The sequence below is a fragment of the Ostrinia furnacalis genome, unplaced genomic scaffold (genome assembly GCF_004193835.3).
Source record: "Ostrinia furnacalis isolate ACB-3 unplaced genomic scaffold, ASM419383v2 OfSCF4295, whole genome shotgun sequence".
Classification (NCBI taxonomy): domain Eukaryota; kingdom Metazoa; phylum Arthropoda; class Insecta; order Lepidoptera; family Crambidae; genus Ostrinia; species Ostrinia furnacalis.
In genome coordinates, this window is record NW_021134534.1 from 7,582 (window position 1) to 151,760 (window position 144,179).

Genomic DNA, 144,179 nt, shown 5'->3' on the forward strand with positions numbered 1-144,179 from the left:
AGAATTAAGCTACCTCCATAAACCACGATATTTTCAAAATTAAGACTAAATGTTACGTTCTCTTTGTGTCTCCATATTCGCTATCTTCCATCGATCTGGTTTAAGAGAACTCTGCACTCATAAGTGAAGAGATCATGCCTCCAGTCGTTCAAGACCCAATCACGATATTCACGTGAAAAGTTCAATATGTTTTTTCGGTGCTGTGTCACAAGTTGGAGCTTTCTCGGGTATGCACGACCCTATACCAACTTCAGTAAATCTCCTGTGAACTGTGGGCTCAGTCACTCTTACTCCTCGAGTGTCTTTAAGGTTATTTCTGGCTTGAACAGCAGGTAACCGCGACTTTCTGAAAACTCGAAGTTGTAAAAAACGGTCATCCCGTCGCGAAGTACGCCTTTTTCTGACTTGAACCCTCCTCCTAACGACAGAAATGATCAATCTGTACCGTTGGTTACTGCCATGGGTGGTCGATACTGATCAACGACGTCTTACGGCAGCCGATTTGTATGCATGGCCGTTACTTCTCATTTCATCTGCCTTAATGATTTCTGACGGTGCTAAGCTGGGCATAATAAACCCTTATAAGTAACTGAATGCTTACACAACAAAATTCTCAGAAAAAAACATCTTTCACGTAAAAGAAATCCAAATTAGCAAAAGCTTCATTCAATTCAAAACACTCAACGAAACTGTTGATGGGGTAATTTAAACAAAATAATTAAAAAAATATACTGTTGGCAATTATTTTTTTCATATTTAGAATTAAATTAAAAAATAATGTCATAATTAGGCATTTTTTTTCCTAAAATAATGATGATATTGATGCTTTTTTTTCCGTTCCTCTAAATCTGCCGGTGTGTGTATTTCTTGAAAAGGGTTATACTAGACGTCTTTAGTAACAAATTAAATCCAGACTAAATAAAAAAAAAACTTCCAGCCTTTTGTTTTAAAATTGTTTTTCTTTCTAGTATCTTCCATCACTTCCATTACCTTAGTAAAGTATCGTTCTTGTGCATGCACAATATGCACGCACATGGAGCCTTTGTCGCTCTTGCATAGTTGGATTGGTTTGCAGCCTTTCACCAGTTTCATCTCTATAGTGCGACGAAGGTCTCGTGCCTCTGTTTCGATCAAGCTATTAGCAGATTGCCTTTCCTGCTACCTTTTCTTTAACTGTCAGTAATTATAAAACATTTTCGAAAATGCTTTTACTTAGCTGATTACCATGATCATCTTGACCTTAAAATAGCTGATCCGTTAGGGTTTTGCCACTGCAACTTCTCGTTTTTTTTCAGGATCTTGTTTAGCGTTTCGATGACTCTTTTATAATGCAAACAGCTAGGGACTGGAACTCGCTGCCTGCTGCTGTCTTTACTGAACACTATAATCCGGGCCTTTTCAAGGCGAGAGTGAATAGGCACTTACAGGGCAGATTTTTACCATTCTAGACTGCACCTTAACATCAGGTGCAATTGCGGTCAAACACCTGCCTTGTCTTGCATTAAAAAAAACGTGTTTTAATATTAACGTTCACATGAACATCCCATTTGCAATGTCCTGCAAAAAACCGATCAGTGTGCCTACCATGAGTTTACGTTAGGTGAGCTCGCTAGCGAATACGTCAAAAAATTATATGAAGATTTTATTTCTTGAAAGTAGCCGCTAGGGACACTGCACAATATGTCATACATTTAAATGTCATTTTTTTACGCAGTCGCTAGCGAGCACACCTAACGTAAACTCATGGTAGGCACACTGTTCTGTAATTCGAATTTCAAACACACATTATGTGTGTTTATACGATGGTCCAGTTTTGCATGAACTGGATTGCCCTGGGAACAAGCCTTTACAATCTGATATCTGACGAATAACGCCAAGTTGACCAAAAATCCGACTACCACTAGTCCCTAAGACGGGGATAACGGCTTTTTATGTAGATATCCATGGCAAATGTACGGTCCAAATCCCAGGTAGGGGGTCATCGATAAATCACACGGTCAATGCGTTGATTGATGAGCTCGCTCGCTAATAGCCGACCCCGATCAAGGGACAGGCGTTTTTGGACAGGACTAACTAATCGACAGTTAGCAACGGTCTTACTGGCGCTGAAAAGTTGGGGGTGATTTTGTCAGTGAGAGGGTTCAGGTTGACTTTTGTCAGAGAACCTAACTTCAAACTAAAATAAATAAAATACTTATTTTCATGAGAAACTAGGTACAATACAAGGACCAGTAGTACTTATTGCACTGGGCTCGCAGAACTGTATCGCAATAACTATAAGTGGGTTTACAAACTTATGATTTATTTTTTTCAAGTAACTCCTCCAGAAGAACATTCTGATTAATTTTGTTGCGGGTCCAGTGACAGTTTAACTTTCCCCCTGGACAAACTTGACTTTACTGGTTGGGTTTATTGGCGGTCAAGCTGTAGATCCTGGCTACACAGGAGTTGCAGCGGTGGGAACGAGAAGTGGGAGTAGTCCCGTTTTGTCAGAGAACCAGAATAGCAGGCTATGGTATGTTCGCGTGAAGAGCCTTATAGTTACATTTTCAAAAATTATTATAGTGTGTACTTATCTCACTCATTCCCTTCTGATGCTATGAAGGTATTAGATTTCGCGTGTTAAAGAGCGTAATACTGTGATAATACAATCTTATTGGACACCACCTTTTTCCTTTAACCGCAAGCCGAACCTTACCTTTTTATCCAAACCTAATAAATTACATTTTAATTACCTCCCGAACTTTCATACACTAATCCGCACTAGGTTACAGGCGCACGGGAGCAATTTTCATTTGATTTATTATTGTTCTTCCTCGATAAATCAGGGTACAATAGGGCTCGGTGGTAAGAGGAACTTCTATTAATTCTCCTTAGAACAATCGCGGAGTTGCCACACAATGGGATTAAGGACAATACGTCCGTACGTGCGATGCTATCGCGAGATAGGGATTTCGATCGGGATCGACGGTTGGATTCTGATTTTGTTCGCAAATTGACAGTTAATTGGTGATTTTTGAGTTAGTTTTTCTATTTCGAGGTTTTTGGCTGTGATCCTTGTGAATTTTGGTCGAGGGTATAAGGTATTGTAAGTTACAGGTACAGGAACACTGTGGTGTCTTATGTGGTTGCAATAAGAGCTACATTTCTAAAAAAATTTACAGTCTCATGTGCTGTCAACTGTACATTAGCAAGTTTGTTATATATTAGTCACTAGCTTTCCGCCCGCGGCTTCGCCCGCGTGGAATTTTGTCTGTCACAGAAAAACTTTATCGCGCGCGTCCCTGTTTCAAAAACCGGGATAAAAACTATCCTATGTTCTTTCCCGGGACTCAAACTATCTCTATGCCAAATTTCATCAAAATCGGTTGCGAGGTTTAAGCGGGAAAGCGTAACAGACAGACAGACAGACAGACAGACAGTAGTTGGGATAGTTGGGATGGGATTATTATACTTACGCCCGAATTCACAAACATTACTATGAGGTCTCACAGTGCGCGTGGACGCACAGGGTGACACTATTCAACGCTGTGCGTTAGATTTTCTGCTTCACTTAAGCAAGCATCGTTTGTGAATACGGGCGGTAGACTCGTTAGTGTTCCTGAAATACCTAAATTAAATAGGAATCTTCTGAGCAAGCTCCTTCGCATCTTCACTTTTTGGGTGAAATTATAAATCAAGAACTTACTCATTATAATTTTCAATTCATTTAGACACTGTAATAAAGTTAGTGTACATAGCCCCAAACTAAACTTAGCAAGAATTTAGGTAACCTTTAATATACATACAAATAATGTACTATACATGTTTACTATAAACATCAGTTCCGTGTATAAGTTTTTGCTCTTGTCACACTAAAACCCTCAGAGATTTGAACTCGCAAGTTGCTACCACAACTATTCGACAAAGGTTTGAAATATGTAGGTATAATGATAGCTGTTACATATATTTTGTGTATATCCAATATACCTTAATAGGTACCTATTTAAGTCAAGATCAGGGTCAGCATGTACTGAAAATTAGCACCTTATTGTAAAACCAGTAATCATTTTCATGTTTTGTATGGCACCTAAAATATTACAAAATATTGCTATGTGACGTAACACCTGGAACTAAAAGAGGTATTAGGTATACGGCATATTGTTGGCACAATGACAACAATACGGAAAATTAGTTTTTTATTCATTCCATTTTACTAATTGATGTTAAGCACATTTAACTGTTGTAACTCACCATATTCATTAAGTAGATGGTTTAAATAATTAGATATTATCAAATAATTATATTTTTTATCATAATACTATACTCGTTTATAAACTACCAAAGAAAAGACTGTATAATGAAAGAAAACACATAAACACAGAAGCCAAAAATATAAAAACACACCCATTGAAAATACGTGTATTTTTAAATCGATCCAAGACCTGGTGGAAAGTGAGGCGGCCACCTGAATACAAATTTTATAACATTGATTCACGACAACCGTTCTCCCAATCCAATCGGAAAGTTTCCTGCGGGGATAACCCTTGGATTTAATCCATTGGTAATACGAAAATTGATGTAAAAGGTTTTGCCGCGCGTCCACCACGTGACGTGGTCCATACAAAGTGTACTGGGAAATTTTCAGATTTTCTTCAAGAATCACTGCGGTGACACGTCTTGTGCCAAAATGTAACGTGTTACGGACCGAAAAGGTTTGGATTCAATCGGTTTACGGTGTTATTGGGGGCAATTCCGCTCAGAAAGAACTATGGCACGTGCTCAGAGTTTAGAGTCGAGGGTGTCTAAAAAGTCGGGGATTTTCATGGACAGGTTATTTACCTTTTTTATGGAAGTTTGGCCATTGAACTCAGAATGCGTATTTTCCGACGAAAATGGTTTTCACTTGTAAAGTTTGGAGCTGAAGTGAATTCGGGCGAAATTGCTAAGCCAGGTATATACGAGCGACCAGTTAATGAAGTATTACAATACGTGTTCACAAATCGTTAACGTTGCAGGAGTTTGCAATAGCAACACCATCATGGTAGACCATGATCATGGTACCTCAGGCACTGATTGAGTTAAGTACTCAGTTATCAGTATTGAGGTATAAGAGTGCCACAGAAGGTTGTTTTTAAGACCTCAATAATTGCTCTGTCATGTTATATTATGTCAATGTCACCCCTCCCGTGCCGTTCCCATACTTCAAGCTTGACTGAGTTAAGCGAAAACCTATAACTAAATAGCAAAAATTGCGAAAAAGACAAAAACACCTGTTACAAAGATATTTTTCGTTTGCGCATACTACTTTACCCTTTTATTTACATTTAGTTTAAATACTTTGCAGTTGCATTTCTTTGTAATAATTAAGTGCTCTTAGTCATAATTTTTTTGACCTTGTCCTGCACCAAAGTCGAAGACGCGTTAAAACAATATTATCATTTCAGTACAAGATAACGAAGTTTATTTTCAGTGAGTAGTAAATAATGACGCAGCGTATTGTTTGTTCAGATGATCAACTACCTACATACTAATAAAATGTTTGATTACTGACTCACGAGCTACCTTTAAAGAACGGTTTAAACTACAAAACTAAATATAATGACACCGTGGTTGGTATTAAAGCGGATTTTATTTTTATTTTATTCTGAAAATGTGTGATGTTGGTAATCTAATTATTATTATACAAAAACCATTAATCTAAATTAATTGGTCGCATCGTAAAAAAAACACGATATTTTCGTTGCATCACTAAGCTCAATTAATATTGGTGTAATTAACTCATACTTACTCATTACATATTTCCGCACACAAACCAATATCTTTATAGCTTGTAAAATAATTTGAGTCTTTAATAGTGTCTGCTAAGATAACAATGACTTAGGATACTTGAACACACGCTACTTTCAGCACTTGCAATTTTCCAAATCAAATTCAACTATTTATTTGTAAAGCGAAACTTTTGGCCTGCACTTGCTACTACGGCATACCAATATTAGTGAATAAATGACCACAGGACAGACAGATGACTTTAAAAGTTGCAAGAAGGCACTGGATATAGATATCTTTCAACCGCCCAATTTGTAAATCATTTGGAGAGACGATGTTCAGCAGAGAACCACCTGTAGCTGGAATAAGATGACGATCCTATGACATTTTTACACTTCAACACCTACATCCAAAGTAAGTAATGAGTATGTACTATACTTTGAAAACTTTTTTCAATTCTTATGTAATGATAATGTAATGAAGAGATCACGAAATCGTATTAGTGATAATTATTTAATGACATTAATGATAGAGACAGGAACTAATACAAAAACTACACTACACTAATCGCAAATTCTGAAATGTAGCAAGTCTGCTAGAGCCCTTAGAGTTACGTAAGAAGCTAATACCCGTATTTTATGATAATCTCGTGAACAACGATGACATGACTCGCTAAACACCAGATAAGGTGGTTTAGTGGTTACATTGAGGTTTTAAACCTATGCAACAGGTTCACGTTATTTTCAACAGAATTATTTATTACCTACAACTAGTTGACCCAGCGAACTTAGTACCGCCCTTTTTGAAAATATTGTATAGACTATATTCATCGGGATTAAGGTAGGGTTGTGGTGAAAGAATTCTTCAAATCGGTTCAGTAATTTCGGAGCCTATTCAACACAAACAAGCAATCAAATCTTTCCTCTTTATAATATTGATTAACTATAGATTAACTATTTACAGGTTAATTTCTAACTGGTAAAATGTTCTGAGCAAATAAACCACCGGTTTCCAAGCAAGCGAAACGTCGTGGGTTCGATTGCCACCTGGGGCTCAAGTTTCAAGTCTATCAAAACCAAGAAGTACCTACGTAGTAATGTAGTCGAAAATCGTAAAAGCAATATCTCATCAAGTAATTTTACAACGGCCTTACCTAGATCACTGTCACAGTAATGAACACGTTAACTATCTGTCTGTCTTCTTCCATTGCCTTAGAATCAACACCTTCTCAGATGTCTTACCCTCACCTTCATAGAGTTACATCTAAATCTATAAAATAAATCGATAAAATTGCCGTATCAGTTTGCTAATTACAATTTGTTTGCGTGGGAATTGCATTTTTTCAACTTCCTTTGAGTTTGTAAACCAAATAATCGAAACTTTTTGCTCAGTGCTTGATTATTATGAAGACTTTTTGTTCAGTGCTTGACATATAATTTTTTAAAACAATCATACGTATCGTGGTTTACAGCCCCCCTAGACAAAACGCACTTTTTGATCGAATCGAAAATCGAATCCGTCAAAACTCCATACAAAAAAAGGGCTTTTCGACCATTTTTCGACTGGTTTGCGATTATAATTTGCACTTTGTCTAGACCCACAGAACTTCTTCTAAGGGCCGATTTTTCTATCGTCAGATAACTTTTAACTGAAGAATAAACTTGTCATTTTGACATATTTTCTATACTGAAACTGTCAATGTGCCAAACTTATTCTGCAGTTAAAATTTATCCGACGATTGAAAAATCAGCCCTAAAAATATTATAGAACTGATTAATTGTGTTGTTGTTAATTTAAAATGCGTATTTAACTCATTACTATAGGTACGCCACTTTTCACTAGAAAGTGCAGCATTACCTAGAATACCAATTAAACATTGTGTAACCAACGTTTGCATACAATATCGCAACAAAAAAACCAAACTGCGGGAGTAGATTAGACTAAGTTTCTAAAAATCGTTGCACCCGCTAATTTGAAAAGTAAAGACCCTTCAGATGGTCAGATGCAGTGACCATAACGTGATAATTGTGTAGTGTTTTTATTTTTACTCGAACGCTCATTTCCATAACCGAGTTGCGCCGCACGCGGTCTAGCGTGGCGCACTCCGGCGCACTAGTGTTGGGACGTGTCGATAAGTTCACTTCCGTTGTGTTAATTAAGTAATTTATTGAAATCAATTAATTGGACAATAAGGAAGTGTTGGATAACAACAATTGAAATTTTGATAAAAATACTTTTATTATTTCTTTAAAATAAAATAACTAGGGTGGTTTCGTGGAATTTTGCAATTAGATTTCTGAACAGCATTGAAATTGATATTTTATAAATAAAATTTCGTAAGACAAAACAGAACGTAATAAATTCATTTTAAGGAAAAATACTGTATTATCTCGGAAAATTAAATCATTTTTTAAAAGTAATAATAGTAAACTGACAATGCTTTTCAGCATACTTTACCACTGCAAAACTATTTTTCCAGTAGGAACTGCCAACAAACTACATTGAACGAAGGCCAGGGTTCATGCTTAATGCAATAATGTCACTCCGGTCGCCTGTTGATGCTCGTAAGGTTTCTCAGGTCATACAATCGCTTAGTTACGCAGTATTAACAACATATTCGTTTCGTGAACCATTATTTTGTTTTACTAATCATTGCAATTAAAACGTGATAATGATGTAATTAGTGATATAAATCCGCCAATGATATATTTTGTAAAGTATAATAAATCTTCCAAATTACATAATAGTTTTTCGTACCATTAAAATAATTGAACGACATTGAAATATTTCTTCCTGTTATTTAAATAACAAAAAATTTAAGTACCATTTTAAACTACCAAAATTTTAAAAAACTATTTAGCTTATAATTGGACCCAAAAGCTAATTATTGACTAACATTCATTAATCCAACGTAATAAATCCGTACGATGACCGTGCGCATCCCTAGCGGTAGCCTTCTAGCGTTCAGTGTTAAGTGCAGTGCGCACGAGTCGCGCGCTTACGTTGCTCCCGCGAGTTATATGGCAGCGGCCAGGCCGTACGGCCTACGGTGCGCCACTAGCCGTAGCAGATGTACCAACCAGGGCTGGGTAATGTGGTTTCAGTGTTTGTGGAAAATAAGCCTTAAATAGTCTGTGTTTGTGGCGGTTATTGAGTGAGCAGATCCGATTTGGTAGGATTTTGTTTTTAAATAGGGTTGAATTGAGAACGTTGTGGATAAAGTAATACTTTCAAATTCAAATTCAGTGATTATTATTGTACTTTTATGTCTGCAGGTCAGTATATGAGGTACACATACATTAAGACAGCTTGATATGTAATAAAACGTTCATTCCGTAGAATGTGGTATCATAGATTGTTCATTGTATGACTCGCATAACACATAATTTATATGTTACTGTAAAAGCTCGAATTGCAGTAAATCCTAAGATATTCCAGTAAAACCTAAGATCTACCAATTCCTAATGGTAAATGTCCCAAAAGGTTTGCGATTCGAACTCTTACAACCATTTCGTTGGTAAATCTTAGGATTTACATTAATGGCACGGTAAATGTTGAAAAACAAAACATGTCATAACGTTCTCAGGGCATCTCATCATCATCATCATCATCAGAAATTACTTCAATTGGAAAAAATCGAATCTATCTTAATATTGAAGTTGCCCTCTTTGTATTTCTAGTCGCTCATTTAGTAGGTAGTCGCACGGACAGTATTTTAATATCTAAAATGGATTAAACATAACCCACTCTTTGTAAGCTCGTTCTGCATTTGATTTATTAATCAATATTCGTCGTTAGTTAAGTTAATTTTTCGGTTATTCAAATTCATACCGCTCAAGTTATTAAAACAGTACGCCATCATCAGTCGCTAAGTTATTTTTAGTCGATCGTTTTATAATTCCCCATTAAGAATTACTCATTGTTTTTTTCTTAAAACCAACATCTACCTGCTGACAGAGGTAAAGCCTAGCATATACTGAATTCGAATGGTAAAAGCTCGAAAAAATCGTCGTATTTTCAGAAATACTTACATTTACCAACTCATGTCGGTAAATCCTAAGACTTACACTTAAATCTTAAGATTAACCGTAGTTCGAGCTTTTACAGTAACATATACATTTCATTTCTTTATTTAAAATTAGCAAAATGTAGATACACCACTTCTATTTGATAATAATAACATTCTAACTCTTCTAATCTTCTAATTATAATAAAATTAATTAAATATCCATTAGGCATCATTGCAAACCGTTTCAATTAAGTATTAACTATAATAGAAGTGTAGTAATCAGCATATAACCTTGCTATCCACAAGATAATAGCGGCATAGAGCACTGAAAGTATTTACAAGTTAATTTAATTAACACAGAGACGATACAAAATGAAAGTAAAAACTAACGCCGACCGTGATATGGTTTTCTCGAATATTTTGCTGTCTTGTTTGTTCCGCTGTTAGTTTATTTCTAAGTTAGTTTATAGCTATGGACTGGAATTTCGTAGCCTGCTGCTGTCTTTCCTGAACTCTATAATCCGGGCCTTTTCAAGGCGAGAGTGAATAGGCACTTACAGGGGCAGATATGTACCATCCTAGACTGCATCTCACTTAACATGTGTGATTGTGGTCCAATACCTGCCTTATTCCGCATATAAAAAGATTAAGTTTGAGTAAAAAAAAAGTCTATGGAAAATATTATGTCTATGGATGGACGCTTCTTCTTCGTGTCAATGGTAGCGTGTGATGTAACGTATAATTGTTTCCTGCGACTTTGCGTGCTGCTTTAAAGATTATGGGATTGAGGGGCATCGGATTTTCATAACCATCAACGTAGTTAAGTTTCCACCTAAGCTGTCAGGGTAGACTGGAGATGATATAAAAACAATATTGATTAAGATATCGCATTATATCGGCATTTTGTTCGCCTATGAACCATAAAATTGAATATCAGGGCCTTTTCAAGGCGAGAGTGAAAAGGCACTTACAGGGCAGATATGTACCATCCTAGACTGCATCTCAACACCAGGTGCGATTGTGGTCAAATAACTGCCTTCTCATACGTAAAAAAATCCTCTAACACTAACAGTGTTTTTAAGGTGAGATTGAATACGCACTTACAGGACACGTATGTACGTATTCATTCAAAACTGCACCTGTGATTGCGGTCAAATATAAAAAAAGTTCAATGTCACACTTAAATTCGCACAATATCAGTTAGAATTTTGATCTCATTATTTGCTAAAAATATTACCATACCATTCAAGAATCCCCATTTCTTTCTACTTTCTGGTCTAATGCCCCATTAAATTATGGTTGAATAAATTTAACATCATGACGTCACTGACCCATGGAATAAGCTGAGGGTCCCGGCTTTATAAGTGTCTCTACAGGAAGTGTTCTGTGTCTATCTCTATATCTTGCCTCCTAGTTTTAATCACGGACAAGAACAATCGCTTAAAGAAAAAAAAACCGGTCAAGTGCGATTAGAACTTGCGCGGTAAGGGTTCCGTAACATTATCTATACAACATTTGACATAATATCGTGCAAAAAACGGAAAAAAGTCACGTTTGTTGCATGGGAGTCCCTCTTAAATATTTTTTTCTGTTTTAAGTAGGTATTATTATTTTTAGTGTTTTTTGTTGCAACAGGTTGTTACTTGACTTAAGATCCTATGTCCCCTAGATGAGGCAGGAAGAGGCGTCCACAAAAGTCCTCTATCGCGTTCGGTCTTGAGCTTCGCGTTTGATCTCACTCCAGGTCTTGCCGATTTTCTTCGCCTCGTCTGCTACAGTGCGCCGCCAAGTTTGCCTGGGGCGACCACGTTTGAACAGGCTCATGAGTCACGGTTCATGAGATTTAGCCTGGTTACAGATAAACAGCGGAGTCTCAGTAATACAAGTAGGGTCCCGTTTTTACCCTTTGGGTATGGAACCTTAAAAATGTATCTACTTCCTACAACTCTTAAAACATTCTTCCTTAATGGCCATTAGACAATAATGATACACTTAAGACATAACAAGGTTCGTTTCCGACCTTCAATTGACAATAAACACCATTTCGCACTATCGTTATTTATCGGTTGTACAGCGTTAAGTCACATGGTAGTTGAATAACGGTCGGTTTACTTGGATGATATCATTTTATTTCCTTCTATTCCTTATTGACTTAACAATGCATCTTTATTTTGAAATGAATTCTTTTTTTTTGTCGTTAATTATATGAAATCTAGGTGCGTTATAAAACCTTCAATAAAATAATGATCAATGAACTTTGTAACTAGCGGCCGCCTGCGACTTCGTACCCGTGGGGGGTCCACGGTTTTAACTTCTTAGGGGTGGAGTTTCGTTAAATTCTTAGCGGATGTCTATACCCTATCTATAAGGATCCTACCTGCCTTTCAATACCAAGGTGTTATAGTTTCTAAGATTTCGTATTAATCAGTGAGTGGTATATTTTCGCTTTACCTATACACATAAAACATCGGATTTTCACTAAAGTAATCTTTAATTAAATAGCTATTTTTTATATCTTCTTAACCTTGATACTTCATTTACTTATTTTTTACGCAAGCAATTAGTCCTTCGATTAGAAAACAGATTATCATAATAAAAAACTTTAAATTCGCAAAATTAATTACAAACACGATTAATAAAAGTTTCAAAAATAATAAATTACTTTTTAAGTGAAATGTCGTGTTCGAGGTATAAGTATTACTCGAAAGAATGAAACCTTATTTACTTAAATAATTAATTAACGTGCATAATGAAAATTATCAGTCTTGATCCGTTTAAAACCTTGAAAACGCAAAGACAATATTATGGTAATGTGTCATGGTTGTCATTCTTACACGACTAAACAAGGAAAAATCTACTTCTGGTGCAAATTCATTGAATATACCTACCTAGTTGTTGTTTTAGAATTTAAATGAATCCGATCTTGAGTGATCTTTTTTCCTACACGTGTAGAGGTAAATTAGATTTAAATTCTAAAAGTTCTGGGTAACGTTAATAGGGTCGGGTTTCTAATGAAAATATTGATTGTTGCTAAAGGGCGTTTGCTCTAACAGATTCTATTACTTATTATTACGTATACTCGTATATTTTAAAGAAAAGTCATGTAAGATAAATTCTTGCTTATTACTCTACAATTTAAGAAAAACTAATAACTATAAATTAATTATCAGTATTTGTTATAATACTCTTTAATATTAGCCCATACTAAAGATCTTGTTGGATCTTTCACGTTCAAATATTTGTATTAAACAACGAACCAACTTATTACTCTCAATAAGTCCAAACCATAAAATAAGAAAGCCAAAGTGATTAAAAGTATAATTAGCATAAACAAAATATAAGAAAAGCCCATCCAATGTTTTTAAAGTAGTTCGCAGAAATAATTAAGTGGCAACATTAATACAGCAACTTCGGCTGTGTTGCCAGCTCCCGGAAAACGCGGACTTGCTTGTTATTTATGTTGAATAACCCCGGCTCTCAGACAGTTCTCTAGAATTTCCTGAGAAAGTAAATAATGCTTCAGGAATTTGGCGAATATTTTTAAAAGAAGATGCAACAATGGCATTATCATATTTTTATAATTATTCTCCTTATTAAGGCTGGAGGCTGAAAGCTAAAGGCAGTAAAGGCAGTATTATTTTCGATGGACGTTTTCAGTCAAATGAGTACGTACTTACCTAGATACATTCTTCAACCCTGAATCCATCAGAGGCTAGCTTAAATTGACTAAGATAACTGTTCCTACTGATGTTAGCCAAGACCTATAGCTTGACCACCGATGAAAACCTAACCAATAATTTGACCATTAAAGGCTAAATTTTCCGTAAGAAAAGCCAAACTCTCATGGGACCAGGAAAAAATGTATATAAAAAATCTAATGATATTATGAGGAATTTGATGCTATGGATCGTATGGTATAAAGTAGACGGCAAAAAGATAAAACTTTTTGAAATAGAGTCATCTATAATAGGTCTATTCAAAAACTAGTAACAAGTGAAATTATTAATCATCGCAAAATGACAACGAAAGTAATTAGACAACTAATCACCACTTATAAATAAATAAATAAATAAATAAATAAATCTTTGGACAATTTCACACAGCGCCATCTAGCCCCAAAGTAAGCAACTTAATGCTTGTGTTATGGGTGCTAGCTTAACGGATATACTACTTATATACTTTTTTTTTTTAAATACATAAATATTATACATAGTCACACCCAGACCCGTCACAGAAATTAAAATTCATCATTTCAATTTCTGCCCGGCCGGGAATCGAACCCGGGACCTCTCGGCATAGTAGTCCGTTCTGAACCACTACACCAAACGGCCGACTAAACCACTTGTACGTATTATCCCCGTATTATTAATATAATTGCACATAATTACATTGCTAAGTCTACTGCATTCCAATTACCTAACCTTGGCCTAAGAAGTCTTTTTATAATTACATACTGGGCAATAATTGAAATAAATAAACAGATTTTTGGATTGCATTAAGTTAACCACTGCATTTATATTTCAGAAAAATATACTTATTATTGCATTATTTATTAAATCGGTGACTGCCGAGACACTAAACACAATATAAATTTTTATTATTCGAGACTCACCGGTGAGTCGCGTGGCGTATAACGTGTTAAATTGCGCTAAAATTCATAAACGAATCCAAAAAACCAGCCAAGTACGAGTAGGACTCACAAATAAAAAAATGGCCGCTGATCCCTTATACAATAAGGTTACAATCCTAGATTCTTAAAAAAAATACTTCAGTTGCATGGTTTTCTTTCTGATTTTTGAGTGTCATGGAATATCTTGTATATATTTAGATAAATAATAATAAGTGGGAATTCTTTTGCTTAAATAATTCTTTGCTAAAAGGAGAAACTGACTGACTTAGTGACATATCAACGCACATCCTAAACGGCTAAACGGCTTGAAATTTGGAAGGGACGTAGCTTAGGTACCGTAGAGGTGCACTAAGAAAGGAATTCTCGAAATTCTCACGGGAACGGGAATTAGCGGGAAAATCCTTTTGTATGAAAAATCTAAACCGCTTAAGTTAGACGCTTGAAATTTGGCATGCAGGTACCTTAGTAAACTTAAAGCTTAGTTACAACAGGATATTGCAAAATCCCCACGGGAACGGGAGTTAGCGGAAAAAACATTTGTATGAAAAAATCTAAACCGCGTAAGATAGATGAAGGGGGTAAAACGGGATCCACGCGTACGAAGTCGCGGGCGGCCGCTAGTAATATTTAATTTTGATTGCACTAGGTCACAATCAGTTACTTTACTTAGAACTTTAAAGTAGGATAATTCATAGAACCCAAATATAGATCCATTCAGACTAAATTTTCCAAGTTGGGAAGAACTTTAGCCGAACTGACATTTTGATACGAAAACTAGTCGAAGGTGTAAATCGCTTTACTATTCATAGTTTCTCGGTATAATAGCAGTATCGTGTCAACAGCTACACTTCGACAATGTCGTAACAAGAACCTGTTCGAAGTAATTGCTGTGGGTAATGCATAACACAAGTACTTCGGAAACGGACAAGCGTTACTTGGAAGTTGGTGAAAAATATCGCATGAAAATACTCGATTTCCAGCTTGTTAGGTTTCACTGAAAAGTGTCTGATTGATTGATTGTTTCATATAGGTTAGAATCGTTTATTTCTCGATACTTTAAATCGAGTGCGCCAGTCAATCATAGTAAATGGGTAACGTCTGAGCAAGCGCAATTTATGTCAGTATTCTATTCGTAGTATCCAAATAATAAATAGTAAACTAATTTAATAATAAATTGAATCATAACAATAAATCTGTCAGTGTTACAGCACTGACTAACATTTTTGTTTCATAAACACCGGAAATATTTGAAAGTTATTTATATTGATAAAGACGTTGTCAACGAAGTTATTCTTTATTCTTATTTTATTCTTTTAAGGCGATTAGAGTCCTCAATGACCTTGAGCGTTTGACCTTCACGCATCGCACAACACCCGCGCACCCCGCACGAAAACTCCGATTTGACACCGATCAAAATTACACGGGCATAGGTAGGTACAGAATAGAAGCTCTTTCTTCATACATTACTGCCTATTATTTTAAACTTGAATTGATGAACCTTGATGTCGATGTCATTCAACACAGGCGTAAGTGATGGCCCGAAATGTTCTAAACTAGCGCACCGTATAGTAAGGTATTTATATTTAACAAGAATTACAAATCCATGAACATTTTGTATGGTATAATATTTTTTATTTTATTTTATTTAGCTTACAATGTATGTTGTGTGTAAACTATGAATTAGTTAGACCCATTTCCTGACGACAACCGATTGAGTTAAAATTTTGGATACACATGCAATTCGGATGACAATGCAATATTATGATGACATGGAGCTGATCTGATGATAGAGCTGGAAAGTCAGTGACCCCATAGGAACTCCGGAATAAAACGACTCCATCGAGTTGAGACTCGTTTGATTTGTATTTATTTATTTACATTAGGGTACTAACTATGTAAAGTTACAGTAAAATACTTTATAAATCACGAGTACCTACTTCAATTCTATATGTAAACAGGGTCTGATGATGGAGCTGGAATGTGGCCATAAGAATTCTTTATCTGGTGGGTAGCTCTGGGCTACGGCTCCCCATACTGCGGGCTCCAAGGAGGGTGGAGGCCCCACCGGATGAACCAGACTTTTCCCCTTATTGAAAATGGAGAATTTAAAATCTAAGTTTTCTCGACCAACCCCCGGACGCGAGGCGTCCAAAAACTCGGCTGAACCAGCATCGCTGATGAATTCGGTGGATAACGTGATGGCTGAATCGGACACTACGTTCAATTCAGCCGAAGAGAATGACGTGGGAAACTCCCGTCAAATAGAGCATGTTGCTGCGCCTAAGCGTCGTAGTCGCTCCTCGCTACGTAAACAGCAGAGTGACAGTTTTTACTCGCTGGGTGGGGCTTCGGATTCGGAATCCGAAGGGTCCCCGATTCCGAAGATCAGCACAGCGACCAGAGGGAAAAGATCGAGTCGACATATGTCCTCGTCAACCAAGCGGGCCACCAAGACAAAGGGGACGAAGGCTGAGGAAGAAGGCTCCAACATCGCCTCGCAGAAGAAGACGAGATCTTCTACTCGCCTTCCAAAAGCCCAATCCCTAGAGTCTATGAGTGGCATTATATGCCCGGATATACCCAATGAGCCATCTCAATTAGACACGATGCAGTTGAGAGACATAGCGCACCAATGCCTCTCGGCCGTCGCTGAGGTCAAAAACAAATCTGGTCATCTGCAAGGAGTAATGCAGAAGACCCTCAAGCAGGCTGGGAATGTGCTTCAAGTTGTAATTGATGAAATGGCAGAGCGAAATCTGAGTAGCGAGGCCAGGAAAATTGCGCGGGACAACAAAAACCTCCGGAATGAAAAAGAGGAGCTGATGAAAGAAGTCCAATCGCTTCGCAGGTCTCTTTCGGAAAGGGTAGCTGCAACTCCAGCTGCGGCACTACCTACCGCTCCACCTGCGACAACTTCCTCCTCCTCCACTCCTATGGACACGACAGGGACACTTACTATGGATGCCAGCAACCAGGAGACACTGCTTCTCTCCCTCGGCAAGATGATTGAAGCCAGCCTTGATGCTCGATTTGCACGCTTCGAAGGTATGCAAGATAGACTTAACCCCATGCCAGTCTCTCGGCCGCCCCTTGCAGCCGACAGGGCTGATAGTGCTGTTACTGGCCCTGCTAAGACGGTAGCGAAGAAAAAGGCACCCAAACAGCTGCCAACATCTCCTGCCCCTGCAGAGGCAAGCAACAAGAGGACTTATTCAAAGGTCGCTGCTGCCCCACCGGCCTCGCCAAACTCTGCGAAACCGCCGCCCAATGCAGAACGACCCAAAGCTGGAAACGCGGCCAAACTGCCTGCTAATGCCGGACCATCCCGCTCAACTGAGAGCGAGAAGCACGTCAGTCGAACTGAGACCCAGCAACCCACGAACTCAAGGGACCCTGTGGTTCCGACGGGTTTAGGTACGGAACAATGGACTACAGTGTCTCACAAAAGAAAGCAGAGGAGAAATAAGAAGAAATCTCTCACTCAATCCTCCTTCGCTTCTCAGAATGTCCCAGAACGGATCCCCAAGTCTAGGAAACGACCACACAGAGGGGTATCCCTCGCCCCTCCCCACACCTCCGCTGTAGTGATATCCCTAAAACCAGAGGCTGTTGAAAAAGGAGCCAGCTACGGCGAGGCCCTTAAGAAAGCGCGGGAAGTCCTCTCCCTGGAAGAACTAGGGATGGACCATGTTCGATGCAGAAGGACGGCCACGGGAGCCAGAATGCTGGAGATATCTGGCTCCCAGAACGATGAAAAAGCTAACCAACTAGCGGTCAAGCTTAACGAAGTGCTGGAAGGGGTTGCCAAAGTGGCACGCCCTGTGCGAAAAGTCGACCTCCGCATTACAGAGCTTGACGACTCCGTCACGAAAGAGGAGGTCATTGCGGCTATTGTAGCAAAAACTGGCTGCAATATAGAGGCCGTCAAGGCGGGTGAAATCCGTCCCGGGCCAAGAGGTGTGGGTGCCATTTTGGTTTCGTGCCCTGCGACTGCAGCGCAGGTGTTATCCACTGGCCGCCTCCTGGTGGGCTGGTCGTCGGCAAGGGTGTCCTTCTTGGAGTCTCGCCCTTTGCGGTGTTTTAAATGTCTGGGATTGGGGCACACTATACAACTATGCCCCTCATCGCTGACCCGTAATGAGCTGTGCTTCAGATGTGGACACCCTGGACACAAGTCCAACAGCTGTGCGGCAAAGATTCGGTGTGCGGTGTGTGCGGATGCTGGGAAAGCCTCTGACCACATCATGGCGGGGAAATTATGTAGGCCCCCCACTGTCAGGGGAAAAGCACCAGCTGTGCAGATCCCAACAGCTTCGGTGACCGGCGGCGATCAACCACAACCGGTAGAAATGGAAACGACAAGTGTGACCCCCCATGATGACAGATAGGCCCACCACGTTTTTTCTCCAGTCGAACCTTAACCATGCCACCAGGGCCCAGGACTTGTTCCTGGCAAACCTGGTGGCGTGGCAGATTGACATTGCTGTAGTGGCTGAGCCCTACTACATTTCTACCCAGTCAAACTGGGCTGGCTCGACGGACGAGACTGTCGCCATTGTTAGTCGAAGTGACTCCCGAACCCCTCCCCTCGAACCCCGAGAAAAAGGGCCCGGATATGTTGCAGCAAAATGGAAAAATCTGGCCGTTATGGGGGTGTACTTCTCCCCTAACCGAACGGTTCCCCAATTTGAGGCCTTCCTGCAGACCCTCGGTCCGGTTATAGGGAGGTTGTCGCCTCTACAAGTCGTCGTCATGGGCGACTTCAATGCCAAATCCCGTAACTGGGGATGCCGCTCTACGGACAGTCGTGGAGAAGTCCTAGAAGAATGGGCGGCAGAAATAGGCCTCAGTCTGATAAACATAGGGAATGCATTTACTTGCGTTCGCGGGCAGGGGGGATCTGTGGTGGACCTAACGTTCGCCACCCCTGCTCTCGGTCGCAACATTACGAACTGGCGCGTCTTAGAAGGTGAGGAGACACTATCTGACCACGTCTACATAAGATTCGAGATTACTCGCTCCCAACCGCAATCAACCCACCGGGCAAATCGTTACACATTCCCGCGTTGGGCCCTGGCACAGCTTGATAGGGAAATGGCTAGCGATGCGTCCTTGATACAGGATTGGTGCTATGGCCCGCCACCTGATAATGTAGACGAGGCTGCAACCCGTTTCCGGGCTGCATTGACCGAGGTCTGCAACGCCTCGATGCCACGGGTGCGACACCCGCCCCCACGGAAAGGAGTTTACTGGTGGACCGAGGAAATAGCCTCTCTTCGTGCCACCTGTAACGCCTCACGCAGGGCGCTTACAAGGAGCCGCCGCAGAAGTAACCGTTCCCCAGAGGACGAAGCCCAACTGCGTGAAATTTATCTCCAGGATAAAAAGGCGCTGCAGTTGGCTATCAACATTTCAAAGGAACGATCTCGCGAAGAGATGTTGAAAGACCTAGATAGAGACCCGTGGGGGCGTCCTTATAAAACCGCTAGGAACAAATTCCGCACCATGACTGCCCCCATTTCAGAAACCCTAGACCCGCCACTTTTGGAGCGAGTAGTGTCTGGGTTGTTCCCTGATTGTGGACCACACACCCCCCCAGTCATGCACCCTTTACGCGCTCCCGTGTTTACTACTGCTCCACCCATCTCGGATGTGGAAATGGAGACAGCCATGGAACGCCTTAAAGGAAAGAGTAAGGCCCCTGGCCCTGATGGTATTCCCGGACGTGTAGTTTGGGTTGCCCTCCAGCACCTCGAGGGACGACTTCGGGACCTGTTCAACATGTCACTCAGCACAGGTAGATTCCCTAAGGTATGGAAAGAAGGCCGGCTCTGTCTGATTCCCAAGATTGGAAAACCTCCAGATTCACCCTCGGCATACAGGCCCATTGTGCTGCTTGACGAGGCGGGGAAATTACTTGAAAAAATAGTAGTATCTCGCCTTGTGAAGCACCTTGAGGAGACTGGCCCAAACCTGTCGAACGCTCAGTTCGGTTTTCGAGCCGGGCGCTCGACAACGGACGCAGTGATGGCCCTAAAAAACTACTCGGATGACGCATTGGAGATGGGAGATAGGGTTTTGGCAGTATCACTTGATATCGCCAATGCCTTCAACAGCCTACCCTTTTCTACTATCTTGGAGGCACTTCGCTTCCACGAAGTGCCCTCATATCTGGGGAGGCTGCTACAGGACTATCTCTGTGACAGAACGGTAGTCTATTTAGACATCGCCAAAGCTACGGTCAAAGTTAGGTCACGTCAGGTGGTGCAACTCAGCCAAAGAAAAAATTCATTTTGATCGCTAATGTCAGTTTGCAGCGAGTAACACAACCTCCCCGTCTGAAGGCCAGCGGCCGACTGCCGCCCGCACCCCGCGAAGGCCCCCTCAACAGCAAAACGTTCGGAATTTATCAAAAGTAAAATTTATGAATGAAAGTAATGTTCGATTGAAAAACGCAACGTGTCATTTAAAGATTAAAGAATTCTTAATCTGTTCGTGCAAAAATCTTTAAAATTAACGTAGCCGTTTGGGAGGAGTAGGGAATTGAAGTAAAAAATCGATGTCCCGTATTTATTTTTTTAATCCACAACAAAGAGACGTAGGAAAAATTCAAACGTGTCAAATGTAGTCCTTGAACTGTTGTATAACATATATTTTTTTCAACTATTTCTGTCCAGCAGTAAAAGAGGAGTAGGCTTTACAAAATGACCATTTCACGCGGATTGAGGACACTAATCGCCTTAAGGCCCGATTCGACCAAACTTTTATCCAAGAATAACTCCTGGTATAACTGGCACATTGATAGTTTGGGAAATATGTCAAAATTTCGAATAATTGATGATTTATTCGGAGATAAATATTCTCTTGTTAGGTCGAATCCACCCTAAATTAGTGGTATTAGGGTTAATACACTGGATCGCAAAGAAAAAGAGTCGGTTAAAAAAACTTCAATATCTTCAAAAATACCTGACCTACATTTAAGAAATAAAGACTAAATTATTTAAAGCTTCTTATTTTTAATCGATATGATATAAATAAAAATACGTAGTTTTTTCAGTCTATTTTGTTTCATCAAGCTAGGTCAGGCGCCTTTGAAGATACAAAAGATTTTTTAACCGAGCTTTTTTCTTCTTCTTCTTGTCGTGTCGAAAATAACAAACCTATACAGTGTCAGCCCAAAACTCCGCTACAAGAGTGGCCTTGTCAGCAGCATTAATTAAATCTTCCTGCGTGCAGTTGCTTGACCCTATTTCTTTGCGGTCCAGTGTAGAAACATAACTGTTATCCCTACTTAACACTAGGGCTTGTCAAAAAAGCTGGCAACCTTTCAGCAACCTTTTTTTTTTTTTTTTTTTTTTTTTTATCCACAACGAGGAAGCTCTTGGCCTTTTTAAGTTGTTAACCAGTTAAGCAAAGGTCAGCGTTCATCATCACTTGACCTACATGCATGTGCCTTTTATTATTACTTATTACTCTTATTCAATAGGTATGATTATACAATATTAATATACAGATTCAACACGCGACGTTGTCAATTCGTACCACAATGGGAATTAAGTGTCGACTTATAATGTTAGGTGCGGCTATTAATACAATAGGTTCATTTATATATTGAATGCAAATAAGACACTTTCCATCGTGACTCATTAGGATATTGATAAAATACCATGAGATACGTATATTAGTAGGTTAAGATCAAACCCATAATTTAATCGATTTTGAATATGGATTTATCGGTAGTTAATAATTAATACCTTAATTTTGTCATACCAAAAGTGTCACTAACAAGACGAAGCATTAGATGAATGTCGTAATACTTATTAGTCTAATATTGAGGGATGTAGTAGTGTCTTTTTGTTATATTTCTATTTGAACCCAGAATCTTTGAGTCAAAAGAATTAATCTAGGGACCACTATAACCATAACTTATACTTATCTTGTGTTTTCTGACAAAATTTTCCCTAAATTCAAAATCAAGCGTCTCTACTACTGCAGATTAAAGTCCCCTTGTCAGCTTTTTTTGTGCAATATTGGAATATTCTAATAATATTGCACAAAAAAGTAGGGGATATTAGAATATTGCTAATGGTAGACCATTAAACCCAAAAACTATTACGCTGATGTTCATTAATTAATTACCCAATGCTCATTAAGAAGTTGTTGACTGAAATAACAATAAATCCGAACTATAGAGCCATAACGCGTTCAATCAATCGCGTGCCTAGTTTCACTATCATTCAAGCAATGTTTTCATTTCCTCCACTTTAATAAGTGTGTTATTTACTTTATATAACTTTTGATTGATTTATTTTACTTTCATTTGTTTTGAGAAGCTGCCAGCATTAAATAATTTTGAAATTTTGTTTTCGAATGCAGAATTTTAATACATGGTACCTATCATGTAATGAGAAATAATTTATCATATTTGGGGTAAAATATTTCAAATTAAGCCCAATAATAGAAGTTAAACATTATATTTTTGTTAATTACTACATTAACTGCACCTACTGAACCGAGTCCAAAACAATTTTCTGTTCTATTCTAAAAATAGTATAAAAGTGAATGAACCTTCTTTTCCATTCAACCTTAGCCAAGAAGAAAAGTACTTTTATTACATACGAGTACGAGTACATACTTACTCGTACTATTTTATAAAAGTATCTTTGCAAATTATTTTCTTACACTACACGAGTAGGTATGTCTTATTTTTATGCGTCATGACAAATAAATGAAAAAAGTTCTGTAAGGCTAAGAAGAAGATAAAAGAGAAAGAGGTATGTCAAGAAAAAGTTACCTATAGAAATTGAAAGAAAAGGCAAGTGTTAGGACATAATTATGACGTTTTACAATAATTCATCAATAAAATAATTGAAGATGCTTTTATCTACTGACAAGAAGAAAGTTCATAAGTTATGAAAGAATATGCAAAAGTAACTCTGTTAATCTGTCTGTTACAGAGAATCGATTAAGATGAATATTTGGTATAGAGAGTTTTATATCCAGTAAAAAACAGGATAGATTTAATTTAGGTTTTGGAAGAGACACGCGCGCGATAAAGTCTTTCTACAATAGGCCGAAATTAAAGATACTATCTTAAGTAACAATTGTTACTTAAGTACCCTTGCGAAAGCAAGCGATGTCGTTGCTATGCAAACTAAAACTAAACATAAACAAATTGGTTATGTGACACACAAAGTTGGCGTTTGTTTTGGTTCTTCGGCCGACGAATGCGTACGCGCACGTTTGGAAAACAACGATGAATAACTGACACGAGGGCTATTGTTTCATAGCAAATGAATTTATAGCCACTAAGTATAGCTGTTGTGAAGGGGTTGGACTAGCCGACTCGAGATCCAAGTAACACGGGTTCGAATGCCACCGCGCTCGAATATTGTGGTGGGCCAGCTCGCATCACAAGCATTTTATTTAGTTTACCACGAGGGGCTAACGGGACTATTAGTAATTTATACAATACATATTACTAATAATATTTTAGAATAATGGAGAAGTTGAACTGAATTCTATTCGTATGCTTAAGAATGAAGGTCCAGGAATAGGATTAGAAGGTAACAGAAAAAAGCCTTAAAGAGAAAATTAATATCGACGGTTGTGGATTGCTAACTTCTTGCTTTGACTGAATAAAGATTAGTAAGAACAGTATGACTACAGCAATCAAATTGTTACCTTTATTTGAAGAGGAAAACATAGCACACTGACTTAAGAAAAAGTATTTTCCACAGGTAAATGATGTCACGAATAAAACTAATTTTAGTCAGGATATTCATGTATGAAAACCCTCATCATTAAGATATTACTAAACAAAAAACAACTTTGGTAAATCACATCTTTTTGTCATTTCTTGTGTCCAAAACTGTGCAAAAACTACATCTATAATTATGATTGTACATAAATGAAACAGTTTACACAATTCTAAGCAAATTTAGCAGTTACAGTAGAGTTAAGTTTACTTATTTCTTTTAAATAACAATTCTCTATCCAAATGAAAAAGTTCAGAACAAAAAATATTTCGCCTTGCGTCAAAGTGAACAATAAACTATTATTTAGTGATGTAATTACAAAGGTAGATAAATCTTTTGTTATAGGCAAAGAAAGGCAGTAGATTCACTTTTAATCACCTTTACTAAAGCATTTTCACCCGACTGCGCTAGAAGGAGGGTGATGTTTATCATAGACAGTTTTGATTAACACTAGAAAGGCCGCCGTCCCATTTTTGTCCCACTCGCGAGTTTGATCGTCTCTAATTTTTTTATTTTTCAACGAAAGTCCATGAAACTTTTTGACTTTTTCTGATTTATTGAATTTTATCATTTTTTAATGTTTTTGATAATATAACATTAAAAGAATTTTTTTTAAAATCGGTTTTACCTAGAAGCGCCACTGGGTCAATTTTGTCCCACCCTGGTATTTGCCACAATAATTCGATGAAGAGTCCTTTTTTCGAGGAGATACGAAAGTGGAGAGGTGAGGAGAGTTTAGGTGACTCGTAACAATGCAGAAATGTAAATATATTGTTCTATTTTTTGCTGTGACTTCACTCGTGAGAAATTAAGTTTATCATAGAAAGACCTAATTTCTTGACACTTATCGTTGCTTTTTGACCAAATAACTGAATATTATTCTAAATTATAGCGTATTTTATGTTATTCTGAAGAATTAACAATAAAACTGCAAAGTTTTATTAAGATCGGCTTAGTATTTTTTGCGTAAAAGAGTGAAATAACATCCGTCGATCTAACCATGAATCCATACTCACTTAGTTCAAGTTCCAGGCATATATCCACCCATTCATCCTTCCTATCCATTCATCAGTCCATCCATCCTTCAATTCATCAATATTTATTAACTTTTACATTTATAATATTAGTAGGAAGGTGGCTTCTAGACATAAGCCAGTTCATACATTGTATGATTTGATACATTTTTAAAATGTGTGACTTATAAAATTTTGAAGATTAAACGTACATACTTTTCATTGTATTTGGTAAAAACTTCATTTTTGTGTACAGATAACAGAAAAATAACCATACCTATAGAAATTCCTAAACACATAGTATACCAGAGAGACAAAAAACCATACAAAAAAACTTTGTGCAAAATGTGCACTATTATTTGTAAGATATTTATTTTTTGTTTAAAAATAATAATGACTAGTTAATGTAGTAATTTCATTATTTAAATACAGTATAACACCATGTAATATGTGACTATTTTTAAATGAAACCAAAAATATCTGACTTTTAATAATTCAAAATTAAAATTGAATACTTTTATATTTTTAAAGAAATAAGTACATATTGATTTAAATACATAGATAAACTTTTTTTAAGGATACTCTACAAATAGATTTAAACATAATATTCATGTCTAAAACTAAACAATGTTACAAAATACATGCTGGGACAAAATTGACCCAGCGGCGCTTTTAGGGGGGTCGTAATCTTCGGCACTTCTAGTGTTAATAATTATAATTCATCAAACCAGAAAAAGTGATTGTGTGATACGTTTGGAGAAACAAAATTCATTCATTTTCCCCAACCTATCAGGCCAGCATAGAAAATTTAAAAAGATAGATAGATAGAAGTTTAGAAAGATAAATCAGTGAGAGTGTACTCCTACAGTGGATGCTGAGTTACCTGATGATGAAAAACAGTATTTGAACGAGATTAAATTAACACATAGGCCTCAAAAGTAAACTTAAGTGATCTATCAACACACAGCTCAAACCACTGGACGGATCGGGCTGAAATTTGGCATGCAGGTAGATGTTATGACGTAGGCATCCGCTAAGAAAGGATTATACGAAACTTCACCCCTAAGGGGGTAAAACGGAATCCACGCGTACGAAGTCGCGGGCGGCTGCTAGTCTCATTATAATACAGGCTATTTTGCAACAAACTATACTACTGTATAGTCTGATGTGATGTCGACTCTACATTCTATCCTTGGCGCATGAAATAAGGTTCATTTTCCCGGGATTACCGATCCTTACTGATTTGTGGCAGTTCCTTATCCAGTCAGTGAGATGAAATAGTTTTGCACCACTGAGCTGCGGGTACCGTTGTTTTTTGCCTCACTATTACGTTTTCAATATAAGTGGCCGGTGTAGTTACCCGTGATTATGCCACAGCGAAAATACAACAAACATTCCACCAGCTCGCACTAAGCGTTTCGACGATTCGTTTATAATGCGAACAGCTAGGGACTGGAATTCGCTGCCTGCTGCTGTATTTCCTGAACACTATAATCCGGGCGTTTTCAAGGCGAGAGTGAATAGGCACTTACAGGGCAGATATGTACCATCCTAGACTGATTCTCACTTAACACCAGGTGCGATTGCGGTCAAATACCTGCCTTGGCTAGCATAAAAAAAAAATAAAACAAACAGCCACCGCAAATCTAAAAAAAATCAGCAAAACGAGAGTTATTTAGTTGAGTTTAACTCCAAATTCAAATTCAAATTATTTATTTGCTCAAAAAATACAACATAGATGTAAAAATCAATTTGTAATTAATAAATTCAAGTGGTCATTTTAACTGAAATACAAATTGATCTTGCGTCTTGGCTATAGAAACCTTCAGTAAGAATAAAAGGCCAAGTATTTTTTTTAATTTGGATTTTTTTTAAATATGAAGCTGTAACTTCATGAAATGATACTGACAGCACGTTTTTACGAAACAACGTATTAGAATTTTCTTTAGAGATTGAGAGTGTATTGCATTGAAGGTATATTTTTTAGCTTAATTTCAGTCCACATGATTTATAGGCACGATAACCGAACGGTGAAGGTGTCGGATTGGCCGACTCGAGATCCGAGGAACGCGGGTTCGAATACCACCGCCGCTTGACTATTGTGGTGAGCCCACTCGTAACTCAAGCTTATTTAGCTTAACACGAGGGGCTAATGGGACTATTAGTAATTTGGGTAATACAAATTGCTAATAATCTTTAAAAAAATATCGCTAAAGATGGCCGTATTAACCCACTTGTTACTAGCGTTCTTTTAAAATAACGCTAGTTTTTACATTAATATTTTTACTAATGTGGGTAGTGAAAACAATTTTTATATGCAACATTTGAAAGATGAGGTGTGTCGCAGTACTGTCCAAGTCTTATAAGTACACTGACTTAAATAACTATAAAGTTTTGGACCGATTGTTTTGAGATAAATTTATCATGACTGATTTAAGGTAGCCTAAGTGATAGAAAAAGTTAATTCCGTAACAAGTGGGTTAATGACCTGGCTGTTCTCACTTAATTTTAACGTCTTGTTGTCTACTTGTCTACGATTATGTTGACTACATAATGATGAGAGATGATTCCGACAATTTGTTCTTTACTGGGAAAAAATATTTTTGTACCGCACGTTACTTTTTTGAAACGTGAAACTTAGACTAAGTTGCACCACCTTATTTTAACCGTAACAATATCAATAACCGGCGCTTTTTGTTTGACGTTTGACAGATTTTTTACTTTTGTCAAAGTTAAAGTAAAACGGTGCAACTCAGCCTTAATGTACATCAGCTTAGTTCTTTCAAATTGTGATCTGCAAGCTCACGTTAATATTTTAGAGTGCTATAAAACATTTTTGTAACTCCAGTTATTTTATCTTAATGGCTTTCATGATTTCGTACTTTTACAACATTTATTTTATGTATTAATGCAACTGATATGCTCCAGATATCATGTCCTCGAGACGCTTATTCATTTCAACTAATCTGAGACGATCGTTTAAAAATGAATAAAAAGTATTATACTAAAGTTTAAATTATTGAAGTCAAGCTAATACAATAATTGTAACCAAATTATTTGGTTAATTAGACACAACACAATTTCAAAAATACACGCTTAAATTAGTGTCGTCAATGATTTTTTTTATCAATAATGTAATTTTACAAAATAAATACATCGAGTGTTCCCAGACCTGGCCATAAACAAAATAAGAAGAAAAAGTTCATCGAATGTCATTCAAACTACAAAACAAATGACTGTCGAATTGTTTGTTGCTTGAGTTTCACAAACATGAATGAGTCTGACTATGAAATAGAAATGAATCAGCTGTTCAAATAAAAGTGTCATAAGAGCACTATCGTCATAAACTGTACGAATAATAAAAGCGTAAAGAAAAATCTAAAGCGTAAAGATGATTGGAAGATACGTAGATTAATTCAATGAATAATAGTTAACTACTTTTATAAACTTACTTTTTGTGTGAACATCTTGTGATGCACCTATTCAGTAAACCGATGACCTGATGAAGATTGTGGGAAGCGCCTGAATGCGTGCAGCATAGGGCCAGATAACACATTTTTTAAAGGAAACCTTGGCCCAAATGTGGACGTCTTTCGACTCTAGAGTAGGAGGAACATTGAACTTCTTAATATTTTTAAATAAACTACTTGAAAAAATCGAACTGCCTAAGGCGGGTATCGAACCCACGACCTTTCGTTTGCCGGGCGACTGCTCTTCGAACTGAGCTACTTAGACACTGGATGAACCTGTCGAAGGTCGTGGGTTCGATTCCCGCCTTAGACAGTTTGATTTTTTCAAGCTCTTTATTAGCCCCGTTTCTAATAAAAAGTTACACTGTTGTTGAACACTGTTTTAAAATGACATTTTCATACTAAACGTCACTTTAAAACACTGTTCAACGACCGTGTAAGTTTTATTAGTAAGGGGATAAAAATGTAGTTTGGGAAGCGATTCTATTCGAGAAATTTCAATAATACATTTGTTGCAGACATTAAAATCAACATGCGACTGCATAAAAACGCAGCTATGCACGATATCAGTGTCGCTAACCCTATTCAACTCGGCCCGACTGCCCCGAGAAGCGTTCAGGTACGGAGCAGTTCCGTACCTGGTGATCTACTCGTTCTGGCTGCTCGTGGTTGGTCTGCCAGCGGTGTTACTACAGCTGGCCATGGGACAACTGAGCCAGCAAGATCCTGTGGGTGTTTGGAGGGCTGTTCCGATATTGAGAGGTGAGGTTTAACCTAGTCAGGGTTGCACCATATTATAATACGAACTATAACAATAAACCGGTGTTTTTTTAATGCAGTTTGACAGATTTCTGACGTTTGTTAAAGTTAAAGTAAGATGGTGCAACTCTGCCTTATTTTTCACAAAAAAAAGATGGATAAAACTGTTTTTTTCAAATTACTTTCACAAAGAAATATTTACAAAAATACTTTTTAACTAGCAACCTATATGTGTTTGTCTAAGACTGAAAAAAAGATAACTAACTAGCCTAAATTTTTTACTATCCAAATTACTTTTTTAAATAAACAGCTACTGAAATAGCTGGTTTACAAAAATTATACCGTTAGCAGAATCAGATCAACTGGCAACGTGATGACGATTTTCTTCAACGGATTTTAATCTTTAAGCCTTAGTAATAATACCCATTGAGGTTTGACGTAACTATTATAGAATTGTTACTTTCTTAGCAATTAGAGTCGCTTCTCAAACTAAATTTGCTGCCTACGGCGGGACTCGAACCCACAACCTTCCGCTTGCCGGGCGACTGCTTTTTCAACTTCCCGGGTTCGAATCCCATCTTAGGCAGTTCAATTTTTTCAAGTTGTTTATTTAAAACTATTATAGAAGTTTATAAGACATCAAAGATGAATTTTTAATTGATACTTGAGGCGGACTTAATAGCATATTCCCATTCCTAAGGGCATTATCTGCCAGTTAACCTTCGAGTTAACAGAAAAAGATTGAAAATCAACTACCAATGTCGCTAAAAATTAAGTTACAGTTTTGCGTGTGTGATATTGTACGTATAAATTATGCAATAAGTATCTGACATTTATATATAATTTTTTTTATTCCATTCCAGGTGTCGGCCATTTAAAAGTGATGACGTCATTCCTGTGCTGCGTGTATACGGTGATGTATGTGGCCCTATCGCTGGCCTACTTGATATGGATCGGGAAGGGCTCGTTCCCTTTGAAGGACTGCACTCGCCTCCATATTACTCCGGTTAGTGCATTTTTATTTATTTTTTAGATTAATAAACCTATGTTTGTCACCTGTCATCCACTTTTCAATGGAGAGAAGTCGAATCTTAACTTCGAACTCCTCCTATGTTCTTCTGATTAATTTCGTTGCGTGTCCAATGACAGTTTAACTTTCCCCCGGGACAAACTTGACCTTCACCGGTTGGGTTTTTATTGGCGGTCAAGCTGTAGATCCTGGCTACACAGGAGTTGCAGCGGTGGGAATAAGAGGTGGGAATAGTCCCGTATTAGAAATTGGCAAACGAATAGGTTGACTAACATAGGCCAACATGAGAGAATAAATTTTATAATAATACATTACATTAACTTAAAATGACTTAAAAACTAAAATTTAAAAATTACTAATGATAAAAACTATTTACAAAATAAAAAATACTTCACCCCCAGCGCCGCAGTCGGGAATGGTGCCCAAAAGGCTGGCAGCATTGCCACGTTGAATGGCCAGGCTAATTCTCTGACCAAAATAGCTGCCAGCCTTTTGATCACCGGTCACCTCGGTGAGCCTCTTTGCCAGTTCCTTATAAAAGGAACGAGCGCTTGGACCCCATGGTCCCATAGTCTCAACCCCAAACGGCAAAAATATATAACTCTCATTGAGAGCTGCATATTTGCGCCGCTTGGAGCACTCAGCCGAGGCCGCCGCCGCGCCTGCGGCAAGGGAGGTACCTCCTGTATGAGACGGAGCAAGCGTATCCGCGCATGTTGCGTCCCACACAAGAGGACGTCCCTGCTTCCAGGGAATGAGCGTCATGCCGTCAGGTCTCTTGCCGTCGTCACGGAATATGCCGTTAGGCTCTAAAACTGCTGGCACATTGACGGCGACAAGAGCTCTGCGGATGACGTCATTGATGCAGGCGTGTCGGGAGACTCGACCAGCGCTCATTTGGCATGAGAGGCCATGGTGTCCTAACTCACCGACGCGAGTACCGCAACGACAGCCAACATTATAAAAATGATACTCAAAATTCAAGTAAAGATTATTTTGTAATGGATGATCCACAGAATCGTATATTACTTTAAGGCGTAAAGCTAAAATTCAACCTGTAAAATACTTTAAATCGAGTTTTGTTTTTCTGTAGAGTCAAGTAACACCTCTACCCGCTAAGGCCGTTGTTACAATAATATTGTAGGTAGCCTGGTAGGACTTATCACATTCTTATTATATTTTTGAGTATTGAAGCTTGAGTTATCTTATACTAGTGACCTGCTAAGTATACATATAAACCTTCCTCTTGCATCACTTTATCTATTAAATAAAACTGGATCAAAATCCCTTACGTAGTTTTAAAGATCTAATCATACATAGGGACAGACAGCGAAAAGCGACCTTGTTTTATACTACGTATGTAGTGATTTAATACAGGCTGTGATTGACTACACTTTTCATGGATACGTCATTAATAATGCACTTAAATAATCTAGTTTTGTGTTTTTTTCAATCAACTATTTCTGAGATAAGTAACTAAACAAATTGACAGATTGATGTCAATCAATCACATCGTATAATATTGTGTGAGAGTGCAAAATAATTGACATGATTTTCACATAAATCAACACATCACATAACAATAAAGATCATAAAATTTCATCCGCGAACGTAACAACACTGAAATCACTTAAATTATCAGAATCCTAAAAAAATATCATTTTTATTTAGGTTTAGTTAATTTAGCTGTTACATTATTTAACTTATTTTCTCTTAAATAATTGAATTAAATAACATAATTACTTAATTACATTAGTTAAGACGTTTTAAAAATAATGTTTTCGATAATTATGATCTAATTTTATTGTGAGATAAACCTAAATTATTAATGTTGTTGTTTTTCAGCGCGGCTATGAAAACAAGATGAACGCGTCGGAATGTTTTCAGTAAGTTTATTATTATTAATAACTTTTTTTTAAAGTGACCGTATTATTTTAAATTTATTAATTTTAAGCGTAATCAGTTGCTTGGAAAGATTTTTATTCTCTAAACGAAGATTTTTATTTTTAAGTAGTTTTTATTCGTGATATTTTATGTTTATTAATGACTCAAATATAAGATTTCACTTAAAAATACTGCTTCAAATTTCATATTTAGTTAAATGCGTTAATTTACCTTTTTATAATTTTTTTTCATTTAAGATATTACTTAAATGTATTAATATATCCATATTGTCTGATTTATTGTCTACGTCAATAGCAACTAGCAATGTTTTTCTTTAACATTATTTATTAATTTCTCCAAAAGTTCTTTATAATTAATTTTCTCTCTTAATTTCTTCTGAAGTTCTTTAAAATTAATTTTCTCTCTTAAAAAGACAATGCCATTTATACATTCGTAATTTATTTAATGTAACCGAATGTATTTTTGGTACGGACGACAGCACATCATCCTAAACACAGTGGCGTATTACCTCGTTGTAATACAGGCTATTTTTAACAAAAATGTGTAGGTTGAAGAGCTGTCGACTATACTAAGATAACAATATCTGTTGGGAGTCGATTTCAATCCATAAAATTGTCAATACCTATTGGCATAGCCTCCAGTTTGTTTAGTTGAAAATCAAAGACATACTTATTGAAATACCTATGTATTTTATTTCAAAATTTTCTAATTTTCACCCTTTTTGTTTTCAGTTCAACGTTCCTGGCCCCATTCACCGAGTACCCGCAGTATTTGGGCATAATGGCGATCCTAATATTTGTTTTATGGTTTTTCGTGCCCATCTTGTGAGTAACTTTTAACATTACGTTCATTACCATTTACTGTACACTGAAAATATTTTAGTGTTTAATATTGCAAACAGATACAATACGTATTTCATCATTTGGGACGTGTATAAGTGCTCTCCTGTTTTATAAACTCTTTCATTTCATTTAGTTACTTTTATAATGGACCAAGTTTGGGCTCTCGTAAATTTTATTTTGATTTTAGGTATTTGGTACAACTACAATTTCTCACGCTACAAATTTTTATTGGCATGGCCTCCATTTTCATTCAAAAATATCGTTGACGTCCTTTATGAGATAGTATTTTATCTTTAAGTACTAATCTGGTAAAGGTCGCGGGAAGTACCTGGATGCGGGGAGCACAGGTCCGATCGTTGTAGAAATCCTTGGGGGAGGCCTTTGTCCAGCAGTGGACGTCAATTGGCCGAAACAAACGAACGAATCATATTGATTAAAAATGAAAGTGTGTGCTAAGATACAGAAATAGCTGATTATAACTTAACTAGCGGGCGGGCGCGACTTCGTACGCGTGGATCCCGTTTTACCCCCGTAGGGGTGGAGTTTCGTAAAATCCTTTCTTAGCGGATGCCTACGTAATACCATCTACCTGCAACTGCATGCCAAATTTCAGCCCGATCCGTCCAGTGGTTTGGGCTGTGCGTTGATAGATCACTCACTATGTTAGTCAGTCAGTCAGTCACCTTTGAGTTATTGTACATTTGGATATGGTTTTGAAACAAATAATTCCAAAAACATAAATTAGATAGCATTTTGTGACAAACAAAATACTTAGTCGTCTATAAAAACTAAATTAAATGTTTATTCGCTAATTATTTCAATGAGATTGCCCTGAATTTGAACTAATTTTCTAGTCGTGGGCAATTTAATTGGTTCATATAAATAAATGACAGTCAGACAATTAATATTAATTGTGCCTAATTAACAGCTAACTATTCATAAATGTGCGTTTTCAAGAATAAAAGTATATTTGGAACAAAAAGTTGTTTTTTGTTTGTTACGAGTCTAATTTATGATTCTGATACTTCTGTAATGACAGAAATTATACAATCAAAAAAGGCATTTCTTCCTGGTTTCTTTTGAATAGATAACATAAATTTCAAGTTTTTAGTATTACGAATTATTGCAATAAGATAATTTATGAAGCTGAAACGTTTCCTTTCAAATAATAAAATAAATACCTACAGATTACGAAACCCGAGGGAATGCATTTTATTGTTTTGCTGACTGCGACAATTTTACGTTATAAATGTTAGGGCTTTAGAGGAATAAACAAATATGCAGGTACTGAAGAAAACGTATTACGAACGATAGAGTCGCATGAACAATAACATTTACGTGATGCAATAAATATATTATCGGTAATTATAGATCCCGTCACATAGAATCTAACTCCTGTATTCACAAACATTACTATGAGGTCTCACAGTGCGCGTGGACGCACAGGGTAACACACGAACCAGTCACAGAGCTCTATTTAACACTGTGCGTTAGATTTCGCTTTATTTAAGCAAGCATGGTTTATGAATACGGGCGTTCACTAAGACTGATTTATACCTTTTCCTTTACAGATTGTACCGCCTACGAAAGTCGCTAAAATCGTCGCTGAACATCATTGGGCCAATTATAATCATTATCGCAGTAGTGCTGTGTACATTTCTGGCCAGCACTGAATCCTTGGACTCTATGTTCGCGTCCTGCGAGCGATGGACGCCGATATACCAGGCGTACATTTGGCACAGCGCGATGGTGCAGGCGCTACTGTCCACGCAACTGATGAGCGGGTTCCATATAAGCGGTGGAGGAACCATTTACAGGCATTCTGATGTGCGATGGTAAGTTCTCTCTACTCTACATGACATTGGTTCTTTTGAGATCTGCTTGACCCAGCGTTATTGTGTATCATCATCATCATATTAGTGTGCTTACCATGAGTTTATGTTAGGTATGCTCACTAGCGACTGCGTAAAAAATGACGTTAAAAGTATAGAATTTTTGCACTCGCTAGCTATTAAATCTAACGTAAAATTTTGATATTATAAAGAGCTGTGGTTTTCTGAATAAAGAAAAATAAAATAAAATAAAATAAATAAGCACACTGATTATTTAGTCTCCACAGTCAGACGAATAGAATTAGATGTCAGGAGGTTAAACAACAGGATTTGGATTTAATAGGTAGTCATTTGACGTGGATACGAGGTTAAAAAGAAGAATCAATCAAATCAAATAAAAAGTATTTATTTACACACACAGACATTGGAAACATACATGAGACATTTACATCATGTTTACACTGTAAGAAGCCTGCCTCATTTAATTGTCAGTTAATTGTTATTTTATTAATTGTAAAAATTTTTTTTTGTCGTATTCCAGGACATCCATGTCAATAATAACAACAAATCTCATCGCGAGCTGGGTCTGGGTGTTGATATGGGAGTCGATCGGCGGCACCGGTCGCAAGGACACCAGCTTCGCAGCCATCCTGGTGTTGATCTACCAGTCAAGTGTGTCGGAGAAAAGGAGCAAGGAGTGGCCCCTTTTTGGTTACGGAATTGTTTTTCTTTCTGGCATTATCACAGTGGTAAATATAATTTTTTAATCACCATCCGATGTTTCTATCTTTTGGATGTAAAAACTAAGGTCAAAATCGTGTGAATTACATTGAAACATGCCGTCTCTTACGTCTGTTAATTAAATTATGAACAATGAAATCCAAACTGTGTGTGACCTACGATTACGTATGATCAAGAAAGCCCATCTCTTCAAAAAGTATCTTACTACATATATCACGAAGGCGTTCCTGCGCTGCCCGTATCCAGGTTCTTCCAGCGACCTTCACCAGATCGTTGGTCTACCTAGTGGGGCCCTGCCCACGCTACGTCTTCCGGCCCATAGTTGTCAATCGAGAACTTTTATCAGTGGGCTGAGTGTGAGTTTTCATCAAAAAATGACATTAAATGTATGACGAATTGTACAGCGCCCCTAGCTGGAAACGTTCAAAAACTAAAAGCATAAATTTTTTGTGTGTGACCACAGCTCTACGAGCTATGTGCCGCCCACTGCCACTTTATTAATTTGGTTACCTTTTTTTAAATTATTCTTCCTCTACATTTCAGCTAACCCTACTCTTCCCTGTATACGACAAGCTCCATCGCATCGCCGGCGACCACTGGCGGCTCTTCGCTGCAACACTGTCAGCCATTGGCACAGCCTTCACGGTAGCTGTTCTGACGAGGGGTGTGGAAGTGGCTAGCGTGTTGGACGAGCTGGCCATGCCGGTGCTTGCCGTGTTCACTACCGCCAGTGAGGTGGTTGGATTCGTGTTCATTTATGGTGAGGAAGAAGTATTGAAATCAGAAAACGTGAAAAGTTTTTTAAACTAAAAATATCAAGAAACAATAATAATATTTTAGTTCTGTCACAATAAATAAAACATTAGCTGAAATCATTTTGACTCAAGATGGTTTAACATTTTTTATTGTCCAGTAACAGTTTCCATCCGTTCAATTCATTTCAATAGCATGCTAAAAAACTATCTATCTTATCAAAACCATTATAATCACGACATTATAGCCACTGCTCCGAAAAATCAGGTACTCAAAAAAAAATTGTAAACATCTCAATAGAAAGTAATAAGATCTAATTCACATTTTCAGGTTGGTTCTACCTATCAGTGGACATAGAATTCTTGACAGGCAATAAGTTGCCGTGGTTCTGGGCGTTCTCCTGGTGGACCATACCTGTTCTTCTCATTGGAGTCACTGGATGGTGGCTGCGGACCCTTATAAGGGCCACTTGGGGCCAGGAACAGATGCTGTGGCCCTTGGTCGGGGTGTTCATCGGAATATTGGTCATGATGATCGTCATGGCGGCAGTGGCTGTAGCGAAAGAGGAGCAGTTTAATTTGGCATCGGTAAGTTATGATTAAATTAGGTTAAAAAAATAGATATTCAAAAGGAAAGGTACTGGACAATCAGAAATCTAATAAGTATTGATAGACTTTGATTCTTAGTCAACTAGTTCATCACGTTGCGTAAGCGAGTTTTACTAATTTTGGACTGACTATTTAATTATTACCTACTATCTATGCACAGTCAGTCAGAAAACAGAAAATTTTCGCGAATAAATGTTTATTGAAATTTACTTCACTTCTGAAGTTTTTCTAACTTCTCATTCAAACACTGAATTTTTTAACGCAATATATTTATATTGATATGTTCTCATTTCAGAAAATCACATCAGCATTCAGTTCATCTCGACTATGGGGCCCCGAAGAACCAATGGCGAGATACGTCTGGATGTCCCAACGTTACGCCAATGAGATCCAGAGCTCCAACGACGCCCATTCCGAACCGATCAACTACTCGCAAATCGTATTCAAAACAAACAACGAAAAAAACGATAACTGGATCAAACCCACAGAAAATTACCAAATCCCATACAGCGTTTACTCCAAAAATGGATTCATAGATAGCAGTAGCACAGAAGTGTTTAAAGACGTCACAGCAATATACGCACCACATTCAATACCTAGAAGTAAAAAGAAGAGGAAATCCGAAGAGAAGTTCAGATCACCAAATATCTGCATCGCCAAAAACGAACTAGGCGGACCAACTAATTGTAATTGTAATAGACATTTCACTTTGAACGTGCCAGACCTGAGGAAGAATGAAGTGACAACAATTCTCTGATTCTAGATAGAAATTTTGAATTGAATGCTTCCAGTTACAACTATTCAGTTCATTTTATACCAAATGATGGTAGCGCTCTTGAACATGAAGACATGGTTGTGAATCAAAGTGAATAATTTGCTTGTAGTAAACAGTTGCCAAAACTATTTATAAGGATGCGCCTACATTCTGATACCAGTAAGTAGAATCTCAAATAGGTAGTAAATACAATATCGCTTTAGAAACTAGGGTTTTGAAAGAGAAGTTGCGAGGTTTGGTAACGATAGAATGTGATAAGCAAAGCCATGAAGAGTTTACGCGTACAACGAAGGTGTTGCCTAGTCGTCTAATTTATTGTTATGATAATCATATGAATCAATAAAGTGTTCATACTTTATACCAGTTTATTATCTTTTATTTCTTCCAATATTTGATAACCCTAAATAGGTACTCTTTAGAGTATTACTTTACAGATAGATGTCATATTCATTGATTTTAATAATAAATGGTCGAACTACTCATATAAAATATTACTCTAAGGCAATCTAAGTTTGGAAAGCTCCTAAAATGGCCCAACAAAATTATTGTTCGTTATTTTGAAAAGGATCACGGCGAAAGTATCTGACAAAAGAAACTTAAGTTTGGGCTCAGGAAAAAATACGAAAATGATAATCGTTCACACAGCGAGTGAGCTCGGGCGCGGGAAAAAATGAAAAATTGCCGAAGTTTTTAACATAAATCTCGGAAAATACTCTCAAAAGTATTACTTGTGAGAACCTCTCCATCAGTTTCTTAAGTGTACTAACTTATTTTGATAGGTACCAGACCCTCTGCATGAGTATTGATTACTGCGCAGATGTGGTTTTTAAGACAGTTAAGAAAGATAAATATATTTTAGCATAATAGCCAAGGAAAATTTACCAAGTGACCTTTTATCATGAAGGAATTTATCTATTTTAACAATACACTCGTAATAATTTGGAGTGAGGTCTACTTTCAGTTTGTTATGCTGTTTCTCTTCAGCAGCTAATCTAATCAGCTACCCCTAAGCAGTGGTAGGGTTATTAATAAAAGTTGAGTTATTATGAATCAGACGACGTATACAGAAGTTTAGGACTGCAAGTTGTCCTTTAATAGTGAGTACTTTGTAGCGTAAAAGCCGCGTGATTGTCCGATCTTATGACATGACACGACAGCCAAAAACAAGTTCAAAATTGTCTGTCAAATCACAGAACCTACAGAAACTATGCCTTATGCTTTGACCTTACTCGAAGCAGCGTTCGACCGTCCTATATCAAAGTTTCTTCCAAAACAAATGGCCCGGAATGATTCCCCCTGGCGTTAAGTGCTGGCTTACTCCCGAATTAGGTTAAAGCACTCATCATCATCATCCATCATTTCAGTCATAGGACGTCCGCTGCTGATCATAGGCCTTCCCCAATTATTTTGCAGATTAGCCGGTTTGTAGCGGCCAGTATAATGAAGCAAATCCCAGGACCATGACAACGAAATATCCAGAAGTTTAGCACTATTCGTCCTTTAATAGTAAGTACTTCGTAGCGTAAAAGCCGCGTGATTGTCCGACCTTATGACATGACACGACAGCCAAAAACTGTTCAATTGTCTATCGAATCACAGAACCTACAGACACTATGGCTTATGCTTTGACCTTACTCGGAGCAGCGTTCGTTCTACATCAAAGTTTCTTCCAAAACAAATGGCCCGGAATGATTCCCCCTGGCGTTAAGTGCTGGCTTACTCCCGAATTAGGATAAGGCACGCGTGGGTCATTATTCCGCGTTTTACCGCTAATGAAAATAATAAAGTGTTAGTAATTTGCTAGGACCTTAAGAGGACACCTTGTAATATCGCATTTTATCGGATAAGTAATGGGATTTAAGGGGCGATATTATTTTATTATGATGGCGCCTTGACCTCGGGGTTTTTACTGATCTAGTTGAATAAAACTTCCTTTAGTTTAATAGAAATGGTATATGAGTAATGATAGAGGTTACAAAATCATACGATCTTCATTAACAGTGGAAGAATGGCTTTTATTGTCAAATTTTTATATACCACTGTTTGACATCAATAAAACAGTCTGTCAGGTAGGGATTATAGTTCCAAAACGTTTGTTAGTCGTATACCTCGAAATCAAAAAATCCTTGTAGCTTTTCACCTATTCGCATTTCGCCGCGATATCAAAATTTCTGAATAGATTTTTATTCTTGTAGTATAAATTTTTGATCGCTAATTACAATTGTCTAAAAAATTCATAGTAGATTTACTTTCCTGCCTGTCTTCACTGTATAATAGGCTATTGATAATACATGCTACATCAAAATTTGCTACTGATGTAAAAATCTGTTAAAAATATATGCTAGTAGCAAAATATACTACCGATATTACACGCTACAACAAAAAACGATATCACGGTGAAATGCGAATAGGTGAACAGCTACAAGGATTTTTTGATTTCGAGGTATACGACTAACAAACGTTCCAAAATACTGAACTGTCCTATCCATAACATTGACAGTGGGGCGCCACCGTCAAATACCAGATCACTGGTTCCAATTTTTGCCATGTTGGAAACCATTATTATAGTTGAACGATGGTAGCGCCCCCTGTCATTAAGTTTGGTGGAACAGTTCAGCGTGGGTCATCTATTCATACGCATGACTATAAATATTGCCAACTTCTTCATCTTTACTACGAATAAAATCTGTTCATCATTAGCAAATTGTTTAAAGCATCAACCATATGTTTACTGATTTTCTTTTCAAATAATGTGGCAGAAAAATCACGTATTTGTTTTACAAATAAATGTTAGCTTAATATTTTAAAGTTTTCATTGATATCCCTCTAGTAATTAAAACGCTCGAACAGTCTTCCAACAATAACACTCAAACCCAACTCCTTAATTTTTCTAACAATAACAGCGAAAACCAAACGTCCTTAATTTATCCTAACTTCGACGAACCCAAGTGGAATCCTTAAATCAATCGTGAAGTGTAAAAGCCGATAAAAAGTTCCAAACGAAATAAATTGAATGATAATTTGTTCGATGTCGGAACATAAGGAAAAATTACTCCCGCTTTAGTGATGGGCTGAATCGATAAGATGAAAAACGAACTTATCGAATTGAGATTCAAAACTTGAATGAAACCGTAATGCCAATAAAATTGTTTAAAACTAATAAAGGAAAATGTATGTTCAAAGATGTTTTCAAAGTTGTTAATCAATGGCGACAGGCAAAAAAAAATTGACATAATTAGGTACATAATTCGTTATTAAAAAAAAACATTGAAAAAATATTAGCGGGTAGTTGCAAATTTATTGCTTAGTCAACTTTGTTTTCATACCTTCGTTCAATGATCGGAAAGTCTCAGTTGCCCAGCGACAGTCAATGTGCACACCCGTGTGTTGCGCACGCTCCACGAGTGTACGAGTGACGTTCACTCCTTTTATAGACCGTGTATTTTGTGGTTGTTCGCGCGTGTAGCCGAGTTCTGTGTACCATCATCATCATCAGCTCCGAGGATACCCAGGCAAAAGAACATCGTGGTCTACAGGTTGGTTCCGTTCGTGGCATCAGCTTTAAGGTTAGTGAAGCTTAGATTACCTGTCTGTATTATAAGGCCTTGGGCAAGGCCAGGGAAAAAACGCCTTACGTTAAGCGACTTTTTGAAGTTGTACTTATCGATAAAGGTGTTAATTATGCACAACACTATAACCAAGACGAAAACAAGATTGATAACCGGAGATAACGCGCAGACAATCGGTTAACATTGGACTTTTCAATTGGAAATCTTATAGATTCTGAACGCGGACCCAATAGCTTTTTTTATTTGAGAAAGTCAAAGTTGATTAGTTAAAAGGACTGCAGTAACAATCCTAGTACCTACCTAATATCATAATTGTGAATGTCAGTAGAGACGGGTAAATAAATGTCTTTTTCACGAAAAACGGATTCTGATGGGATTATAAATAGTCTAAGACCCAAAGAAAAACATAAAAAAGTTAACGGGGAACTTATTGGCATGTATCTCACCTGATGGTAAGTGATGATCAGGTTTAAGGTGAAAGCGAGCTTAACCCGGAATCTTCAACCACAGAGGATTATTATTTATCTAGGTTCTTAAAAGGACACGTATTTAATAAAGTCTTTCTTTTAATCTGAAATCAGGCTGAAAATCACTGCAATCTCACTACAATTAACAGTCAAGCAAGACATACTTAGGTACCCGTAACTACATCATTGTAAGGCTCTATTATCAAAGTTTCTACACTAGCAAAAAGCAGCTACCCTATGCAAGTGTACATCACGCATCAAGTTAGAGCACGGCAACTTGAGAAATTACTTCTCCATGCAAGTTGGGACTGTCTTTGTGGAGCTTGCACTGTAAGTAGCTCAAAGTTGCAAGTTTAAGTTGTAAAGTGTTTAATATGTGAGCAAATTTCATGGTAAGAGTAATTTTTAAGTTTGTATTAAGAGGCGAGGACTTGCTTCATTACTCTTATCTCGGAGGCATGGTTTATTTTATTTTATTTCTTGTTTACGCTTTGTTAGGGCTTTATTAAGCATTTCAGCTACTGTAGAATCCAATTGTTGACTAGATTAATTTTGAATTGAACTGATCATAAAGGCAATGGTCGAAATTTGAATATCGAGTTGAAATCAAAGACCATTAGCTGGTGCCAACTGTAAACTGGAAACTAAGTTGATAATCAAATTCCACAATGGCTGCTGCAACGCATCGGACTGCAGAAGTAATAGACACTTTAAATGCTGTTATAGGCATCTTTATGGAAGCTACGAGTATAATGTGTTTCAATTTATGCGTCGAATCCATGCGTAGTACCAAAAGTACAATTCAAAGTTGTCTCAAAGCAAAATAATAATTACGATCTCCAGACAATTTCCATTTTAAATCTATATTTATAAAAGCGAAAGGTCATTGATTGACTGACTCACTCACTTATTACGAAATCTCAGAAACTATAAGTGCTAGGAGTCTCTTTGCATGGGGTTTCCTTTTAGAACGTAGGTGCTCACTAAGAATGGTTTTTACGAAACTCCACCCCTAAGGGAGTAAAACGGGATCCACGCGTATAAAGTCGCGGACAGCCGCTAGTTACATAATTGTACTGATTCTATTCAATACTCCAAATTAAAAATAAAGAGCAATAGGCTCGATCCAGTAGGTAATAACCGAGGTCCCCGGGGACGCTGAGTTACGAGCGCATTTGTCCCCGCACGACCTGACGGTATCTGATTGGCGGAGGGCGAGGCGTTAAAATGCTGCAGATAATTCTTTAAATAGAACTTTTGCTGGGATTGAAAAAAAAGGTAAGGAAAATTTAAATATTTCACTCGATTCAGCCAAATGACGTCCCCAAGGATTTTCACAATGACCAGTGTTGCGCTGCTCGCATCCAGGTACTTCCCGCAACCTTCACCAGATCATCAGCCTACCTAGTGGGAAGCCTCCCTACACTACATTTTCCGGCCCGGGGTTGCCACTTTAGAATTTATCTTTCCCAATGGTTATCAGCTCTACGAGCTGAGCTACGTCCCTCGCCCACTACCACTTAAATTTCGGTTACTTTGGTTTTTCTGCAAATCTTCTCATTTCTGATTCGATCACGCAGGGAAACTCCGAGTATAGCACGCTCCATCGCTATCAGTATTTGTTGGGGTTTTGCGTATTATCATCATCAAAATCAGATTATTTGATATCCACTGAAGGATTAAATGTACTCGTACCTCTTTAATTTACCACAGTCTATTGGAGGATTTAGATTTTATTTGTTAGTATTTGACGAAAAATTTCCACTTCTCGTAAGCGTCATTTTAGCCCTCCTTGATAAGAGGTCATTATTAGTTGCTATTAATTTGCGACAATCTGCCCTACGTCACCGGACTTTTTGTCACAAAGGTCAACACGCACTTTGGTGACCGCGCAAAAACCGCCCGTAAAACTTGTGACAAAGCGATGCAGTGTGGCCCACAGAAATTAAATGTGATTTATCTTGGAATTAGTCTGTGGTTGTAATTGCGGTGCTGTGGGGAAAGGGGTCAAGTATGTTTGTTTTAGAGGGTGTTATGTGTCTATTTTTAAAAGGATCACTAACCACTTCTTTATGGAGTCCCCCAAAGCACTTCATTAAGCGTAAGTAAGTAATTAAGTACAAGCATCAAAAAGATACTCCGTTGTTATTACCTACTCTTTAACGCCGTCATGGCTAGAGAACTGTTTGTCAATTCAAAAATCACTCCCTGTTTTATTTTAATGTTGCTAAGCATGTTTAGTAACTTACTTGAATCCTCGCTTCCTGACCTGAACAATTGATGTCAGGCTCTTATTAGCTATGTCGGTCTTAAAACCTGATAAGTATCTACTAGCAGTGAATTCAGTTTTCAAACCAAAAGAAGAAAATCACTCTCTTGCACGCTTTGCAGCTCAAAAAATTTAATTGGTTTAATTATTCGATGATCTCTTTTCTCTATGGAATCTATGGAAACTTGTTGGGTACAATTTTTTTGAAAAAATAATGTAGGTACTACTGCTGTCATCTACACTTTACACATAATCTGAAATTAAGCACAAACGAAGCGTACCTCCGCACAGTTCGAAACACTTGAACCATGATTATTAAAACAGCAAAGTCTAGATTAAACCTCGTTTAAGTCAGAGCTCGTCATCCGTTTCCCGGTAAAACTCCTAAACGGCAATTAAGTACGCTGCCTGGGACAGGTGGCGCCTTATTAAACTAGGACGGACGGTTAATTTACGTTACTACCCTAACCGTGGTTAGATAACTAGTTTTCTTATTAGATTTATAACTTTAATTAGGTCTGTGTGAACTGAGAGGATTTGGGATTTGTATGGGTGGGATGAATTTGTACCTCAATAAGAGAAAGCATATTATTGTTTGTTTTCTAACGTGACCGTCTTAAGATTAGGACATATGCTCCCCGGAGGATATTTGAAACCAAAGTGCTTACATCATCATCATCATCACTTCAGTCATAGGACGTCCACTGCTGAACATAGGCTTCCCCCAATGACTTCCACATCGCACGGTTAGTAGCGGCCTGCATCCAGCGCCTTCCTGCTACCCTTATCAGGTCGTGGGTCCACCTTGCAGGTGGACGTCTCACGCTGCGTTTTCCGGTACGTGGCCTCCACTCCAGAACCTTGCTGCCCCATCGGCCGTCAGTTCTGCGTACTATGTGCCCTGCCCATTGCCACTTCAGCTCGCTAATCCGTCGGGCTATGTCAGTGTTACATGGTAGATTTGAAATTATATAGCTTGTAACAGCATATCAGACTTTACATTTCTTTTTGCAAAATCGCCCCTATTACATTAAAAAAACTTATTTATGTATTAAGCTTGACGTCGTCGCGTCATACACTTGATATAGGTTGTGATCATGAGGTGATATTAAACTATCGTTTCAGTAAAAACATTTATAGCAAGTTGTGCTTCTACGACACAATTAATACTTTCCCTGATTTTTCCGGCACAATCGATAAATATTAAAGGGCGATGATAAACACTGAACATTAGATTAACAGGCTCGTTATAATTGCTGTGCTGCCTGCAACCAGCCTGTTGTTATTGCGAAATTAATTGGCGAGTAATTGGCATCGCCATTCGCGTCTGAAGTAGGCTTGCCAGGTGGCCGGGATATCCGGGATATTCTCGGAATTTTGCGCCCCGTGTCCAGGCGTTCATCGTTTCAGCCAATGACGTCCACTCAAGACTAAGACCTCCGCCATGGATTTCTATAACGACCGGTCTTGCGTTGCCCACATCCAGATACTTCCTGCGACCTTCACCAGATCGTTTGGTCCACCTAGTGGGGGGCCTGTCCATACTACGTCTTCCGGCCTAGTAATTAGACCTTATTGTCCCGGATTCCAAAAACCTACTAGTTTTGTAACAGAATAAATTAACAACGAATGACATGGCTGGCCTGCCTGTGAGTCCTACTAAGTACGAGTACATGTGTACCTGTCTGATAAAAGTTCGTTCGTTCGTTTCAGCCGAAAGACGTCCACTGCTGGACAAACGCCTCCCCCGAGGATTTCCACAAAGACCGGTCCAGCGCCGCTCGCATCCACGCACCTCTGCGACCTGCGACAGATCGTCGGTCCACCTAGTGGGAAGCCTTCTGATAAAAATATGTATTTGAAAATAAATGGCATTTTCTTTTTCAAATACTAATTATTAATCCTTTGAAAATAAAAAAACAAGTTATTTTTTGGGTGGCCAAGAAGACCTAAAACCACAGTCCTAGAATTTTCCCGGATATGGCAACCCTAGTCTGAAGGCGCCCTGCTATTGACTGTTAGTTAATTAGAGCCAAATCGGGGGCTGTGCAACCGGCCCGGTTGAGCGGAAGGCCCCGTTAATAAGAATCCGTGGTTAGGGGCTGGCTAAGATGGCAATGATTGCAATTTGTTAAGCATAATTCAAAGGGTCTAATATCAAGAGTGTGTTTTAGTCTTTTGATAAAAATTAGCTGTAAAAATAATTTTGATAAAAATAAGAATCCGTAGTTAGGGGCTGGTTAAGAAGGCAATGATTGCAATTTGTTTTACATAATTCAAGGAGACTCTACCAAGATGTGTTTTAGTCTTTTAACAAATACAAACAGTAACCCCCTTATTAATAAAAAGTTACACCACGGTTACACGCTTGTTGGACATTGTTTTTTGCCATACCTACTAAACGTCACTTTAAAACACTGTGATGTAATGAGCGTGTAATTTTTATTAGTTAATATTCAGCATGATTCAAAGTGGCATAAAAAGTCTATTGGAAAAAGAAAAGAAGAAAAGAGTTTCTTCTCAGTCGTTATACTCTTGACTTCTAATCTTGTGGTCGTCTTATCAACTTTTACTTAGGGTGGGTTGCACCATCTTACTTTAACTTTGACAAACGTCAAAAATCTGTCAAACTCCATACAAAAAACGCCGGTTATCGTTATAGTTACGATCAAAGTTAGGTGATGCAACTCATCCGATGATCAACTGAGATCAATGTTATAACCGATAGCGATCCAAAATAACTTTGATAGCATAAAAACAACGCACTTTCCTCAACCCTGATAATGCTTATCCAAGTTTAATCCGACCCACGTGTACGATTTATAGTACCTACGGAATTTAGGGGTGTCACTTAAAAAAGTTACTTTTTTATTTATACGACATATTTTTATTTTTACATTATATATTTTTAACAAGTAGGTTTAAAATGCATATTATTTTGAATTACGACAGGTACAGTCAGCGGCCGTGGCTGAGACGTGGTCGCTTACTATGGGCCTCATAAGAAGGCTCAAGGTCACCCAAAGAGCGATGGAGCGTGCTATGCTCGGAGTTTCCCTGCGTGATCGAATCAGAAATGAGGAGATCCGTAGGAGAACCAGAGTGACTGACATAGCCCGCAGAATCGCTAAAATCAAGTGGCAGTGGGCAGGGCACATAGCTCGAAGAGCTGATGGCCGCTGGAGCAGGAAAGTTCTTGAGTGGCGACCACGAGCTGGAAGACGTAGCGTGGGCAGGCCTCCCACTAGGTGGACCGACGATCTGGTGAAGGTCGCGGGAAGTACCTGGATGCAAGCGGCGCAGGACCGGTCTTTGTGGAAATCCTTGGGGGAGGCCTTTGTCCAGTAGTGGACGTCTTTCGGCTGAAACGAACGAACGAACGAACAGTCAGCGGCAAATAGTTCGTGATACGCAAAGTGGTCAAAAAGTTGAACACAACCATATTCCAATTATTGCAACAAAGTCGTGTAAGAACTTATCGGCTACTTGTCATGGACTATTTGACGCTACTTGTTGGAAAGATAAATATTTTTTACTGTTTAACTATATTAAGTAGGGGAGACTGGGGCTGGTTTTAACAGGGGTAAATACTAACAGCGTAATTACATAGAACCTATTCGACTTACCACGCTAATTCCAACGCACTTTGTGCCTACTAATAAGCGCGAACGTGTCTCGACCTGTCAGTTGCCGGCCAAGCGTCACGGGAGCAGGTTGCGTCAGACGCCTCCAATTTCACAGGAAAATGAACTTTTTTACGTGTTTAATTTTTTGCATTACTCTTTAAATATGTATCGTAGAAAATTGGCTTTGGTATTGCATAAATCCGAATTTATTGTATTTTTCATTAATTTCAAAGTTTTAATCGAAAATATAACCGGTAAAAGAAAAACAATAATTTTGTGCAAAATGAGGTCGTGGGGTTGGTTTTAACAAAATGCACGGGGTAGGTTCTAACGCGTTAATATTTGCCTCGAACATTGAGTAAGACTGACTTTTATAACCAAAGTTGTATGTTGATTTATTAGAGGAGTATTTTTTTTGTTATTTTATTTGATAAAGATAGATTTAGTAAGTTTTAAGTTTATTACACATGTTTAAACGGTAAGGAGCCGAATTTCAATGATCATTTGATGATCAAAAATTATTTTTTGTTCTTTGATTTGAGTAATGCTGATTGAGTGAGTCAGTTTATTTAACTAATAAAATTTAAGTTTTCTGTTTATTTTATGAACGGTAAGGAACCGCATTTAATTTTATTAGTGTTTCTAATAAACATTGATTATTATTTTGTTGTTTATCTTAGCCAAAATCCCATTCCCAACTATAAATCATTTCTTACCCCCCCTGTTAAAACTTTCCCCAGCGATGTTAAAACCAACCCCAAACCGGGGGTAAGATCTAACAAGTGACTTGTTTGGCAAAACTCGATTTTTCTCAGATATGGTAATTATTATATACATTTTGTTGTACTTTACGTAAAGCTCATTAAATTTGACATCACGTACCAAAAAACCATGTTTCTTGCTAAAGCAGTTTAGAAAATATTACGCTCAAATCAAAATTTGTTAGAACCAGCCCCAGTCTCCCCTACTGTATCTCGGTTTGGTCAAATAAAATAACGACAATGAGAATCACAAACACGAATGTTTTACAAGCTAGATAAATAAATATCAAAATAGTCGACATCACATCTCATTGTGTATTTTTCTTGCGAAATAGCAGTTATTTCAATTACTAACATACCATAACACAGAGTTTAGCTTGATGTCCCATCGACTGTAACAGTGAAACAAATTTCATTGAATAGGTACCTACAATAATGTCGGCCGTTTGGTGTAGTGGTTCAGAACGGACTATTATGCCGAGAGGTCCCGGGTTCGATTCCCGGCCGGGCAGAAATTGAAATGATGAATTTTAATTTCTGTGACGGGTCTGGGTGTGACTATGTATAATATTTATGTATTTATAAAAAAAAAAGTATATTTAAGTAGTATATCCGTTAAGCTTAGCACCCATAACACAAGCATTAAGTTGCTTACTTTGGGGCTAGCTGGCGCTGTGTGAAATTGTCCAATGATTTATTTATTTATTTATAATAATAAAATAGGCTTTAAAAAACAGATCCCTTCCACTTTTGTTCTTTGTTTCAACCCTCACCACAACTAGGTAAACGCAAGAAAAAGGTTCTAGTTAGCAAACGGCGGGGTTAACTGCGGAACAGATCAGGTGAGCGGCGAATTAATCACACCTCCGAAGGGATCGGGCGGTAGTCAGCGTTTGGTCAGGCCAGGAAATTGGCGGTAGACGTTTGATATCGATTGAAGGTTAATGGCAAGATGATTATCGAAGTTAAAGACTGTGGGTATTAAATTGAGCATTAGTGATTCTCAAAATACGTTCTGGAGGATGTAGCGTGAGCAGGCCTCCTACTAGGTGGACCGACGATCTGGTAAAGGTCGCGGGAAGAGCCTCGATGCGGGCAGCGTAGGACCGTTCACTGTTGAAAACCTTGGGGGAGGCCTTTGTCCAGCAGTGGACGTTATTTGGCTGAAACGAACGAGCGAACGATACTCATAATTGCTAAGTTGCGCACGATTCAAGTTTTAATATTGAACAGGTACAAAATAGTAGGATTGGAATTTGGACATTACAGAGACGTTAAGAAAACGTATAGATCAAAATCGATGAAACAGTGACGCAAAATAGTATTTGTTACAACTGCATTTAAGACAGATTTTAGGACTTGATGTGCGAATGTTGTCGTAGCGCGTAGTAATAGTAAGAGTGTTCCTATTCAGGAAAGTGCATGAAATTCAAATTGCTTACCCACCGACCAATGTGGGCAGCTGGTGGGTTATGTGGGGCTACCCTCTGAGAAGTTTAAGTAGATCGTGTGCCCTAATCGTAACATAACCAGTAGGTATCTTTTCTTTTTCGCATATCGTGAGTTAATTTCCCTAACTTCGTGGCTTCGTTCCACTCACTCGCACAGCCTTTTCTCAGTGAGAATAGAATCTCATTCAATTATCTAAATGAAATCCGGATCGCTCTGTGATCTTGCGACGGTAACACAATTTGCACGTCCACTCCTAGACTTCGGTCAGTAATCGAATAAATGGGACCCGTGACTCGTTAGTTTTACTCATTAACTTATGGGGTTGTTTGGTTATAAATTATTTAGCGCGTGCCCTGATGGAATTGCTTCTTTTTTGGGGAAAAATTAGATTTGGTAAATAAGATTACAAACCTGTGACGAGTATTTAAAGGTCAGAATCAATAAGAAATTAATCTGTTTGGAAGCTGTTTTAGTAAATTCTTATAAACGGTTTTGAAAAGGTTGTTTTATATCCAACTAGCGGCCGCCCACGACTTCGCACGCGTGGATCCCGTTTCACCCCCTTAGGGGTGGAGTTTCGTAAAATCCTTTCTAAGCGGATGCCTATCGTACGTCATAACATCTACCTGGATGCCAAATTTCGATCCGTCCAGTGGTTTGGGCTGTGCGTGATAGATCCCTATGTCAGTCAGTCAGTCAGTCAGTCACCTTTGTGTATATTTAAGATGAATTCAGAAAATGAGGAACATTTTATCAAAATACACAAGTTTATAAACAACTTGTAAAGTAAACATCTTTGTATTTCTGTCGCCGATCGCTCGACCGGATGGAGCTGGTGCGGCGCGCCGGATATGACGTGCGACCTGATATCCGGCTCGTGATTTATTTTATTTGTCCTCAAATAATGTACGGCTTATTTTTTTTTCTTAGAATATCCTGTGTGAGTACTAAGCAAGTGTATCGTACTTCCGTTGATGGACTTTGGACATCTTAATATAGAAATAACTTTTGAACCAAAATAAAATTAGTTCAACGACCTTTTTATATTTGAGTATTAGGATAGATCTCATTAGCCTTCATGATAAATAAATAAAAATAACTTTGTTCATTGCACACTGCGCCATCTAGTCTCAAATTAAGCAAAACTTGTCCTATGATTACGAACTAGACAACGGATATAAACATGCCTATACATTTGTTCATCGCCCCAAAAGTAATCCCAGGAAATTTTAAATACCTACACTTGTAATAAAATGGCTAACCTCAGCGAAATACTTACTTGGAGATAAAAAATGATCTCTTCAGAATCCCCGTTACAGAATTAATATCTACTTGTTAATTAAGCTGTTTCTTTCCCGGTCCAGACAGAATAACTCTCATTGGCATTCTAATCCTACAGAGCAGTGTTTCCCAAAGTTGTCTGGGCTACGACTCATCAAATACAAGTTCCCAAACTCGGGACCCACCTAGTAGGATAATTAATCATCATCATCATTTCAGCCATAGGACGTCCACTGCTGAACATAGGCCTCCCCCAATGACTTCCACATCGCACGGTTGGTAGCGGCCTGCATCCAGCGCCTTCCTATTACCTTTATCAGATCGTCAGTCCACCTTGGGTGGACGTCCAACGCTGCGTTTTCCGGTACGCGGCCTCCATTCCAGAACCTTGCTGCCCGATCGGCTGTCAGTTCTGCGTTCTATTTGCCCTGCCCACTCCCACTTCAGCTTGCTAATTCGTCGGGCTATGTCAGCGACTTTAGTTCGTTTACGAATCTCCTCAGTAGGATAATTAACCTTTACCAATATGAGGTATAGGACTTTTCAAATTACAATCCGTCCGGGCGGCTGACACCTAGTAGCCATAACGTAAGCCTAAGTCGTAAGACATAAGCCTTGATCACACCTATCGAGTGGACGGGCGAGACATTAAAATGATACTAGGCCGAGAGAGTTGGGTGAGCGAGTCAACGTCCCCTCACCCGTGACCTCCAGCTGCCAGAAGCAGAGGACGCCGAAACCACCCAGCCTGCTGCGCCTGCGAGCCCCGTCTCCGCACCGGCCATCACAGCACCAGCCGTCACACACCGGCACAATGCTCGATGGCCTCAGTAGAGCCTCTCAACAAGTGGGCCTCAAAATGAACATGGTCAAGACAAAAATCATGTCTAATGTCCGTGTTGCGTGTCCACTCCTCTGAAGGATGGAGACTCTACACTCGAAGTTGTCGACAATTATGTATACCTGGGACAAACAGTCCAGTTAGGTAGGTCCAACTTCGAGAAAGAGGTCAATCGTCGAATCCAACTCGGATGGGCAGCATTCGGGAAGCTTCGCCATATACTCATGTCCGAAATACCGCAGTGTCTCAAGACGAAAGTCTTCGAGCAGTGTGTGTTGCCAGTGTTGACATATGGATCCGAAACGTGGTCGCTTACTATGGGCCTCATAAGAAGGCTCAAGGTCACCCAAAGGGCGATGGAGCGGGCTATGCTCGGAGTTTCCCTGCGTGATCGAATCAGAAATGAGGAGATCCGTAGGAGAACCAAAGTAACCGACATAGCTCGCAGAATTGCTAAAATCAAGTGGCAGTGGGCGGGGCACATAGCTCGTAGAGACGATGGCCGTTGGGGCAGGAAAGTTCTCGAGTGGCGACCACGGGCTGGAAAACGTAGCGTGGGCAGGCCTCCTACTAGGTGGACCGACGATCTGGTAAAGGTCGCGGGAAGAGCCTGGATGCGGGCAGCGCAGGACCGTTCATTGTGGAAAACCTTGGGGGAGGCCTTTGTCCAGCAGTGGACATCATTTGGCTGAAACGAACGATGAGAGTGTGAGTGTGTGTGTGTGTGTGTTAGCGTGTGTGTGGGTGTGTATGTAGATGAGTAATTGGTGTAAGGGCGTACTATTCCACGATATAATCATAAAAAAAAATTGAAATTAGAATTGCTAGACCCAAAACGTGTTTGCATACATATTTTGTTAAAAATTCGGGACAGTCGCCCCGCCCCCATTCGAATTCGCGCGCTGTAACAATCTGTAGTTTTCATTAATAAAGCGTATCAAAATAAAAAACATGAGACCTCAAATATAATATCAGTAACCAATAATCATTAATAAAGCAGCTCACACAACTTTGCTTAGAATAAACTTTTTTGTAGTTCGTTCAGTAAAACCTCAATTAGAAAAATCTAATGTATCTTCATATTAAAGTTGCCCTCTCTGTATTTCTAGTCGCTCACTTAGTAATTTAGTCGCCCGGATAGTATTTTTATGTCTGAAATGTAATAATCAAAACCCACATTTTGTAAGCTCGTTCTGGATTTTATTATTGATCAATATTCGTCGTTAGTTTGGTAAATTTATCGCTTACTCAAATTCATACCGCTCAAGGTATTAAAACAGTATGCCATCATCAGTCGCAAAGTTTTTTTTTAGTCGCTCGTTTTATAATTCCCCGTTTGGGAAAACCTGCTACAAAGAGTACTCGATAATTAACGCTGGCAGACTGCGATGTTCAGTTTGGCCTTTTTTGAGATTATTTTAATTCCGTTTCCATACTGGAAACAATTTTTATTTCGTCTCGCTACTTTGTTACTTTTAGGGTCGACACCTAATACTATGTGCTTCTAAAAGATACACGTAAAATTAGTTCCTAAAAAGTGAAGCTATTATTTTATTGACTTTAGGTAAAATGATTTTTCAATTTTAAAATCGACTGACTCAGCTTAGGTACGATCTAAGACTAATAAATAAATTACAAAGACCTTGTTTCAGACTCAGGTGTGTACTTCAAATAAAAGTTAAACATTATATTCTAGAGAGAGCCATTTTGCCCGCGATGTCACCCACGTGAATTTTGGACTGTTACAGAACGACTTCACCCGTTTTCAAAACCGAGATAAAAAAAACTGACAAACTATGAAAGGGTTTTAATCGTGAAAGAGCAGGCAGACAGGCAGGGTTACTTTTGCATTTATAATACATTTAGGGTGGATTCGACCAAACAAGACTAAATAATTAATCTCAGAATAAATCGTCAGTTTGGACATATTTCCCGTAATGAAACTATCAATGTTCCAGGTATACCAGGAGTTATTCTCGGATAAAAGTTTGGTCGAATCGGGCCTTAGTAAGTTAGTAAAGTAATAGCTGTTATCTTTTAAAATATTATATTGAACCCAAACCGTTACTGCAGCTCGCACTGTCCTCTCCCAGTATCTACAATAGAACAAGGCTTAATGGTGCAGCGAGGGACAGCTTTAAGTAACGGTTAAGCCTTAACGTTTTTCCGCTTGTTCGTACTCTAATGATATGCTTGAGTAATGCACATAGATTTAGTGCCATCTGAACTGGGGAATACATTTAGTAGAGAAATTGGGAATAAATATCTAATACTTACAAGTTTTTATTGTTCTTCTACTGTTATTAAGTGATGAGATTTTTTAGAACTTGCATAGACTTTTGGAATGTTTATGTACAGGTTTGGAGAATGAAAAAAAACTGCGAAAGTAAATTACTTGCCTGATATAATACTAAAAAGTAAAAAAAAGTGTTTTAAATATTCTGTTAACTTTTTTTCTTCTCCTAAATCAACCCAATATCTCGCAATTTGTACAGTCTTATACTCGTACTACGATAAAATAAACTAAAACCAATAATCTTCAATCGCTTCCACTCAGTACAAAGTTTTCCGAACTACAATAATTTATATTTACGAAACTGAATTTCATATCGGACCATTCCGAGTAGGTGTGTGACAGACACGTTGATAAATGTCCTACAAGTAAATCATGGCTGGCAGGAATATTTTACGCATCGTCGGTAATGTATGACCCAACTTTAATAGTGCGTGTGTATGATTTAGGTCATGCAGATGTTTTTGGGTTAGATTTATTTTGGGTTCCAACCCTCTAAGAATATTTTTTCTGGGTAGGAAATAACCATCAATTCGCTGACAAGAACCGTTTGAAAACGAAAAATAAAGACACAAACAAAAATATTGCAATGGTGTTCGGGAGACCATGCTTTGACATCATTGTGTACCTATGTTTTTGTCTAACATCCTTTACGTTCGTTAGTTCGTTCGTTTCAGCCAAATGTTGTCCACCTGGACAAAGGCTTCCTCCAAGGTTTTCCACAATGAACGGTCCTGCGCTACCCGCATCCAGGCTCTTCCCGCGACCTTTACCAGATCGTTGGTCCACCTAGTAGGAGGCCTGCCCACGCTACGTCTTCCAGCCCGTGGTCGTCGAGAACTTTCCTACCTTCACGATCCATATTTAAATTTTATTATGTAACAATATGTATACTTAGGTTAGATGTTAAACAATGCGAATCATACTATAAATAACAGAACAACCTGACGTTACCCCTTAATTTGAAGTTACACAGATCCGCGTATCACAACCAAAACGTACCGTTCAACAAAGTTACCGCCAAGTTAGCATAATGTAAGCAAACCATAACTCCGTAGTTAGCCTCACTAAACTTTACACCCGTTACATATGCGTATAACCACTTTAGAGCACGCTGGCAACGTAAAAAATACAACCAAAAAATAGTACTTCTCGCGTTGGGTTATTCCCAACGAAATCATGAACTAAGCACAGAACACTCGTATAACAAAGTTAACGAACCACGAATGGGTGCGCGGGAATAACCCAAAATGGTGGATTGCAACAATCGTGCAAAACGCAGTAAATTTCACTTCCCGACGCAAGTTTTGGGAGACGAGCGGGTCGTGCTAACTATGGGAAATTGAGTCGTTGATTCTGCATAGAAGTGCAATTGAAAATAGCATCATCATAAAAGGTACCTGTACAAGCTGAAATGAACAGTTTAAATCCGTCTATCTGAGACCTAGGGCTAGGAAGCGCGCCGTGGTATACTTTATCGACGTCAAAATGTATAGGCAAAATCGATAAAATGGCGTGATAGCCGCTTATCGCGGCGCGCATCCTATACCTACAGGTGCCATATTTTTGCCGTCTTCATTGTATCAAGAAGCAGAAGTAGATTAAACTGGCCGTTAATCCACTTGTAACACAAGCATAATATGTAGCTTACCACGAGGGTTTAGTCAAACTAATTTAGCACACAATATTGTGCTCAGTACTGTCAACTAGATAGCTCTCGTAGACATTAGAAATAGTATATTTTATAACCTACATGTAACAAATAGTGTATCTAAAAAGCTTGTAACTAGCACCATATCCAAACGAAGCCAACCACGCCATTTGTATAAAGTTGCGCCGCGAAACTTTGAACGAATTATTCATTGGCATGCTGTATAAAACTGCAATAATGTTGCTGGTGGCTGTAGGTTCTATCTGCTAGCATATCGGCTGTCTTTTTTGCTGTCAGTGTTTTTAGAAGACTATTGCAGAACCACAACCTCGTGAAGAGTCGTGGAAATAGTTTTCGTGAATAGAGCCTTAATATTTCAAAATACAGTTAATTTTCAGTCAATTTTGACCTCTGATGGATGCGTAAGAATCTACTGGAATTAAATTAAAATTCAGTATCTAGTCGTCCACTGCTGTACAAAGGCCTCCCCTGAGGAATTTCACAACGACCGATTATAAATTAATTATGATTCACATGAAAAATAATTTTCCTGATTTTAGCTAGATTATATTATAAGCAAATGAATCTAAATAAAACAGAAACACTTTATCTTCAATATCATTAGAAAATAATCGAATTCCCTACTAATCTATACTATAGGAGACTGAAAACAAAAAAAATAATAGCATAAACTCAGTTGTATCAGACATTTACTGACTTTGATAACTAACTTTACATAGACTTCGTTCTATCTCTTGCTATACGCAAACTTGCTAATTACTTTCCACTGCATACTTGATTGCTCTCGTATCCGGCGGAAGTAGGCTGTTATTTTGTTATTGAACACCGGCCTTGGTACAAGGCAGGCAACGGCACATCAAGATAAATACTTTGGTATTTTTTGTTTATATAAAAGGTACTATTTTGAAATGTAGCTATTGACTGTATTTTAACTGTATTTATAACTTTATAATTTCCTTATGATACCGATATTAGGGTCCAAATCATAGAATGACACCTTAAGGTGCTTCCTCACCAGGCATTCACCTGTAATAACGAGGATTTAAGATTAGATTTTGAGCATGAAGGATTCTACTCGTAAACACCAAGCCGCCGTTCGGTGTCGGCGGCTTTGTTTCAAAATAATCATGTCGACGACTCATGTCGGAGGGTCAGCGGGTTTGGTGTTTAGATTATAGAGGTACCTATTACCTAAATTACAGAATATTGTGTCCCTGACTAGGCGAGCATTTTGCTTGTTTGTAATAATAAAATTCAGATTTGATTGTACAAAATTAAAAGAAAATATTATATTACAACACACTGTACGAGGGCGGCACTGAAAATTTCGGGAATCAAGGAAGTGAAACAACATTACTATTTAAAATGTATTTATTGCTTTTTAAAGTATTCTCCGCGAAATTTGACACATTTTTCCATACACGAAACCAATCATTGAAGCAACCATTGCATTTGGAAGTTTGGGTCTCCAAAATGGCCGTTTTGTAGGCTTCCACAGCTTCTTCAGGTGATGAAAATCTCTGACCACGCAATTTATTCTTTATTTTAGGGAAAGTATAGAAATCATTAGGGCTTAGGTCGGGGCTGTACGGCGGATGGACTAATAATTCTATGTTTTCTTGCTCTAAAAACTCTTTTGTTCAGTGCGCGGTGTGAGAACTCGCATTGTCGTGATGGAGGATGATGCGGCGGTTGCAGTTCTCTTTACGGAGTTCAGAAACGACCTGTGACAAACAAATGCTAGCATACTAATCTGCATTAACCGTTCTTTGTCCCCCAAGAGGAATAGTCGCAACATGGCCGGTTTTGGAGACAAACGTGGCCACCATTTTTTTTGCAACACTCCGTGAACGAACAATTTTTGTTGGCTTTAATTCATTTTCGAACACCCAAACTCGTGACTGGTTTTTTGTTTCGGGTTCGTACGCGTATATCCATGATTCGTCACCTGATACGATGTTGTATACAGCATTTGAGGATCCTGCATGTAATCTCCCGAGAGTTCTGACGCACCAAGTANGTAAATTGCTTAGTGTTGGAAAGGATTTTATCAGTGAAGCCCATGTTGTTAAAATATCAGCTGGCAGTGGCTCATCCCAAGTTACCTTTTTAAGCCATAGTGTTTGCAGCATGATTTTCAATTTGATGACACACGGAGCTAACAATCCTAGAGGGTCAAAAACCCGTGCAATAATAGCAAGCATTTCCCGCTTTGTGTTGTTAGTTGGGGAAGGAATATTTATTGGAAAGCATAATTCATCCGATTGCGTTTGCCAATTTAAACCCAAAGTCTTAAGAACGTCGGAATCTTCAATGTTTAAGTTGAAGGGTGACTGACTTTGGTTATCAAACAACAAGGCTGGCTCATTAGACCTCCACTTCCTCAATGGCATGCAAGCAGAAGCAAGAGCTTGAGTAACCTTATTGCGGATTGAAAGGGCCTGGTTGATTTGGTCAGCGCCAGTCAGCAGGTCATCTACGTAAAAGTCATGAATAATAACCTCAGAGATATCTTTGTCACTACATTCAATGCCGATTTGTTTCAGGCATCTTGTTGCCAGAAACGGGGCACTCGCTGTGCCATAACTGACGGTGTTTAACTCATACACCTTAAGTGGACTTGACATAGCATCACGCCAGATGATTTGCTGCAAGTGTCTGTCAGAGGGATGTACAGATACCTGTCGGTACATTTTCTCCACGTCAGCTGATAATACGTATCTGTACATTCTAAACCTGATTAAAATTGACAGTAAATCGTCTTGCACGGTTGGTCCTACCATCTGTAAGTTATTTAGGGACATACCGGAAGTAGTAGGCGCACTGGCATTAAATACTACGCGTAGCTTGGTAGTTAAACTGTGTTCTCTCAATACGCCGTGATGAGGTAAAAAATAATTAATCTTATTTTTATCAATTATAGACTCAGACATGTGGCCTAAAGATATGTACTCTGACATAAATTCCTTGTACATTTTGTCAAGAGGTGGCTGGGACATATTTCTGCGTTCCATAGATAAAAAACAGCGTTTTGCTCTTTGTAATGAGTCGCCTAAAACCTCAGGAGAATTCTTTAGAGGTATTTTAACACAAAAACGGCCATCCTCTAAGCGAGTCATATTTTTGACAAAATGATCTTCACAATTCTGTTCTTCGATAGAATAACTTGATGACTGACGGCTGACCTCCTCGAGTGACTCAATTCCATTTTCTCAACGACTAAACAAGTTTGACAAGACCTTGTGATACGACCGAGAATCTTTTTTTAAATAAATAAATGGTATACGATTTTTAAAACCCTGGAGTTTGCAATTAAATAGATTTTAATATGACTGGAACAGTGGAAATATTCCATTCCCGATACTTTTAGTGCAGCCCTCGTATAAGCAAGTTGCACACTATTATGCTCAGTTCTTCTTCTCTTACAACAGTGTAATACTCGACTCTGAAACATTACATTACAGGCAAATGCTTAGGTGAGGATGTACCTTTAAATCGTAGTTCTAGTCCGTGATAGATCTAAGTATTGAAGATAAACCAAATACCGTAGCTGAAAAAATCCTATTTACATTTTTACCGCCATTTTCATAACCCTCCAGATATAATGTGCCCTCATAACACTTATATCTTTCCCAGCATATTGCAGTCCCTCCTCAGTCAGACTGTCAACGCACTGTCGAACTATCCTCCTACAACAAAGGGGTACAAAAGTGCTCAAAGCCGCGTGCGTTCAGGTAAGCGTCATTTGACGAGGGTCCCCGTTTTATTGCTGTTCATAATCCATTATCGATATTGTCAATGTTTTATGGGCAGTACTATCGATCTTATAATAATGTATGTACTAATGGTACATAGTGATAATATTGCTAGCTTTATTGGTACATTAGAATAATTTTATTGATACTTTGGCGTACGTAATTTAAAAATATCGATGACCATAGGTTATGCCAGACGATTATGGCATACCGTATGCCACCAAAGTTTCGTGGCGCAGCTGCAGTGTAAAATGACCAAGGATTTTATTTGTTAGTGACTGTGTCATTAATAGACTTTAATGCTTAAGATATTTCTATTAGTTTTTAATTTTATTTTTTTTAATATTGGACGATTTGTAAGCCCTATTTTTAATATTCCATGCAAATAAAAGAATTTTGACTTTGACATTGAATGTTTCTATAGTTTACGTCGTCAACTATCGATAAGCCGCACTATCGACAATTATGCAGCACTTCCCCACACCTCTGGACACCTGTGCTCTTGAAATATTGTACGCGAACGGTGCGTAGTTATTATAAGGCGCGGTATGATGACAATATAAGTAAACCAGGTCAATGCTCTTTTCTATTTGACTACGTTAATATTTTAGAGTTTGGAAATGATGTCAGATTTAGATTAATAAAGCCATCATCATCATTATATCAGCCAGGACGTCCACTGCTGAACATAGGCCTCTCCCAATGATTTACACGTTGCCGGTTGGTAGCGGCCTGCGTCCAGCGCCTTCCTGGTACCTTTATGATGTCATCGCTCTACCTGTGGGTAATAAAGCCATGTCAGATGACAAAAGATTAACTGATACATTATTACCAAATTGACAATTTTATTAAGATGCTTAGAAAATACATAGACGAAACAACTTCAAGATTTTTGTTGTATCTAACATTATTTGATGAATAATATACCGATACCCAAAAAGAAATATCTAATTATCTTCAATGTAATGACTCAGAGATCTGTAACTAGATATGTTTGTCATGCTATGTTAATAAGGCAAAAAATAGGACACAAAATATCCCAAAATCCTATATTTTGTTGTCAGATGGATAAATACGGCTACGCAAACCTAACTCTTAGAAACAAGAAGGTAATAGATAATTTAGTTTACTTTTATCTAACCACAAAGTCTGAAAAGGGATCTAATAAGCATGTGTAAAGCCATTTAATGTAGGTAACCCATGTTCAAAATAATTGCGAAGGGGCCTCGTAAACCCTCCTCAAAGAATGTGTCGAATTTAATTCATTGGTTTTGGGACGAACTTCAAGGATTTGTGAGCGTCGTAAAGTTTGGAGTTGAGCATTCTACATCAAAATTAGGAAGAATTTTAAGAGTTATTTAAGGGTTATAAAATATCACTTATTATAAAAACTTAAGTCACAAAGCAATATATTTTAATGCGTAACGTTTGAAATTTGATTCAAACACATTTTTGGACCAAACACAGGCAAATTCTAAATTAAACATTCAAATGGGTCTATTCATGAATCAGGTCTTTGACCTATCTAGACTACATAACAGTGCAGCAGTGCTTGTTATGTATGACTTACGCCCGTATTCACAAACATTACTATGAGCTCGCACAGTGCTCGTGGACGCACAGGATGACACACGAACTAATCAGAATCACAGAGCTCTATTCAACGCTGTGAGTTCGATTTTCTGCTTCACTTAAGCAAGTATCGTTTGTGAATACGTCGTTAATCAATAGAACACGGAGTGATATGCAATTCCATCGTGAAACTGCAAAGCCACTTCCTAATGCGTTTATTGTGTTCCGTACCATGAATTAATGATCGCAGAGCTGCGAAGACAGGCGAAGACACGGGATTAATATTGTATTAGCTGCACTCAAGCCTGTTGCGATGGGGTGTAAAGCTTGCACTTGCAACTTTTGAGCGCACTGAGTAGTGTTGTAACTTGAGTCTATCGCCCGTTTTCACAAATAATACTATGAGGTCTCACAGTGGCCGTGGACGCACAGGGTGACACACGAGCCACAGAGCTCAATTCAACGTTGTGAGTTCTATTTGCTGCTTCACTTAAGAAAGCATCGTTTATGAATATGGGCGTTAGAGTCTTACTCAGTAAAAGTACCGCTATTTTTAAGGCTCGAGTCTTATAAATAAAACTTAGAGCTCAAGACCTTCAGAATTTTGAGTCTTTTGTGAAAAGACTTGAGTCAAAAGTACTCAAAGACTGACTAAAAAGACTTTTTTAAAAGAACTTATGACTGACACTGAGTCCTCTAAATCCATAGCTTGAATCTTTTGGAGTAAATAAAAATAACTTAAAGAACTTAAAAGACTCGAAAGGACTCAAAAGACTCATAATGACCAAAAAGACGCAAAGGACTCGGACTCGTGTGAATAACGAGTCCTAGTCTTGAAAAAAGACTCAAGACTCTAAAAAGACTCGAGTTTCTTACAACTCTAGTACTGAGAATTTCATGGACTTGTATACTTGGAAACTTGGTTGGAAGTAGGTTAGAACGTTAGCGTAAGGGTTAAGTTTCATACAATAAATTGTTTTGGATTTGTTAGTTAATTACTGGTTTTACAATATCACCTTTATCAAGCTCTTTAAACCAACTCTACCCAATCCACATTTTAACTAGGTATTTTATTCGTATAATAATCTTTTTTTTATTTTTAACAATAATAAAATTACCTAACCTGCCTGTCTTTTGGTCTCTGTACTTTTTGTTTAACGAACTGAATGTTTGCTAGTTTTAAGGTTAGATATTTTAATAGCTCTATCTTACATTTTGGGGGAGGAACACTGTTACATTATTCCACATCAAACTGAACAGCACTAAAATAAGCGAATTACCAAAAATTGGAACATTTAAAAATCTTAAAGATTTATGCAATACTTCCTTCACAGAACATCTAGGTATACTATTATTATAAATGCGAAAGTAACTCTGTCTGTCTTGCTTTCACGCCAAAACCACTAAACCGATTTTGATGAAATTTAGCATAGAGATAGTATGAGTCCCGGGAAAGGACATAGGATAGTTTTTATCCGGATTTTGAAAAAGGGCCGCGCGCGATAAAGTTTTTCTCTCTGACAGATAACATTCCACGCGGGCGGAAAGCTAGTTAGACTATAAACGCTGCAATGCGATGCTACAGTATTTACCTTGATTATATCGACCGTACCATGCATGCGACAGATATGCGCAGACAAGTGTTCTCCAAATGATTTAGGTGCTATTGGACAGTTGGTTGAGAGCCATTCAAATAATTTGCCCAATATTTTGGCCAATATTTCGCGCACTGGTATTTTAAAGCGGCTTTCGTTCTTTTGGTGTTGAATTTATAAATAAATAGGCACGTTTTCAGGCACAGTTTGAAGTCGAATTTCAGGTGAATTATTTTTATAGGCCGGAACCTAATATTAACATTTTTTGGCTTGGGTCAGAGAAATACAGTCGTCACTTTAATGGAAAACTTAAAACAAAACACCACTGTTGGTTGTTGGTGGAAAGGTTAATTGTACGATTAATGAAATAAAATAGCATCTTCATTAATCGGAGATAAAGTTTATGTGGGTGATTCTACACTTCAACTTTTAAATGTCGTTCTAAGAAACGGTTGTTACAGTATAAGTAAACTTAAAGGTTCAAATTAATTCATATAATGGGGTATCATCATTTAATTTTTATTTTAGTCTCTGAGCACCACGCTCTCCATTTTCCAAAGATAAATGGAGGATTTGACCTGGAGCATGTTAATACTAATTTCAGTACATAGTAGATTTGAAGCCTATAAAGCTTAGTTTGCCCGCATTAACCAACTGTCGCTCCACAGCCTGTTGCTTTTATTTTTCATTTAGCTACGTAACTTAATGTGTGTTGCCAGTGATGGAGTATGGCTCTGAGACGTAGACTGACATAGCCCGCAGAATCGCTAAAATCAAGTGGCAGTGGGCGTGGCACATAGCTCGAAGAGCTGATGGCCGCTGGGGCAGGAAAGTTCTTGAGTGGCGACCACGAGCTGGAAGACGTAGCGTGGGCAGGCCTCCCACTAGGTGGACCGACGATCTGGTGAAGGTCGCGGGAAGTACCTGGATGCAAGCGGCGCAGGACCGGTCTTTGTGGAAATCCTTGGGGACGCCTTTGTCCAGCAGTGGACGTCTTTCGGCTGAAACGAACGTAACTTAATAAAGAGGTTTCCTCAACCACAAAGAGTCTGTCTTTAAAAAAATATGTTTCCAGAGTGGTCTTTTGTTTCCTTTATGAACCCCATTAAGGGTAGGAGCAAAATAACTGGATTTACTCGAGGTCTCAGATTTTAAAAGGCTGGAATGTAATATCAAAGGATAGAGGAAGCACTATAATATGCTCTTACTATTGTAACACTGGGATATTATGTTTAGAACTTGCGTTATACTTACGATATTTATTAGGTAACTTACTGACAATTACAGTGTGAAATTACTACACTACACAGGAGTTGCAGTGGTGGGAACGAGAGGTGGGAATAGTCCCGTAGTCTCAAATTTTGCATGGGGTTTCAGTTTAGAACATAGATGATCACTAAGACGGGATTTTTCAAAATTCAACCCTTATGAGAGTAAAACGAGATCCACGCGTACGAAGTCGCGTGCGGCCGCTAGTTACTGTATAAAAACTTAGCCTAGACACGTACAAGTTTGGTTTCAATTAGATCTTTCTTTATTTATTTGCCTAGCGTGCTAATAAACAAAAAACACGTAGGTAGGGTACGAAGGAAGGAACCGAAAAGAAAATGGAAAAGTTGTGTTAAGATCTCATAGAATAATGAGGAGTTTTTGTTTTATCCTTTTTTTACGGCTGAACGCTGCTGACATGGAATACCTTTTATTGACGTTTCATGAAACCGGCTGAGACATTTGTTTTTCAGGTTTATGACTTATTTTGGTGAAAGCATAATAATACATAGTCTTGATGAGGCATGTGCATAGTAAAGTATGAAAATACTGATACGTATGTCTACTACTCATCTACACGGTTTTGCTTTTACAAAAAACGTCATAGCATCATAGGTGCATGATGAACACGAGAATATTCCATATTATGGCAATTGTACTTTAAAGAAGGTGTTTTTTTGGGGTCCGCATTGAAATTTGTAATAACAATTCTTAGAAATGAAACTAAATAATTGTTGCAAATTAGCATATATGAGAGGTACCTGCTTAAGATCGCACAGTGTCTGTAACTACAAGCTGTAAGGGTACTATGACGTCAGAATACTTGGGTAAGTATTTTTACGCAGAAATAAAAACCTGAGGTTTTAGCTGACTGACTTCAACCTGTTCAACTGTCTCTTTTACTCATTGCATAATATAAAGTGAGTGAGAGAGACCGTTATGTCTCTAGCATGTCATAGTAGCACTATAAACTGATAGTTCCAATAAAGATGCAGTAGGAAATCGGAATGGGGACCAAATTCCTCACACATTTCCCACTTATCCCTAAAACGTACCCTCAAACACTCCAACCCCCTATTATAATGGATTTTAATACAGTGGGCTCACTCTGTTATTATTTTTTTAGCGTTAAGTTTTAAAATTTAGTTAAAATGTACAAGACGCTAAAAGCATTAGAAACTTGAAGCCACGATAGCCGAACGGTGAAGGGGTCGGACTAGTCGACTCGTTATCCGGGAACGCGGGTTCGGTCCCCGCCGCCGCTAGACTATTGTGGTGAGCTCACTCGTGACACAAGCATATTTAGTTTAGTACGAGGGGCTAACGGGAGTATTAGTAATTTGTGTAATAACAAATTACTAATAATCTTTAAACTGAAATAAACAAAAATATCCCTCTTTATAGTATCGTATCAGCGTCTTTATAGTTTATCAACCGACTTCAAAAAAGGAGGAGGTTCTCAATTCGACCCGTATGTATTTTTTTTTTCTATGTTTGTTACGCGATTACTCCGCCAATTATGAACCGATTTGAACAAACCTTTTTTCGGCGTATAGGTAATACCTCAAGGGTGGTCCCATTTAAATTTAATAATAGAAAAAACAACCCCCAAGGATGGAAAATTGGGGATGAACTTTTTTATACGCAATATCTCCGCCGATTATAAATCAATTTGAACGATTATTTTTTTGTTGAATAGGTATTATCAAAAGGGTGGTTTCATGCGAATTTGAAGAAAATATTTCACCCCCAAGGGTGGAAAATTGGGGATGAACTTTTTTATACGCAATATTTTTAATTTTTAGTTTTTTTTGTGTTCACGCATTTGAAGTCGGTTTTATTTTTTTTAAAGTTAATTATTTTAACCTTTCAAACTTAACGCTATAAAATTTTCGCTTAACAACTATTTGATGAGCGAAATGGACATGCTACATAATTTGTCTAAGGTGTAGAGTTATAAGCTTGGCTCTACACATGATCTGATACACTTTTTTAGTTAGCAAGTTAACTTGGATTTTTTTTACATGAAAATATATTTGGTGGGATATTTTATTTTTACTTCGATATTGGCGCTATTTTTCATAGATCCATCCCACTACTTCTAACATACGCCCGTATTCACAAACGATGCTTACTTAAGCGAAGCAGCAAATCGAACTCACAGCGTTGAATAGAGCTCTGTGAAATACTGTGAATGGTTCGTATGTCACCCTGTGCATCCACGCGCACTGTGAGACCTTATAGTAATGTTTGTTGTGAGCATACAATGTGAGCCTTCTTTTCCTTCGTCCTTTTGCACCCAACTTTAAAAGATCCGGCGCAAAATATGCGTGCCTTAATACAGTTCAGTCATTCGCAAAGTTGAAAAGTTCTATTTTATCATTCCCGCCTTGAAACTATGCTTTAGGGACGTCACCTTCTATATAAAAGTTTTATGGCGTGGAAGAAAGGGGTCCCGCTATCAAGAAAATACAGTGGAAGTTTTTGCATCTACATTTTTATACTCTATTTTGTTCGCCCTTTTAAGCTTCGGCAAATAACAATTATCTGAAGTATGTGTCGACCCCTTTGGATGCTGTTTTGATAGTCAATTGGATTTTATGGATGCTTTTTTGAGTTTAAATGGTGTTGGCAATTTGTAGGGAAATGCGGGTTTTGTACTGCGGTGACTTTATTTGCAATATTGAGGGATTTGCTGTGTGTCGGTGTGGAGTACCTATTCAATAAAATGAAATAATACATCTGTAGCTTTAAAAAAATGTATAAAAGAGTTAGCTCTATGTGCTTGTAGCATACGGATTACTACGATAGTAGCTTGAGTGACTGACGCCCATATTCACAAACATTACTATGACGTCTCACAGTGCGCGTGGACTCATAGGGTCACACATGAACCAATCACAAAGCTCTATTTAACGCTGTGCGTTCGATTTTCTGCTTCACTTAAGCAAGTATCGTTTGTGAATACGGGTATGACTTGCGATGCTTCTTCTCAGAACTGTTTTACGTGTTCAGTGGAAAATTTAGGAGATGGTAAGCCCTTCAGGGAAACTTCATAGTTTGTATAATTCGAGTCAAGAGCTCTATGAAATGTTTTGATTTGGTCTAATATTTTAGGGGATTCTGGATTTTATCATCAAAAACAAGATTTCTGTAAAACGAAATTCATAATATACCGGATCTTAAAAACGTCCATAACTTTCAGCGCACCGAAAAACTTATTTCAAGTTTACCGAGTGCAATATTCTCCTTTTTCAAATAAACGTCCGTATTATAAAGGCACGTACCAGTTGTTGCTCTCAAGGAATTCCTTCAAACAAACGTGGTCTGAAGTTAGTGCTCGCTTTTAAATTTATTTCAGAACTCGGCGGCGTGTTCGGCAAAATGTTATCCTCTCAAATTCGGTGATGTGGTACACAAGTTTGGGGCACTATTTTTAAAATTTGAGTTCGTTCGTTCGTTCAACCAATTGACGTCCACTGCTTGACAAAGGCCTCCCCCAAGTTTTCCATAATGAACGGTCCTGCGCTGCCCGCATCCAGACTTGAGTATGGAAACATAAAGATAGGTGTAACAATTTATTTGAAATAGGGTAAGTAAATTACTTCCTTGCTTTTTTCATTTATAACCACTGCCAGTTAAGTAACTCCATTTAACAGGTTAGTCGGCCGTTTGGTGTAGTGGTTCAGAACGGACTACTATGCCGAGAGGTCCCGGTTTCGATTCCCGGCCGGGCAGAAATTGAAATGATGAATTTTGATTTCTGTGACGGGTCTGGGTGTTTTCTATGTATATTAAGTATGTATTTAAAAAAAAGTATTCACGTAAGTTTATATCCGTTGTCTAGTACCCATAGTACAAGCTTTGCTTAGTTTGGGGCTAGCGGCGCAGTGTTAAATGTCCAAGGATATTTATTATTTATTACAGGTAGGTAGTGTATTACACAACTTTTGTCAAGGCGTGGTTTTTATTCCAGAACCTATTTTCCCTCCAGCATTTTTAGGTATGGTTTCAAATATAGTCGACTACTTTCGCATGCTACTTTTGGGTAATTTCTAATACTTCGATTCGATGAATTTTTTATAATGTAAACAGCTAGGGACTGGAATTCGCTGCCTGCTGCTGTCTTTCCCGAAGACTAATAATCCGGGCCTTTTCAAGGCGAGAGTGAATACGCACACTTACAGGGCAGATATGTACCATCCTAGACTGCATCCCACTTAACATCAGGTGTGATTGTGGTCAAATACCTGCCTTGTTATGCATAAAAATAAAAATAAACTTTACTCTCCAATTGAATGACCTTGTTCCAGATTTTATCCTTACGATATCTCTATTGTCATGAGAACAACATTATACCTACTCACGGGGTTATGCATGAGTTCTAGAGAAAATGTTATTTTGAAAATTATAAATAACTTGAAAAAATCGAACTGCCTAAGGCGGGAATTGAACCCACGACCTTCCGCTTGCCGGGCGACTGCTCTTCCTTCTCTTTTTCTTCTTTCTTCTTCTTCTTCTTCTTCTTCTTTCTTCTGATTTTTTCAAATTATTTATAATTTCAAATTAGTTTGAGATGCGACTCTAAACGCTAAAAATTTAATAAAAATGTTATTTATTTCTAATTCGTAATTTGAAATTTTTGAATGGCCCCCATTTTTGTACCCCGCAATCCCAGTCAAACCGAGTGTGAGTCTGAATTTTTTTAAAGGAAAACTTCTATGAAAATCCTATAACATACTGTACGTGGTTGTCAAACACGATGTCCGCGGAAAAACACGCACAGAGTTCCGTACATTTCATTTTTATGGGCCCGTACGTTTCGAAGTTAGTTGCGCAAAATATGTTTACATTTAGATTTAGTTTTGTAAGTTTGTTTGGAGTTTGGACAGTGAAGAGTAGTTTTGGAGATAATATAAGACAGTGGCTGCACATTACAATATTTCTTTGATTTAAATAGGAAGTCCCATTTGCGTAGCGTATTATTTATTAATGAAGTTACAGCACATTGTTTAGTTACGTTAATAATTTCAACAAGTCTTCATTTAGTTACAAAATATTTAAAATAATAGAGTTCAAGTCCACTTTAGGCGAAAAAAAGAAATGAGCGATTTTAATTTAATGGAAAGTAGTCATTAACTTACAATTACAAACCAATGTTACTAATAAGGGATATAATTATACTTACTTACTTCATTGACTCTAGCTTCATTTTTCAATAACATCAAAGTATCCGAAAGAGCTCTACATAAAAAGTAGCCAACTATGAATGACAAATCAATTTCGATCAATGGAACAAAAGTCAATCTAAAACTTGACCATTAAAGAGATTAATACCCAATAATTCTCCCATAAGACCCCAACTCGTACGAACACGAGTGGTCAAATACCCCGTAAACAAAGGGAAACGACAGATCACCAAGAAATCTTTCCTATTGATAGGACAATTTATATTCGGGGTCCAATAAAAAGCACCTAATAGTTCGCCGACGCCGATCTCTAGGCCTATGTCATAGGTTGTATAAAACAGCCAGCTTAAATATAGACAAAAATTATATGGAACTGTCGATATATTATTATCATTAAAGAGGATGGTACTTCAAGCTTTTTTTTTTAAATGTAAAATCTGATGTGTTGTCGATTAAACATTAGATCAAAGTATTTTTTCGTAAAAAAACCAAAATGTTGGTCCGTTCGTCCATCTGCCGCCATTCACTATAGCTATGTTGGCGGGGTGCTCAGATGCCCTCAATGTGAGAGGAGGTTTGCCGCGAAGATCGGCTACGTAAGCCATCTTCGGGCACACTAGCGCCGCCAAGACAGCTAGGAGTCGGAGTGATCCCCATGACCGAAATCGGTCGGATGGATCATCATCATCTAAAATACAGTGTACCTCAGTTTTCTGAATGAGTTTTGCAGGTAACGTATTGATGAAGGTTTCCCGACATATTAAAGTTTTAATGTTTTCATCGCACTTTGCAGTTAAAGATAGTGAAGGACACTTCTGTTGACATAAACAGTAGAAGCTTTCTGACCTTTTAGAGGCTGTCTTCACTGTCTTATAAAACTGGCTGTCCTATCCGAGCTACGACTCTGGTCTTCGTATGGGGAATCAATCCAGTTGTCATCGGAAACGATAAAAACTGAGCACCCAATACTGAGGGGATAGTTGCTTAAATGATGGCCGTTGCACACGGGGTAGTAAAAGGATTATTTTATTATATTTCCCACATATGGTATTTTTCTTAAGAATTAAATAGGTAAAAATATGATTTTGTAGTTAGTAAATAACTATCTAAGGAAAATAATTGCATTGGACCTTTTGCTTTTTATGACGTGAAGAAATTTAGGTACAGAGAATCGCAAGACAGATTTTTTTTTTAATTTTAATATTTTTCCCAACGATAAAATAAAATTACCACGTTTCAAACGAGAGCTGGTTTGGTATAAAAATACACCATTAAAATTATTTCCCCGCGGTGGGACTAGAATCAGCAACCAAAGCAGGCATTGTTAGCTTTTTAGGTGTCCCAGTAGATACGTTAATCACCAACATAAAAATAGAAAAAGAAAAAAAAAGTGTTAAAAACAGCGCCCGAAACGTCAAATCGGCAAGTAGGCAACATAAAAAATAGATGAATGAAATCAATCGACCTTCACCTTGATACAGATGTTGTTCAACCGTTCCACCTGATCCGACGTCATTATTTCTTTTTTCTCGGTCTTTTACTGTACTTTCTTGATTCATTTTTGTTTCTACATAATGTTGCTTTCAATGGAATCGAGATAAGAAGTGTGTTGTAAATCTTGACTGATTTTTACAGGATTCAGGAATAAAAAATAAAAACTCGTAGACCAGTTACAATCAGTACGTGTGTAATAATGTGACAGATTAGTGGAATATGTGGAAGATACATAGGTGTGACAATATAAAAACGTTGCTATGTAAATTTAGGTAGGCGTTAGTAGCTACTAATAGATAATATTGAATTAATATTAAAACTAAATAAATAGGTCTCCAACATGCCCCCAGCCGTTGAAAGCTAGCCTTTCAACAAAAATCTTCAATCAGAGTACAGATTTTCGAAAACGCTCTGCGGACAACACCAGTTGAGGTCTTGATATCTGCTACTCTGGGTACACCATCATTGCCCGGGTACAGCGCCACGATACGACCCAGCTTCCATTTTAATGGCGGCAAGTTATCATCCTTGATAACGACGAGAGAGTTGAGCTTCAAGGAATCCTTGGTGGTATGCCATTTCACTCGCTGTTGGAGCTCAGACACATACTCCTTGTTCCACCGTTCCCAAAAATGTTGTCTGAGTTGTTCAACTCTCTGGTGCCGTGTGAGATGATGATTGGAGTGGTCACGAAGGTCCTTGACTGGCAGGGAAGTAAGTGGTCTTCCTATCATGAAGTGAGCAGGCGTGAGGGGCATCATGTCTTCCGGGTCCGATGACAAAGGAGTGAGTGGGCGAGAGTTTAGAATCGCTTCAATCTGCACCAGCGTAGTGTTAAGCTCTTCGTAAGTTAGTCTACAATTTCCCAACACTCGGACTAAATGAAATTTGGTCGACTTGACACCTGCCTCCCAAAGACCACCGAAATGCGGAGCATAAGCAGGTATAAAATGGAATGTAATTCCTTCGCTCGCAACACATTCAGACAATGTATCGCAACTGCCCTTCAAAAAATTAGAGATCTCATTATAAGCTCCTACGAATGAGGTACCATTGTCGGAGTAAATGTTTAAAGGTTTTCCTCTACGAGAAATAAATCGACGCAACGCCATTAGATAATTTTGACTCGTCAAGTCACCCACCAACTCTAAATGTATCGCCTTAGTGGTAAAACACACGAAAATGACAATATAAACCTTTACAAGTCTACATCCACGACCTTGGCGACTTGCGGACATGATGGGGCCGGCGTAGTCAACACCTACGTTTTGGAAAGGGTAATCTGCAGGGGACAATCGACTAGATGGGAGATTTCCCATTTGAGGGGTAACTGTTTGCCCCTTCATACGTTGGCAACGAACGCATTGTCGATATGTTAGTCTGGCTAAGTTACGACCTCCTAAAGGCCAGTAAGTCTCTCTTACGGTAGCCAACAATAATTGCGGTCCCGCGTGCATTAGCTTAATGTGCTCAAATTTGAATAAAAGCTTCGTAAAATGATGTGTGGACTGTAATATTATTGGGTGCTTTTTCTCAAAGGGATAATCGGAATTTTGAAGTCTACCACCGACACGCATAATCTGATTTTCATCCATGAAAACGTTCCATTTTAAAAGTTGATTTTTATGAGGTAGTTTATTGTCAGTTTGTAGTAATCGATATTCAGGGAATGATTCCTTTTGAGATTGAATTATAATTTGGTTTAATGATTTTTGTAATTCGTCACTGCTAAGGTGTGTAGAACGCTTTAAACTTCCCTTACAATAATTGATAAAACGAAGCACGTAACACATAGTGCGTTGTAATCTTGCGAAGTTAGAAAACCGTTCAAAATCAATTATTTTATCAGCACTGTCGCTATCAAAGTTCGAGTGAAGAGTTACATTTGTCTTCAGCTCAGGTAAATCACTTATGGTGCCTGGAATACAAGGCCATGACGACTCGTCCTGTAATAAAAAAGTAGGGCCAGACCACCATGTATTTGATGACTCGATATCATTTGCGTCTACTCCTCGCGAAAGTAAGTCTGCAGGATTGACATTCGTGGGCACGTGTCTCCATGTGTAGGGCTGGGTCTTGTCAATGATTTCTGCAACACGATTGCGCACAAACGTGTTTAATTTAATAGGCAGCATTTTTAACCAACCCAGTACTACCATGGAGTCCGTCCAAAAAAATACGTTCGAGGCTTGAATGCGCAGCGAGTCATTTACCTTTACATAGAGATTCGCTCCCACCAAAGCAGCACAAAGCTCAAGCCGTGGAATCGTAACAGGCTTGATGGGCGCGACACGACTTTTGGCAATCAGTAGCTGCACAAGTACCTGACCATTCTTACTAATACTGCGAATATAAATAGCAGCGCCGTAGGCCTGTTCCGAAGCATCGGTGAATATATGCATTTCCATCCGCTCATATGAGTCACAAAGAACACGACGAGGAATTCGTAAATTGCTTAGTGTTGGAAAGGATTTTATCAGTGAAGCCCATGTTGTTAAAATATCAGCTGGCAGTGGCTCATCCCAAGTTACCTTTTTAAGCCATAGTGTTTGCAGCATGATTTTCAATTTGATGACACACGGAGCTAACAATCCTAGAGGGTCAAAAACCCGTGCAATAATAGCAAGCATTTCCCGCTTTGTGTTGTTAGTTGGGGAAGGAATATTTATTGGAAAGCATAATTCATCCGATTGCGTTTGCCAATTTAAACCCAAAGTCTTAAGAACGTCGGAATCTTCAATGTTTAAGTTGAAGGGTGACTGACTTTGGTTATCAAACAACAAGGCTGGCTCATTAGACCTCCACTTCCTCAATGGCATGCAAGCAGAAGCAAGAGCTTGAGTAACCTTATTGCGGATTGAAAGGGCCTGGTTGATTTGGTCAGCGCCAGTCAGCAGGTCATCTACGTAAAAGTCATGAATAATAACCTCAGAGATATCTTTGTCACTACATTCAATGCCGATTTGTTTCAGGCATCTTGTTGCCAGAAACGGGGCACTCGCTGTGCCATAACTGACGGTGTTTAACTCATACACCTTAAGTGGACTTGACATATCATCACGCCAGATGATTTGCTGCAAGTGTCTGTCAGAGGGATGTACAGATACCTGTCGGTACATTTTCTCCACGTCAGCTGATAATACGTATCTGTACATTCTAAACCTGATTAAAATTGACAGTAAATCGTCTTGCACGGTTGGTCCTACCATCTGTAAGTTATTTAGGGACATACCGGAAGTAGTAGGCGCACTGGCATTAAATACTACGCGTAGCTTGGTAGTTAAACTGTGTTCTCTCAATACGCCGTGATGAGGTAAAAAATAATTAATCTTATTTTTATCAATTATAGACTCAGACATGTGGCCTAAAGATATGTACTCTGACATAAATTCCTTGTACATTTTGTCAAGAGGTGGCTGGGACATATTTCTGCGTTCCATAGATAAAAAACAGCGTTTTGCTCTTTGTAATGAGTCGCCTAAAACCTCAGGAGAATTCTTTAGAGGTATTTTAACACAAAAACGGCCATCCTCTAAGCGAGTCATATTTTTGACAAAATGATCTTCACAATTCTGTTCTTCGATAGAATAACTTGATGACTGACGGCTGACCTCCTCGAGTTGCCAAAAACGCGTTAATTGGTTTTGAATGTCATCTAAAATGCATAAATCAGAAGAACTTTGATAGCTGTCGACTTTGGTAAAATTACACATAACAGGATCTGATCTGTCCATCATATAGCCGCCGTTAATTGGGCCAGAAACCAGCCAGCCGAGTCTGGTCTCATAAAGAATTGGTTTGTTAGTACCTAAACTAATTTTTCGTGATCCTAATAAACACCAAAACAGATCCGCGCCTATAATCAAGTCAATCTCAGCGGGAGTATGAAAATTAGGATCAGCTAAATGTACGTCTGTAGGTATACTTATGTTTCGTAGATTTATCTGTCTAGCTGGGACGTTATCCGTTATGTTTGGGAGCACAAAACATTTTAATTCGCATGAATAGGACTCTGATAATGATTTAATATGAACGCTGCACATTTTACCTATATGAGTTAATGAGTTATTTATGCCGTAAATCGATCTATCCACCTTAGCAATTGGCAAGTTAAGTTGTTTGCATAATTTCTCGGTCATTAAACACGACGAGCTGCCGGAATCGAGGAGTGCGCGTGCGACGTATTCCTTATTATGTGAATCGTAACATTTCACTAAAGCAGTTGACAACAGGACGTCGGTCGAGGTGCATGTATTTGAATGCGCGGAGATATTCGCCGCCAGCGTAACGCCCGAGTTACCGTTAGTCGTAGGTATCGACTCGTCCTTGCAGTTATCGCGTGCATTCCTACGATCAGCTGTGTTGTCGCTCGACGTCTTTTGTTTGAAATCGGTGCAATGAATTAGCGTATGATGCTTGCGTTTACAAATTTTACAGCACGATTTCCTGCAAGTAGTGGCATAGTGACCGCGTCGGAAGCAGTTAAAACATACCTTATAATTTGGTAATGCGGATAATCTTTCAGTGATGCTCAGGGCCAAAAACTGTGGACAAGTATTTAGATTATGATCGCCATTACATCTAGGACAACTTTGTGACGATGAGCTAGTGTTTGTATTATCTAGTGACACCATTGCTTTAAGTTTTGTGTTGTTTTTATTAGACTGAGTGTTTGTGGAACCTCGGCGTAAAGTAATATTGTGTGATAATTCTAGCGTTTCGATTAAATCAGCCCTATTGCGCAAAAAATCCTTAAATTGACTAAATAAGATTGGTGCATTTTTATCGAAGCGTCCCTTGCATTCTTCCCACTCGCGGAAAGATTTAGTATCCAATTTTTGACTAATAATATGAATCAGTAACGTGTCCCAACTGTCAACAGGCTCTCCTAGTGAACTTAGTGCTCGAATGTTTTTATTTACTGAGTCAATCATGCGTTTCAGTGAAGATGAGGACTCCTGTGTGATTTGTTCAAGATTAAAAAGTGCTGTGACGTGGTTTTGAATTAATAATCTCTTATTATCAAATCGCTCACATAAGAGATCCCATGCAATTTTATAATTTTGTGCAGAAAATTCAATGGCCTGGATTACAACAGCAGCTGACCCTTCCAAAGACGATCTAAGGTAGTGAAATTTGTTAATTTCATCAATGTTATCATTGTTGTGGATGAGACTCGAAAAGGTATCGCGAAATTCCAACCAATTGTCATACAATCCAGTGAATTTTGGCAGTTGAATTGTGGGCAACTTGACTATCTGATTACTTACCGAACTATGACTTAATTTTGATTCACAGTCGTCTTGTGATTTAGCAAATAAATTGAGCATAAATTTAGCTTTAGCCAACAGTGAAAAATATTGCGTCTCGACATTAGTTCTTTCGGTTGCCTCAATTTCAGGTGTTTCTGAGATTAACTCTAACTCTTGTTGTACACTATCAAATTCAGTATATAAGTTTTCTAATTTTTCGGTACGCAATTGCAATTCCATTGCCTGACATGGTGTTAGTTCAGAAAGTTTTAAAGAGGATAAAAAGTTACCAAATACCGTTAATCTCCCTTTATAACTGCCTCTGCGCTTTCTTAGATCCTTATCGGTCATATTGGAAGACAGGTGTCGCAGACCTGGAATTTACACAATAATAGGGATTAATTTAGGTCTAGATAATGTTGTAAATATTGTAAATACACTTGATTATTGCTTTACTTATGTGCTTAGTTAGTTACAATATTATCCCTAATAATTTAAGTTTAATTTACGGTTTTTAATGATTGTACAGTTTTTAATTTATTTACTTATTGATTTTACGTTTAAATTAATTAATATCTAGGTTTATTTAATGAAATAACTGTGTTTTATTCCCTATTTATGACGCACTATGAAACAATGTGGTACTAACCTGATTTTAACTATCTGGTCACTTAATTAATTAAATAATACCTGAGTGTTGGGTGAATAACAATGAAATACCACTGATTAACACTGTATTTAGTCCTTGCATTGATTGAAGGCGATTATCCATCCAATAACTTGCGGTTGTATTATAACCTCTCGCTCCACGATGCTGGGTGCTCCTCAGGTTGCCGCAGAGATAGGTATTACCTACTTATTTCACTTATTCCTCAGTGCTAGTCTTCACTTAAAATCCGCTCGATCTGGACCATGTTGTAAATCTTGACTGATTTTTACAGGATTCAGGAATAAAAAATAAAAACTCGTAGACCAGTTACAATCAGTACGTGTGTAATAATGTGACAGATTAGTGGAATATGTGGAAGATACATAGGTGTGACAATATAAAAACGTTGCTATGTAAATTTAGGTAGGCGTTAGTAGCTACTAATAGATAATATTGAATTAATATTAAAACTAAATAAATAGGTCTCCAACAAAGTGCCTTCATTTTGCTTTTTCTAAAAGATAAAAATAGTAGGTAGGTACCTTGCTATTTTCATGCTCTTTGTGGTTTTTAAATTGATAATAAGATTTTTTTTTACTGAAGCGTTTGAAACGGAAAGCTTTCTGGTGACAAGAGTGATTGACATTTAATTTTAAAAGTAGTGGGGTGCATACACCACCTCAGCAATGGTAGGTATTAACGGAAAGTTGGAAAGTGTGAATCAATAATGTTACTAATTTTACCTAAAGGCGTCTTTATCCTCATAATGTTGTTCTATCAGGTATTCATGAACTATTGTCAATTTATTTATTGGAAATGCTTAGTGATGATACTTTTCCGAATTCTGAAAATCGTCTACCGAAAAATTTACAGCTATGGAAAATCTCAAAAAAGAATCAATCAAAAAGCACCCCGTGTGCACGCTTCGCGCTAATAAGTGGCGTCGCCGGAACTTATATCCCTCGGTGATATATCACGCGTCTACGATCAACGGGTGATTCGATACCAGCCGTGACAAATCAGGGTCGACCTCCGACCGCATTTGCAATTCCGAGTTGACAACTCCTGACTACTTTTGAAATTGGAAAGATAATAAGACGGGAATGCTGTAGTTTGTAAAAGAAATAGTTTTAACGCAATGAGGAACATTTTTTTGGCTTAACCAATTATAATGTATTTGAGCTGAATAGAACTTAAGTCTGTGGTAAGCTTTAGTAACCACATAAATAAAAAGGAAACAACTAATTTGGACGCCTTTGTCTCTAGCAATAAATGCATAAAGTTATCTTTGGTGTTGATTATTTATAATAATATCTAATTTGTGAAGTTATTAATAGTTGTCGCGATCAAAGGATGATCCGATACCAGCCGCGATAAATCAGGGTCGACCTCCGACCGCATTTGCAATTACGAGTTGACGACTCCTGACTACTTTTATTGGAGTGATCGATTTGAAATTGGAAAGGAAATAGGAGGAAAGAAATAGTTTTGACGCAATGATCGAATGACTTTTTGGATGATTTGGCAAAATCGTTCGTTCGTTTCAGCCGAGTGACGTTCACTGCTAAGCTAATGCCTCCCATAATGATTTCCACAAAGGCCGATCCTGCGCCGCCCGCATCCAGGCACCTCCCGCGACCTTCACCAGATCGTCGGTCCACCTAGTAGGAGCCCTGCCCTTATCAAAATCATTTGAGCTTAAATGACGTTGCAAATAAAAAAGCGAACTAATTTTCACACCAAGTGATTTACGTCTGTGGACTATTTCTGACCTCTAAATGGTTTTGCCAACGAAATCACTAACCTTTCATGTACATATTACTAAATATTTGCCATCGAAATCGTCAAAATACGGATATTCCGTATAAACCGATTTTCAAAATATTTGTCTTCGCCATTCCCAACCCACCATTACAAGAATTGTGTTTCTGACACATGCTTAGTTTAACCAACGTTCTCCGAATGTTTCGAGTTCGACAAACAGTCAATCACTCACTTATCGTGAGTAAGTATACAAAGACAGATGATTTACAATTCCAAGTTGTCGACTACTTTTGTTGAAGTTCGCTCGGGATAATGGAATAAAAAGTTGTTCGGGACCGGGATCTGTCGGGAACAGGTACACCTGTGCCCGGGAGTTGGGCTTTTGCGATGTCCCGTTTGATTCTGATATATTCGATTTGATTGGAGATTAAATGGATTATTGTCGAACTTTACCTATGTGGTAAATTACAAAAGTGTCAGGCAGGGTACTCACCTGCCATATAGCATGTAACGTAGCATGTAACGTAACCAACCTTCAAGTGAGTACGGCTCGTCCACGGTCATCGCGTATCTGGCTGCGAGCTCCTGGATCCTACTGCGAGCCGCCTTTGTGCTCGCAGTGATACCGCCACTCGGCGGGTCGTTACGACGATCTCCCTGCGAACCACGCGCGAGCAGTTTGCAGCGGGCTCGTGCCTATGTACTCACTTGATACAGTATCTGATACATTACATGCTACACGGCTAGATGAGTACCCTGCTTCTGATTAAAAATTAATCATCAATGAAATAAAACATTATTTTTAATTGTTGGATTTATGGACGCATAAGAGAAACTTCTTACTAATATTGTCTATGGGCACTCTCGTCCTTGTCGCGTTGACAAAATGTTCTCATATATTTTACTCTAAAATATAAAGTCTTCATATTAAGCTTTGTTTAATTTCATCAGGTTATGGGCCCAGCACGCTTCCACAATTTAAAGGGTTTTACAAGTTACGAAGGATAAGGTAATGTGGCGGCACATCCAGCTATATTAAGGTTCTATTTACGGTTTTGCAATGCCAAACATTTCTTCAAGGCGAAAATAATGTTTGAAAGGTTGAAAATGGGTTAAGTTACACATATTTCTAATTTAGGCATAAGAGGAAGGCTTAAAAAAATAAAAACTATTAAGTTACCTCAAATCATTATTTTACACAAACCACTCATTGAAACAATAACAAGAAACAAAAGAAAATCATTTCACAAACAAGTTTCTGAAACAAAAATTACCTGTACCAATTTGTATCAAACCAAAGAACCGAATAAAAATGTCTCTCAAACTCAACTCAAGTGGCGCAGGAGTACAAACATAGTTGAAAAACTTCAAAAATATTTGTCCAGCGGAACTTTGGCCCCTAAAGGGTCGTTGGACGAAAGCCTCTTTGCTAGAAGCCTTATTCTGGCTTGGCAGAAATGAAGCAGTGTAATAAAGAATGAATATTTTTTGACACAAAAAGTAATATCGATTTATGCCAATATTTTAGGTTAATTATATGAAAATATCGTCTTAATAAGTACATTACAGAACTTATTTTTTTCAACATAATATCGTAAGTTCTTCTATTGTTTTATCACTTTTCAAAATCCATTAATTTATCATCAACGTTAAAAGTCAAACGGAGTTGAATTGAGCTTTGTTTAGTTAAAAAATATGAGCACTCACATCATACACACGCATGACTTGACAGATGGTTGTAAAGGTTGGATATTTACACTCTGTGGCACAAAATTTGGAACACCTTTATTCATATTTTCGCACCAGGGAAGTCTCAGAAATACATTTATTGGTTATACGTATTACTGCAACTTTGTAAGTGTGTTAAATGTTCTACTGTCTTATAATTTTGAATAGAGACACCTGACAGGTTACTAAAAAGGAAAAAAATCAAATCAAACTTTGCACCTTAAACAACATTATAGGAGATTTTTGATAAAGCATGATCGATACCTTTTACATCGATCGATTGATACATTGGATCTGCAATGGAATGGTTGCAGCTATTTGTAAAAATAAGTATGTAAGTAAATGTGAGCATGTTCGTATCAACATACCAAACTGACACCATTTCTGTGCCACCTAGTGTAATTTTCCGAAAAAACAATGACCCAGCGTTTTTCCCGCCAGTCACTTGTTAAAAAATTGACAATAGGAATTTTAATTTCTGCCCATCAATATCCCAAAAACCGACACAAGATATACGGAGTGGACCGCGCAGAATAACGCAGGGACGGACAAACCCTATTGTTGTTTTGATTAAATTTCAACAGCGATGCAGATTGTCCTTTTTACACGTCACGCGGAGATATTGTGGGGTGGGAAATGTTTTCCCATTGTATACATTTTTAGGTCGGCTTTTGTGATTAAAGATGGGTCGAATAGTTTGGATTTGTTGAAAAGTATTTGAGCTGAATGTGAAAGAAAATTCAACTAAGCTGTACGCTGTACCTTATACACGTTTTAAATGATAAGGTAGAAAAAAAAAATTAATGAAATATGACAGTGTTAAAAAAATCTTATGAATTCAGCTTTGACACCAAAAATGTAAACTCAACAAATCAACTGCCTTGATGTAATTTTAAACTCTGACTGATAATGTCTTTATAATGTTTTTACTCCATTGCAGGCAGTTCGTTCGTTCGTTCGTTTTAGCCAAATGACAATTGCAGGATATCCACTGCAGGCCAAAAAATGTATTTAACAGTAGCATTTTTAAATTATTAATTATATTTAAGACACAAAATATTTCGATTTAACGACATTTTTTTTTTTACATTTTGCAAATGAAAGCAATGGAACATTGATGCAAAATCTGAAACATATTAAATACCGCCTGCAAATCTTCAGCAAATTGAACTATGAATGCCGGCACTCATCGCTTAAGAGCTATTAGACGATCCAGTTTTAATGAAGCTTCGCGAACGCTGAATGTTTCGTGTTTAATATTTTAGATTCTCTAGTGTCAATTATAAAGTTGTTCAATGGATAAGTGGGTAAATAATGAGGCTTTACTATTTTAAATGGGATTCTAAGATAGCTTATTTTTGGAACAAATAATAATGTTCAATTTAATTAACTTTGTTTATGAATCTAATGAAGCTTAGATCGCTTAAACAAAATTGTATTTTTGACGATGAAATACATTTATTTTTCACACAACTAATTTATTAGTTAGTAAAATATGTTACATCAGCATAGCTAATTTAAAATGTAACCTAATCAATACACACAATGTGATTTTTGATAGTCCAAATTGCAGCTGCACGGTTGACCGGTCGGCAACCGTCTCGAACTTGTCCCTGAGACTCTTGCGCGAAACATTGCGGAACACTTTCCTCATTTACACTATAAATACTGACGACAAGTACAAACGGTACACAGCGACAACATGAAGGTGTTAGCAGCTATCGTCCTGGTGTGTCTGGCGGCGACGTACGCCAGGGAGCTCGATGATGACCAGAAGGATCTCGTAGCAGCCGCCAGCGGCAAATCAAGCCACCACGAAAGCGGCGGCGGCAAGGAACACCATGCTCATCACCACCATGAGCACGGAGAAAAGGGCCACAAAGGACACAAAGGACACCACCACCACCACAAGGGCGATCACAGTGATCACGGCAAGCATCATCACGAAGGACACCACAAGGAACACGGTGGCGGCCACAAGAAGCACTGGGACGAACACGACCACCACGGGCATCACCATGAACACGGACATCATCACAAAGGAGGCAAACATGGACACCACAAGCACCACGATAAGGGAGAGAAGACCGACGGTTACCACAAGAAGTACCATAAGGACAGCTTCCACAAGGACCATCACTTCTACGATGACCATCATCATGAAGGCAAGCACCACAAGCACGGAAAGCATCACGGACACCACGAAAAACACGACGGCGGTCACAAGAAGGGTGGTCATCACGAACACGGTCATCATGAGCATCATCACGGCAAGCACGGCCATCACGACAAGCATCATCATGATGAGGACCACCACGGCCACAAGGGTCACCACGGTCATGAGGAGCATCACCATCACCACCATGACCATGGCAAGAAGGGCGGCCACCACGACCATAAGGACTGGGGCTTCCACCATGGAAAGAAGCACTGATCTCCAACCAAAGTCTAGCTGTGATATTACTTTATGTTATTTATCTACGGGTCTCTGTTAGTTGTTTTGTATTTTTGTAAATGCTAATGAATTGTTAAATAAATATTTGTTGTTATAAATTTTTACTTCTTAGTATTTATTTAAGAAATCCAATATCACCCTTACATTGAATACTGGGTATGCTAGCAAAATTTGCTAAAAAGGTTAAAATATAAAATGTAGGTAAATGTGCGCTTAGCATTTAAATAATTTATTATAAACTGCTTTGTTGATAAAAGTCAGGAGAATCTGCTGATTCATGTTACAAGACAAGTGTACCTATCTTTGAAATTGAATAGATTGTTCCAAATGTTATGTAAACTTGATAATCTAACTATACTATAATAATTTGAGTTGATTAAGATAAAGGAAGATCTGATACTCGAAACTAAAGGTACGGGTAACGGTACAATACGGTTAAATTCATATTAAATTATCTTGATCTTTGCAGTAATTCAGCCGTGACCAATGTGCGAACAAAAGCGGAAATAATTTCAACAAAGAACTTAATTTAAATTACATTAGGTACCAATCTGTGACATAATATCCTTAAAAATAATTAATTGCTGTTCTGCTTACATTTACGAATGCTTATCTAATAACTGATTACTATGTAATGCCGAAGACACAGTATGGGACGCTGAAAGGAGGAAGAAAATTAAAATAGCACTTAACTATTTTCGTAGCTTACAGCTTTCATGAATATCTGCTTCTTGTTCTTTTTATTTTCGTTTAATTGAAAAAATCTAATGTTGTATTGGAATTCACAACCTTCGGCTTGCTGGATGTTCTGGCTAATGAGCTATGAAATATTGGATAAACCCTGGAAATGTGCCTAATTATAAATCATAATAATTGATAGTTATAGATCGTTTCATCTACGAAGACGCGCACCACCAATTTTTGGTCGCGGGAAGCGCAGGGTGCGGGGAGTTTGATCCGAGCAATCCGAGCGTCATTATTGTAGTGTGCGTGTGCACTCATGGATAATTAGCGTGTACCGATCACACTCAAACATTAGCGGAAGTATTGTGGGACGTGTCTTCGTGGATGAAACGATCTATGTAAGCTTTGTTCACACAACTTTCGTTCAAACTCTCGCTTGCTTACTAGAGTCACATCCTTAAAGCAATATCTTCAAGTTCCTTGGGAAGTTCGACCATTTGCTCTCTCTAACTGTTAATGTTTGACCTGGCTGTACCTTTGTGTGATATAGTTACCTGCTTATAGACTGAATACACTTGATGAACGGTATCTTGCTAAGAATAATAATAACTGAAGTTAAATACAATCGTTAAAGTTCAACAGATCGTAATTTTTGATATCAATCCGTCATAATTTCTCGTAACTTATTTATTTATTTTATCCATAACAAGGCAGGTATTTGACCACAATCGCACCTGATGTTAAGTGGGATGCAGTCTAGGATGGTACATATTTGCCCTGTAAGTGCCTATTCACTCTCGCCTTGAAAGGGCCCGGATTATAGTCTTCGGGAAAGACAGCAGCAGGCAACGAATTCCAGTCCCTAGCTGTTCGCATTAAAAAAGAGTTATCGAAACGCTTAGTGAGAGCTGGTGGATTGTCAACAATATAGGGATGGCACGCTAACCTGCGTCTGGTTCCCCGATGGTAGAGGGGGGCTGGTGGAATTAATTCGTGTAATTCTTTCGCACATTGTCCGAAGTGTAGCCTGTACAAAACCCGTAACTCGTAACTTAATCAAAACAAAAGATTTAACAATAATTTAAAATAACTATCTATACTATGAGTGAGTTCAACCGCAAAAATATTTATTGTAGGTATGTACCTGTTGCCATACAACCTGCAATCTGCATTTATTTTTACTAGGGTTGCAGCTCTCTGGTACCACTGCAGTGGATGATTTTTATTTCAATATTTCCTTACAAAATAAAATGATCGCCGATCTGGTAAGTCTCAAGTACCTGGATGCGGGCAGTGCAAGACCGGTCGTTATGGACATTCTTGGGGGAGGATTTTGTCCCGCAGTGGACGTCATTTGGCTGAAACCTATAGGACAAATTATCAATCTCATACTTCTACTACTTCGATAAATTTCACTGTTGCCATGAATCCCCAAAAACAAATTTTAGGACTCAGGTATTAGCTTGGGGTATTAGGTACGTTTCAGGACTCGTATGGTCGCCTACTTTTTCACTCAGCTTCTAAAAATACTAACTGCCAACTGAATCGCCTACTCTGTTTTTATTTAGAGTAAATTGTTTCCTTTTTCGTTCATTTCGAGGTACTACAAAATTTAAATGTTTCTAAATGAGACCTAATTAAAAATGTGCTTACTGGCAACCCTAATAACTGTGACAGTTTGAGCGTGAGCTCGGCGACCGCAGCGACAGACTTGTTGGCAACCGCACCAAATTGCTCCATGTCCGACTCCATAATGATGGGATTTTTAGGGTTCCGTAATAAAGCAACAAAATACCTTCATTATTTTTTTAAAGTGAGTTGTAGACTAGAGCATTTCTATGTCCTGTAATGTAACATACAACAAATTTAAAATGTACATCATTTACTTCGTGAAAGGGCGACACTGACACTAGAACATTTCCTAGAGAGGCTGTGGTTATAATATTACAATTTAATTCAAATAAACTAGATATTTGGAAACGTGTTACTAAAAATGTTGGTTGTATTAGGTAAATAAGATATACTTAGGTGTTGGAAACACAATAGACTAAAACATTATTATAAATTAAACTTACATAACCATTTATTACCTGGTGAAATATTATAATTTTTTGGATTACAATCTAGATTAAAACTGTATTTATTGTTGGTTGTAAATGTACCTCGTTGATTGTACTCTGTATGTGTTTTTTGTACAAATAAAATAAATAAAATAAGGGTAGGTATATTGTGACGAACAACTACGGAACTCTATGAATGCATGAACCAGCGTACTTGGCTGGTATATTTATTTTGTTTTAAACTGCCTGGTTGGTGTTGAGATAAAACCAGATGTTTTCTGTCGACTGCTACAAAACTACTGACGTACTTAGTATAGTTGTGGTTTGTTATTGATTGCGTTGAATATTCGACTTATTACCTATATTCATCAGAAAAAGGTGGCCTAAATGCCACTTGCTCGTATATGCTAATCAAAAAGGAGGTTGACAAAAAAGACTCACTAAAAATTTATAGTGACGATATCACAAAGAAATGAAAGTTTAGGTACGGTCAAAACTAAAGTGGATTGAACAGGTTCTCCATTGAATTCATCTCGGTAAATATGTGTGGGATGCAAGAATCCAAATGGTGTTTTATTGTTAGGTTTACCGGTTTATAATTTGGAAGTCAGCTAACAGTACCCACAATCAAACAACAGTAAATATGCTATCTTACATTGTAATAGATTTATTTTAGAAAAAATTTAGTCTTCTGATTTAATATGTTCAATGTACAATAACCAACTGCCGACCTCGATAATAATTTTAATGATTACTACCTACTGTTTAAATTAATAAGTTAGATTGTTTTGCCAAAACAATCCCTTTTTTTTTAAATCCTCCTGTTAACCCCTCGTACTAAGCTAAATATGCTTGTGTCACGAGTGAGCTCACCACAATAGTCACATTGACGCAAACCAGTAACTCCTAAACAATTCCTAGCACTTGAATTTCCCTTCTACAAAGTTATCTAAATTCCGCTATTTTCCCTATAAAACTAAACCCTACCATAAGCACTCGGCAATACGTGTAGCCAATAGAGCAAACGACGAAGCGAAGCGTCCACAGGGGACCGCATGATGCTAATACAGCCTCGCAGTTTTATAACTAAACCAATTTTGTATCTGCAATCCCTGGACTACGGCTACCGGGCTATCTTAAACGATGCAGTCACTACCGGTATTGTTACTGCATTTGATACCCAAAAAAAGTGGGATTCACTTATTGTGTCTGTTTGTAACTACCTGAATTTTAAGACCCTTTGCAAATTTAATGTACGAGTAAAGCAACAATTAAAAGCATTTCAGTTAGCTCAAAATATGTAACTATGGTAAATCAAATCCATATTATTAAATTGTAAAATAATCGCTAATGTAAATGATTGTCGTTGTAAAGTTTCTTATACGAATATTAAGTAAAATTATGTTATTTTCTTTCTGAGAAATAAATCCGTTAAACTGAAAATTTTACAGACGTAATTGAAATATCCTTATACCTATCAAACAGGAAAGTCACTTTGATTGATGTATATTAAAATTCTCAATGTTTTCTGACAGAAGACAACAATGGTAAACAAATAATTTGCACAATCTCTCAAAATACTTTGTTGGTTTTGTGGATTTTCCATTTACCTTTGTCATTATTGCGTTTTTCCTTTACAATATTTATTTTATGATTTGATTATGGTCCTCGTAAAAAAATAATGTAGGTAATTGCAAGATGATTCGCCTATTAGAATCGAGCTTTAATATCCTGATGGTTATAGAATTTTCATAGTCAAAATACCTGGATCAAAAATAACCAAATAACTGGGTCTAAAGCAGAGACATTTAAACGAATCTCTGAATAATTCCTATAGGTACAAATATCAGGAAAGTAGTTAACGGTAATACAGTTCTATCTACTAACCTTTAATGCTTTAGCATTGTGTAAGCTAGCTGTAGTTTAAGCATTCACGTGTGCTTGGTGTTTAGTTTAGATCTTTGAATAACGATAGTTTTAGTTGTTTAAGCTCAGAATCAAGCTGAATAGGCTCTTTATTATGTTACGCTCAAAGACCGGTAACGCTCATTGAGCTAAAAAAATAGCCCACAACGCGTTATTGTCACAGTAAAACATCTACATCTAATAGTAGTAATATCTAGTAGACCTAAATAGGTGCTGTTTTCGATTTAAAAAAAAAAGGATAATATTTAATCTACAAATAATTATAATATGTAACATCCACCCTAAGAACAAACATCATTAATGTAAATAATTCCAGATGTAAAAAATGTTACCTAAGTTAAAACTAAATATTCCATTTTTAGCCAAAAGTGGTACTAATACTCGAAGAAAAAAGGCTTTTCAAGAAAACAATATGCTTCGCTGAAAAATATTAAATAAAGTCCTCGTCCCAATTTGTCATCAAAACGAGATTGGTACCTTTCTCCGCGTATATTCCCTTTCAGTACACTCTCGTGTAACACGATACTTCATTATAGCTCCACGTTAGCTAAAAGAATTTCCGTATTGAAGTCGAGTCTGAAGTATTTTTTTTTGTCCAGGAGCTACCTTCAACTGGCAAACGGGGCTTATTGATCGGTGTTAACAGACAAAGGAACCGTTATTTGTTTTGAATTATTTTATAAGGGTCAGTATTTGTGGATAAATGGTAATTTTATTTGAGATTTTAACTAAAATAAACTAAGCAAGTAGGTACGTAAGAAACATCTTGTAATAAAGTTATTCAAATATTGCCGATTGCATCTTGTCTCACGAACCAAACATTGCTCACGTTTATTTTGAGAAGCTCGCCGATCGCTCGCCGCTCGCTCATTCAGTTTAAGAAAACATCAGTCAGTTTTAAACGTCTCTGAATAAACCCTATTAGCAGTTGATAATAAATAATGAACATTTTTAGAAACATTTCAGTCATACTGTCATTACATTAAACATCAAATCTTAGAAAACCAGACCAGTGGCAGTTACTCCCTGCCATATCATGTAAAATTCGTTCATGCCTAGCTCTTGCTGCAACCAAGCGTTGAGATCAAATGATAAAGCGGAATGCAATTAGAGTGCCACTCGGATAAAGTGTTCCAGAGCACGGTAATTATATCATACAGTATTATAACTTCATATAAACCGACGAAACGCGAGCTTTCCTTCGAATTTCAAATCTCGGGACGCGGTCGAAATCCAAAAGTTAGGGTTAGGGGTGTCGCGAACGTGCCGAACGGACGTCGATGGCCTAGCTAGTGTTGAAAATGACTAAGGTGATTGAATTTGACTACCGTCATTTACGGTCAAATTTGTAAAAAACAAGTTATTGACAGTCAAAAATGGTCATTTTCAGTCAGTTTGATTTGAAATAAAAATTATATTGTATTGAACCAGCTTTTGCCCACGACTTCATCCGCCTGAAATTAAAGTTACAGGTCATTAAGTACTCATTATGATTAGTAGATTCAAAATTATTTTAGTAATTTTTTTTAAATTAAATCTACTAACACAAAACAACACGCATTTTATCCTATTCCATTCACAAAGTATTTTGTTTGTATAAATAAAAAAAAATTACAATCGCAAAACTAGATAGAAATTTTAAGTAGACAGATGTAATTAGAATGGGTACTGTAGGTGGGCAGCCCTATCGCATGTTGTCATACCGTGACGTACCGCGCGGCTGTTGACATTTATTTCAAAAATATGGCCGAGTTGGAATACTGTATAGATAGTATTACCGTGTCCAGAGTGAACAGTGTCGGTAGCTTAAGCATTTTCTATAGCAGCGATGTAATGAAGATTCGAGCTCTACTACCTTCAGTTACATTCAAAGCAGATTTTTCAATCAGCAAGAAGAATTTTTTTTTTTAAATAAATATCCTTGGACATTTTACACTACGCCGCTAGCCCCAAACTAAGCAAAGCTTGTACTATGGGTACTAGACAACGGATATAAACATACTTAAATACTTTTTTTTTGTAAATACATACATATTATACATAGAAAACACCCAGTCCAATACAAACAAATATGTTCATGCACACAAATGTTTGTACTGTGCGGGAATCGAACCCGCAACCTCCGGAATAGAAGTCCGATTCGAACCACTACACCAAACGGCCGACAAATTTGACCAAACTTGCAAGATTTTGCTGTAGAAAATATAATCTTCGACTTCTTTAGTAGAGAATGTGATGACGTCTTTAAGCATGGCGTATGACGCTCTGCAGCACTAGCTTTGTCCAATAAACTATGATGTCATTTGAGGACCATATTAAGTTAAAGTCACAGATCATTGTGGAAGTCCTTGGGGGAGGCCTTTGTCATGTAATTGTGTCATTGTGAAAACGAACGAAACGAAGTTAAAATTAAGGTATAAGAATAGATAACAATGATAAAAGGGGTAATAAATAGTTTATCTCTATGATGAACTCTATGAACTCTAACCTGACTTGGAGATGATGATGACGAAACACAACATTTCATAAAAAACTGCAACGGATTTCCTCACTTTATTAATATGATTACAACCACTCGTTTTTCTTCTGCTCTAGAATTCAATTTTAATCTAAAATAACAATTCCAATTACCACGAATTAAGATAAACCGCCACGTCCGCATTAAGATAAAGCCAAATACATCCAGTTGAGATAACCATTTGGCTAAAACAACTGTTCCTTGGCATACCAATAAATTCCAGCCACAGACATCTAAGTTTGTTGCTCGACTTGGCACCAAGCATGCTTGGGCGACATTATGCTGTAAGTACCCACAGTCAGCATTTGCAAAAGATATACTATAGCAGTATATTAGTCCTAAAGAGTTGAAAACTCTGGTTGAGTCGAAACTTTTAAATTTTAATGTTGACGGTACCTAAATATGTACCTAGTTAAAGTTTCAAAATAGCAGGTCGATGATCTGTCAGCCGTTTTCCATTCTTCTAAGGCTCTAAGCCATCATTCTCTTTCCTACTGGCTCCATCATCATCATCATCATCATTTCAGCCATAGGACGTCCACTACTGAACATAAATCTCCCCCAATGACTTCATTGATGACCGGTTTGCAGCCGCCTGTATCTAGCGCCTTCCTGCTTCTTCTTCTTTATGAGGTCGTCGGTCCACCTTGTGGCTGGTACTGGCTCCATAATCTGCAAAAAGTAAATAGAAGGACCAGGTTCTGTATAATTTCTTGGCTATCAAAATCATTTCTGTTCAAAAATATGCCCTGCCATTTTTCTCTCTGTGGCCTCAAAACTCAGAATATAAACTCCGAAATCGCTTACTAAAACAAATTTTAGTGGGTTGCTATATCACGAGCTCTCCTATTACCGGGTAATGTCCGACAAATACTTGGAGCGTTCTTTGTCAACCGCTAAACTGTGCTCTAGATTTACGAGGTCGTTTGCTCTGCCCCGAAACAGCGGTTGGGTGCATGTTTTAAATTCTTCAGTGTAAAGATTCAAAGAGTTATTCTGTAGATAATGTTGTAAATAAGAATCGGGGAAGCTGTAGATAATGTTGTAAATAAGAATTTTAATTAGTCGATGTGTCCAAACGCCCTACCAAACGCTCCTCTGCTAGGTTGATAGTTCTTGTCCAGGAACATTGGCAGGGTAGGTATTTGATGAAAATGGTCGGGTCCGTGTGAAAGTGCTTTTAAAAGCCAATTTACAGAATGTAATGGAATTTTTATTCACTGTGCTGCGAAATACGTACTCGTAGGTTACCAATTCAATGTTTTTTTAAGTACCTTAGTACGCTATCAAAAGTATATATGCTGTGTCTAAAGGCTTCATGCGTACCTATAAGGGTAAAAAAGAGGACCCCTAAAGTTCAACCTTTTTCTTTCCAAATCCCAGCTGTATCTTCAAACTAAAGAATATAATCCAGAGAAAATCCCTCTTCATTCCTCTGACTGTCGTAACAAAAGTAAAACGACTTTCAAAATAGTTTGAAATTTCCCAACTTTTCAAATACATCCTCGAGCTCAGCAAACTAATCAAGCTTGTAGAGTGTTTCTATTAGGCACGCAATGGAATGAGTGCACTCCGGGCTACGTGATACCTGCGAAACTCCCCGGATAAAGGCATCAGCACACTGAGCACTCTTTATTTGCCCCACGTCCCGCTGTTGTGTTCACGCCTTTTGTTTCAGCAGCATTGTTTGATGTTGCCGTTTTTTTGGCTCCACGGAAATGTATTGAACTGCGCGCACGTACGCTATCGTTAAATACAGCTAGTGCATTTTTTATGTGTATTGGAAATTGAAAGCGGTGACGTGTGTAATTTTTATTTGTTCTCATCAAAATATATAGGGTCTATAAATAATGGATGCATGCTATTGTATAATTTGGGAAACAACGAAAAATGAGGAGAAGAAAGAAATTGCACGCGTTTTCATTTAAGAAGAAGAAGATAAGTTAGCTCATGTATTTTCTTTTGCCAATTTTTCACCTTGCCTTGAAAAAACACCTACTAATTATTTTGAGTGCTTGTCTAATAAGTCTTTATAGTTTTTTTACTGTAAAAAATGAGAATTAAGAGCGTTTACGCCGTTTGGCTCAAAAACAGTACTTTTTCAACTCGTTACAATCATTAACCAGTAATACTACAAATATGTTATAGGCATAAATAGTTAGGCAATTTCGTCGTCTAAATAGTTAATTGAGAAAATATTGCGATTAGTTTCGCATTTAAGAATTCTATCAAGATATGTCCACACAGGTTTTGTAAATTTCCACTTTAGCGTCAGTTTACAAGCTGAAATTTTTATAAAAAATACTGTGAAAACGATTTAACAAACATTGATATCCTATAGCATAGATCCTTGGGCAAATAGTTATCTAACAGGCCTCGGTCGCTAGACATGGAGGTGTCTGGTGGCGGCTAAGGACGAATGCTACAGGCAACAGCCAATAGCGATGTCCCGCGTTCCCTCATATCACTCATATGGATCATAGCAGAAACAGTCCGGTTTTTAGTGGGTGTAGGGGCTACCCACCTTCTGGTATGAAGAATCCCACATAACCCACTAGCTGCCCCCGCAGCTGCATTTTCCGGATAAAAAAAGAATAGTAAACAAACAGGAAAAGTTTGTTTTGAATAAAACCGATTTGTAAAAATCTCTCACCATTAAAATTTAAAAAAAAAATTCTGCTGAACATAGGCTGTATGATATATTCTCAAAATAGTAAAAAACCTTTGATAATTTACTATTTGATAAAGAATTTACGTATTTATTATTGATTAGGACTAATGTATACCATTATTTATAATTATGGAGTCGTGTTGAAAGATTTGAAGATTTTATAGTTTCCTTGAGCTGTCACTTGACAGCCTGGCACACTTTTACGATGGTGGATCAAAGTATTTTGGTTTGACTATAGAGCGTGAGAACACGCACACAGTCATAATTGTTTTAGTGTGAATAAAACTAGCATCGAAATTACCTAAACTTGACATGCCACGCTAGACGTAAACGCTCTTAACAACGTAATTAAATTTTCACTGTGACATGTAAAACATTTCACTGATGACTGAACTTTATTAACAATTTAACCGACAGCAAAATGTTATCCAGCTATTTTTTGTCGTGATTATAGCATCGATCGAGATTGCAAGAGAATATTTTATACTAGCTTTCCGCCCGCGGCTTCGCCCGCGTGGATTTTTGTCTGTCACAGAAAAACTTTATCGCGCGCGTCCCTGTTTCAAAAACCGGGATAAAAACTATCCTATGTTCTTTCCCGGGACTCAAACTATCTCTATGCCAAATTTCATCAAAATCGGTTGCGAGGTTTAAGCGGGAAAGCGTAACAGACAGACAGACAGACAGAGTTACTTTCGCATTTATAATATTAGTTGGGATAAAACCTGTCATGTGGCCAATCAGTCATCCATGTTGCTGGTACGATATAAATAATAATTATAAATTTTAAATATTTCCTCTATCTATCTATCTATCCTATTCGATTCTTCTAGGAAAAATTCGCACGGGCCATACAGAAAATGAGCGAAATTTTCAGTCGAGCGATGCTTCGATTGCGCCCCATCCTTAATTAATTTAACCTGATAGCGCATAAAATGTTTTAAATTTTCACCGAGAAATATTAAAAAACATAAATCGACGTCCCCTAGGTCCAATTTTAGGCAGCGGCTGCTCTCAATTGAATTATTTATATCTTTTTTAACGCAGATGTTGTGAATTGTGAATTTTAATTTCGCGCTGTATCTTCGATTTTTTAGTGTACTAATACAGGGCGAAAGGAACAGATTTTTGAACTCGTCAAAAATGTATTAAAAATAAAAATTACCAGATAAGTTTTAGATTCATCTCTACAATCTATTTTAAACTTTCAGGTTATAAAAATACAGTTTACGCACTAAATCGCACCTATTACAACTTCTGTCCTGTCGTATGTACTAATACTTTTGAGAAAAACCCTATTCATATTAGATGATTCCAATAAATCGGGAGCATCAGTGACTCTACAAGTGTTATGAACTTAGATCGTTTGTTTCTTTTTTTTTATTAGAAACGGTTTCATGCTATTCTTACTGTTACACCCTATATTTTATGACGCAAATAAAATATCCAATTACGAGTATTACAACCGGCTGGAGAGATTATAATTAAAAAAAAATATTTAGATGCTTAAATTGAATTCTGTTTCGTGAAATCGAAATTGCCAGCGAATTTGTTAATTACGAATGTTACTGCTTTTGTTCAGGCATCACCCGAGTATAAAATACATTAATACCCACCGAAAATATTGATTAAGCCGTACCTATCAATTATTGGTATTATTATTGTGATCAATACAAATACCAAAATGTAGATATTTCAGTCGGAATAATGGTTAACCTCTGTATGATTAGCACACATGATGCGCCCTGAGTGCCCGAGCAACTGCACGCAGGAGGATTTAATGAATGCTACTGACAACGCCACTCTTGTAGCGGAGTTTTAGGGTGACACTGTGTAGGTTTGTTGTCGACACAATAAGAAGAAGAATTAGCACTTAAAAAAACTCTATATTTAAATAAGGATCTCTATATTTAAAGGAGGACCTAGTCTTGTTTCAGTAACTATTACGGGAAAATAAGCATGTTTATGTGCATGTATATAAGACCTACTTTAACCTGGCAAGATCATACCACTTTTATTTTGTTTCCTTATCCAAATTATGTACAGGAACGAAAGCTCGCAGTGAATGACGCCTTAGCATACGAGGTTGTGGCGAGTTAAAAGAGATAGCGATTTTGGCATGAACTGAGTTAAAAGCTTTGAGTTAAATGCAAAAACTTATCCTTTGTTTTTTTATGCATAACAAGTCAGGTATTTGACCACAATCGCACCTGATGTTAAGTGGGATGCAGTCTAGGATGGTACATATCTGCCCTGTAAGTGCCTATTTACTCTCGCCTTGAAAAGACCCGGATTATAGTCTTCGGGAAAGACTGTATTCGTTCATTTTAGCCAAATGACGTCCACAGCAAAGGCCTCCCCCAAGTATTCTTCCTTCTGGCACCCTTCACCAGATCGTCGGTCCATTGAGTGGAGGGAGGACTGGGAGCCACTCGAGAAATTTTTACCCCAACGGCTAACAGTTAGCTCTACGAGCTACGAGTATGTGCCCCACCCACTGCCACTTTAAGCGCAGAATAATAATAAGTTAACTCTTTAACCCTACACTGCATTCAGTCCCTTATGTGGGACAACCAATATAATTGATGCTTTTTCTGATTTGAGCCAAGTAGCGGCATCTATCATTACGTAAATAAAGTGACAACAACCAATAGCATCCGTTTATTGCCTTAGTTGAAATTAGATGGCAGCACTATCTCGCTTAATCAATCATTTAATTGAAAATTTTGAACGTCAGCCACGCGCCGTGCGTATTCATTTTGAAAATTTAATAAAAAATAGTTGTTTATGGAATGCAACAGTGGATAAATTGTTTTCATGTCGAAATATCAGTGATCTAAACAAATGTAAGTATATTTTTTTGATTTGGCCGTGTTTCGATACTAAATTTTTACAATTACTGTGTGTTCCCGATGTGTCACTTCATGCAGTGATGATACAATTTTAGATATGTATACTAATGGTATGATGTTGATTATTTTTGCATATTGGCGAAGAAAACCTCATCCAGCGCTTAAATCCAAAATTATTTGACAATACTATTAGGCAATGAAGATGAACAAGACTCCTCAGGCCGAAAGTGACGATGACATTGCCTCAATTAGATCTACCCTCAACAAACTTTCTGAAACATTTAGCAATAAGTACGGATGACGAAGTGCAATTTTTTTCACTGAACAGGTATGAATTCGCTGCACCATTATCAGGGTCATATGCTGGTGATATGCAGCAGCATAATATACCAAATCCTAGTGGTTAGATCCTGCTGTTCCCTACATTCAGATTCGTGATGCAGTTGGCTTCACGAACACGTCAATCAACAGTTGTTTCTTCCGCGTCTGCTGTAAAAGACGCTTGTCCTACATCTGCTGTTTCCGTCGCCAGAATAAAGCAAAATATCAGCTGAAAAAAAAATTACCATCCAACAAATCTTGAGTTTTGAGGGCAAACCGATCTAGAACCAGAAGTTGAAATTCCTTTGCAATATTTCTTGTAATTATTTGCCATTGATCAGAAATACCATGTCAGTAAGTAAACCACTTTGAAAAATTCAGCAATATCTACACTTCAATGACAATACAACTCAGCCACCAGCAGGCACTGCAGGATACGATCGTCTCCATAACTCAGACATCTAATAGAAATCCTAAAAAAAATATCAAGCTATACCCAAACGCCTCCTCCTCCTACTAAGGCCTCTATCATGGTGCGCCAATATTTACCTAATAAGCCTCATAAATGGGAGTAATCCTTGATAACTACTACACATGCCCTGTATTGATTACGCTTTAATTTAGGTAGGTCATTGCATGCGGTGCCACATATGGAACAAAATAAAAAAATCAATTTTCTCCTCAACTACTAGTTTTTTTAATTTTAGCTGTGCTTCCCGTGTTCTAGACCACAAATATTACCTGAAAAGATTTTTTTTTCTAAAAACAAAAAAATCATGCAGTGTAGGGTTAAGTCAGGCAATATTGCGGTATCCCGCATTTCGTAGCTGTCGGTTACTTTGGTTTTCCTGTGAATCTCCTCATTTATAAATCGATCACGAAAACCTTATAACGAGTGGAAAATTGAATACATTTTGATTGGTTATTCAAACACCTCCTCTCTTCTCTTGTCTTCAACTTCACTCACTCTCTATTTTCACTTTGGTGAAAAGTGGACCTAATGTTCGTTTATTTTAGCCAAATATCATCCACTGCTAGACAACTAGCGGTTCTGCATCGCTTGCATCCAGGCACCTCCCACGACCTTCACCAGATTGTCGGACCTCCTAGTGGGGGGCCTGCTCACACTAATCTGCTAGATATCTTCACCGCTACAGCCGCTATATCTTTTACCTTAACCCTACTCAGTTTTGCAAACAGGCCGGCCATAAAAAGGCGTCGATCATAAAAATATTTGATTAGCAACGTCGACACCGCGCCAATCCGCGCTCGTGCAAGTTTTATAAGCAAAACCGGGTGAATTATTTAGTGCAATGCAAACGTAATTTGCCGCCACATCGTCAGTGCAACTAAAAGGGCTTTTTTCAACATAAAGGACTGTCAGACATTAAAAGGGTAGATAGGATTTAATTGAGATGATGATAAACTTATATTTTTAAAAAATAATAAGGGCTTAATAATACTGGTGACTTAAAATCTCTGGCATCTAAAGAAGTTGATAGATGTGATTCTGCAACAGAAATATATAATTTAATTTTGTTTTAGTAGATATAATTTTTACATTTTTAAAGAATTAATATAACCTAATGGCGTTTTCAAAATGGAGACTTGGCATTCGATTTCTTAACTATTTTTAACTTCAGAGTGCATAATTGAATTGCTCAAATCGATTTTCTAGGTAGCAGATGAAGAAAGCTTATAACCAGCAGTTAAATGAATAAAGTAAAGTAAGATAGCTCTAAGATATCTTATTGTTTTCCTTCAATATTTTTCCATAATAATCAACTTCAAAAGCTCTTAAAATGTTCACTTTCAGTCCAATCACTCGCCGTTCTTAAAATCAATACGCGACAATGACGCGCGACGCGGGTCGTAGAGGAAATATTTTTCATACCCAACGCTGATAATGGACCCTGTCATGAACGGACCGGCAAATACGCGATAGGGTTACCATCTTTCCGTGTGCATTTTTGGGTCGGATAAGGGACGCCCGTCAGTCATAGGGGATACCGGCGCGCACAGAAACCTAAGGGCGGCAGGCCTCTTTGAGTCGAATAGAAATTCAGTATTCTAATTTGATTGCAATTGCCGTTAACGTATTTATAATTCCGTGGCAAACACAAGCAACTGAGTATCAATTTCTTTTGACACCATTTAATTTTCTCAACTCGTGCCAAATGTATATTTCGATGGATAATCATCATACCTCATACTTAACTGAAAGTACCTTTTCCTTATCTTATCATGTAAAATGTTAATGATATTTTTTACATTTTTGCAGCCCTACTATCAAACTATAGTACGCCATCAGCCATGTACTCGTACCGCACTAATTAACTCATTTTAATCAAAAACCACTAGCATGTACCCATTTTGTGGCGTAAACCAACGTTATCCAGAACGTCAGGTTAATGGTACGGTCATTTAAAAAGCATTTTGATGCAAATGAAAGTATTTTGTGCACAAGCCTGCACGATTTAAAACGCAATATTTCACGGCAGGATTGTCCTATAATCCGCTGATGTATGGCCACCGACGCACAGTGTTGTGAATTATGACGTTCTCTCGACTCATAGGTCATTTCTTTGGCCGAATATTAGGAGCTGGTGACTGATAGAGACTAAAACTGAGTTAGATAAAACTATAAATTACTGTATGAGGCAGTGGTTAGTGAATAAATGGTTGAGAGTCCGAAACTAACCCGGGCGGGCCGGGTGTGCGGCAACCATTTTTATGGACAGTTACGTTATTATAGACAGATAAGTAGGTTTACTTAATACAACTGCTTGTTTTGAATAATAAATTCCAGACATCCACACAAAGTAAAATGTTTTTCTTTCTTTCTTTCTTTCTTTATTTAAACTATATTATTATTAGTAGGATTTTCAACATTGCTATACCTACCTAACATTACATTTTGCTGTCGCGGGAAGTACCTAGACTGGACGCAGGATTCTGCAGGAGCAGGCTGGTCATTGTGTATTATTGTCCAACAAATGACGTCCATTTGACTGAAAAACCAACGATTACATGTTGTTAACGTCAAACAATATTATAGGACGTTTAAAAGTGATTTTAAATAACCATCGTTTCATAAATAAATATTTACGTTGAAAGTTTTGCTTGAGTAACCTAAACCTGCAAATCTATTTAATTTATTCTCTTCAAGATTTATGTCATTTAGCATCATACAGGCCGTTGTTTTACAAAACCACATTGTATTTTACAAAATCACATCGATCAACATGGAAAGCATTGGGGGAGGCCTATGTTCAGCAGTGGACGTCCTGTGGCTGAAATGATGATGATGATGATGATTGTATTTTTAGGAGCCCATGAATGTAATTTCTGTAATCGCTACTTAGTAACAGTTGCACATAATAATAATCTTTGTAATGAGGAAAAAGATGTAGATTAGATAATAGATAAAAGTGTAATCTGTGCCTTCATGAGGTGTTCTAACTTCCTAACGAATTGTAGTAAAAAAAATACAGTTTTATGTTCCAAACTTTTAATGATAAAATAAATCCAATATTTAGATTTAAAATCCTATTTTATAGTCAAAATACGAGCAATTACTTACCTATACATATAAATTATACAAATTGTACTATACTTGAGAGCAATATGGCTTGAATAAGTACTCGTACAATCTGACACATTTATACTATCTTGTTCAAAAATAGAACTTGTTACAAGTACATAAGGTGTATTATCTTGACGTGCTGTCGTCTGTACGAAGTAGAGCATACCTACTTATTTGGAAAACAGCGGGTAATTAATTTTGATTAGCAGTTACTGTCACGAACGGGATTTTTGTAGTTAAGATGATGATTAGACGTTGTTAGGAGTAGGTCTACTTGGAGATATCTAAAATGCAAAAAAAAAACGTTACTTAAATTAATCTCATAATTTATCAAAAAGAGAGTGCTATTATGAGAGCAGTTTTTTTTTTACTTTTAGGTAATATTATGTCCTACAATCCCTTTCTAGACTAAATCTTTATCATTAGCTGTACCTACTCATGTATTAATTAAGACCTTTAAATAAATTGGGATTGTTGTTAATACATTTTTTCTAATTCTAATTTGTATCTTTAAAACCCTGCAGCTTAAAATACACAATAAATAAACAGTTAAATTACTGTAATTTAAAAATAAACCCTCACTTATGTCAAAAACAACTTTAACGTTGCAAAGTATCTACTATCACCGTTTAAACCTAACAATACAGAAACTTAATAACTAATAGGCTTGAATCTTAGCCATATATCTCTATCTACGGCTCTTCCAAAGCCGTGGTCAGCCAGGGTCAGCTCCTTCGGAGTTCGATCACAGACCTCGAGCTGGTACCTCTTCAGGATTGCTCTGGTCACCGTACGGGAGATTTGCATTGATAGTTGTTCACCTGGAAATAAATTGTAGATGTTAGATAAAGGTACTATGAAATGTACAAAAACGTATTCTAATATTTACAATAATCTAAAATAACTATTGATTTAGGGTGTGGGTGATAACAGAGTTCGTTCGTTCGTTTGTTTCAGCTGAAAGACGTCCACTGCTAGACAAAAGCCTCCCCCAAGGATTTCCACAAAGACCGGTCCTGCGCCGCTTGCATCTAGGGACCTCCCGCGACCTTCACCAGATCTTCGGTCCACCTAGTGGGAGGCCTGCCCACGCTACGTCTTCCGACTAACAGAGTATTACGGGACTAATCCTATCACTCATTCCCATTACTGTCTTTCTTGTATAGCCTGGATCTATAACTTCCAATGAAACTCAACCAGTGAAGGCTGAGTAGTCCCGGGGGATATTAAACAAACTAAGGACTGTAAAAATGTCATAAAATAGTTAAAATGTAGACAGGCCTTAGCGTGAATGGCATTAAAATGATAAATTGAGTAAGCCTAAAATGACAAATTGCATCTGATAAATAANTCCTATAATGCTCTTAGTCAGATGGCTGACTAAAGGATAGTTGTTAGAGTATTATAACACCAACAATCGTATAAAAGTATAACTCTACACTAGTCTACACTCCTATAAGTCCCTTAGACAGGTATAGGTGTAATTAATTGCAATAATACAGCTTATACATCACGAGTGAACTGTACTAATGCTTTAAGTACACATTGGAACTAAATGTGAACTCTTAAATGGAGTAAAATGTTACTTGGGTAGTACCATTTTTTGGAAATTGTTCAATATTGAGAAATCTAATGAAATGTAACTTATTCTGTTAGGATGCTGTAAAAACTAGACTCTTAAGCTACAAATTTAAGCATGCAGAGTTGAACTATTATTTCGAATACTTAATGAAAAACGAATTTGAACTGTACGTTGTCTCATGTTACAATTGACCCCTACCACGGGTCAATTGTACCAATAATATATGAGGCAATAAAAGTAGTTATGTTTATCTAATCATCACCTTTATTGGTATTCTGTTCTCTTAATCTCCTACAATCATCAATCTTTATTAATTGAGATCGAAAATATTACTCGATAATATTGGCTAATTTATTTGCATTTGCCCAATCCAAATTTTCTTCTGCGAAAAGTCTCTGTCGTATAGTATCATTACGTAGCCCACACACGAACTGGTCCCTTAGGTTTTCGTCTAGTCTGTCCTTGAAGTCGCACGACCGTGACAATCGTTTCAACTCAGCCACGTATTGAGTGATTGTCTCACCGTTATGTTGAAATCGCTGCCTAAACACATATCTCGCAGCCAGTATAGATGTCTTTGGCTGCAAATGTTCCGACATAAGCTTCACTACGTCATCATATTTCATTTCGAACGGTTTTCTCGGACTACATAAATTCACCATCAATTCGTATGCCGATTCACCAATAATAGATATTAATGTCGGCAATCTATTTCCCGCCGCGATGCCATTCGCCACAAAATGCATTTCTAATCGTTCACAATATGAAGTCCAGTTTCCTGTGTCCATGTTAAATTCACCGAACTTAACCGCCATATTTTTTTACCGTCCTCGTTCGCCACTGATAAATAAAAGACCCGTCGTGCGTTCTATACTGCGTTTATTATTCGACTGGCGAGAGCACTGGACAAACAGAAATGTGGATACCCACTTTAAACAATATATTGTGTCACATTACTTTTATGTGAATACCTTACAAAACTTAATATTCATAACAGCATCAATATGATAATGTTGGTTGGTTGTGATTAAATATAGCGTGAATAAAAAGTACTTATTAAAACCTAGGATTTATTGTTGTTACGTGTTTATTATACTGGCTTCTTAGAGGCAATAAATACTACCCCGAAACTCTACTTAAACCAAAAAAGTCTTAAAATGGTTTCTTACACATTGCCAGAGCTTCTATTACTACTTATAGTCTATCTATTTAACTAAGTTTTTATAGGATGTAATGACCTACTGAGAAAACTGATGTCCTCAATCACCTTGTAGAAATGACTACAAAATACATGTGAAGCGATTGAGGTCAATAACGGGTTGATTGTAGTGTGAATAGGTAGAAATTGATTATGTTAAAAAATCGATAAAACATCATCAAAAAGTCTCGGAACAAAATAATGATGTAGTTTATTAGTCAATTAACATTTATTGTTAAATCCTACAGTTATTATTAGTTTATACGCTTTTGTGAGTATTTCTAGACTGAGTTTTATTCATTGGACAACAACTCCGTTTACGTAAAGTTCAAAAACTTCAAATGTGTTCAGTTTCATTTAGTTGTTTGTAAGTACTTACTCCAAACAAAATAAAACTTAATTACCATACAATACATCCGTCCCCAAAATCAAAATGTTCTTGTTTACAATATCATTAGGATAAAACAAATGACTCGAATTCTAAATGTTATTCATAAACAAAATAATATTATGTATTCTGTACCTTTATGTAAAATGTGTGTACCAGACATAAGGGTCAAAGTTGTGTGACAACTTATGCCGTTTCTGATATAAAATATGCATACCTACCTAAATTATTAGAAAGTTCGTCTGGTCAAACGGTATTTATATGGCGTTATTGTTAGTTAATGACTTGACATAAAAGCTTGTTGTTTCATTTTATGTTCTAACAGTTATTTGAATAAAAATGTTCGCTAAATTCATTCCTACTTACTTTCAGTACGTGTGGTAAGATTTTAATATCATGCATAACGGATATTTCCGCATACTTACCTAAACATTTTCTTGGGCCAGCCCCAAAAGGCAAATAGGCAAAGCTGTGTGTTGGAGACGTTTCAGCCAAAAATCTTTCTGGGGCATAACTCTTTGGGTCTTTATAATATTTTTCATCTCTGTGCATTGCTTCTACCGGTACGTTGACGGTGATCTTCTTATCAATAACCAAATCACTCTCTGGGTATTGATACATCTTCATACACTGACGAGAGACAACGGAGTAAGGAGGATGAAGTCTCAATGATTCTTTGATGACAGCATCTAAGTATTCCTCGTTGGATTCTCGAACTTTCTTTTGAACTTGCTGATTCTTCGCCAAGTCATACAAAATTGCTGTCAGCAAGTTATGACAAGGGACGTAGCCTTCTGTTATAAATGTTGATAGCACTGCGAACGCAAAATCAACGTCACTTAACGATCTATTCTTTTCCTTCAATCCCAATTGGAAAACCGATCCTTCCTTTATGATTTCAGCTAACTTAGATTTCTCCAATTCATGTTTTGTTTTTGACGACAGCTTGCCCGGCATCGTAACTAAACCAAACATCACGTACAAAGAAGGAAAAATATGTTTTAAATAAGTTTTGAACCTGTCAACAAAAGTGCGTTTCTGAACCGTCGACCTCATGTCGGATATAACTCGCCCGTCCGAACTTTCGTCTAATAACAAGTCCTTGAAAATTCCATCCAATACCTTAGACAATAACTGTTGAACATTTGTATCTCCATTTGTTCCTGACAAACAGTCATGCAGGCTGGCTTCGGAGTCGCATTTTAAGTTGCTCAAAACTGATTTCAATCCCTCTCGGAGTAGAGTCCACTTTTCCCCTTCGGCGTAAAACAAATTGTTTCGTAAACAAACATCCTGAGATTTGTCCAAGGCGAGCCCTCTGCAATGGAAATCCACGAAGTCTGTAGACAGTATCGTCTTTACAGCGTCCGGATCTTTCACTATCAAATCCGGGATCCGACTTTTGATGCTTCCGACGAACTTTTCTTTGGGGTACTGTGAGTAGAGCGCGTTCACTTGATCTGTATTGCTTCTGATGCCGAAAATTCTGAAGTAGTCGGTTCCGAAGAAAGGAATAGGTGTTTTGTTAGGGATGTGGCGTATGTACCAGTAGCTGAAGAACTTGGTGACATAGTCGAAAGTGAGCGCGACGATCAAAACGAGTATCACGGTTATGTTTAGTACGAAACTTTCGAAGAACATCTTGACGTTCGCCGCGTGAGGCGTTGGAATGAAAACTGGCCGGAGGCTGGTGAGTGGGTCAGAGTAACGGTACGTTTTGTGCAAGAAATGCGCTTGATCATCAAGTTTATGGTTGGTGCCATTGAACTTGGGATCGGAAGTCGTTTTCTCTGACGCATAGGCGCTTTTGCAAAACGTGGCGTTGAGTTGAACAAACTTGTTATTTACTGAATTTTAAAAGATACAGTTAAACTGTTAATACTCAATAATTTATCTTTTATGATTTTCATTTACATTTATTATTTATTTTTACATTGAATTATTGTAATTTAGTGGTGATAACAACCTACATTGTATTGTTATAATAATGGTATGCCTGTAATAATAATTATTATAACATAGAATAGAATAGAATAATTGTTTATTTGCATAAAACATGGTATACAGTTGTTACAGCTATTAAATAAGTCCACATGTTTTGCTACATCATAATATAACACTATAGGTACAATTAGATCGTTTCCTGTAGTATTTATATGAGTCTACGTGGACACTTAGAATTTATGTACTTGCCTCAATTTTGCTGGTGATTTGTTCTTCTTCTTCTTCTTCATTTGTTGATGGCGATGGACTTGTGTTTTTTGGCCACTGGGGGCACACTGTTCCGCCAATGTCACGTGCGCAGCTTTTACACAATGTTATAAATAAAAGTAAAAAATAATAATTCAACTGCAAAACTAAGCGGACTTATCGTACCTAAAACAAAAAATACATCACACACAATCACAAAAAGACATCACAAAACAAACAATACACAAAAATTTTGTACAGGATTTGTTTTTATTAATAGCTGTTACAATAGGAATATGACGTCATTGATTACATAAAATTATCAAGTCAACATCTTTATTACATTCCATGTATTATTTCATAAGGTTTTAAAGAAAGCCTTATGAAACCACTAAGCCATCGCAGCTATCGAATTCTCAAAAAATGCCATCTATCAATAATGCCATGTACGATTCTCTTATTTTTATTTTGTCAAACGCCATCTACTAACCAGCTTTAGAACTAGACCAAACACAGTTTAAACTGCGCTTAATGTAGTAACTGCCATCTATTGGACCTCATACAACATAGTTTGTATTTAAGCACTGCTATGGCCACGCAGCCGCTGTGTCTGTTCGTGCAAGTTTTAAACAGTAGATGGCGTTAGCCGTTCGAAAATATTTTAATTATGGTATTTTTGTTCACTAATGTGAAGGTATGTAATCAAATCGCACAAGTCAACAAAATAATGCAGTAAATCAAATTACAGTTCACTCTCATTTTTTTCTTCTTTTAACCTTCAAGCGGGCGCGCGGTCTTTTGTAACGGCAGCGGTCGCGCGTAAACGAAAAGACCTATGGGGTCTAGTAAATAAATAAAGCACTTATTTTCCAACTAGCGGCCGCCCGCGACTTCGTTCGCGTGGATCCCGTTTTACCCCCTTCATATATCTTACGCGGTTTAGATTTTTTCATACAAATGTTTTTTCCCGCTAACTCCCGTTCCCGTGGGAATTTCGGGAATTCCTTTCTTAGTGCACCTCTACGGTACCTAAGCTACGTCCCTTCCAAATTTCAAGTGCCTACGTTTAGCCGTTTAGGCTGTGCGTTGATCTGTCAGTCAGTCAGTCAGTTTCTCCTTTTAGATATTTAGATAATCATTTATCATTTTGTACGCAGATATATTTTGATTGTATTTAAGTCTTAAGTAATTTGAATTAAGTTAAAGAAACAATTATTTAATCAATTAACATGACGAAAATATTATTTGGATCAAAAACTAATTTTTGAACACAAAATGTTTAAAAATACCTCAGAATAGTTCATATACCTGGTAAAAACGATAAAAATGGCAAAATAATGATAAAACATAATTTTATAGTTTTGGCTCAGTTTAGCTTGGTCTCTGAGCTCCGATTCACTCTCTTTTTCATCTTTTTCGTAATAATGCCTCTGTTATTTCACTTTGTACTAGCAGTCTACGACTTATTTAATAACAAAAAACAGTATTGCAAGGTTAATTCAATAATATTGGGTGATAGGCGAAGAAATGTTATATCGCATAGAGAGTCGCGCGTAACCTTTTCGACGACAGGCGCGTGGCGTGCTTTCGACGCCGGCGCCGCTACTAAAACAATAGCAAGCCATGGGGTGAGAAAAGCGCGGAGAGCTGAGATAAGCTCTTTATTTCGCTCACAATGAACAAGCGACAGGCTACTAAAAATGAGAAATATGTGTAACATGTAAAAAAAAAGTTATGAACGAAAATGTGTTAGGCGCGGTCGATTCGACGCCGCGCGCCCGCTTGAAGGTTAAGTGTTAACAAAAACGTAAAAAGTATTGATTTATTTTATGTTTAAACTATACTAGTTTGTTTTACAAAATTAAATCTACTTTTAATTAAATTATGGCAATACGTAGACGGGAGGTCCAAATGCTGCATGATTGGTGGATTTTGACATAATATCTGTTCTGTCAATGTCATGTCAAAAATAACCAATTATGCAGCATTTGGACCTCGCGTCTACGTATTGCCATCTGGCGGATATTTCAATCGCGAAAACCCTCATTGAGACGTATGCAAACCTACATGTAGAGTAGGAGGACCAGAATTTATTGGACAACAGATATTACATTGTCCCATACCCAGTGATTAGGCGTTGAAGGAGTACCAACTCAATACAGAAATCAGACCTGCATAATATTGTATACCGCCCGCGACATAAATTGTGGAATGAAAAATAATAATAAAATACACATAATACATTGGCAAAACAACGTAGTTATTATGTTTTTTTTTCCACTTTATGACTATACTCGTACTGACACCCTGTATAGGTAATGATTTTTATTTAAAGAAATTGGAAAGACTTTTTTATTAAACTGTAACCAACTGTAAGTATCCAACACTACAGACGTTTAGTAGAGTCAATTATTAACGTTACGTTGCAAAATATTTAAAAAATGTTGACAGAGTTTCTGATACCAATCAATCAAGATCGGGGTTATTCTAATTAAGTTACTTCACAAATATTCGTGTAAATAGCTAATCTATCATTCCTAGTCTTTAACCAATGCTATTATGCCGTCAATAAATCAGTCAACAGTGAAGGCTGTTGTGAACAATATTGTTTAAGTAAGAAGGAAAAAACATTTTTTGTATGGAATTTAAAATCGAGTTTTGGTAAGCGACCATCAGTATTAAATTTTGTGTGCCGAGCTGTAGAGGCTAGCAGGAAATAAAACAATACAGGGTATAAATGGTTTAAAAATTCTACATTCTAAATTTTTTCAAAAACTAATTTAAAGAATTTGACTTAGTACGTACGTTCAGACTTTAAATTCACTTTTTTATTCTCTAGTTATATTGGAATTGTAATGACGAGTGTCAAAAGCTTCAAAGTGCCCATAAAATTACTCTTCAATACAAAAAACTTACGTAGAAAAATGTTATACATGTTGTTTGTTACATTTGGTTTTTTTACGCCAAAAAATGATAATGTCCCTTACACCCTGTATAACATATTAATCGGACTCAAACGCGCCCGCAGCTGTGGTGCATATCTGTAATCCGCGCAGTAGCAGCGCGCGTCGCCGCGGGTCAACTTTATAGCGGAGCACGGATGCAATGATACAGATGCATAGCATGCAATTGTGTTTTGTTTTTCGAACGCTTCGAAGGTTTGATATTCTTTTGTTTATTGGTATTTTTGTTTTCTTACTACCAACAGGTTACCTGCTACTGGTTAGTGATGACTTATGGCTCGGAAACGTGGCCCCTCACTATAGGCCTTATACAGAAGCTCAAAGTTGCACAGCGTGCTATGGAGAGGGCTATGCTCGGTGTTTCTTTACGAGATCGAATCAGAAATGAGGAGATCCGTAAACGAACTAAAGTCGCTGACATAGCCCGACGGATCAGCAAGCTGAAGTGGCAGTGGGCAGGGCACATAGTACGCAGAACTGACGGTCGATGGGGCAGCAAGGTTCTGGAATGGAGGCCACGTACCGGAAAACGCAGCGTGGGACGTCCACCCACATGGTGGACCGACGACCTGATTAAGGTAGCAGGAAGGCGCTGGATGCAGGCCGCTACCAACCGTGCGATGTGGAAGTCATTGGGGGAGGCCTATGTTCAGCAGTGGGCGTCCTGTGGCGAGTGTATGTATGATGAGTGTTTGATTTTCTTTTGTTTTTTAGGCAATTCGAATCAGAAAATGCTGTTCTTTTGTTTCATAATAATATTATGTCAGTTTTACAATTTCTTCACCACTTGTAGAATAATTATGAGAAAAGCGAGCATAACAACTAGATACCATAAATGAGATTTAAAATAGTATCCAATCGGGAGTAATGTTCAATAAAAATTCAGGAATTTGAGTTTATCTACGATTTCTGAATAATATTATGTTAAAAAATCAAAGGAACAAGTATCTTTATTAAAGATTCTTTAAGAGTTTGATGTTACTTTGATGTTTTTTGTTTATTAGAATTCATAAAAAAAAAAGTCCTTTATGATACACATGCCATCCACTTATCAAGAAATTAATGTAAAGATAATAAAAAAATATTTATCCATCCACAACACCACACCTTTTCGCACCCTTTGTGATTCACGCCCGATTTAAAATCAATATTGCGTTCAAAAGATCACTTTCCCGATCACAGTGAGAGATCGATAAGAGACCCGTCGATCTATTGTTGATCGAAATCGATCGTCAGTTCGATTGCATCGCAAATGAAACGGTCAAAGGATTTTTTTCATGGGTCAATGAATACCAGATTGGATTCCAGAGGAGAATAGGCACCATTTGCTGCAACGATTTCCATTTCGAATTCTTTTATCGTATATAAATTGTATCACTCGATATTATAATGGGTTTCCTTACAAAAACGATATGAACTTTTGAACTGAATGATGAAAACGTTTAATGATTGTGATAAAGTTTTATTAAAGTAATATGACACGTTAATTGAAGTGGTGAGTGTATTTATTAAATGGAAATGTACAATGTACCAGTCTTGGGATTTTTTACAGGTTTTGTGAAAATAATAAATGTTCAATGCTGATGATGATTTTGTGAAAACAACTAATAAGTAAATAATTAATAATGGCCTTCATAATGTCGAGCTACAGAGTTTATCGTCCGTCCTATAAGTAGAGTGTAATGTAATTAGATGAAGTAATCATGATGATGATTTATGTGCGAGTATTTTTCTTTTATACATAGACGCCATGGATACCTGCATTTGAATGTAGGTATTATATGCAGGCTAGGTTACTACTACAATACAAATAACTCAACTTGTCCTAAAAAATATTGCAAATAAGCAACCTAAAAGCCTACTTTAAAAATATTTTTTCACTTACAAACAACTTTCATTCAATTAAAGCCTCCATACCTAACTCTACCAAACCTCAAACTAATTTGCGTTACATCTGTTTTGAAGCTAGAGCGTGTCATATAAAACCGATAAGCCATGACCGATGGTCCCCGCAACCGATACTAAATAAATACTAACAAATAATTACGGTTGTCACAAACTATTTGTATGTACCGGTATTATGCAGCATGAGTAATAATTCTGCCTCTGTGGTTATGACGTCACTAGTGAATCATGGCTGGTGCACTGGATAATTAAAAGAACGAATGCACGGATGAATGGCCCATCGAGCTGAGCTTTACACTGTGGCTTATGTGGTTTGGATAGGGTTGACTTTTCAACAATCCAAGAGACTATATTACAAAATTATGCTACTCGTAACTAGAATAAAGTAGTCGTATACATTTTATTGTTAATTATAATGTACCTAATATGGGTTTTAAAATGAAAAGGAAGAGACCACTTTGAAGTCATCTTCTCTTCTCGTACCTATGTTTGTCGCCATTCGTTCGTTCGTTCGTTTCATGGCAGCCGAAAGACGTCCACTGCTGGACAAAGGCCTCCCCCACAAAGACCGGTCCTGCGCCGCTCGCATCCTGGCGCCTCCTATCGTCGGTCCACCTAGTGGCCATAACGACAATGTTTAAAGGATTGTTGTGTTTCGGCAGTTAGAGGTAGGATAGCCAATTCCTCTGTAGTTGAGTATTCCAAGTGAAACTTGCTTCCACCTTCGGCCTTAATATCATCGCTTTCCACCAGGTGAAATGCAGGCCAAGGTCTTCCTCGCTGTATATAAATAAAACCTTAAAAATTTGCAAAGGTTTTTTTTTACGTTTTAATAACTAAATAATAAATGAAATACGAACTAACGTAATCTTTAACAAACCAATCCGTTATACTATTTTGTCCCGCATTTTTGCTATAACATTTCTAATATTTTCTAATCATTTATACAGGTATGGAACACATTAAACTCGTATGTTAAAACGCTAATCAAGGGACGACAGGTGCATTTATGTTTTAGGGTTCCGTCCGTAGTAATATGGTAGAGTCGATAGCCCTAGGTTACTACAGAAGGTAATTATTTTAAAATTGTCTGTTTTACTAGACACATGTTGATTAAAATAATATGTAACATGTATGTAGAGATCTAATGTAGAAATTCATCGTATGCGTATTAAAAAAGACAAATATACCTACTTATTAATATTTTATTTTCAACACTATTGTTTAGCATAATAATAATTTGGTCTTTATTGCGTATAAAAGCATTTCATTATGTCTTTTTGACATAAACAACATCTTTTACCTCTATTTTCACAAAGGCACGAGTTTTGCTTTTGAACTGGACCAATAAAAATGTATTTTTAATGCCATAAGCCAACTCATTGTATAACAATAACAAAATGCTACAGAACCCCACCACGAACCACCTGATCACCCTCCACACATCTAATTAGGTCTAATAAAATTTATTCAACGCAGCCCGTTGGCGACACAAAGGCGACGGGCCGTAGACCATGGTTACCTTAATGGTCTCGCCATTATTCCTGCCCATATACCCACCTTTATTAGGGATAATCACACTAACGAGTTTTTTATAACGAACACCAGTATTTTTGGGCACTGAAAAACTGTGATAGATTACGTAATAGATATTGAGACAGTGGGTTCTCTTAGCTTAGAGAAAGACGTAAGGCTACTGCTTTGGAAATGCTTTTATTAAGGCATCTTTTTTAGTTGTTAATAGGTTCTACATTGCGATAAAAATGTATCCTGGTGGACTGTGTCGTCAGTCTAATATTTTAAACGCCTGTTTTCGAGACAATGGTAAATAAAAATATCACTAACTACGAGTATAAGATCCACAGATTTAAATAATACCTACTACTACAGCTACTACTCGTAGAAGTAAACCTATTAGATTCGTCCTGGATAACAGTATTTTTGTCTTATCCTTGATAACATTGCAATTATTAGATCCTTACCGTGATGGAGCTTTATTTCTAACTCATGTTAAATCATATTAACAGACCACAATTTTATTAAGAATAAACTGTAATTACTGTGGCATCTTATGTTGTCAATTTAAGTGCCACATCACGTACAGAACGTGAACTGACAAGTAAGCAATATTAAAATGGATTTACTGACTGTCCCTACTTATGGTAGAGGTGACGGCGTTGTCAAATTATAAGCTCTATGAACCTCATACGGCTTATTAATGATACATACGTCATTATGGATTGTTGGAATTTTGCCGATTATCCTTCTAGTGCTATTATCATAATAATTCCTGATAGTTTGTAACAGGGAAAATTAGGATAATCTTAAACGAACAGTCATTTTTGGTGCTCATAACGCACATTATCTTACCTTTGTTTTGTAGTTTTCATCCTAAAGACTAAATCTTCTTGTTTTATTGTGTGGATTGTAACAACACTGTCTTTATAAAATGTAAGATAAAAAAGTAGAAGATAACTAAGAGGGTAGTTACCTAACGCCCTATTGGAACACTTAAAAATGACTTTATCGAATAATTTAAAGTCCACTATTTTTTTTGGGTTAGTAGTAGTTTCGCACGAATGTGCGAAACGTCCTCTTTCAATAATATTTTTTTTTAGTAGGCATATTTTTTTTAGTAGTATTGAAAGGGGACGTTTCGCACATTCGTGCGAAAGATAATCGTGCGAAACTACTACTAACCCTTTTTTTATATTTGCACGCTTCCTAACCCGAGAAAATTTCAGTGAATGCTACCAAATCTCTGTAAGACTACTTTATGTACCTACCTGAAATAACGCAAATATTTTTTATATTTGATTTAAATGAGATTCAAACAATGGCAGACTTCATTCTTTATCCTAACTCTTTTTTGAGCGCTGTTTTAGAATACGAGCCTACAATAATAACACAACTGTGATGTAAAAGCAAACTTTCACACATAAATCCAAACGCAACACCTGCGTACAAAATATAGATCTTACTCATGCATGCGCATCAATTCCCCGGTCACAAATTACTGGTCGTGTCAATCACTCGCTATCTGTGGGCATGATGTATCTATCATGAGCATCTGTCCCTTGGCTTTCTTATTTTAGATACTGCTTAATCAAGAGGCCGTTTTTAATTAGAATGTGATATTGTAAAAATGTTGAGGTTTGATTTAAATTGGGCAACAACTTTGTTGTTGCTTTTGAATTTAGATACGAGTGAAAAGAAACAAAAGTAAATTATATCGAACTTGTTTTAGTTGGTTAAATAATAACAAAAGAAGAGGAAAATTCATAGCCTATTTATGTGATCACAATAAGTAAGTATTAAGTAGGTAAATCAATAAATTATTGTCATTAGACATTTTTACGCAGAATAAAGCAGGTATTTATTTCATTGCAATCACTTTAAGTAAAAATTAACTGAATAAAAACCTTAAAAGTTTCTGTTCATTCAAGTTTATTTTGCCAAGTTGACAGTTAATTGTGTCTAACGTCCTTATTCATAAACATTACTATGAGGTCTCACAGTGCGCGTGGACGCCAAGGCCCAACCAATCACAGAGCTCTATTCAACGCTGTGCGTTCGATTTGCTGCTTTACTTAAGCAAGCATCGTTTGCGAATACGGGCGTAAATCACGCTGTAAATGTACAGCTCTACATTTAAATGGTTGAAATAATCTGACAAAATTATCAATGTAACTGTAAGCCCAGTGAATTAAAAAACAATAACCAATTAGTTAACCCCAAAACGACCGCAAACAACACAATAATCCAAACAAAATGGACAAAAGGCAACAAAAACAAACCATTAGTCCCATTGACCTTGCCGCGGACCGTTATAGGATCTTTTTTTACAAAACCTAAGGCGCAGCTATGCCTCTGATCTTGAGAACCGCGAAAGGGACTGCAGTGATATACGTTGTAAAGGGCCTTACTCAATTGGAACTTGAAAAAATCTAAAGGGTAGAGTTAAAACATCTACGTAAAAGGCATCTAAATTAAACGATTTTAAAATACAACTTTGTACCTTATAAAATCACAAATGAAAAATGCAATATAAAAAAGTTTTTTCACAACTAAGTCTAAAACAAGATATTATTATTATCTAAAGTACGGCCAACTAGCAGCGATACAAAAAGTCGATTCGACTGTCGAACTGACAATCTATTTTGTCTCTTCCCATCTTATGTATTTGTCGTAATGTCTCGTTCTCCCGCCAAAATATGTCAAAGTCAAACCCTTAGGCTGGGTTGCACCATCTTACTTTAACTTTGACAAACGTCAAAAATCTATCAAATTCCATACAAAAAGCACCGGTTATCGTCATAGTTACCATTAAAGATAGGTGGTGCAAACCACCCCTACTATTCCAAATGACCATGACATTGGGTTTGTTTACATTTGGTATCGCTTCTCTTTGGCCGTACTTTAGTGTACAATCTCCCCAACAAAACCGGGTGGGACGCTATGGCCACGACAGTTTTGACTATAAATAAGTGTTGTATTGTATTCAATGTATGTCGCTACTGGTCTCAGGGCGGCAAGCCACAAAAGAATTTGGAATCTTTGTACCGAGACTACGAGAAGACTGCGGGTTTGGCTGAATATCTTATTACAGTTTTGTGAAAAATGTTTCTTTAAGACATAATTCAATCGGAAACGAAATGGTATTCTATGTTCATCACCATCATTATCATCATCTCAGCCATATGACGTCCACTGCTGAACATAGGCCTTCCCCAATGCTTTCCATGTTGCCCGGTTGGTAGCGGCCTGCGTCCAGCGCAGTCCAGTAGTAGTCCAGTCCAGTATTCTATGTTAAATCAGACTATCATAAGCTCTCAATGTCCTAAGCATGGAAAGAAAATTACACAAAATTGATGTCATTATTTTGTGAAACAAATCTAAAACCACCAAGTCAAAAATTCAAGTCTCTCTAATACAATTTTTTTCGGCAACTATTTAAAAACCAGGTCGCGAAAATTTTAAGCGACATTTCTAATAAAAAAGTCTGAATCATGCAAAATAAATGTTTTTAAATCTATTCATGTCCTGTGGTGAAAGTGTTAAATTCAATGTCAAGGTGATGCAGTAAGTTAAAATGCATATACCTACAGTAAAAAATGTGTTTGTTTATATTTCACATCCAAAAGAGGGAATTTTGTAGCTTATTTTAGTTTTTGTTAAAGCGAAACTATGTTTCCATTAGTTACTTAAAGTTGGTGAAACAAAAAACAACTCATGAAAATGCGTATCTACCTACATAGGTATTTCTATTTATTAAACACTTCAAAAACTCTACATTTGCAATCGTATACAGCAAAATGTTTATTTTAACTTGATAATGAAGCTGTTTTGGGAAACTTTTTGCCTAATTTATGACAGTTAAATTCATGTCTATAAAACTAAAATTAAAACTTTTTGAAGTTTTTTTTTTTTAATTTGTATCTTCTGAATAAAATCACTAACTCTATGATCAAATGGTCAATAACTGCCTAAACGTACAGACGCACAGTCTTAATGTATTCGTACATAAAAAATGTGTGGTTGATCCTGTGGGAGCGAGAGCTCGTTGTTGACGTTTTCTGCCCTTTAGACGTTGTTAGTTATTGTCTGGTACCAGTATCTATGTTTTAATAATATTAAAATAGTAGTACCTATTAGAATCACAGAAACTTAAATTTGACTAATTATAAAACTTAAGATAAAGGTAGTAGGGAAGCGCTGGACGCAGGCCACTACCAATCGATCAACGTGGAAAGCATTGGCGGAGGCCTATGTTCAGCAGTGGACGTCCTATGGCTGAAATGATAATGATGATGATGATAAAACATAATGCTAGATGCAGGCCGCTATCAACCGGCCAATATGGAATCATTAGTGGAGGTCTATGTTCAGCAGTGGACGTCCTGTAGCCGAAATGATGATGATGTTGATAAAAAATACTCTACTTAACACCTGCCGACAAAAATACTTTCGACGAATTTTGATGTCACTAAAAACTCGTAAACTACAATCAGCTATTGTGGAAACACAATTTTCGCTGTAAAAATTGTTAATAAAGCTTCCATACCATTTAATATTAAAAATAATAATGAAGATGCTTCTTCAATTTTTGATTCAATCACGTTAAGGCATACGTTATGATTACATTTTTAAAGCATAATACTCGTATAATTTTCTCATAGGCTTGTTTAATTAAGTTTTGAATGAAAACAGAAATCATATTAAGTTATTTAAATAACCTATTTAAAGCGGCACGTAAAAAGCAATGACACAAAATTTTTGATATTTTTTTACACGACGTTTTGCCTAGTTCTCAATCAAAAATATGTTGTTTAGACATTTTTGCAAATACATTAATTAATACTACATGAAAAGAATAATGCTTATTGACCCCTCAAACCTTTTTCATAACTCATAAACTTCATCTTCATTGTCAGGCGGTAAAATTTTCGTTTGTTCGTTTTCAATGACGTCCACCGCTTAAAATTAAGTAAGTAACAGCATTCGGGGCCACCACCGGGCATTCTGATCCTCTTTCGTCAGATGCAATACCTTCCCATAATAGCATAACGGGGTCTCAATCACTGTTTTGCATAGGCCCTCCCCTACATCCGTTCGGTCGATAAATCGCCTAAACGACATGTGAATAGAGTTGGCCAGTTGGGTTTAATAAATTAATCGATCGTGATACAATTATTATTATAATGCCGGCTCCCGGTCGGCAACTCGGTGCCGCCTTTGGTATCGTAATTGAATCTGATGGTAACGTTACGGGTTGGGGCGTTATAGCGGATAACGTTATTGGTAATTTTTTGTTTTTGAAATTTATGCGTAGACTGGATTTTGGCTAATTTGAGCTAAACAAGCCCATAAGGAAAACATAATCGGGATATTTGTTTATTTATGTACTTAACTTACCGAGAGCTGTAATACTTATTCGTTATTTGAAAACAAAGGACAAAGTCATAATGTTGTAACGTTTAGAGACGTCCAAAGCAGCCAATCTGAAGATGATTTCACTACTATCAATGTGTTCATAACCTAAGTACGTTATTAATTTAAGTAAAAATTACATATTTTGTATCTATAATGTTTCATGCGAATTCAACGCCATAACGATGAAGGATAGTGAAATTAGAACCCATGTTAGCATAATTAATAGGTAAGTAGTTAGTTTGCAATTGACAACGTTACTCGTTATTTCAAACTTCGGACAACACTGCGAAGACAGTACGAGTATACTCGTAGCGCACGACAGTGCATGGGCGCTATCATATCGTTGGCACGTTTTATGGTTTTTTGATCCAAATCTAAAATTGCTTTTTACTATTAGTAATTGCTTCTTGAGTTATTTTGTGAAAAAAGATGATCTATGGATACTAGATAACGCCGCAAGTTGTGATATTGTAGGAAAGTGCGTGGTAGTGCTTTATTTTATGATTAACTAGCTTCCCGCCCGCGGCTTCGCCCGCGTGTAATTTTGTCTGTCACAGAAAAACTTTATCGCACGCGTCCCTGTTTCAAAAACCGGGATAAATTTTGTCTTTTCCCGGGACTCAAACTATCTCTATGCTAAATTTAATCAAAATCGTTTAGGCGTGAAAACAAGACAGACAGACAGACAGAGTTACTTTCGCATTTATAATATTAGTAGGTATAGATTTCCCATGTTTTATACCCATAAATATTAAACTACATTTGTCGGGGCTCTGCACGCGTTGATTTTTGATTTAACAATACTAACTCATCAAAGAACTTTTAACTAGCCTCAAATGTAGTAAATAACGTAATTAAATCATAACAAAAAATATGCTTTTCCATGATTCAATAAAGGTTCTATTTACATCATGCATAAATACATCTGAGGGATCAAACATTGAATAAAAAAGTTAAAATTGATAGTTCCTTTTTATGTTCCGAAGATTAACAAACTACTTTCTTATAGCACTAAAATGCTACTACATTTTGATTGACCGAACACATGAAACTTGTTTTAAAGTACCAAGGAATATCTAGATTTCATGAATAAATACAAGGAATTCGTATCCGTGTCACTGATATTCCAGGGACTGCGTTAGTCATCATAAAGATGAGACTGACTCACGTTGATGGTGTTTATGGAACCTGGAATAATGATTTAATTTTTATAGGATCGCTTTTACTTTTGAATATAATAGAATTATGAAGTATTTAAAGGACAACTTCCTCGAGGAACTACGGAAGAATTGATTTCTACATTTACCAAAGTTGAAATGAGGAGAACGTATCTTAATTCAATCGAACATCATCATGATTACGTACTTAATAAACATTACGTAAAAGAAAAAAATAATTTCGCTCACAATTACAATTTAGGTGAATGTTTTCGTCACAAATTCAATCCCAAGTAAAGCCAAGGTCCAACTACTAGTCCACAAATCTCTACTCCGACTTATCCCAATCAACCTCACTGATTTCCTCCCTTGTACCCACAAACATTTCATCTGTAGATCTATTAGATATGCCTTGAAATATTGGATACCACGCGCAAATCCAAAAACCTGTTCCCTCCACTTGACCAGACGGTAGCCAGTTCGAGTCCTGTCTCGATTATAGTAATTTTTCCTCTGCCCCTACGTGGTTATTTGCTTCACATTACGTCAGTATCGATTTCATTAGATCGCCACCGATTTAATAATAAATCTCTAAGATGGATCGAACTCCGGATGGGATTTTTTTATTATTTTCTACGCTGGTAATTACTAGATGTTTTTAGTGCAGTGATGCAATACTTGATGGATTGGTTCTAGCGGCTTTGTTTTTAAAGCTACGACTTGATTCAAGTGAACATCGGCGCTACTAGAGGATTGTTTTTCATATTACATAATTTATTTTATTTTATTTTATTTTATTTTATTTTTATTTTACAAGGAAAACAATACAGTGTTGAAACTATGTAGACTAACATTTTAGAAAACTTATAACCATTAACATGTTTTCACATTTAGAGCCTGAGTAATGCTTGTTTATCAATAAAAAAATAGAAAAGAAGTTATATCATCAAATATTAATAGTATGTGATTTTAAACATCTCTCAGGAGTGATAAGATCTTTGATTTCCGAAAAACTAAATAACAAAAAAATAATTATTAAAGTAAATAAAATAAAAATCTTTGTCAGATATCTTTTAATTGAAGAATAAATTTGACATTTTGACATTATTTGCCAAACTTATTCTTCAGTTAAAAGTTATCGGACGATTGAAAAATCAGCCCTGAGTGTTCTAAAATTTGTTAAATTAGTGCTAGTTTGTTGTTTCGTTTTGTTTTTGAATTGAAAGGTAAAGAAAATAAAAATAGTCAGATACTCATTCAAAGGTTTTCTTTTGTTTTCAGACTGACTGAACCACCAGGCAGTGGCAACCGCTTCCTAAGGTAAGCTCAATCAAAAGCCTTAATCATCATTGATTGTGAAAACGTAATCATGTATACTAATAATGAAAAGCTGACGAATTTGTTTGTTTACTTGAACGCGCTAATCTCAGGAACGACTGGTCCCATTTGAAAAATTCTTTCAGCGTTAGATAGCCTATTTATCGAGGAAGGCTATAGGCTATATGTCATCATGCTAAACCTAATAGGAGCAGAGCAGTAAAGAAAAATGTTACAAGAACAGGAAACATTCAAACTATTTTCACGCGTACGAAGTCGCGGGCACAGCTAGTAAAAGTATGTTTTGATTAAAACCCTACCAAGATTGAAATAAATGTAAGATAATTAAAATAGTATTTTTAACAATAGATAATTTAGAAGACCAGTAAGTTTTACCCACAAAACTAATTTTGCACTACGGGCCAAAAATTGCAATAAAGGAAGTTGAAGAAAGCTTAACACATTTGCGTTCTGCATTCGTCTCGCATAACTAGTTTCTTTACCTCCGGTCAGAGAGTTACAAACTTACAGTAAAGCTGGGTTGCACCATCTTACTTTAACTCTGATAAACGTCAACAAACTCCATACAAAAAGCACCGGTTATCGTCATAGTTACGGTCAAAGTTGGGTGGTGCAACTCAGCCTAAAATATCGTTTAGCAGAAAAATATTTATCTACACGATCGCATATGAAATGCCTGTTTAATTCATTTCATAGGAATCTTCAGAATCCAACTTTTTTTCTATGTCTTACAATCCTGGTGTCAATATTTGTGAATCACCATAAGAAGGCACTTGACATTATTTAGTGAGTCAGACGGCTTAAAATATCTTGCAAAGTTGAAATCTTGTTTCAAGTGAATCAAATCAATATTAATTACCTGAAATGTTTACATAAAACATGTAGCCAACGTGTAGATAAATGAGATAATGTTTAAGATAATTGTTACACCAAAATCTTTGGTTATAATTATTTAATTTTATTTGCCTAAATAGGTCACCTTCAGCCCAAAACATACCTACTCCTATTCAAAACAATTCTTATCTACCAGTAAATCCACACTCACCAACCTAGTTTCTAAAACAAAACGCTGCAAAACAAAACCGTTCCATTATGGACTTATTGCTACGCCTTAAAGTGAGCCGTGAATTAGACAGTAACACAGGAAACGGCTTCTTAACCCGTCAGAGACGTGATTAGCGATCACAGTGATCACCATCGGCTATCACTTCCAGTGATCTCCGATCAGCGGCGAACGGGTTAAAAGTTTGCCAAAGATTAATGGGTTAGACAGGCAGAAGGTACATTCGAGTGCACGTCAAGCGTTATTCTTTTATAGAGGAAAACATGGGTGATAGTATTTTTTTAAGGCAATACTTGAAGTTTGTATTCTAGTTGTATTATTTTAACTAGGTTAAGAACACCTTTCCTTCACCGATACAAGATTTATTTCATTTTTCATATTTTTATACATCTGTATCCCTATAAATTGAGGTTGCGATTTGGCGATCGAGAACTGTAAACCGTTAGGCATACTAAAAATGTTAGGCAAGTTTATAGACCACATGAGTATACTCTTATCATCGGGGTTGAAGAAGTTAAGTACTTCACCTTATACTTTTCCAAAAACGACTGATACATTAGAGACTCATAGTTCACTGGGGGCTGTGAAATTCTAATGAGTACGAGAACACTAAGGCTGGATTGTACCATCTTACTTACTTAAACTTTGACAAACGTCAAAAACCTGTCAAAATCCATACAAAAAGCACCGGTTATCGTTATAGCTACCGTTAAAGTTAGGTGGTACAACTCAGCCTAAAACAAAAATAGATCGCGTACTTTTAAAAGTAAGATAATTATTGACACGTCTCTTCTGCGCGTAGTACATAATCTATGAGAAACCAGTAAGCGTGGTTACCGTGTGTTTAAGTAAGGCACGATAATTGAAGATATGCTTGTATCATACATACCAGTCCACTCCACCGGTGAGTGACGTGTGATTACTCTGGCCCAACCAGATGAGATTACCACCTAGGCCATGAAATCAGCGGGCGTTTTTGTAAAGAGTGCTTTAGTTAGATTATGATGGGGTACGTCTTAGTACAGTTATGTTGAAAAAGCGTTAGTCGCACATTGTAGAGCATAGCTATACTTTTCTAATCGCCATTAGACTATACAGTGTGTCCGGGCATGTAGTGATCAAACTTTAAGGGCGTAATCTATGGACAATTTTATCGATGAAAATACTTCAAATTTGGGGCCTGACCCATTTCTCGAAAAATTACATCGATTTAAGTTTTTAATTTTTAGTTTACACCTCTTCTTTAAAAAACAAGTAAAAGCGTGGGTAGCTTAACATTGATAGGAAAATATTTTATATCATGGGATAGCCAATAAAATTATCTATTAGTAGAAGAAGAAAGCAGACACAAGTTTCATACATTTTATGGGAGTAAGAATGGATTTAATTAGAAAAATACATTACTTTTTTCACTTCTTTTTCAGTTATTTTCCAACACAAGAAAAACCAGGTCGTTAATGTATGTTTTATTTGCATTGTATTATTAGTATTTGAGCTATTCTACAAAACGAATGTAAATTTATTAGTCTACGTCTATTAGTTTCGACGTAATTGTTGAACTAAGATACCCCTTCCCAGCGGTTTCCATAGCGCACGCGACATGCGAAAATGCACTGCCTGAAAGAATCACACAACCTATTCCAATTACTATGGAAACCGCTGGGAAGGGGTATCTTTGTTCAACAATTACGTCGAAACTAATAGACGTAGACTAATAAATTTACATTCGTTTTGTAGAATAGCTCAAATACTAAAAATACAATGCAAATAAAACATACCTTAACGACCTGGTTTTTCTTGTGTTGGAAAATAACTGAAAAAGAAGTGAAAAAAGTAATGTATTTTTCTAATTAAATCCATTCTTACTCCCATAAAATGTATGAAACTTGTGTCTGCTTTCTTCTTCTACTAATAGATAATTTTATTGGCTATCGCATGATATAAAATATTTGCCTATTAATGTTAAGCTACCCACGCTTTCACTTGTTTTTTAAAGAAGAGGTGTAAACTAAAAATTAAAAACTTAAATCGATGTAATTTTTCGAGAAATGGGTCAGGCCCCAAATTTGAAGTATTTTCATCGATAAAATTGTCCATAGATTACGCCTTTAAAGTTTGATCACTACATGCCCGGACACACTGTATATGACCTACAGTTTGAATGCAGGAAAATAATGAACTCTTTGGACAATAACAAGGTAAGTAATACTGTTTAGTAAAAAAATAATGCGACAAGAAACCAAAAAAACTTAAGTATTTTAATTTCAAGGCTCAAAATAATATTAAATTCCAGTCTGTGGCTTCGCATTTCGTTTAGTATTCTAGAATTCAAGTTTCATTTGGGAAATTACTTTTTCTTTATGCAGAATATTACAGACCATAATAATGCTATTTGACCAAAAAGGTTGATTCAATACCAATCGCTGGCGGTGTGGCCCTAACCGAAACCGCATTTTAGGTATCGGTTTCATCGCAAGCTTTCAATCGACTTTATTATGTTCACATGTCAATTTTACGATCACTAATTAGACACATAAAATGGAAAAGTACTGTTTCAATATTAGCATTTTTACAATATTCTTATCTTATACCTAATTAGAATGAGATTAACTTGTTTTTATTGAGGAGTTTTAAAACACGAGGACGACCAATCGCATTGAGAGAGGATGTTGTAACTTAGGTAGGTACCTACCTACCTACTTGATACACACAAAATGATTTGATTCTGTGAGTATGCTTCAGTTCTTCATTCATAAAAAAGTTATTATAAATAAGTACTTTTAATTGTAAATAAAAATAACTTTTAATTGTGGTCCTAATTAATTAGTAATGTGTTTTAAAATAATAATTATATCCAACGAGTTGCCTGTCGAATTTCAATCTGAATTAGGTAGAGTCATATGTCATTATGTATATTCAGTTTGGTTGACAGTCAAATAGTTCGTGACACCCAAAGTGGCCAAAAAGTTGACAACACAACCTAGATGTGTTGAAAATATTTCATACAGTTTTCTTGATTTATTTGAAAACTAAACCTGCAATTAATTGTAGAGGAAAGACACCAAAGACGGTGTCGAATGAAATTAACAATATCATCCCGCGCGAAGCAATCAAAAGCAATCACGAGGCGACGGTTTTTGTGCTCTGTTCCCGGTACGGATCGAGACGGGAGTAGGGGCACCATTCTTTTTTATTTTTTGAGGACTCCTTATGTTTATTTTAGTACCTACAGATGCTTTTTTGGTAAAAAAAGTTTGTAGACATCCAAACAAGAATATTTTACATTATTATTGTTCTTGTTGGTATATTACTTTGAATTATTTTCACAATAACACACTAAACGATTGACTATGCCTGAAGAGGACTTATGATTTTCCCCCCATCTGACTTAGCAGTTTTTTTAAACTCAGCATAGTTGTAGGTTATTAACACGCGGAACCCTAAGTGGTCGCATGAAACCGCGGTAACATGATGTCTCGATTCTCTGGTACTTGAAGGCTATAAAAGGAAGTAAGTAGCATTTGCCATCAATAATTTACCTTGTTTCCATTGTCATTTTTCATTCAGGCCTGTTCCATAAAGAAACGTCCTCCAAAACAAATAAAGCGTGATACAACTACCTGGTAAGGCGCGCACCTGGCGGCGCGGGCGCCTCTTGCACGCTCTCAATCTGCCGATGCTACGGCATCGTGTCTGAAGCAGTCTGATTATGAAGCCTCTATGATACTAGAGCTTGATCTATACTGTTGCAGATTGCTAGATGTTTGATCATCAATCTACGTATCTTTTGGAAGTAGTAAACTTATTTAGTGAAAATGCAAATAAACTTTTTTTTAATTTGATTTGAATGTCCTCCAAAACAAGTAAAGCTTGGTTCCCCTACCTGGTAAGGCGCGCACTAATGGTTGCGCGGGCGCCGGCGGCACGCTCCCTATCGACAGCATCGCGCCTGAAGCACTCTGATTATGAAGCCTCTATGATTCTAGAGCTAGATCTATACTGTTGCAGATTGCTAGATATTTTAATACTTAGCGCGATACTAATGTACTTTTTTTTAAATTGCTATTTCGACTGCAATCGAACCTGGTGTTAAGTGAGATGCAGTCTAGGATGGTACATACCAGCCCTGCAAGTGTCTATTCACTCTAGCCTTCAATTAATATTGCTCAAAATTACCTACTAATAGTCCCGCTAACACCTCGTGCTAAGCTAAGGCTGGGTTGCACCATCTTAATTTAACTTTGACGAACGTCAAAAATCTGTCAAACTCCATACAAAAAACACTGGTTATCGTTATAGTTATGGTCAAAGTTAAGTGGTGCAACTCAGCCTAAGTAGGTATACTTGTGTTACGTGTGGGTTCACCACGATAAATGTGAAAACCTACCTTTTTGAAGCTTTTTCAAAAACCTATTGTCCAGCAGCGTCGGAGTTTGAAACCGCGTTCGTCAGATCTTGATTCGGTCAATCTGTCAGTTTCACCGTCGGACTATTGTGGCTTCAAGTAATCTGCTAATGAAGCCTATGATTCTACACCGAGATCTATACCTAATGTTACAGATTAGGTCAAAGTCAAAGTTAATGTCAAAATTTTTTTACATCAATTTTTTTTGTCCACAACGAGGAAGCTCTTGGCCTATATCTCACCTGATGGTAAGTGACGATCAGACTATTATAATATAGTGCTTACAAATCGTAAAATATTTTGCTCTTAAGGAACCTTTACATGTCTCATAATCTTTTTACCATGAAGAAGCGCCGCAACAAACTCAGTCACCACTGTCTGCCGGTTAATATATGTAAATAAATAGAAATAGCAGTAGTAGGTTACATTATTGATTCAGGACCAGTTGTTTGATTGTCTGATATTTTAATACCTCACACGATAATTGACTTATTAGGTACTTACGATGGCTGTCTAAGCGACTAGATTTCTCGATGCTTTGTAATCAACAAGATCTTTGATTGGAATGATAGATTAACGTTAAACGGTAGCAGGCTTCAATTTTATCGAGGTATGCAGTTGCTAATTTCAAATCATTTGAATTGTTCCGTTCCAATTTCGTTTTTTTAATTGTCCGTTTTATGTAGAGCAAGCGCAAAAAATACTACTGATAGGTACTACTAACATTATTTACAACTTATAAATCTATAGCTGAGCGGGCGCCTTTTTGGCACAAAAATATGCGTGTATAGTTTTAAGTCCCTTTGTTCTGTCTTTTATTTTTTCTTTTTGTGTCAAATAATGTTTTTCTTGTTCTTAGTCAATGCCTATACAATATGCATTGACAACCGATTTTGTTGTCAAAATTCAAAAGTACCTAAAATAACTTTAAAAATATTGAACCTTGTTTTCTTCCTGACTTCAGGCATACAATATTTAACTCCACATACCCTGATTATTATCATAATTTTATTAGCGAACCTCATCAAAGGTCTAACAACTCCAAAATTGAATATGTAGTAACATTGTAACAAACAGACATAATCACAACATTATTATAGTACACGAATACCGGGTGTAGCCGCGGGGCAGCAGAACAAAATACGGTGCGATGCGAAGCGAAGTCCTGAGCAAAAAAGGATTATTCCACTTTGTACACCTGGGTGGTATCACCTGGATGAATAAAGTGGAATTTTTAGTGTCTTCATTGTCACCATTTCACCCAGCTTCGTCTTCCAGGTGAATCGATTCGCATAAAGCGATTGATTAGCCTTTGTTTATCTAGGAATTGATCCACCCAGTTGAACAAATGTAAATAATTAATTTTTAGTCGGATAATTTCACTGATTGTGAGGACACCAAAAATTAACTTTTTTCTCCCAGGTGATATCACCCAAACGAGCAAAGTGGAATAATCCGAGCAAAAAAGCTATTATTCCGTACGGTAGCGCGGGCGATGCGCTTGCGACTACTGCACTTTGGTACAATCGAGGCAACAAGTTTTTAGGGCACGCTCGCGGGATCATGTCTGTGGTTTTTGACCAATCGCCCCAGAAGGAGGGCTATGTTTTTGGGTAGCGCATTTTCTCACATAACTTTTCAATTCCTATCATTGAAGGTCCGAAAATATTTCTCATACAATTTGATACCATAATGATCATTCTTCATAAAAAATTTAAAGCCTACATATTTAAAAACATAATCATTGATATTCATAATATCACTAATCATACACTTAGTTTTTACTAATATTTGTTTTCATATATTTTTCTATACTAATGATCGAAACTCATAATCATTCGAATAAATAACTATAATATTCATAAATGTGATTTATCCTAATATTTGTTTTCATAAATTTATTACTCATAAGTGTATTTATCCATATTATTGAAAATCATGATGTCTATATTCGTATTTTAAATCGTATTTTACTCGTAACATTAAATTAATTTGAAATGGTCCAAAACAGGCAATATTTTGTGCCACAAAACTAACGTGACAGAAACGAATCGCTGCAAAACCGACTCCACGTAGTCTTGTCTGCCCTACCCCTAGAGTGTAATTTAAAAGCCGGAGGCGCGGAGGGAGGGCAGCCCTCGCCCGCTGTAACGAGGCTCAGGCGCCCGGGTGAGCTGGAGCGGCTGAGGCTGGTCGCCGAGGCGCCGAAGGCGCCGATGGCGATCCAAAAAGCCGAAGCTGCGGAAGCAAGCGTGGGTGCCTGAGCCTCGTTACGCAAGGGCGGAAGGGCTGCACATCCCGCAGCGCCGGAGACGAGGAGATACCAATGCATGCTGCATGCTTGCTTTCATGCTGCATGCTCTGCATGCTTATCTACTCTATTAAATTATATATGATTTTTTTAAAGATACGAGTATGTCTGTTATAAAGTAAATTATTCTGAACAACAACATTATGAGTTGAAGTATGTTCTTAGTAACAACATTATTAATTAAAACAATATGATCAATGAATGTTATGAAGAAAAAAGATCTGAAAATAAAAATTATGTATTTTAAATGGTTCTTGGTAGTAACAGTATTGATAAAAAAATTATGATTACTAACTGTTATGAGCTCCGATGGTAGTAATAAAAATGTATGAATAAAAAAAGTATGAAAAATAAAATTATGAAGAGAGATTATTATGAACACAAATCGGTAGTAAGACAAAGAATAGGATTTAGAATTTTATGTGAGCCAATATAGAACCATGTTTTTGCTTTGGAAATATTTTAAATGAGCTGGAACAGGACTAAGGTGTGAGGAGACAGAATTGCTTATGCATTTCGATTGTCCCACAAAAAGACTTTTTTTATTATTAAAGGCATTATCACCTTTTCAATAATCACTGGTGATTTTAAAACAAGATCTTAGCTTAAAATTGTACTTTCTTATACAGTACTCATACGTCTGGTACTTAGTTTTCTTTTTCCAAAAGATGTGCATACACTCCATTTACTTTAATTACAGTATTACAAGCTCCAATTTCTCCGTTAGGCTAATTTCCCTGCTACCGTTTAAAGCCAATCAGTAAAACCTTAATTTCTTTGAGAACAGAAATTACAATTATTACACCACCAAATTGAAATCTTGGCGCTTAATTTGTCTTTTCTTACCAACTGTACCGCGATGTACTGTGATTATTACCAGTTTTTGTACGGCAGCGTCCTCGGACACGTGGGCCGATGAAATTATGGTAATCACACTTGGTTTCATTGCAGGTCTCGTGTGTTTAGAGGTCCGTGGTGGAATGCGGGGACCTTTGGAACGGTTGAGGATAGTGGGCAGAGGAAATAGGGGCAAAAGAATGCAATCGAAAAATATCGAAACTGAAATTCAGACAGTTTTTCGTTCTTGTCGAATGAAGGACGAGCCGGAAGACGTAGCGTAGGCAGGCCTCCCACTAGGTGGACCGACAATCTGGTGAAGGTCGCGGGAGGTGCCTGGATGCGAGCGGCGCAGGACCGGACTTTGTGGAAATCCTTGGGGGAGGCCTTTGTCCAGCAGTGGACGTCTTTCGGCTGAAACGAACGAACGAAGGATCAAGGCTGGAGATAGTAGACGAAAGAGGTATGTGGAAAAGATTCTTTGAGCAGTTTTTGTTTTTTAATTGATAAACCATCTGCAAAAGTCTTAAGCCACAACTGAACAAACTGTGCTATCTTTTTTTCTGTGTGTAAAATGTCCATACATTGAATTTGAGCTCTTAATGAATTATAAAGAATAACAAAGTCCTTAGGCTGGTGCCATTAACTTTATTGTAGGAAAAAACACGTAAGTCAAACTTTACTTTTACCATTTCCACTTATGCCACCAACTTCTACGGAACCACAACAATGTTAACACTTGCCGTATTTTTCTAAATAATTGCGGTCCGCATTCATCAGCATCTGGTCTATTTGTCTCATCAGCGACACGCATGCGCCGAATGTACGAGTATGTGGTGTGAGGTAAGGTTGAGGCTTTAGTGACATTTTTATTTTACTTATTGATTTTAAGTCTCTAATTACTGCACGTTTTCTTGTGTTTTCAAATCAAGTGGACAAAAAACAACATCTCGATTTTCTCTGTCAATCAATCAAATCATCAATGAAATTGTACAGTTAAAAAGCACAAAGAAATAAAAGGCATTCAGTACAGCTTCTTATTTATGTAAAGGAATATTATTCCTGCCAACCATGAACAGAATAATTTATGGAGACTTTAATAAAAGTCTATCGAGATCAGTTAATTTATCAAGAAATATTTTACATGAATCCTGAACTTATTATTTTCTGTTTTCAAGTATGAGCCCCTGGCTCAGAATATTTTCCGCTCACGCTTATGCCACTGCAGCCATACTTGATCGTCGACTATAATGGCCCCGTAGTCCACACGCTACCAGCTCGTCATTCATTCATATAATTGCACAAGAAATAGAATGGCACCCGCGCCAAATACACAGTGAATGCAGGTTCGGTTGCATCTCTTTGCACTGAATATTTGAGATACTATTTATTTATTAATGCAAAACACTTGTAAGCTTACAGAGCAGGTCCAAAGCGCTTACAAGCTTAAAAATAAAATAAACATGTCATACACTTAGGTCACAAATAAAATACATGCAGTTTATAAATTAAATGGCCCATAATGTTCTAATTTTAAGTACATAATGGATGCAATAAAATATTAAGTATTGAATATTAAATAATTTAAAGAAACACTGAACAAGAGAAAAAAATATTCAGTCGTCAAATACATGTCAAAGAGATATTTATAAGATAAGTCACTTTAAAACAACAGAACAATAAAAATAAATGTCAATGGTCAAAATACTATAATTATCAGCATCATCATCGCAAGGTACACTTAGGCTGAGTGGCACCACCTTATTTTAACGGTAACGATAACAATAACCGGTGCTTTTTGTATGGAGTTTGACAGTTTTTGACGTTTGTCAAAGTTTAAGTAAGATGGTGCAACCCAGCCTTATTGTTAGTCACATTTACACGATCCTTTCATATTAACCAGAGGCAAATGAAGGATTTATTTCCAATGCTGGCCTGGTGGATTGGGGAGACAATTATTATTAAACATAGAAAAATAGTTCCCAATATTTACGTCCATATTTGTAGCGCTACCACCTCACCATTATAAGTATCCTGCAAATCAAATATTTGGTAGACCAAATTAAGCAGTTGATCCGATTGTTAGAAACCTACCAGCCGAGGTCTGTTTTAAGCCAAATTCGCCAAATTTGTTGTGTAGCGCTAAATCTATATGACTTTGACTACGTGGTAATACCAGGCCTCCGTCACTCGCCTATGCCGGCCGAGATAATTACCTACAGCGCGCGACAACTTCAAGTTGCAAATCAGTCCGGGCCGCCACGCGCCTGTTTGCACACGCGTATCTATACACGCTCGGTCGATCATAGTCTCAATCAAGGTTTATTGTTCCAACAGCACTGTTATTCTTCTTTAATGAAAAATTGTAATATTTAGGAATCATAATTAACTGTAGTGATTTAAATAATAAAAAAAAACTACACTTTTTAAATAATAAATTATTTTGAAATACTTATGACAAAAAACTATAGCAAAAAAATTATTTTAGCTAATAAAAACATTAACTTTTCTTCACCGTGTCTATTTTCCGACACTACAGCTTTTAAAACTNACATGTATCAATATACACGAAAGGAAACTCAAAATTTGTTCACAAAGCCTTACTTGTATCATTTGGCACAAAATTATTTTCTTTTCTATACGTCGTAGAAACATACCGATTAGATACAAAAATAGCTAATTTTTCAGAGATTCATATTATGTTATAAAGTCAATTTTGATCTAAGTCGAGTTAGATCCCTTTTCACTGGGGGTACAGAATAGTGTACCGTCAAATAGTACACTGGGCAACGATTGGCCCATTTGTGGATGATTTTACTTGTAGCAATATAGTTAATTATTAAATTACGGCTAGGTACCGTAAGTTGACCAATTAGCTAAAATTCGATGCGTTAAATACTACATTTCAACTGCCGTTTATTATTTTCCGAGAGTTGATCAACTTCCTAGAAAATTGATCAACTTACGAGTCTTGTTATTTTCCGGTGACATATATAAGGTTTCAAGGCTAACAATTTGATAATGAAGTAAGTGTAAGTATTTGGATTTTATTCATATGGTAGACCATCAAACCCCAAACAGTCGCAAATACCGCGGTACAATTTATTTCTATTGAAATCAAATCAATTTTTTTTTAACTCAATAAGTCCATCAATTTAATTGGTTAATTATGATAAAAAGTAAGCACTAACCTGTTATAGATCCAATCGATTTTAAGGTGGACCGACGACCTGATAAAGGTACTTAGCAGGAAGGCGCTGGATGCAGGCCGCTACATTGAGGAAGGCGCTGGATGCAGGCTGCTACATTGGGGGAGTCATTGGGGGAGGCCTATGTTCAGCAGTGGACGTCCTGTGGCTGAAATGATGATGATGAAATATTTTTTATTTGCGAACATGGGTTTACATACAATAGGTGTTACAAGTTTTCTTCTATGTATCGATTCGCGGGGCAAAGGGGTAGTTCAGTTAGTTCCAACCGAGATCAAAAGTTCGTTATTAGAACTTAGTACCAAGTACCTAATCTATAACCCGGTTGAACAAGCACCGTCTAAAAATATGAATTCAGAAGCCGGGCATAAATTTTATACATTTTTTTAATATTGATGTTGCCGACGCATAAAACCTCCGTAGAGGTTTTTCTCTTAGGTTTGATTTTATTAAAAAACTTGGTTTGACGTCTGTGTCAGTAGAAAAGTATTCCGTGCAAAAGCTGGTGGTTTACAATCTTCGAGCCGGATCCAGGCGGATTCAATGTTTTTTACGCCACCCAGAATGGTAAATACACGGAGCGCAACTCGAAGGGAGCAGCAGGAGATTCAGATTCAGCCATCCGACGACTCCGAGGTACAAAATATGGCAAGTCAAAATGACATTTCCGTACATAATAGTACAGTCGTGCATAATAGCAAAGCAAATTCAAGAGCCTCGGAATCATCTATAGCAGCTAGGAAAAAACGGCTTGAATACGAAACTGCAAAACAAAAGGCCAAAATTGCTATGGATTTACTTGACAAGCAGTTGGAGGCGGATATTGCGGAGCTTGAGGATGAATATCCCGCAAATAACCAGCTTCACGAGAATGGCGATAGTGTGACGCAATGGCTTGAGCAGCAAGATAAGGAGCAACTTGTCCACGATAATGGACCCCAACCGGGCAAGTTGTGCTCTTCAGTACGTTTAATTTCGAATTATCGCAACACTGAAGTTTATTAATAGGTACTTTAGAGATGGTACGATTATACAAACTCCACTAGATTAAAGTTTTCTAATCGTAAATACAATAAATGCTTCTTAAAATTAAGTTTTTATTTATTTTACTTTGCTCATACAACCCTGACGCTTGAGCGGTGACGTAGATCAATTCTAAACACAAAAAAAATGCGCTCTTGTGAGCGTAGTAGTAAGGTGCGATTTCGAATGCACCATGTGCGTTGGGTATTTTGCATTATTATTATTACCGTTAAAATGTCGGCATCTGATCCTACACAAAGAAGTGCAATTTCTGTTGCTACTATTGTGTATTCTGTGGTAATACGACTATGGCAGTTGTGCATATACGAAGAGCCTACTGTATGACTTTTTCTATTGTGCTAATTTCCAAAGAAAAAAGTCAACTGTGTGTGACATAAAAATGAGAATTATTTTGGGTGTTTAGCTTATTTCGGTGATGGACATTACCTTGAATGAAATTTTGTAACAGTAAAGAAATGGATGTTTTTGTAGATGGTTAACATTTTAATGGGCTTATAGATTACTTACTTACTCGAACACAATATGCAAACACACTGAAAAACTGTCGAAAATTCTTAGAAAAAGATTTCTAAGATTTTTGGATCTGATTACAAATCGCCCTAAGGCAATGTTTTTAGGACAAGACTCTACTAAATTTATATCTACTGCTTGGGTCCTCTCATTGGGTAATCTATCTTATTATACTCGTATGTAGTACCTACTTTGAATAAAACTTTTAGAGCTTCATACTTTCAAATTCTACTTTCGGCCTGATCATCACTTACCATCAGGTGAGATACAGGCCAAGAGCTTCCTCGTTGTGGATAAAAAAAAACTAAATCTACATTTAGCTCCCCAACATTTCTTAAAATTAATTAACTGTAATGAGGATACTTAATAAAACATTAATAACGAATACTTTTTTCGCGGACCCCGAACAATGGTTGTCTTCTCAAATTACAATATCCGCACATCAAAGGTATATAATTGATATCGAATATGAACAGTCATCGATGATCTGCAGAATCGATCAACGATAGCATCTATTCAATCGAGTGTTCGGACTCATGTGGTCATTGCGCGACGAGAACAGCAAAAAGTTCGTTGACGTCTTAACCTAACAAAAGAGGCAAATTAGGTAACAGGGGGCTTAGTGTGAGTTTACATAAAACGTCAAGCGCGTTAAAAAAATTGTATGAAGATTTAAGTTCTTGAAAGTTTCCGCAAGGGGCGCTGTACAATGCGTCAAAAATTTAATGTCTCTTTTTACGCAGTCGACATCAAAATGCGTTTGACGTACACTCACACTACGCCCCTAGGTATGCCAGATGGAAATCCACATTATTTGCTCAATGCAACAGATTAGTTACTGTAAATCCGTAGACACTACCTATAATTTTTGTGAAATTCATGACTCTGAAAAGTCTGTGAATGTCTGTAATCTTAAGTATTATTGTCATTCAATGTAACGATTAGAAAATACTTGATTGAGTCCGCGGCTTTGCCTTCAGTTTCATGTTTATAATAGCAATTTTCAAAAAAATCTTGCAATTTTTATACTGCGCCATCTTTTCCCAAGCAAAGCTTGTCCTAATTCAAATTCTGATAATCCAACCAATCATTTTCTTCCAAAATTAAAATAGATTGTACTGGCTGATTCTTTTTAACTATCCGGTATGAATGGAGACGTGAGCAGACCGGTTCCGAGATTACCCGCCGGTAATTATCAGGGGTTTCATTATGACGTTACGTGACAACCCTGGGGACGGTGCCTTGCAATTTGTTGGCAGCATTAAATTATAAAGTGTGCGCTCATATTGCATGGGCGGAGTGATATCGGTATCTAGTTTCATTATTACTTTAAATAACTTCAGCACAATCAGTGTTGGTGTGGGAAAATATGGATTGGTAATTAGTTTTCATTTATGAATATGATAATGACGAAAACTTTGTTGGTTAATATAAGTACTATAACTAAGGGAATAAAGTTATTCAACGATATTAGATGGTTGTTAGTCCTATAGTTTATTACCCCTCCTTAAATTACCTATCATCTGAGCGTAGTAGGTACGATTGCCTATGTAAATGTTTTAGTTATCTATTGATATTATTCATATTATTATTTATATTATTTTTAGTTTTTTTTTATGAGAATAATATCTGTAGTTTCAATGCCGAGATCAAATCCCGCTCGAGTAAAGGAATCAGAATCTGATTCTTCATCGAATGAAAATTAAATGACTATTAGGTACAATTACGAATATTATTATTTTCCAATATAACCATTGAAAAAAATATACATACAGCTTATTTTTACAATATTTTCTAATTCAAGCCCGCAGCGAAACGACCTCACCAATATCCTCAAACTTAATAGATTACAAACTTATTCGCCACCCGTCCATACAAATTGGTGTTTTATTCATAATGCACTCCCGAATTTCGGGTGCATTATGGTAATGACGTAATAATGCGCGGACGTCGCTCTATACCCTCGTCAAGTCTAAATTGCCTTGGTTATGGAAAATAAATGGTAAACTTGGGATGTTGTGTTTTAGGATGCAGCCACACAATGCGTCGTGTCTAAGGCTGAGTTGCACTACCTAACTTTGACCGTAACTATAACGATAACCGGTGTTTTTGTATGGAGTTTGACAGATTTTTGGCGTTTGTCTAAGTTAAAGTGAGATGGGGCAACCTAGCCTTAGAGAATAAGAATTTAGGTTTGTCATGAATACACTTATACTTGTTTTCTTCATCAATCCCTAATTTTCTAGTGACCCCTATGGTAACACATAACAGGAATAGGGGTCACTTATAAATTAGGAATTGATGGTGAAAACGGGTAATAGGTACTTCGTTCGTTCGTTTCAGCCGAAAGACGTCCACTGCTGGACAAAGGCTTAGTTAGGTACTTAAGTTTAATTATTTAATTGAAATAGTTTTTGATTACAAAACCTACGAGTGTAAAACTTTGACCAAAAAGATTGATACAAATATTACGATTATAGTTTACCATGATTATGACCTTAAAAGAGAGCAATTTCAGTTTAAAAACTGTGTCTCTTATTGTACTTGAACTAAAAATAAACCCTTGTAGACTGTCACCAGATTAGATGTTACAACTAACATGACATAAGATGACCAAGTGAGCTGTAACAGCTGACATCAAATAAGGAAAAAAAGAACATAATTTCTGAGACGTGCTCATGGTGTACCGTTACATCATCTTGTCCAGCGCTGTCAAACGCTGACATTGTCACAAAGTCAGACTATCGTCAAAGCGGCGACACACCTGAGGCATATGACTACAGCTTAAATCATTGTTAAAAGCCCGTAAGCATGATCAGGTTCTGTAACTTAGAAGCGATCCTAAATAAGCACACAACAATGTAATATGAAGATCGGTTCATAACTGAGGGCCATTTAGGAATCTAGATCCAGATATTTTTCCAGTCATTAGCATATTGACATAAACTCATGTATTTAAAACAAATTTGTCAAGATTCTTAATTGTGAGGCTACTAGATTAAAAAGTTCCAGCATAATGGCAATCAATCAGACTCTTTAGATGAAAATACATAAAAGTAGCATATAAATAGGAAGCTCTGTGATCTAGTTAATGACTACCTGGTTCAGACCCATAAGGTCGCAAGTTCGTTTCTAGGCCGCTAGGGGGGCAAAAATGTCTGCTTTGTTTGGTGGGTAGTAGAACTAGTCTGAGTTATGTAAAGTTATTTGTCGTTGGTGTATCTTTTTCAATAAATAATTATGTAAAGTTATTTGTCGTTGGTGTATCTTTTTCAATAAATAAATAAGCCTGCCTGGCTAGTTAGCACCATCTTACCTAAGTCGCCATAACAATAATGTTAACAATATTTTGTGCAGTTGGAGGTATGATAGCCAGTTCCTCTGTGGTTGAGGATTCCGGTTGAAGCTCGCTTCCACCTTTGGTCTAATCATCACTCTCCATCAACTGAGATAAAGGCCAAAAGCTCCTCGTTGATAAAAAAAAGCTAAAAGGCTAAACGAGCTAAATTAAAACCATGAAATGGTTCCATTCAATACTTAGGTACCTATTATCAATGGCCATTGTCCATACCACATGACAGTGAAATGGACTCTCAATAAAAACACCATCTCTGTCTAATTGGCGTTTAAATTAATAATGATTGAGACAAAAACTTCTCAGAATTACATTTGAATCTCCAATTAGGGTATAAGGGGTCTTATCATGAAGCCATTAACCGACAAGAACGCGTAGGGAGGTTTATGAGTTTTACTACACAAAATCGTTGGCAGCCATTTTGAACAATCCACCGCCGATTTACAACCAATTAGCTCAATAAATACGGGGGCTTGGCTGTAACGTGGGCCGCGGTGTGGGGCCCCGAAACCAGCGTCGAAGTAGGGCTATATTTCACCGGGACACCATGGCGGCGCAACCAGTCGCCGCTACCAACAAAATGTATACATCTTTGCGCAACCAAACGGACACCAGGTGAGTAACTCTCTATAGAGCTGCATACATTTTGTTGTTGCCGGCGACTGGTTACGCCGCCATGGTGTCCCGGTGAAATATAGCCCGTAACGTCACTACTCGGTGTTGAATCTATCTTACTACTGCCATAATGTCACGACGCTTTGCAACCGAGGGAGGTCGAACCTTAACTTCGTTGTTCTTCTGATTAATTTCGTTGCGGGTCCAATGACAGTTTAACTTTCCCCCGGGACAAACTTGACCTTCACTGGTTGGGTTTTTATTGGCGGTCAAGCTGTAGATCCTGGCTACACATGAGTTGCAGTGGTGGGAACGAGAGGTAAGAATAGACCCGTTGCCATAATGTGACAACGACAGATACAAGTGAGAGTAAATGCAGGCATGTACCATCCTAGACATCATCTCACTTAATATCAGGTGCTATTGCAGTGAAATACCTGCTTTGTACTGATAAATTAATAAAATGTGACCCAATGATATGGAAACTGCACAAAGAAAATTATTTTTATTGTAATTTATCAAACAGTCATCTAGATATTATTATAGTCTCCGCTTTTTCTCTGGCCCAACTTTATGAATAGGCAGTAAAACTAATCAAATGTGAACCAAATTGACGAATATAGCTCGTTTATATGAAACTCGGCTTGAGACAAAACGGTGTCTAATTGAACATAAAATAAGTAATTATTTACGAAAACCGAACGGTAGCGACGTCTGTATCACGAACTATAAAACATTAAAAGCTTTCCACATATTTAATGCATTCGGCCACAAAATTACCCTAAAAAGGATTGATTGATTCAAAATTACCATAAAATTTCGTGATTGATGGGACAATCAAGATAATGGTTAGACTTATCAACAATTTATGACTCTTTTTAAAGTAAAAAGGTTTCCGCCTTTAAAGCTGAAGCCTCTTGCGGAATGGTACTCATAGCCATGAGTGAGTATGGAGGATACCTACTGCATTATATCTTCTATTAATTTACTTAAATGAATGAAACCTGAAGTTATCATACTCAGGTTCAACAAAATCTAATATTCTCAAACATCTCTTTTTCGTCTGTATCATATACATAAAATTCAGATTTTCGCGCACAACATTATGTCATCATTATCATCATCATTTCAGCCATAGGACGTCCGCTGCTGAACATAGGCCTCCCCCAATGACTTCCACATCGCACAGTTGGTAGCGGCCTGCATCCAGCGCCTTCCTGCTACCCTTATCAGGTCGTCGGTCTACCTTGCCACCGCCACAAGCATTATGTACTTTTGTTAAAATTTATGGACATCAAGACATCAATCTACGTACGAAATAGTACTATTTTTGTACAAAAACATTAAGTAAGGCTCTACTATAAGTAAGTTCGTATAGAGCACATAATTCAAACAAAAACTCTTTTAATTCATAGCGTGTGATATTATCACTAAAACGGTGATACTCTTTATACGTGGGCGCAGCTGTCTTTTTATTTCAACCGTAATCTGGTTTCGTGTAACGTACGCCTACAAAACACCGGTCCATTCAGAGGAAGTGTCTACTATCGACCTGACACGGCCCGCTTCAGGCTACGCTCTTAATGTTCACAGTAATCGGAAACTGCCTTAATTTTAGTCATTGAATTTGTGAATGCAAATCAAAATCTACCACCAACCAAAATCGATCCTAAAACATTAACATTAAAGACCCTAATCGAACAACGGGAATGTAAAAGGTACAATATCCGGCCACTTAGTAGCCTCCGGCAATAATTTATTAATGTTCTTGTACCCACATTTTGATAGTTCAAATTAGACAAAAACTGTACCATGTTTCTCCGAAGAATGAAGACTTCAATGTAATTTTTGAGTTATGGCACTATTGAGACGAAAGCCATAACATTACGAGTATCAATCATCTTTAGAGATTTGAAAAAAGGATATTACCTACTGGCCAAAATGGATTGAGCTGTATGTTTCTTTCTTTCCTCATTTTCGAAAATGACTAGAAATAAGTACACTCAAAAAAAAAATAGAAAATAACTTTCATTTTCTAGAACTCTTGATAATTTTGAAAAAGTCAAAATTTTAGAATTAATAGGTTATTTTACTACGTTTTACTTTCATCGTATAAAAGGGGTGTGGTATGTCAGCATTGCACAAAATTCTAAAATGTAACGAAACCCTAACTTTCCTTATTGAAAACCATAAAGGTTTCAAAACAATTTGATCAATAACATAAGTAATTCTGAATTCAGAATCAAACTTAACGAAAAAGGTAAGGTTAAATTATTAGAAAACCAAAACAGCAAAGTACTTGTTCGTAGCACGTGTTCATCGATTAATGTATTTCAATAAGCGTTAACTGAGTAACAGAACCAAACCAATTATTCAATCGTGCTCAAAAATTTTAATAGCAAATTCTGAACGAATTCCTACTCGTCAATTGATTTGCCAAATAGTTCTGTGATGACTTTATGACTGACCACGTACGTTTCAAAGTAATTTAATTTCTCTGTAAATTAAAAATTTGCTACGTATTCGAATCAACAAATAGGTGCGTCCGAAAAGCGGATTCATATAAAGTATCAATCTATAAATTGAATAACAACGAATTATTAGAACTTTTACCTCCGCGATAGCATCTGGCACATTCCGAAATAATTTTAATGTACGAGCCGGCGCGTGCGGTGCCTTCTATCGGCTTTCATCTCTTGTAATAACTATTCATTGTGTATAATAAAAAAAATCATATCTATGTTTTGGACGGCCGGTTTACCGTAATAGCTGGAAGCTGATTTCGGTGACTGTTTATTGCTCTTTTTATTATGTATAACCACAAGGAGAGATTTGTTTAAATCATTGTTGTGATGATGGTTAGACACATGCCATTATTTGACGCGTTTTGCTTTTATTATGGTCGGACCATTTGGATTGGTGATGACCGTATATGGACCATCGGATGAGTCAAGAATGATAGTACTTTTAGAGCACGTTTCTTCTCAATAATTGGTAGTTTAAGGTTTGTTATGATGATACAGCTTGATATTTAAACATCAAATACACGATGGTAAGACTTCAGCAAAAATAAATACAATACGAAGTTACTTGAACAAACTGAAACAACCTCGAATGAATTGGTAAGTTGCAAGCTCACCCATAGCCGAGGATAACGAAGCTGGTAATGTATTGTGCTGTAAATAATGATATTCATGAACGAATCTGTTGACAGTGGTATGTCGTAAACTAAGTAACAATAATATTTTACCAACAAGTTCAAATTTATTCCACCATATGGACGGGCGTGGTGGCCACAATAACGTAGCATCTCACCTGCCAGTAAGACTAAGTGTGGTTCAAGTTAGAAGTATGATATACCTAACCAAACAAGACCTAAGCTAAAGGAAAAAGGAGTCGAATAGTAATCACATCTTTGATTAATACGGGACTATCCTACCTCGCTAGGATCCTAGCTGGGATCTACAGGTTGACCGTCAATAAGAAGGTCAGTTTGATAACGCTATCATCATCATTTCAGCCATAGGACGTCCACGGCTGATACATTCCTCCCAATGATTTCCAGATTGGCTGATTGAAAGCGGCCCGCATCCAGCGTCCTTCCAAAGTGCCAAAAGTGACAATGTAGGGTCCAGTCCAAACGATTGAAGAAAAAGAAACAGCAGCTGAAAATGTCATTCTTTCATTCATTACATGGAGTAGGTAACATTAATAGCAGTTTAAATTACTAAAACTAAATTCTGGAACAACAGCTTCTAAAAATAAAGATTCCAGAATCAGAATGGCATCTGATAAAAGAAAAGTTTGAGAAGTTCTTGATTCCTTAGTTTGACTCCTTCCTTTCTACCATCATCATCATCGTCTTCATTTCAGCCACAGGACGTCCACAGCACTGCTGAACATAGGCCTCCCTCAATGACTTCCACATCGCACGGTTGGTAGCGGCCTACATCCAACGCCTTCCTGCTACCTTTATCAGGTCGTCGGTCCACCTTGTGGGTGGACGTTCCACGCTGCGTTTTCCGGTTCCTCTCTACCATTTATGAGAAAATCCCTCATGATAGAAGAAAAGTTAAAAACTTTCAGTAAAATCATCAGCCAGTGACTTGCACCACAAAAAAAGCCCGCAGGCAGACAACACCTGAGCTGATCTATAGCTGCAACGGTACTGCGGGCCAAATTGTTACTTGCAATAGTGTTTTAGTTTAAATAACATATGAACACACGCATAACAGCCTCAACTAGCAAACGAGACGGTGTTTTTGAAGTTGTAATATAAATTATTTACGTACCGGCTGATGTCATTTCTTTTGATTTTTGGCTCGCTTTTTTTCTTGTAATGATATGGAACGCCTCGCTGGGTTGTCTCGGGTAAAAACTTGTCCACGAGTTGAAGTATTTGCGTGGTGTTGGACCGCATTATCATTTTGTATTTACATCCCTCACTTACAATAAAGCTATTTTGTATTTTTAGAAGTCGTAATTTTAACCTGCAGAAAGAGCCAGTCTTTCCCAATTAACTTAAAAGGAGTGTGCCATTGAATATACATCGTCATTGTTCGGTTAAACCTAATGGAATCTTCTGCTATACAACGACTTTTCGTACGGATTTCCACAAGAACCTATCCTGCGCTGCCCGCATCCAGGTGCTTCCGTGACCGGAATGCCAGCATAAACTATACATTTTAGGTACTTGTATTATTAAGTTCAAAATTAATTGATTCTGATTCCAGTAAGTACAATTATAAATCTTCATATAAAAAAGTATAAAGGTAGTACCTATATTCGTTAAGCTAGCACCCATGACACAAGCATAATAAGTTGCTTATTTTGGAGCTAGCTGGCGCTGTGTGTAATTGTCCAAAGATTTTATTTATTTAACAGAGTATGGGTATAATATCCTTTCCTATCATTAGGTGATAAAAGACATCATGCCAATCAGCACACTTTAAACAAATCAACGCTATAGTAGTGGCTGGTGATAATTTTGCTGGACAAAGGCCTCCCCCAAAGATTTCCACAACGGCCGGTCTAGCGCAGCCCGCATCCAGGTGCATTACTAGTAGGTACAACTTTGTCGAAGCCCAGCGCATCGTCTGACCTCATCTCAATTAAACGATACCGTCGCTGCTCTTTGATGTACAGACACAAATTAGAAATCAATTATTCAGATCAAAACACACCCGTGAAATTACTATCTTAACCCATTCCAATCAGAACACGGTAGCTGTAATTAAAAGTAACATCTGCAGGGATTTATGTTCTGCAATTTTTAGGCACATTATAATCAAGAAACTATGATTTCTATGTCGTATAGATAGCGCCGACGGTGAATGTGTTAAGCGGTTTTTTTAAATCACGCGAGGTCGCTGAATTTTGTGTTGATTTTTTTTCTATGGGTTCTTCATTGTGTTTTTTTGTGAAGAAACTACAAATCGAAATATTCTTGACATAGTTTTCAAGTAATTTTAAGTTTTCTTGTAAATGTATAAAATTGTTTATTGAATAAATCTGTTCCTTGACATAGATATGTACCTGACTGGAGCAGGTATTATTGACAGATATTATCAGGCAAAAGTATGCACGTATTGCACGTACTTCAGACTCAGTCTACAACCGACTCTACACTTTTCGTCAGCCTACAAGAAAAAGTTGACTACAAAAAAAATGTTAAAATCGAAAGATGCCAACTCACACGCATTCGCAGGTTGACGAACTATGTATTTAAACGTTTATATTTTTTCGCATAAACAGAAAAGGTGAAGTAAATGTGACCTTCACCACCTTAAACTCAATTGTTTTTGGAAAACTAAACAGTTTATTAAGGTTTTCCCATTTCCCATGGAACCCCAAACTGCCACGGGCCAAAAAACTTGATTAATAGCTCGCACATCGGTAAAACGAATCACGTATTAACCGAGCTGTTGTCTTAATAAATTAATTAAAATTGGGTGATCAACTTGTGCCGTTATAATGGACAATTATGAATAGATTGATTTGTGATATATCTAACGCGATTTCATGCTTGAGCAACATAAGTAATGATGCTTTACTTTGTGTAGAAATTTACTTTGTGATGATATTGGTTTATTACTGCGAAAAGAATAGGATAGATTGAATAAAAGATTATAGTTCTGCATAAATTAAAAAGCCAGCCAATAAGTGCCTTCCTTATCCACATTACAAAGGTTAAAATGGTATCACTGATTTATAACACCACTTGGTAAGTTGTCACTACTATTTAAAGAAATGCTTGTCTTACTAAATACATCACTTTGTGACAATCTCAATGTGACATATATCTATTATTGGTGAACTAACTTTTGCCCGCAGCTTCACCCGCGTGAAATTTAGTTTGTCACAGATCGTCATAAATTATAGCCTATAATGTTATTCTGGGTGATAAACAATAATACTGTAAAGTTTCATCAAAATCCGTTCAGTGGTTTTTGCGTGAAAGAGTAACAAACATCCAGACATCCATATAATATGTAAGGTCAACACAACTTCCAGGTATAGTCCTACATTTTTATTGGAGAATAGCATCTATGACTAGGGTAAGGTGGTGTAAGAGTGCGCGGGCGATAAGAGTGCGCATCGCACGTCACGTCGATCCTGGGAGGGCTATGCGGCTAGCTTTAGTTGTGTTTTGATCTGTTGGTGATAAAGGTTACGCTGCCGAAAAAAAAACGAAATTGGTTAAAAACAGGAGATACCACGTAAGTCGAAACTTTTTTACTCGTTTTGATCTAATTTTATTGCGTTTGGCAAAGATTTCTGTTCGTAGACTTTCAGTTTAACAAAATTATTCAATTTTTATGCAAATAGCTTACCTACTTAGCTAACCGATTCATTCGAAAAACTTGCCCGAAAACTCAATAGATGGCGGCAGTGGTTCATTTTGTTTGAAAAGGGTCAAACGTATAAGAGTGCGCACGGAGTGTGCGTATAAGATTGCGCGCGCACTCTTATACGACGTTTATTTAGTGAAGTGTTGTGGGTAAAATAAAATATCATTAATTATGCTTATATTTTATTTTGTGTATTTACAGCATGTCTCGGAGAAAGAAGAACTTCTTCCCGACAACACAATACGAAGAATGAAGTTGTAAAAGAGTTCAGGTACCATTTAAAAACATGTACTTTGGATTAACCGCAAAGGTATTGCGTGGGCTAGCTTTTGAGTATGCTCAACTATATGATATACCAAACAGTTTTAATTCAGAATCTAAATTAGCTAGAAAAGAATGGTTGAGGTGTTTTTGAAGAGATATCCTGAGATATCATTGAGACAACCAACTGCTACAAGCGTTGCTAGAGCTATGGAATTCAACCAGGCACAAGTCGAGAACCTATCACGGAAGATTGGATCGAGTGCTCAGTGTGCCGGTAATGGTGGCATGAACACTGTACTGGCTACTTAGGCTAAGGACTGTATACGTGCGACTTGTGCATTAAGAATTAATCCGCGCACTCTTATACGACTCAACGCGCACTCTTATACACCTGGGTGTATAAGAGTGCGCAATTTTCATTTTTTATATATCTTCAGTTCCTACCTTAACTAATAACATAAGCGTGATTTGTTCTTCTATAATTTGTTGACAGATAAACAGAGTTAATAAATAAATAAAGTTGATTTTTCTAAATGTGGTATTTTTAATTTTTTTATGGGGTCTCAAAATTAAAGTGCGCACTCTTACACCACCTTACCCTACTGCATAAAATGCAC

General features: G+C 37.2%; 4 protein-coding genes across 5 annotated transcripts; 2 read left to right on the forward strand and 2 right to left on the reverse strand.

The window, feature by feature from the left end:
* Positions 1 to 8,707: 8,707 nt before the first annotated feature.
* Positions 8,708 to 38,236, forward strand: LOC114359298 (sodium-dependent nutrient amino acid transporter 1). 2 transcript variants are annotated; one of them, XM_028313626.1, is made up of 11 exons: positions 8,708 to 8,837; positions 29,147 to 29,390; positions 30,251 to 30,393; positions 32,263 to 32,303; positions 33,054 to 33,146; positions 34,736 to 34,999; positions 35,538 to 35,745; positions 36,281 to 36,497; positions 36,821 to 37,077; positions 37,394 to 37,723; positions 37,828 to 38,029. In XM_028313626.1, the coding sequence occupies exons 1-11, from the start codon at positions 8,769 to 8,771 to the stop codon at positions 37,834 to 37,836; spliced, it is 1,875 nt and encodes a 624-aa protein (XP_028169427.1). In that variant the 5' UTR covers positions 8,708 to 8,768; the 3' UTR covers positions 37,837 to 38,029. The 2 variants fall into 2 exon arrangements, with proteins under 2 accessions (XP_028169427.1, XP_028169426.1); XM_028313625.1 differs by having other exon boundaries at positions 37,394 to 38,236.
* Positions 38,237 to 57,126: 18,890 nt separating this feature from the next.
* LOC114359295 (uncharacterized) lies at positions 57,127 to 76,779 on the reverse strand. The gene is made up of 3 exons (XM_028313621.1): positions 74,590 to 76,779; positions 58,118 to 59,289; positions 57,127 to 57,130 (listed from the first exon to the last, which is right to left on the reverse strand). The coding sequence occupies exons 1-3, from the start codon at positions 76,579 to 76,581 to the stop codon at positions 57,127 to 57,129; spliced, it is 3,168 nt and encodes a 1,055-aa protein (XP_028169422.1). The 5' UTR covers positions 76,582 to 76,779.
* Positions 76,780 to 82,073: 5,294 nt separating this feature from the next.
* LOC114359291 (histidine-rich glycoprotein) lies at positions 82,074 to 82,805 on the forward strand. The gene has a single exon (XM_028313608.1). The coding sequence runs from the start codon at positions 82,074 to 82,076 to the stop codon at positions 82,803 to 82,805; it is 732 nt and encodes a 243-aa protein (XP_028169409.1).
* A 16,563-nt stretch (positions 82,806 to 99,368) lies between these two features.
* On the reverse strand, positions 99,369 to 104,315 carry CYP338A1 (cytochrome P450 338A1). The gene is made up of 2 exons (XM_028313639.1): positions 103,038 to 104,315; positions 99,369 to 100,265 (listed from the first exon to the last, which is right to left on the reverse strand). Exons 1-2 carry the CDS (start codon positions 104,251 to 104,253, stop codon positions 100,096 to 100,098), a joined length of 1,386 nt encoding a protein of 461 aa, XP_028169440.1. The 5' UTR covers positions 104,254 to 104,315; the 3' UTR covers positions 99,369 to 100,095.
* Between the last annotated feature and the right edge of the window lie 39,864 nt (positions 104,316 to 144,179).

Bases quoted from the DNA above. Each gene is read 5' to 3' on its own strand.
- LOC114359298 (XM_028313625.1), top strand. From the start codon at position 8,769: ATGGCAGCGGCCAGGCCGTACGGCCTACGGTGCGCCACTAGCCGTAGC. The intron at 30,394-32,262 runs GTTAGTGCATTT...GTTGTTTTTCAG, and splicing joins CTCGCCTCCATATTACTCCG to CGCGGCTATGAAAACAAGAT. The intron at 33,147-34,735 runs GTGAGTAACTTT...TTTCCTTTACAG, and splicing joins TGGTTTTTCGTGCCCATCTT to ATTGTACCGCCTACGAAAGT.
- LOC114359291 (XM_028313608.1), top strand. From the start codon at position 82,074: ATGAAGGTGTTAGCAGCTATCGTCCTGGTGTGTCTGGCGGCGACGTAC.
- CYP338A1 (XM_028313639.1), bottom strand. From the start codon at position 104,253: ATGTTCTTCGAAAGTTTCGTACTAAACATAACCGTGATACTCGTTTTG. The intron at 100,266-103,037 runs GTAAGTATGCGG...ATTTATTTCCAG, and splicing joins TGGCCCAAGAAAATGTTTAG to GTGAACAACTATCAATGCAA.